At 38.5% G+C, this 107,366-nt stretch overlaps 5 protein-coding genes, 3 long non-coding RNA genes, 1 other non-coding gene and 5 pseudogenes across 14 annotated transcripts; 8 read left to right on the top strand and 6 right to left on the bottom strand.

The window, feature by feature from the left end:
* The first annotated feature begins 3,103 nt into the window (after positions 1–3,103).
* LOC147473781 (uncharacterized) lies at positions 3,104–3,916 on the top strand. Its single transcript, XM_086587040.1, has one exon. The coding sequence runs from the start codon at positions 3,104–3,106 to the stop codon at positions 3,914–3,916; it is 813 nt and encodes a 270-aa protein (XP_086443166.1).
* Positions 3,917–10,767: 6,851 nt separating this feature from the next.
* On the bottom strand, positions 10,768–11,220 carry LOC147473782 (uncharacterized). The gene has a single exon (XM_086587041.1). It carries the CDS (start codon positions 11,218–11,220, stop codon positions 10,768–10,770), a length of 453 nt encoding a protein of 150 aa, XP_086443167.1.
* A 15,914-nt stretch (positions 11,221–27,134) lies between these two features.
* LOC147473783 (uncharacterized) lies at positions 27,135–27,753 on the top strand. Its single transcript, XR_015210290.1, has 3 exons — positions 27,135–27,229; positions 27,370–27,431; positions 27,530–27,753. It is a non-coding gene; the product is annotated as an uncharacterized LOC147473783 (long non-coding RNA).
* Positions 27,754–46,594: 18,841 nt separating this feature from the next.
* LOC147473784 (uncharacterized) lies at positions 46,595–47,421 on the top strand. Its single transcript, XR_015210288.1, has 3 exons — positions 46,595–46,707; positions 46,848–46,909; positions 47,008–47,421. It is a non-coding gene; the product is annotated as an uncharacterized LOC147473784 (long non-coding RNA).
* Positions 47,422–52,379: 4,958 nt separating this feature from the next.
* On the top strand, positions 52,380–52,488 carry LOC147473785 (small nucleolar RNA R71). The gene has a single exon (XR_015210293.1). It is a non-coding gene; the product is annotated as a small nucleolar RNA R71 (small nucleolar RNA).
* Positions 52,489–57,625: 5,137 nt separating this feature from the next.
* On the bottom strand, positions 57,626–58,948 carry LOC147473786 (uncharacterized). Its single transcript, XR_015210289.1, has 2 exons — positions 58,132–58,948; positions 57,626–58,049 (listed from the first exon to the last, which is right to left on the bottom strand). It is a non-coding gene; the product is annotated as an uncharacterized LOC147473786 (long non-coding RNA).
* Positions 58,949–61,896: 2,948 nt separating this feature from the next.
* On the bottom strand, positions 61,897–72,259 carry LOC147473787 (dolichyl-diphosphooligosaccharide--protein glycosyltransferase subunit DAD1). Its single transcript, XM_086587044.1, has 5 exons — positions 72,103–72,259; positions 71,966–72,013; positions 62,490–62,577; positions 62,309–62,352; positions 61,897–62,212 (listed from the first exon to the last, which is right to left on the bottom strand). Exons 1-5 carry the CDS (start codon positions 72,202–72,204, stop codon positions 62,129–62,131), a joined length of 366 nt encoding a protein of 121 aa, XP_086443170.1. The 5' UTR covers positions 72,205–72,259; the 3' UTR covers positions 61,897–62,128.
* A 1,792-nt stretch (positions 72,260–74,051) lies between these two features.
* Positions 74,052–75,358, top strand: LOC147473788 (uncharacterized). Its single transcript, XM_086587051.1, has one exon. It carries the CDS (start codon positions 74,169–74,171, stop codon positions 75,072–75,074), a length of 906 nt encoding a protein of 301 aa, XP_086443177.1. The 5' UTR covers positions 74,052–74,168; the 3' UTR covers positions 75,075–75,358.
* A 959-nt stretch (positions 75,359–76,317) lies between these two features.
* LOC147473789 (uncharacterized) lies at positions 76,318–78,843 on the top strand. Its single transcript, XM_086587042.1, has 4 exons — positions 76,318–76,916; positions 77,041–77,146; positions 77,950–78,149; positions 78,252–78,843. Exons 1-4 carry the CDS (start codon positions 76,318–76,320, stop codon positions 78,526–78,528), a joined length of 1,182 nt encoding a protein of 393 aa, XP_086443168.1. The 3' UTR covers positions 78,529–78,843.
* Positions 78,844–80,191: 1,348 nt separating this feature from the next.
* LOC147473790 (F-box protein At5g51380-like) lies at positions 80,192–82,765 on the top strand (annotated as a pseudogene). Its single transcript, XR_015210291.1, has 2 exons — positions 80,192–80,611; positions 81,554–82,765. The product of XR_015210291.1 is annotated as an F-box protein At5g51380-like (transcript).
* Positions 82,766–83,345: 580 nt separating this feature from the next.
* Positions 83,346–84,719, bottom strand: LOC147473791 (kunitz trypsin inhibitor 5 pseudogene; annotated as a pseudogene). The gene has a single exon (XR_015210292.1). The product of XR_015210292.1 is annotated as a kunitz trypsin inhibitor 5 pseudogene (transcript).
* LOC147473792 (putative GEM-like protein 8 pseudogene) lies at positions 84,687–86,145 on the bottom strand (annotated as a pseudogene). Its single transcript, XR_015210283.1, has 3 exons — positions 86,081–86,145; positions 85,391–85,670; positions 84,687–85,262 (listed from the first exon to the last, which is right to left on the bottom strand). The product of XR_015210283.1 is annotated as a putative GEM-like protein 8 pseudogene (transcript).
* A 5,471-nt stretch (positions 86,146–91,616) lies between these two features.
* Positions 91,617–95,830, top strand: LOC147473793 (uncharacterized; annotated as a pseudogene). The gene is made up of 9 exons (XR_015210284.1): positions 91,617–91,622; positions 91,934–91,947; positions 92,657–92,802; positions 92,894–92,999; positions 94,680–94,738; positions 94,886–94,921; positions 94,999–95,108; positions 95,249–95,310; positions 95,439–95,830. The product of XR_015210284.1 is annotated as an uncharacterized LOC147473793 (transcript).
* Positions 95,831–102,852: 7,022 nt separating this feature from the next.
* On the bottom strand, positions 102,853–106,443 carry LOC147473794 (uncharacterized; annotated as a pseudogene). Its single transcript, XR_015210285.1, has 3 exons — positions 106,138–106,443; positions 105,195–105,392; positions 102,853–103,486 (listed from the first exon to the last, which is right to left on the bottom strand). The product of XR_015210285.1 is annotated as an uncharacterized LOC147473794 (transcript).
* Between the last annotated feature and the right edge of the window lie 923 nt (positions 106,444–107,366).

Genomic DNA, 107,366 nt, shown 5'->3' on the forward strand with positions numbered 1-107,366 from the left:
AATTTACAAGAGAAAGAGAAACGGTGGAGGCGAGAGTAGAAAGAAACGAAAAGGAAGGAGAGTCAGATGAAGAAGATTCAGTTGGAGAACCTTTGCAGCCGGTAGACGGAGAGCCAGATCCACAAATGGAAGGCGGCAGAATAGCAGATAGGGTTACCTTGCAGCAAGTTCAATACATGCTAGAGAAGGAGAGAGAGACCATCCAACCAACACAGCAGGAGAACAGAGGAGTGGCGAACCAGATAATAGCAGGACTGAGTCATAATCCATTAGCACCGGCGGTAAGAGCAACGGAGGTTCCAAGGCGATTTACACCGCCTCGTTTTGATCGGTTTGATGGAAAAGGGGATCCAGTGCATCATGTCCAACACTTTTGCCAACAGTTGGCGTTATGGCAAGAAGATAAGTTCGATGGCTTATGGTGTATGCTTTTTCCGGCGAGTTTAAAAGAAGGAGCTTCCGATTGGTTTTACCGACTACCGGCGGGAAGTATACACAGATTCAGTGATATGGAGAAGGCATTCGTCACTCACTATATCCACCAAAAGAAAAGGGCAGTGGATGTATCCGCACTATTCTATGTGAAGCAAGGAGAGGCGGAGACATTACCAGAATTTGTCTCTAGATTCAATGCAGAGGCTATGAAGGTTGAGAATCTGGATGAGAAGATTGCGGTGATAGCATTCAGAAACGGAGTTCGCCAAGGGAGTGAGGTGCACATGTCCATCGTTAGAAATGAAGAGAAAATATCGAGTCTCGCAGAGTTGTATCCGAAACTGGAAAAATACATCAGATGCGAAGATTATGTACCGCAGAACAGTAGAAGAGGGGGGAAAGGAGTGAGTGCGGTGGAAAGGGAAAGTGAAAGGAAAGGCAAAGGGGTCTACGAAAATAGGAGTTACAAGATGGAAAGACCCAAAGAAAGGGAGAAACGGGAGGACAGGGGCAGAAAACCATACCAAGAGAGGGTGTATACGCGGTTGAACAAACCACTAGAAGACATCTTTAGAGTCATAAAGGATAGACAAGATTACATTCCACCGCGGAGCCATCCAGAAGAAAGACCGGACAAACCATATTGCAAGCACCATCAGATAAGGAATCACGGAACAAACGAGTGTTATGCATTGCAATAGTTGGTCCAAAAAATGATAGATGAGGGGAACTTAAGAGAGTTTATTGCAGGCAATAGAGAAGAGGAAAGAATACTGGAGGACCGCCGCATTCTGGGAACCATAAATGTCATATTCAGTGGTGAAATTCCAACGCGGAATGGACAAAGAGATAAGATGAGGATGACTGCGCAGATGCAACAAACGTGCGAAGTAAGTCTTCTACCCAAGGCAATTCCGCAGAGTGTCATGGGGTACAATGACATAGCTTTCACAGAGGAGGACAGAAAAAGGATAAGCCTTCCACATGACGACGCACTAGTGGTAACACTATTAGTAGGTAACTATCTCACCAAAAGAATTTTAATTGATTGTGGTAGTTCTGTTGATTTATTATTTCGTACTGCTTTAGAAGAAATGCATATAGACTCCTTGGTACTGAGATTAGCCAGACATAATTTATATGGCTTCAATGGAAGCATGACTGAACCAATGGGGGAGATAGATCTGCCAGTATCCGCAGGCCCGGTCATCGTCATGACTACATTCGTTGTGGTAGAATCTGTCGGCTTGATACAATATGATTTTAGGATGCAAATGGATACATGCAATGAAGGCTGTCCCATCTACCTATTACCAAGTGGTTAGATTTCCTACTACAACAGGGACTTATGAGATCAAATGAGACCAATCCGCAGCACAAGCAAGTTATTTCGCTACGGTGAAAGACATGGTGAAGAGCAAGGGAGGAGCAACGAGTTCTAAGCACCAAGAGAAAGCATAACAATTACAGATAGGACCATCCGCAGATACACTACCACCGCGGAACGAGTCTAAAACTGTGGAGGAGGTAGAAATGATCAATTTGAGCGATGGGGACGAAGTGAATCTTACTGGTGTGGGGACTTTACTGACAGAATCATGGAAAAGGGCACTGGTTGAATTCTTAGGAAGAAACAGAGATGTTTTTGCGTGGACAATAGAGGACATACAAGGTATAGATCCGGAGTATGCCTGTCATCGACTGAATATGAACAAAGACGCGAAGCCGGTAAAACAGAAGCAGAGGAGTGTACGTCCGTAGTATGTAGATGGTATCAAAGAAGAGATAGAAAAGTTGCTCAGAGCTGGAATCATAAAAACAGTCATGTACCCTACTTGGTTATCTAACATTGTGGCAGTACCAAAGAAAAATGGGAAGGTTCGCATGTGTGTGGACTTCACCGATGTTAATAAAGAGTGTCCAAAAGACAGTTACCCAATGCCTAAAGTAAACGAGCTGGTAGATAGGACCGCAGGATTCAAAATATTCTCTTTCTTGGATGCATTAATGGGCTACAATCAGGTCGAGATGTATGAACCAGATCAGATCAAAACAGGATTTGTAGTTAATGGGGGAACTTACTGTTATACCCGGATGCCTTTTGGTTTGAAGAACGCAGGAGCGACGTTCCAGCGACTAGGAGAGAAAATGTTTGTTGACAAAATAAGGAAGAGAATGGAGATTTACATAGATGATATGGTGGAAAAAGTATGACGGAAGAGGAGCATCTGTAGGGGTTGGAAGAAACATTTAACATTTTGAGGAAACACAGAATGAAGTTAAATCCGGAGAAATGCACGTTTGGGGTTTCATCAGGGAAGTTCTTGGGATACATAGTAACTCAGAGGGGAATTAAGGCAAACCCAGATCAGATAAGATCTTTAGAAAATATGCCTTCGCCGCGGACTAAAAAGGATGTGCAGGTATTGGCCGGAAGGATCACAGCATTGAACCGGTTCATTTCGAAGTCTTCAGATAAGTGCAAGCCTTTGTATCAGTTACTAAAAAAGAGAGTAGATTTTCAGTGGACCGAGGAGTGCGAAGAGGCTTTCCAGGAGTTAAAGAAGTATATGGGGCAAGCCCCAATTTGTCAGGACCAAGCACCGGAGAACGATTGTATTTATATCTGGCAGTGTTCGAGTTCGCAATAAGCTCTGTGTTGGTCCGAATGGAGGGAGGAATAGAAAGGACCGTGTATTTCCAAAGTAAAACATTGTTGGATACAGAGCAGAGATACAGTAGGATAGAGAAGTTTGCACTAGCACTAGTGTTTTCGTCTTTGAAGCTGAAACCTTATTTTGAGTCTTATTCAGTTGTTGTTGTAACTAATTTACCTCTGAAGCAAGTTCTGAGAGCTGAGAAGTCAGGAAGGATGCTCAAGTGGGCTGTACTCTTAGGTCCGTACGAAATAGAGTACCAACCAAGGAGTGCAGAAAAGGCACAAGTGGTAGCAGAGTTTCTAGCAGAGTTCCCGGCGGAGGACCCAACATGGGGAACAAAAATGGAAATAGAAACTGACACGGTGGAGTCCGCGGACACCTCTGATCCTTGGAATATGGCTAATGGCTGGCGAGTGTTTACAGATGGATCATCGACTGACACGGGAAACGGAATTGGAGTAGTACTGGTGACGCCAGAGAATACAAGAATCGAGATGTCTATGAAACTAGGATTTAATGCATCAAATAATGAAACGGAATATGAGGCAGTTCTGGCAGGATTAGAATTAGCAGAAAAGGCAGGAGTAGCGGACTTGACCGTTTATACGGACTCTAATTTAGTAGTGTGCCAGTTCAATGGGGGATTCGCAGCTAGATGTCCCCGGATGGTCAAATATCTCCAAGAACTACATGAGTCCGCGGTGAAGTTTAACTCTATCAAGTTTGTGCATTTGAATAGAGGGGAGAATAGGCATGCAGACGCACTGGCATATGTGGCAGCAATGTTGGTAGGATCAGAAGGGAGAGTTATAGAAGTCTGATCTGGGGAAGAATCCGCTTAACATGGAAAGAATCGCGATCCAATAATGGAGGCGTAAAACAATAGTTAAGGATTGGACAATGGAAATGAAAGAGTACCTTCAAGGGAAAGAGATATGTAATCCTAAGGAAAGAAGGCGATTAGAGCGCATACGAAGAGATACACCATGCTAGATGAGGACTTTATGCAGGGAAGAATTCAGCAGACCACTACTCATTGTTCTAAACCCAAGGCAAGCCAATGAAGTGTTAGCAGAAATGCACGAAGGGGAATGCGGAAGTCATTCAGCAGGGAGGACTACAACACACTGGCTCATAAACCAAGGATATTTCTGGCCACACATGAAGAGAGAGGCAACATCCTACGCGCAAAAATGCAACAAATGCCAAAGACATGCTAGGCTGATTTTCGCTCCGGCTGAACCCCTACACAACATCTTCAGCCCATGGCCCTTTGCAATGTGGGGGATGGACATTGTTGGAACAATGCCATTAGCACTAGGGAAGCGACGATTCATGTTAGCCGCCACTGATTACTTCACAAAATGGGTAGAAGCAGTAGCCCTCCAACAGATAAAGGAAGTCCAGGTAATAAAGTTCATATGGGAAAACATAATTTGTAGGTTTGGCTTACCATACAAAATTATTGTGGACAATGGGCCACAGTTTCGTGGTTCAAAGGTCAAGGCATTCTTGTAATCATATGGGGTCAAGCAAGGATTCTCGACACTAGACAACCCAGAAGGTAATGGGCAAGCGGAAGCGTCTAACAAATGTATTCTAGATAGCCTGAAGTGCAAATTGGAAGACAAAAGGGGAAATGGGCAGATGAGTTGAACAGTGTACTCTGGGCTTACAGAACAACTCTATGGAGTTCAACAGAGGAATCCCCTTTTGCATTATCATATGGAATGGAAGCAGTGATACCGCCCGAGATGGTGGCTACGACTACTAAGTCTAAAGCAGTAGAATATGGCCTCAATGAAAAGATAATCAGTGCAGACTTAGTATTAGCCGAGGAAGTAAGAGCCGATGCGCGAATGAAATTGATAAATTATCACAGGAGGATTCAGGCCAGGTACAACAAAGGTACAAAAGAGAGAGCCTTCAAGGTAGGAGACATGGTGTTAAGAAGGGTCAAGATGGGTTCTGCGGAGCCTAACGAAGGAAAACTAGGGGCGAACTGGGAAGGACTGTATCATGTCGTCGGCGTAGGGCCAAATGGGACTTATAAGCTCAAAAGAAACAATGGAGAAGAGATAGACAAATTGTGGAACATAAGGATGTTGAAAAAGTTTTATATGTAATGGATGGTAGTACCTCCTCTCTAAAAGAAGTCTGTGACCTGGACATGTACATATTATCAAGATACATCGATATATTTAGGATGTTCAATGGTAATTATCAGAAAAGTGATATGGTGTATAGGAAAAATGATATTATTTTGATTATGTTTTATAAGGGGCGAATAATAGTCGTCCCTGGACTTGGTATGGCACGCCAGTCCGAATCAAAGTTGGGGAGCAGATATTAGTTGTCCCTGGATTAGGCATGGTACGCCAATCCGAATCAAAACTGGGGGCAGATATTAGTTGTCCCCGGATTAGGCATGGTACGCCAATCCGAATCAAAACTGGGGGCAGATATTAGTTGTCCCCGGATTAGGCATGGTACGCCAATCCGAATCAAAACTTGGGGCAGATATTAGTTGTCCCTGGATTAGGCATGGTACGCCAATCCGAGTCAAAGCTGGGGGCATATAATAGTTGTCCCCGGACTCGGCATGGTACGCCAGTCCAAATCAAAGATATAGGGGCGGAGGTCCCTGGACGTGGCATGGTACGCCAGTCCAAATCAAAGACTCAGGGGCAGATAATAGTTGTCCTCGGACTTGGCATGGTGCGCCAGTCCGAATCAAATACATAGGGGCGGAGGTCTCTGGATGTGGCATGGTACGCCAGTTTGAATCAAAGACTTGGGGGCATATAATAGTTGTCCCCGGACTCGGCATGGTACGCCAGTCCGAATCAAAACTGGGGGCAGGTATTAGGTGTTCCCGGACTAAGCATGGTATGCCGGTCTGAATCAAAACTGAAGAGCGAATATTAGTTCACAAACAAGACACTGCCCAAGCCGGTTGAAAACATAACTATATTCAAATAGTAATAGCCCCAATTGATGCAAAAGGAGATACAATTACAAACAATGCGCAAGGAAGAGGTTTACAGTAAAAGATAGCTCAAGTATATTGTGAAGACAAATTGATTAAAAAAGAAATGATATGTGTGCATACAAGAGAATGACAATCATAACAATTTGGTTGTAGTATGCCGCAATTTTCTTAACACAAAATTGTTGCAATACTGGGGGACATATATTAGTTGTCCCTGGACTTGGCTTGGTACACCGGTCCGAATCAAAGACTCGGGAGCAAATATTAGTTGTTCCTAGACTAGGTGTGACAAGCTAATCTAAGACTATTAAAGTATCCAAGCAAAGGGTCAAATTGTACAATCACATTGCACTCCACGCATTTGTAAACGAAAATAAAGTACATGTGCAACAATGACATGAAAATTGTATGAAGTGACATTGGCCGGTGCATAAGTTAGGTCCGCGGTATACCTTTTATAGGCTTCAATGGTTACTCGAACCTTCTCACTTCAGTTGAAATTATAAGAAAACAAATGGTAGTGTAGTATACAAGGCAGCATCAGACCCAGATGAAATATTTCATTAACTGGGAGCATATGTTAGATGTCCCCGGAGTAGGCAGGTACGCCGGTCCGAATCAAAATTGGGGGCAAATGTTTAAAAGGGCAAGACAAGGCAAAGCTAGTTGGTAGACGGAGCGTGACAAATTATCCCGTATCAAAACAAATAAATATCAAGTTTAATATGAATTTGGTGAATTGACTTCACTTACAATTGTTTCAACTTGTAAAATTTCTCATACATTGTGGTTCCATTGATAAAGTACAACAGAATGTTCGCCGCTACGGCTTCATAACTGGAAATTATAAAGCTTATTCGGTAGAAAAGATAAGACCGCAGTACACAACGCGTTAAGGTTAATTTTATCGCGAAATAGTAAGAGTTCCACTCCACTATGCGCTCATAGCTTATAAGTTTTAGTGGTTTAATTTTGCCATTCTCGCTCAGAGTTCACACGACAAATGCCAAAACTAAAAGGGGCATATGTATAATGAATATCCACAGCTTAAGAGTTTAACATGATCAAGAGAGAATATGGCTGAACTTATGGTTCGATAATAATGTGCGGTATCACTGGGGAGACTTCCTCTGGAGCATATTCCCAAGTGGCCAACTTCAATTTTTGTTCTGACGGGCTAACTCCTTATTTAACCTTCTTTTCGGCATATTCCTTAGCCTCATGAGTTGGTATCGTGCTTGAAGATTGTTAATCTCCACCATAAATTGGCCATGAAGTTCACACTCTTTCTCAGCCACGCGCTTCTCTAGCTCTGCGGACTGGGACTTTTCGAAGGCATCAAGGCTAGACTTCAAAGTTTTGATTTCAACTCGAGCATTCTCATACTTAAAACGAAAACCTGGTTGGGTTTGGACACTCGAGTTTTATCTTTAGATTTTCATTATCACTTTCGAGAGAGGTTGAGTGTGCGGACAATGTGAATAGCATCTACCACTAGAGGAAAAGGGAAAATAGGTGAACTTCTTGATACCACAGATTAATACAAGTCCGTGATACCAAGACTGTTACGGTCTAAATTGGGCCTAAGGGGTTCTATAGGTCCGGAGGATGCAGTGGATTCATGGGCCTAAAGTGGTCCGCGGATTGGAGCACACAAATATCATGGAGCAGAGGAGCATTGAATAAGGGGGAAGGCAGTTAATAGGTGTGCAAATTAGTTGACAGGGTGAGTTGGATATGGGTGATACTACGAACCTATCTCTTGGATAGTAAAGTAGTTGACAGAGCGAATTGGCTATGGGTGATACTGCGAACCTATCCTTTGGATAGTACAGAGCAAGTTGTGTACTGTTGATACCGCAGACCTATATATAAAATTCTTTCAATTAAACGTAGTAGATTAAGCTAAAAGATCTTAAGTGAGTTTTGGTAAACTGAAGTTTCTTGGCACCGCGGACCTATGGACACTCAACGGAGCAGTACTAGGGGGCAAAGGGGAATTGTAATCATATGCCTCGAGACAAATAGATGAAAGAACAAAGTAATTAAAGCGATTCTCCCTTTTGTAGTATATTCACCCTTCTACTAAGAGATTGAGCGGGGCAATCTAATTGAGATGCTATTTTGAACTGGAGCAACGCGATAAATACTTTTCAGTGTAAAAAGACTATTTACATGAGTCAAGGGTGGCTAAAGGAGCTTGTTGAGTCTAGAATAGACATGCAAGGAGGGGAACTAAATCCCTATATCACTATTAGAGGCAAAATTCTTCACCAAGATATTCAAAAGCTTTCTTAAATGACCATATCGAGACAAAAGCCAATAGTGCCTGGGATACCAGGAAATACACTAGGGGCCGATATGCGGAACAAACAAAAATAAACAACAAGTCTTAAACCAGAAGTGGTGAAAGCGCCATAGTAGTAAGGTTACTCCGTAGTTGGAGTATCGTCCACAGCCGCGGGATTTGATTCTTCCTCGATGGTTTTTTCGGTAACATCAAGGGAATTGAATCAGCAACAACTTCCTCTTGATTACCGGCCATAGGAGAATCCGGCTCAACTAAAAGAGTAAGTGGCTGATCTTCGGGGACAACATGGTGAATAGTTTCCAAGGAAGTTTCTCCTATAGAAATTTTGAGAATGGATTAGGTTCTGCCCAAACGAGCCACCTTTCGGCCTTTCTTAATCTGCTCCACATATTCCAGGGCTTCACGTTGATATGGAGTTTGGAAATTTCCCCTAGAAATCAGTGGTGGAGTTCCTTTTCTTTCTCAGCTCTCACCTTCACTTTCCCACGTTCTTCAGCAGATGCCTTGGGAGAAGCAGTGGGAACCTTGATGGAACTGATGGGGGCAGGGGGCATGGCGATCCTGGACTGATATTCTTTTGGGGCTCATTTGAGGCACGAATACCATGCGCGTCATCATCAGAGGAATCACGATCGGGAAACAGTGTTGGAGCTGTAGGAATCTTAATGTGACGGCTGGAGGATCCTTCCCAGTCACTAATTGAAGGGAAGTTGGTGGTTAGAGAGCTATCGCGAGTAGGAGTAAAAGAGTGAGTGAGAAGAACGAGACAGTCTAGCTTTCAAATGAGGAACTGGGGGACCTATTTTCTTTTTGACCTTCTTTATGGAAATCTTGGAGAACTTAGGGGGACAAGGGTTTAACCCACAGGAATAATGATCTGATATATGTTATACATTGGCTCAGTTATCAATGATGTCGCGTGGAATTGGTAATTTGAGATAAGTGTAATATTCAAACCACAATAGACCATAGCAGAGGACAAGTTCTTGGCACCGCGGACTTATAGTCCGCAGCTCCAAGAGGGGGCAACTGTTACGGTCTAGTTTGAACCTAATGGGCTTCATAGGTCCGGAGAACCTAATGGGCTTTGTAGGTCCGGAGGAATGAATGGGCTATTAGGACGAAGTACAAAGAGGAGGAGTACGCAAAAACCATAAAGCGGAGGATATCGAATAATTGGCTAGGCGGTGGATCTGTATGTGCCACATAGTAGAGGACACGTGGGAGTAGCACAGTGGATGGATGAAAGCAAGATCAAGGGTTAAGCGTAGAGAGCGGAGGACCGAGTATAGCGGTGGATCTGTATGTGCCACGTAGTGGAGGACACGTGGGAGTAGCATAGTGGATAGATGAAAGCAAGATCAAGGGTTAAGCGTAGAGAGCGGAGGACTGAGTATAGCGGTGGATCTGTATGTGCCACGTGGGAATAGCACAGTGGATGGATGAAAGCAAGATCAAGGGTTAAGCGTAGAGAGCGGAGGACCGAGTATAAGAGAGAAGAGAAAAACCTAATAGAGAGGAGGAAAAAACTGAGAGAGAGACAGAAGTGCCAAGAAAAAGGAGAGGAAGAATTAGGTTAAGAAATTGGGTCATAACAGTTATTACCTTCAAAATAACCACATGAATTCACTCTCACTACACTTCCTAGACTAGCTAGTGAAGCCATTGAAGACATAATTCTTTAACTCCGCATTAACTAAAATAACTTCTTTATCCACTAGTCTACTTCAAAATATTGAAAAATGCGAAAATCCCAAGTCTCTAAATTTCCTATATTGTTCCAGATCATGCATGCAGACTCTACTAAGAATTTGATTATCTTTATTAGTTACATTCATCTCTATTCTTATTCATTAGTTTCAATAACCGCTTTCTAATTAGGCAGAATGTGATTTTGAAAGCTAAAAATATCACAATTTAGAAAAACAGCGATGGATGATCATGTTATATGTTCGCTAGATTGCCGAGAGTTTTTGAGAAGTAGTAGCATTGCGTGTGTTTGCGGATGACAGATTAGAGAAGGGTGTCATGAGCCTCCCAATGAATTTTCATCCCAATGGAAACAAATTAGAAGTATGTAGAACTAAATCAACCAATAACTTAGACGAATCATACATTGGACGATTTGCACAATTCGATCACACAATAGACCAACATATAGTTAAATTATACTTAACATATTCTACTGGGCTATTGACTATTATTATTGATGCAGGACATCAAGCATACAACATAGGATACAATCTTTAAGCATTTAATCATATGATACAATCTTTTAGTTGCTAATATTATTGTTTTGAACAAGAATTACCCCTTTGGGGTTTACATACATATATCACATTATCATCTTTTGGACTTGATTTTCTGCTTCATAAGTCGTCAGCCTTGGACATAATAGAAAGCCTACTCGGTCTGGGTTGAAACACTTCTCTTCTTGTTGTTGGTGTTTTATTTCGACGAGATCCCCTCAAGGCTCTTCTTACCAACACCTTTTCCCCAGATACTCGAGTACTTGATTCTGCTGCAACTTTATCTTCTTGATTCTTATTATCTGTTGTGTTCTTCTTTTCTGCTTGAATTTTCTTATGAAACTTACACCTGAACGCACCCGCATGTGTCGATGGAGAGCACATGCAAGTTCTCTTTTGAACTGATGATACTTCAACACAACGCGGTTTCTTTATGCTTGGAGAAGTCGAAGGTGATGGTGATGACGACCCATAAGTAATCAAAACCCCAGAGGGAGGTCGCATTGATAAAACTGAATTTGATCGCTGTTGAAAATATCTACTAGGTAACAAAATAGGACCACTTGTCGCCATTGATTGTTGAAGATGGGGAGAGTTTTTCTTGAACTGTAAGAGTATTTAGGTTTCTAAATTTGTGAACCTAAAGCTTGGCACCGGCGTTTGTTTTATAGGCGTTGGGATTGAATTCGGACTTCAGAAGGGAGTTCTATCAGGTTTCCAATTCGGTATGTTCGTGAATCGTGATTCGTGACCAACAAGTATTCTAAATTTAACGCTATATAAAGGCGGTTCTTGTTTTCCGCGTTAGTGCTTTATGGGCTTGAGTTTATGGGCCGAATTAAATGTGTACTCGTTTCCATGTTTTGTTACTCAATAATTCTAGAGAGACCGCTTTTATAACCCGTTTTTTGTGACCGGATGACGTGTCTACATCTCTCACCACTCTCTCACGTCCAACAAAAGTACAAAAGACACCGAGAAATAAAACCAAATCAAATTCGTATTCCTTCTTTGTCTCTCTCGACGCCTCAGCCCACTCTCCTACTAAATATGTTTTCAAAGCCCATCATATACATTAGATTCTTTAGAGTTTAGATTTGCTCAAAATCAACTTATTAGGAACATAAAGCATGTACCGAAATAGAATTATGGAAGACAAATACTCGAAACCCAAAACTAAAATCAATTATTCATAGTCTAGCTATAAACAAATCCAAATATTTGGCTGAGATTGTTTGTACATAAAAAAAAAAAAAAAATTAGAATGAAACCCTTTGACAATTAGACTAACAAAATCCTTGTCAATGTTGATTTTAATCTTGTTATATCCCTGGTTAATCCAATTTGTTGTCATCACATTAATACTTTACATAACCTATACCATTAAGTACGATTGTATGAGGAAGAATTGAAGAAGAGAGGGTGATGTGGGGTTAGAGAAGAAGTTAAATTGCTAAAGTTCATACAGGATTTGGAGAGGGAAGAAGTGATATTCCTTTTCTCTCGTTCATGAGAGAGAGTGAAGAAGTGATATTTTACTTAAATTGTCATTGGTTTTTTTTGTGTGTTTTATGTTGCCCACGTGAGAGGGTATACACGTTAGCATGTCACTAAAACGGGCCAAAAGGCCTGTCTCCTAGAATTATTGTTTGTTACTTCGCCTCATTGTGTTTAAAACCCGAGATATTGGCAAAGGATGCGGTTCCGGTTTAAAATCGGGGTTTTCAAAAAACCCGCTTTTAAACGTTTTAAACTTAAAAACGTTTAAACGTTTTTTTTTTTTTTTTTTAAGTGGAAATTTTATTAATAATGATAACGAAGTTTTACAAATAATTAGGACAAGCGTGCAAACAAGTCGCTAGCGCAAGTCCTTTCACGAATGGCAAAACCTATCCTCCTAAAACAAACTCGTTAGAACCTAATTTGTCATTACGTTGCGGTCCATAACTTTCGCAATCTCTTTAAGTAGCTCAACAGATGTTGTGCCAAGAAACCAAAGGTGTCAAAACCGAAAGGAATGAAACAATCTTTGGTTAGCTTTACAAGCCTCCTCGTGTTTCTCAATTTTTCCCTACCCATTTGCTTTCTATTAGTCGCTTCTCCCATCTCAAAGACTCCATTCCTAAGCCCTACTAATGGAGAGGCTCCGCTTACATCAACACACGATGCCTCCCCTCGGACCAATGTAGATCAATACATCCGCGGGCGGAAGTGTCGATCTCCCTTCATTCGGATCGGTGAGAAAATTCACAAGAGCCTCCTTCTTCACCATTGCCCCAGCCCTCCAAAATGCATCACATAAAATATCTCCGACATGATCATGTCGGTATTTGAAGCCGGGAAATATCTACAATGTCTTTGCATGGTCCCCTTAAAAGTATCTAGTCCGCTCTTTTGCGGGCCAGGCATAGACCACCATCGAGTACAAAGGAATCATGAGACGGTACAGAGGAGAATAGAACGATACTCTACCGCGACATACCTGTCCAAGTCCCTCCATCGGAATAGCAAGTAGGAAATCCTTTGCATGTTCTGACTGTAAGCATCCAATGACTGCTTTCTGACGAGCAGATAACACAAACTCCCTCTCAAGACCAGCAACAATCTTACCATAGAACGTTTCCGCCAAAACTTTTTGTGGTTTTAAGGGGGACGGTAGCACTCATGACCATAGAACCGAGGTCAACATCGATCGGTAGAGCCGAGACTCAATGCACCGCTAGCAACATCAAGAATCTCATCCAAATGTACTGGGCATTATTTTTATTTATTTATTTTTTTTAATCTAAAAGAAAACACGAAGAAGAAAAAAAGGGTTTTGGAGTTTACCTTTTTGAAGAGTGGGCATTAGATTGACTTATTGAGACAGTTTTATTTTGTTTTGGACTATTAATAATTAATTATAAATTATAAAGTTATTAACTTATTTGTAGAACTTGATTATGCCATTATGGTTGGTAATTAGTAGTATCTTATTTAGAGTTGTGTTTTGGTACTGAATCTAAAACTTCTAGTATTTGGATGAGTAATGATAATTTGATACTTTCATGTATTTGAATTTTCTTTCATTTATATTATTTTTATTTTTATTTTATGTGTCAATTCTTTTTTCCACTCTTATAAAAAAATAAAATTCTTTATCGAATATATTCTTTATCATCGGTTTTTACCGTTTCTTTTACGTATTGTACGTATTATACGTTTTAAACCCGTTTTTTATGCCCCACGTTTTTTTACATTTTTTTTTTTCCGTTTTTTTCCCGAGATGTTCTGTTTAAAACACGAACTAAGTTTTTTTTTCAAATACACCGTTTTAAACCATTACCGTGCATTTTGGTGACAATGCTTAGCCTAGGTCAATTACTCATAGTTACCCATATGCAAAGAATTAGGATTTCCCCATTTTGGGAAATTAGGGTCTCCTCCCAAATACAAATACAAAAAAAAAAAAAATAATAATTAAATTGTGTGCATTGGAGAGTGGGGAGACCCTAATTTCCCATCGTATGTTCCATGAACGCAATCAACTATTGAGAAAGTTTGCTTCTCCAAGCCCAAACGCCATTCTAGGTTCTAGGTTCTACCATGATACATATACTCATGATTTGGTTTAAAGAGCGGGGATTGTGTCGTCATCATCATCCTTGTAATCTGGGTTCTTTTTTTTCAAATTACACTAGCTTTTCGAACCCGTCCCCTGAGCGGTGCCGTTGTATTAAATTATTCTAAAAATATTTGAACTATGAAAATCTATTTATAAGATATGAATATTATATTGGTCACTCATCAAAATTTCTTGCAACATGAAAACCACACTCCAGAGAAATAATAATAATAATAACACACTTTTATAAAACCTTTCGTCTTTTTTTTGTTGTTTAATAATAGAAGTTTGATAAAAGTTTTGTGAAAATGCCCAATGAGGCTTAAATTCATATTGAATATACTTGAATAGCAAGTCATTTCCAATCATATATTTGTCAAGACATTCCCACTACACATAAAACAATGATGTTTTGAGGTTAGTTCAATGCATTAACATTTAATTTCTGATTTTCCGTTAAATATTTTTTTAGATTAGTTTATTATATTTGTATCCAGTTTTCGATTTCCTGTTAATTAATCTTTAAGGTTAGTTCAATGCAGTTACATCTAATTTCTGATTTCCCGTTTTCCAATTTCCATTAATTATTCCTTGAGGTTAGTTTCATGGTTTTGCATTTAGTTTTGGATTGCTGGTAATAACTCTATGAGGTTAGATCAATACATTTGCATCCAATTTCCCATTAATTATTTTTGAAGTTAGTTCAATGCATTTGCATCTAGTTTTCGATTTCCATCTAATTATTCTTTGACGTTAGTTTGATGCATTCGCATCTAGTTTTCGATTACACCTTAATGATTCTTTGAGATTAGTTCCATGCATTGTCATCTTGTTTCCGATTTGCCGTTAATTATTCTTTGGGGTTAGTTCCATTCATTTGCATCCAGTTTCTGATTTCATGTTAATTATTCTTTAAAGTTAGTTCCTTGCAGTTGTATCCAGTTTCGATTTCTAGTTAATTATTATTTAAGGTTAGTTCAATGCAATGTTGCATCCAGTTTTCAATTTCCGTTAATTATACGTGAGGTTAGTTTGATCTGATTGCATCCACTTTCCGATTTCCTGTTAATTTTTCTTTGGGGTTAGTTTGATGCAGTTTGATGTTGTTTCCGATTACCCATTAATTACTCTTTGAGGTTAGTTTGATGCATTTGTATCAAGTTTCCGAGTTCCCATTAATTATTCTTTGAGCTTTGTTGAATTGCATCCAGTTTTCGATTGGCTATCAATTATTCTTTGAGGTTAGTTCAATGTACTTGCATCCAGTTCCTAGTTTCCGTTAATTATTCTTTGAGGTTAGTTCATTGCAGTGTTACATCCACTTTTCAATTTTCCGTTAATTATTTTATGAGGTTAATTAGTTCATTGCACAGTGTTCAAGTGTTGCATCTAGTTTCCGATTTATTGTTAATAATTCTTTGAGGTTAGTTCGTTACATTTGCATCTAGTTTTCAAAATTTGTCCCACTATTTATTTTTTGAGGTTTGTTCAATGTATTTGCATCAAATTTCTTATTTCTCATTAATTATTCTTTGATGTTAGTCGATGCATTTGCATCTGGTTTCCGATTTCCCATTAATTATTCTTTGAGGTTAGTTAGCTGGATTTACATCTGGCCAGTTTCTAATGTCATGGTAATTATTCTTTGGTTCAATGCAGTTGCATCCAACTTCTAATTTCATGTTAATTATTCTTTGAGGTTAGTTAAATTTATTTGGATTCAGTTTCCAATTTCACGTCAATTATTCTTTGAGGATAGGTCGATGCATTTGCATCCAGTTTTTTATTTCCTGTTAATTATTTCTTTGAGGTTAGTTTATGCAGTTGCATCTAGTTTTTGATTTCCCGATAATTATTCTTTGAGGTTAGTTCAATGTATTTTTATCCAGTTTCTGATTTCTCGTTAACTTTTTTTTGAGGTTAGTTCAATCCATTTTTATCCAGTTTCTGATTTCTCGTTAACTTTTTTTTTAGGTTAGTTCAATGCAGTTTGATAAGCACCCAAAACTGTAATATTAAACCCCGAGAGACATATCATTTTGGTCGATTATGTGTTTAATAATCATGTAATAATTATATTTTCGTACTTTTGCAGGATTCCGCAATTAAAATAAATATAGTGATAAAACATGCATCGAAGTACGGGAATACGGGAATATTTGAAGTTTCCTACTCAATCCCCGTGAAGCCCAACAAAGCGACTAGTTTCCGAAGTTTCCAAAAGAACAAAACCGGTCGCAGAAGTGGGTCCACATATAAAGAAGCGAAAACTCCTCAAGCTCAAATCGGATAAATCTATATGCCGATGTTGGCTAGTGAAGTTTGCCATAGCGACGGGCGGCGATTTAACTCGGCCAAGAAGGACAAAAAGTCGTGAAAACGCGCCAAAATCGGCGGTAGCGACCAACTGGACACACTAGGTGGATCCACTCTGCGGGCCCAGAAGGCATGATGAGTCAGCATAGGCAGGTGGTAAATGATGGTTTCAATTTGATACCACTTGGCAAGAGAGAAGACACGTACCAATTCAAACCAGGTGGTTTGAATTGAAATGAGCTAACAAACAAAACCTTAAATCAGCAAAAAGACAAAAAATTAAAACAGATCAAAACAAAACTTTGAGAAAGTTTTGAAGAAATCAATTAGCTACCGAACAAAACTTAATTAAATGGGTCTTCAGTCTCCAGCCTATATATATGAGGGGGTCGCCTTCATTATTACCCCTTCAGCATATTAATGCTTTAGCTTCCGCCTAGTTAGATTTTTTCTTCAGTACTTACATTCTGCCATTTCCATTCCAGCAGCTTAAATACTGTAAGTTATTTTACCCTTAATAACAGTTATTTCTTTTCTAGTTTAATTTCTGTCCTGCATTTATTTACTTAATGTAATGTATACAAAGAAGTTTTATTATTCCTTATATGACCATGAGCTAATCCCCTCGGGGAGGGTTATGCCTTCGTGTGAAAACCGGATTGATTTCGTTAATATTCTAGAATCACTACTTAGGAATTAGGCATAGAATTGACATCCGGTCCCAAAATGATCGAGACTGTACAAAGTTGGATCGGCCTGATGCTCGGGAGGCGGTCTAACGACTCTCTCTCGGTGTCGCATGACTCTCAATTCGGTCCGGTGATGTGAAATCGAGCCAGGGAGCTGAAATAATATACGCAGAGAGATGAGGTATTATTGAAACTCCTTATGCTAGTGAAATGCGACCTAGAGATGTGGGCACGCGCTGCGCTAGGGATCAATACTTCGACGCCGTCTCCCAAAACGAGACAAAGTAGAGATGTAGTGATTTGGTAATATAAACTGTTAAAAAATGATTCTTGCATGAGCATGATTAACTCTCTCCTTGTTTCTCTATTTTTGTTTACCTACATATAATCGCCGTAGTAATTTACATTATTTGCATTACCGTTAATTTAATTAAAACCAACTAAAAAGAAACCTAAAAAATCCTACTCACCAAAAGTTGTAATTCCGGTTGTGAACCTATCCGAGCCCTAAGGTTTGGACGATCCCCTTACTCGACCTATCCTACCAAACCCCGTGAGTAAGTAACTTGACTAAAACGCACGACTATACTCGGACGCGTTGGAATTTGGACTTTGGACTTGGGTCTTTGGACTTCAGACTTTGGATTGTGGACCTCGGACTTAAGAAAATAAGTAATTGAAAATCAATAAACGCTCAATAAAACAGCGTTTATCAAATGGCGCCACACCGCGAAGGACTCGACTTAACGTAATAACCGGAATACATCCATAAAAACCCCTCCCCTTACCTCCTCATTTTTTAATTTTTATTTACATTTACAATACTAACGAAGTTACTTTACGGAGCAGTTTACCTTAACTTTTTCTACTAACAAATATCTGTGAACCAAGTTTGTTTATTTTCATTAGCACAGTCTAAGTACTCCGTAGGAATTTGAAGTACTGAACAAACAAAAGAGTCTCGGACGAGACTGAATTAGTAAAGCCGCGAGACTAACCTAGAGTATCAACACTCCGGTTTCGAGGGGACATGCCACTTTCCTTTTCATTACTCTTTTGGGCTCTTTGGTCCCTGTTTTGCTAGTAAGCATAAGCTCGGGGAGTAGTCGATCCCTATAATGAGGAATCGACGGGGCCCGGGTTTCAAACTCTTAAACTCCTTAAACTTTGTCGAGGGATATTATTTACTATAACCTGTTTTACCTCGTATATTTGTATGTTAGCATGAGAACTCCGTACATGTAAAGATGGTTCGTCATTACATATTCACGTAACACAATTAATATGATTGAATATATTTTGATATATCGAAGCGTCAAACCACCTGCTTAGAATATTTTTGTATGTGTATGTTACATCAATTCATTATCGCGGGTATTCAATTGCATGAGTTCGTTCTCGACATTTCCCTAGCTCACGTATAACTTACATATAGTTGCACGTATAGGTAATATAGATTTGCATGAGTAGACTTTCTGCGTAAACTAGTATATGTTAGTTAGTTTCTATTTTGGCATCTATCGTTTTTAATTGCATATTTCGTAATCACGTCTCCATAATACACTAATTACGTAAATTAAAATAAATAAAAATAAAAAATCATAGTAATTAAAAATTTCATCTAAATCATCTTAATAACACCCCGCATAATACACCATCATAAATCATCATCCTATTCCATCAGTACCTAGGAAACTTGAAAAAAAATTGAGGTTGCCTAATTAAGGAACGTGTTAGCACGAACAACCTCCCTCAATTCTCTCAGGTGACCTGGCTGCTGGAATATTCACACGTTATCCTAGCTTCCTTGCTCGAAGTTAGTTAAAATATTTCGGGAAGACGTGTTTCAACTCCCCTCCTTCCTAAAAATCTAAAACCTCCAGTCATTGTTCGTTCCTTATGAGCCTTAAATTAAAATTTATATTTGTATGAGACTACGGTCCGGTAAACATAAGGAATTAGAACTTACATATCATCGTCGAAAATACAAGAAACAACTGTTTATGTTATCTCCTAGACATAGTCCCTCCTCCAGTAAATCAACCTCGTCAAACATCTCGTTGCCATTATCTCCTTTAATTATGGTCGAGGAAAATCTCACAAATCGAGAAAACCCTTTCGATTTCTATATCGCCTTACAGAAGGACCTCGCCTTCCCGCATTAAACTCGATGCGATTGTAGGTGATTTTCAGATTCGCCAAACATTTTCGGTTTGTTACCTGTTTACCATGGGTTAGACCATGAAAACCATACAATCATCTTCGCGTCGGATGCAACAAGTAGTCACCACTTTCCGCCATCCGACCGTTACCAACTTAACAAGTCTTGCTTAGGTTGTTTCCTTTCACCTTAGTTGATAAAGCTTCAGTTTGGCTCGCGCCGGACAAGCCAATCCAATCCATTGAGACATGGGCCAAACTTGTTCAAGCATTCATGATAAAGTTTTATACGTAAGAAAACTACGAAATGCTTCAAAAGATTCAATTCTTTTCGCTAGCACCCCTGTGAATCCTTTTTGTAAGCGTGGAGCAGATTTTATCGATCTACTTCTCGAATGTCCCCATCATCAACTCGACACCGTAGTATTAGTCCGTTCATTCTTTAATGGTCTCTCGACCATCAAAAGGAAACATTAGATATCATGAACGGCGGTTGTTTCATGGACAAAGGGTGCTTCCAAGCATACATTTTTCTTGAGAAAGGGCCTCACGAAGCACCCATCGGGAAAACATCGATTCTTCTAGATCTTCTAAAGACATTCCTACCAAAGTTACGCCTATGTTCGAGGTCAAACCCGATCCGAAATTAAAACTCTAATCGAAGTCCCTAAACAAAAGGTCGATGCTCTTTCGGTACAAAGTAAATGAACAAAAAACCCAAATAGGTCATGGCTGCCAACGCTTCCCCATGCCCCTTTGTTTAAGTCCCGAAAGCCCGATCCTTATTGTCTTTTGGTATACGAAGTGTCCTCCCAACCTTCGAAGAGGCTTGTGCTTTCAACATCCCTAATGCACCTTTGGCGACAACATTCGAATTTAGCTTGGCCACCCCCCGTCCAACAACAAGCTCCTTCAGTGGCAACAAACGTTCTGTCACGACCACCCGCGAACTACAATTCCTATCGTCAAGGAAATCCTCCACAATTCCGGCAAAGGGCAAAGTAATTTTTCCCAACAACGCAAATATAGGGTACCAAAACAACCGCGAACCTTGTTCCCGCGAATCAAGGATATGGCTACCAAAATCAACCCGTGAATAATAACGGGGAACTAGTTCCCCGCTACTCCTTTGGTACAATCCATACCGATAAAACGGCCGACACTTTCCTCGACATACATGAATCAAGAATCAAATCCTAGCTTCTATCCAATGATCTCTTCACCGTTAGTCGGGATAAAAGATAAAAGATGTGTTCCCTGGCCAAGTAGTTCCAAACCCTAAGCCTACAAACACCGCCTTTGAGCTCAACAATGCACGGGACCTAGTAATCCAAGCCAGGGTGAGGTAAATGCCATTACCACTCTTCGCTTACGCCGAAACCATCGACAATAATATACGATGCCGACGAGGAATCGAATTGGAAGTCAACGACCGACATCCTTCCAACTCCTATCTCATGACCTATAACGGACGAAGTTGTACCTTCAAAATCTACACCTACGCCCCTAGGAAAGGATACCACCGATCCTTATATGCCGATTCCGCCTAAAAGCTCCGTTCCCCCGCCCGTTTGGTAAAGAAGAACAAACATGACTAACATTTTGATGAGATCCGTGAAACCTTCAAAAATTTGACCATAAACTTACCTTTCCTAGATGCGCTAAAGCATTTGCCCAAGCATGCCAAGTTTTTGAAGGACATGTACACCACCAAACGACGTACGAATGTACCTCAACAAGCATTTCTCAATCGCGGTTTCTTCCTCAATTACCACTACCAATGGTGTGGTAAAGCACAAGGACCCAGTCCACCAACCGTATACATGCATTATTGGGCATACAAAGTATACCGCCATCGCGACTTTTAGACCTAGGTGCGATCTATAACCTACTTCCCTACTACTTATTTAAGCAGTTAGGTCTTCATGAATTAAAACCTACCAATATGACTCTGCAACTCGCGGATCGCTCCATCAAGTACCCAAAAGGCATAGTAGAGAACGTTATAGTAAAGGTCCAAGATTTTTACTACCCAGTGGATTTTGTCATTTTAGATACTGAGGTGGCCTGTGACTCCATTCCTATCATCTTAGGACGTCCTTTTCTTTGCAATCGCTAACGCCTCATAAATTTTGGACGGTTCAATGACATTGACTTTTCGGGAACCTTTTCTCAAACTCAACGGTTCAAATTAATGAAACAGTTTCCCGATCCTATAATGGAGGGCGAGATTAGCCTGGTTGATAGTCTGGAACATGATTATTTCACAAACTCTTTTCCCCCAGACGAGATACACCAATTTCTTTCTTTTGATAATCCGGAGTTTGACGATGACTCGTACATAAGGGATGTTCATGCATTATTAGAGTCAGTACCACTATTTGACCCTAATGCTTTGGTGCAAACTGATTCAGAAGAACCGGATTCGCTCTTTTCCATTGAAGAGATGATCCCTCACGAATACTTGATCCCCAATCCTCCAACTCCGGTTTTAAAACCTCTACCCTCTGAGTTGAAGTACGTGCATCTCGATCCCGATGGTAGTCACCCTATAATAATTTCTGCCACTTGACTACCGGCGAAAGAGGCACGCGTTTGATTCATGTCATTCGTGAACACCGCCCGCTATCGGATGGTCCTTAGATGATATCAAGGGAATAGACCCTAGCATACGCATCGCGATACATACATCTTGATGACGGCACAAAGACATCGCGAGAACCACAACAACGCCTTTAATCCCCGCCATGAAGGAAGTAGTGAGAGAGGAAGTTTTACGTTTACTTGATGCGGTATCATATACCCTATCTCCGATAGTGGATGGGTTAGTCCCATCCCACGTTGTTCCCAAGAAGTCCGGCATTCAAGTTGTGCAAAATGAAAATGGTGAGTGCATCTCCACTCGTATTCCTTTGAAATGGAGAATTTGCATTGACTATCGCAAACTTAATGCCAGAACCCATAAAGATCACTTCCCTCTCCCATTCATTGACCAGATGCTAGAACGCGTTTAGCCCGATCATGCTTACTTGTTTTTCTTGATGGCTATTCCGGATACTTCCAAATTGTCATCGATCCCCCGATCAAGAAAAGACAACTTTCACGTGTCCCTTTGGAACCTTTGCATCGCATCTAATGCCTTTTGGCCTTTGTAATGCCTCGAGGCACTTTCCAACGCTGCATGCTTCACATTTTTAGTGATATGGTGGAACGTTATATGGAAATCTTCATGGACGACTTTTCCATTTACGGAAACTCCTTTTCACAACCTTTATCCAACTTTCAAAAGTATTAACGCTGCGTTAAGAGAAAAATCTGGTACTCAATTGGGAGATAGGGATGATATGACCCACACGAAGCCGATGATGACAAAGATGGGCTTAATTCCAAGAGGGAAATGAGAGCTTCCATGACTGCATTTTCAGACAATATGCTTACTTTCGCGGAACCGGTTCAAGCGAATGTTCATGGCGAGCCAAAGACATCGATTCGAGCTCGGTGATGGATACTCTTGGTGATATCCAGGAGCAGTTAGCCTCCACGGGAGCTCGTACTGCACGACGTCGCAGGACTCCTGGTTCTTCTTCTGCAGCCCCCGAGGATTCTGCTACAGCACCTGAGGATCATCAGTAGCTAGATTTATTTTTTCCGGTCTTGTATAATATTTATATCAGATATTTTATTTACGTGTTTGCATTTTCCAGCTTAATAGTAGATGGTTCCTAAATATTTCTATCTTAATATATTAGCTATATCTAATATTATAGTATATAGGTAGGAACATATATTGGTAATAATAAATTATATACATATATATAAATATATATGTTACATGTCATACTTAAACAACAAATTTTAACGTAACTAACGTTTTATAAAACGTTCAGAAACCGATAATGAAAACGCATCAAAAAACGGTCAGAAAACGGTCATGAACCACATCTAAAAAACGGTCAGAAAACGGTCATGATCACATCTAGAAAACGGTCAGAAAACGGCAATTTTCTTTCTATAAATAAGTTCAACTCTTCCTCCATATTCACTCATTTCATATTCTTCCCTCTACACTTCTTATTCTAAAAACCGTTTTTGGATCACTCCAAGCTCAAGATTCATGGATGCACTAGAAAAGTTTGAGCAGCAACAGATTGAATATGCTACTCAAGTCTTCATGCTCGGTTGTTTTATTATAGTCATGTTGTTCATGTGGCATATAGTTCTATCTAACATTTAGGTTTGTATTTAAGTCATCATTATCATTATGTTGTGTTTCCATACCGTTTAATGCGTTCTTACATCTTATTGTAATCGTATATCTACAGTTTCCTTGTCATTCTACTTACGTTTAAAAAAAAAAAAAAAAAAAAAAAAAAGGGCACTCCTTTTCACATGCCCCATTCTTCTCATCCACACTACATCCACTTTTGCGCATATCTTAGAAGATACACGTGGTCTAACTACCCTGTGACACCTCGAAACGTATCTTTTACATTTTCGGATGGGTGCCTATTTATAACAAGGATAGACACCCCAAAAAATTTAACTCTCCTTTTTCCAAAATATATATATATATATATATATATATTTTTCACCACTCCATCTTTAATGGCTCTCACTCGAAGTTTCGTGCCCGAGCAAAATTTTATGGAAAATTTTCAAAATGGTCTATTTCATCATTTTTTTTACACTGAAATATTACGTCGAGGATGGTACCCTCTTTTACACCATAAGCAAGCATTTTATTCCAGAGAATTGGTCTTGTTATTTTATAAAAGCGGTTATTTCCAAAACGGACAATTCTTTGTCCGTGCTAACGGATGCGAACATGAATTAACTATGAAAATCATCTCTGAGGTACTTCAAATTCCTATTACAAACCATAGAGTACACCTTCAGGATTCACCTTTCGATAATATCCGCATCCGATGTTTGCAACTATCCTTCACGAATAATACCCGGAAAAACCGTATTGTTTATCGGCGATCTTTACAAAAGAACCAATTATCTCGTGATCCAATGGGTAGCTCATAATGTCCTAGGCACGTCTAAGACTTCCAAAATAACCAAACCCTCCTCCATTTACTCGGGTCTTGCGCAGAGTAATCGCAATGATTTTTGCATTATTAAATTTCTCTCGGAATGCGATCGCGACGTGCGGAAAAGGCAGCTCCTTTACCAACCATTGTGACACTTATCATGATACATTGGGGTTTTTCTAGTACTTCTCCTCATACACCTCTTGAACGGCTAACATTCTTACCATTCACTTTCGGATGTAGGAACGGATTCGGAACCGGCGTTGCAAAAGAACCATGTCGCGATACAGGACCAAACGAAGATTGTTCCACCGACAACATCTTTTTGAAAATGCATTATGCAACCTATTTATCCCCATGGAAGGGCTTCGCTTTAATTCAACAAGGACTGATGACATTATTCAAACGTCGTCGAACATTATTATCACAGCCTTCTTGAATTTCAGGACTGCCGGACAATAAACGAAGAGGAACAAGCACAATTCTTGCACGTACCACAACCAATTCTTGGCAAATCACACTCTCATAATAGAGAACCACGCCGAGATTTACCAGACAGAAAACAAAATGTTGCAACAGGCTGTTGCACGGATTGACGGCATAGAAAATCTTATAAACGGATCCCTCCCACAAAAGGATCCTCGCCGTTACTTGGGCCAATGAAACCATTTAAATTTTGCAATTTTATATTATCTATCATTTTCTTTTTAGTTTTTAAGTTTCGTATGGTAATTTGTTTTTACTTAATTATTCTCATCATACTCTAATATTTGTTTATCCTTGTCTAAACAGGTCACAATTTTTTCACAATGGAAGCTCCAAAGATGATTCTAGAACAATCTTTCCATTCATTGCTGAATTCTCCGGCATATGGACATCTTTTCAGAGATCGACTACATCACTCAAGTTGGTTGGAACTCTCTCATTCTACACCCGGAGCAGACATACTCCCCAGGTTTGGCAACTTATTTTTATGATAACATGGAAGATCTACCAAACCGGTCCGGGGTTTCCTTTGAATGGTTTTACACTACGTATTGGTAACACCCGACACGCTTTTTATGAGCCAACAGTGGCTATGGCTCTAGACCTTCCGCCTCTTCAGCCAGATCTCCCCATTCAATACATGATAGAGAATGACCTTAATGACTATTCTAGGGAAGATTTTGCTGCCCGGTATGGCGATGGCCTTGCCCACGTCAAAGAACGTGCCGAAGCTGGCCGATGGCCGGAATTCACTATTCCACTAGCCAGTATGACCATGAATGTTGGAACTGCCATGCTATTTATTCTTCTCAACATCATGGGGGATTGGCATTTTTCCACTGCATCAAAATCAGCATGTAAGACATTCCATGCATTGGCCCAGCAACATACCACCTTCGACATTACAGAACTAGTAATTGAGAATCTTAAGAAGGCTCGATATTTTCGGCAACACTATATCACCCTACCAGTTATAGCATGCAGGATAGTGAGGACGTACTTCCCTGAGTTTGCGGCCACCTTTCAGGACTGGGTAAAGGTCGACTCTATGTGTCCAACAAACAAGATAATTCGTTCTTTGCGATTTCGGACATGGACCATATACCGCAAAGGTATCTTAAGAAAGTTCGTTTTTCCCCGATGATGATAAAATGATAGCTCATCTAGACAATGCAAAGAAGAGGGAAGTGGAGTGAAGTCCGGAAAGCTATGATAGATTGGCGGGATGCAAAGGAATGACATTTCTATAGGGACGAGGCAAGGAGGGACTATTCCCGGTTTAAGGATGGGGGGCAATGTGAGTTAATGCATGTACATATTTGTTTTACGTTTTGATGTGAAATAAATAAATAACCTAACAAAGTGTGCTACTCTAAGCGTGTATTTCTACTTTTATGATGTATAATATATAGTGTGTTACAATAAATTTACGTGGAAGATGTCACTTTATTTTTGCTCAAAGCCTCCTCGGGTATACTCTTTCTTCCTCTTAACACTTTGAGGACCACGATTGTCCCGGATTGTGTGGGGTGGTGAGAACCTTTTGCAAAAATTAGGCATGCATAGTTGTATATAGTTTACTTAATGTCTAAATAAACGTGATTTAGTGACAAATTCTCGTTTCTCTTTCTATGATGAAAAATATTTAGAAATCTCACCCTAGCATCAAAATTAGGACTTGTTCTTAGAAACTTAATTTAATCATTATGCAATAGTTTTACATCTTTTTCATGAGCATTCATGAACCTTGACTATCATTAAATGTACATAGCGTGATGAAGTTTTCGAGACCCACGGGTTAGACAACTTAGTTTCCATATCCCTGTAAGAATCTAACCAAAAGCCTCAAAATGTATGATATATGAGTAATGACACGGAGGAGTAGTTCTTCCGAATAGAGAATTTCACACGCCTACTTACTTGATCACTACCCAAATCCTAGAAGAGAATTTAGGCCTTCTTTGGATCGATATAGCCAAAAATTCACACCTATAATTTTTTTTACCGCTAATTAATTGAACCTTTCATTAATCATTTCTACTTCACCAAAAATCATTACCCATCTAGTAACCACAAATAAATAAGCCTACCTAGATGATAAGTATGAGAAATAGAATGAAGTGCAGAAAAATGAAGAGAAAAACCTTGTCACGGATAAACCTTGTCATTTTTTTTTTCCGGACATTGGATCTTTGTAAAAGATTATGTCCAAAACGAGCTCTGCTAATCGGAATGACTCATGAGTTTGATCACCACAAGGACAATCAGGCCCTTACAGAGTGGTCTAGAAGGTAATAGCCATTTCCTTATTACCTACCCAGGTCATAACCTCTTAGTTTCAATACAAAACTCTTAAAAGTATAAACTGGTTATCTTGCCCTTTCTGAACTTCTGAAGGCTGAATTCTTTTCCCCTAAATTTCTTTGTTTAGAGGAGGAATCCTCGTTCAACTTGCTTATGATGGTTTAAGAATTCCTATCGACCTCAAATGAGGTAAAAGCCTGTTTTTAATTAACCTAGCTAAGCTGGTAATGCATCAGGATATTCAAGCTGCTCTGTATCTTACACAAGTTTACCTATTATCTTTGTAGGTTTGAATGTTTGATTGGGAGAACACCACCAAAAGCTTAATTCTGTTACTGATACTGATACTGATACTGATACTCATATTCATGTATGGCTCCAACATCATGTTTTCTTGGAGCATCTATTGTTTCAAAGGCTCAGAACAATCTTTGAATCAATGATTAGAAAATGCATCTCACTCAAAACCCAGTATATGCACGAGAAATCGGGATATGATGGTAGAATCATGCTGGATTAATTCAGGTGATCATGCAAACTTTTCTGAGTCCCACAAGAGTTCGAAGATTTGTAATAATTGTATTTCTACCATGGAGACCATTAGATCATTTTGTTTTCAGTATTTCGTTATACTATGAATTGTAGTTACTGGAGTTGCTGCCCTTATCAGTTATATGGTACTTGAATTGTAGTTACTGGAGTTGCTGCTGTTATCAGTTATATGGTACTTTTTAGTGGTCACATAATATGACTATATGAGAAACCTTTGATGCAACCCCTTTGCAATACATGGGATTTCCTCACTCTGGTTTTATTTCACTATATCCTTATAAGTGCACTCACTATGTCCTTTGTTAGAGTGTGTCCCCTCGTACAATCTAAGATTCGAGTAGCATATTTGAGGGCTACCAGTTTGGCTTTTAAGTCTCCCTTGCCGAAATAAAACTTAGCTTGGACTGATAATAGTGCGTGACCAAAACTTGTGTTGTGGCTATTGAGACTAAGCGGCCTCGCAAGCAAATTATTATTGACCCTTGGCTATTTGGATGCGGTCTGCAGATATTTTGCTGATTGATATGGATTCAGATGCAAGTGGCCAGAATGCCAGATATTGTAACAATAGCAACAATGCCACTTTTTGAGGATTAAAACATAGTTTTTGTTTTTATTTTTCTTAAGAAACAAAATTCCAAGCTACCGTCAAATGTTCCTCTGACGTTGTTGTTCCTACTACAAGAACATTCTTACACTTTTCTCTTCCTAAGCGATTATATTCAGTTCTAAACTTTTAATAATGGATCAGGTAAGGTATCGTAACTTTGTGTGTTGGCCAAACATGTGTATCTAATATTTTTGATATGGACTGAAGTAGAATTCCCTCCCCAACTTACATTTCCCATGTGGATAACATTTTTGTTAAAGAAAAAGTTGTGTATTCTCGTGCCTAGCTTTCCTTTCTCTAATTCTCTCCATTCAAAAACTCACATGTGAGTCAAAATGCCTCAAAGATCAACCACTGTTTTCTTGGACGCAAACTTATCAATCAGGATTTGCTTCCGCTCTTTGGACTTTAAACTCGGTCCTGCCTCATTATCAACTGGGCGGCCGCGGAGCTTCCCCAATGTTTTTCAAGATAACAGCCCTTTTAACGGGTAGAGCTGAGGAGCTGGAGCTACCGCAGCCCTTGCTAGCAATGTTGGTTGAACTTTTGGAGGGTTGAGGCAGTCTAAGAGGGGCACGAGGTCGAGTGTCTACTTTCTCAACCTGCTCTTTCTTGACATTCTCTCTCAATCTCATTCTCAGTCTTGAATTCTTGATAGCCTTAAGAGGTTTCTTAACAACCTTTTGCACACTTGCAACAGGATTACCTTTGGTCGTCTATTAGATCCTGGTCTACTACCAACTTCACCATTTTTACTTATCTCCGGCTTTTTAGGCGCAGCATTTTCCAATTTCTCTGCGTTCTCCAAAACCTCTCCTAATGACTCAATCATCTTATTTCTTTCCTCCACGTTCTCCGTCTTCTCAATAACTGTTTCCCCATCAAGTTTCATCGGTTTCCAAACCTTAATTGGGATTCATATTAACAATTGGCTGTTCACCCTTAGGTTTCAAAACAGGCCTATGAGCCGGTTTAAGTACAAGATCACTATCATCATCTTTACTACCTCTAAATGTAGCATCCAACGATGCGAATTCCCTTTTCCATAATCAAATCAGTAGTAACCATACACAATTCCATCTATTCCTAACCAAAACTAGTACATCCTTTAATAGCCGAATTCCTCAGCACTAATAACTTATTACAATTATTACCTTCAAAATAATCACATGAATTCACTCTCACTACACTTCCTAGACTAGCTAGTGAAGCCATTGAAGTGATAATTCTTTAACTCCGCATTAACTAAAATAACTTCTTTATCCACTAGTCTACTTCAAAATATTGAAAAATGCGAAAATCCCAAGTCTCTAAATTTCCTATATTGTTCCAGATCATGCATGCAGACTCTACTAAGAATTTGATTATCTTTATTAGTTACATTCATCTCTATTCTTATTCATTAGTTTCAATAACCGCTTTCTAATTAGGCAGAATGTGATTTTGAAAGCTAAAAAAATATCACAATTTAGAAAAACAGCGATGGATGATCATGTTATATGTTCGCTAGATTGCCGAGAGTTTTTGAGAAGTAGTAGCATTGCGTGTGTTTGCGGATGACAGATTAGAGAAGGGTGTCATGAGCCTCCCAATGAATTTTCATCCCAATGGAAACAAATTAGAAGTATGTAGAACTAAATCAACCAATAACTTAGACGAATCATACATTGGACGATTTGCACAATTCGATCACACAATAGACCAACATATAGTTAAATTATACTTAACATATTCTACTGGGCTATTGACTATTATTATTGATGCAGGACATCAAGCATACAACATAGGATACAATCTTTAAGCATTTAATCATATGATACAATCTTTTAGTTGCTAATATTATTGTTTTGAACAAGAATTACCCCTTTGGGGTTTACATACATATATCACATTATCATCTTTTGGACTTGATTTTCTGCTTCATAAGTCGTCAGCCTTGGACATAATAGAAAGCCTACTCGGTCTGGGTTGAAACACTTCTCTTCTTGTTGTTGGTGTTTTATTTCGACGAGATCCCTCAAGGCTCTTCTTACCAACACCTTTTCCCCAGATACTCGAGTACTTGATTCTGCTGCAACTTTATCTTCTTGATTCTTATTATCTGTTGTGTTCTTCTTTTCTGCTTGAATTTTCTTATGAAACTTACACCTGAACGCACCCGCATGTGTCGATGGAGAGCACATGCAAGTTCTCTTTTGAACTGATGATACTTCAACACAACGCGGTTTCTTTATGCTTGGAGAAGTCGAAGGTGATGGTGATGACGACCCATAAGTAATCAAAACCCCAGAGGGAGGTCGCATTGATAAAACTGAATTTGATCGCTGTTGAAAATATCTACTAGGTAACAAAATAGGACCACTTGTCGCCATTGATTGTTGAAGATGGGGAGAGTTTTTCTTGAACTGTAAGAGTATTTAGGTTTCTAAATTTGTGAACCTAAAGCTTGGCACCGGCGTTTGTTTTATAGGCGTTGGGATTGAATTCGGACTTCAGAAGGGAGTTCTATCAGGTTTCAATTCGGTATGTTCGTGAATCGTGATTCGTGACCAACAAGTATTCTAAATTTAACGCTATATAAAGGCGGTTCTTGTTTTCCGCGTTAGTGCTTTATGGGCTTGAGTTTATGGGCCGAATTAAATGTGTACTCGTTTCCATGTTTTGTTACTCAATAATTCTAGAGACCGCTTTTATAACCCGTTTTTGTGACCGGATGACGTGTCTACATCTCTCACCACTCTCTCACGTCCAACAAAAGTACAAAAGACACCGAGAAATAAAACCAAATCAAATTCGTATTCCTTCTTTGTCTCTCTCGACGCCTCAGCCCACTCTCCTACTAAATATGTTTTCAAAGCCCATCATATACATTAGATTCTTTAGAGTTTAGATTTGCTCAAAATCAACTTATTAGGAACATAAAGCATGTACCGAAATAGAATTATGGAAGACAAATACTCGAAACCCAAAACTAAAATCAATTATTCATAGTCTAGCTATAAACAAATCCAAATATTTGGCTGAGATTGTTTGTACATAAAAAAAAAAAAAAAATTAGAATGAAACCCTTTGACAATTAGACTAACAAAATCCTTGTCAATGTTGATTTTAATCTTGTTATATCCCTGGTTAATCCAATTTGTTGTCATCACATTAATACTTACATAACCTATACCATTAAGTACAGTGTATGAGGAAGAATTGAAGAAGAGAGGGTGATGTGGGGTTAGAGAAGAAGTTAAATTGCTAAAGTTCATACAGGATTTGGAGAGGGAAGAAGTGATATTCCTTTTCTCTCGTTCATGAGAGAGAGTGAAGAAGTGATATTTTACGAAATTGTCATTGGTTTTTTTTTGTGTGTGTTTTATGTTGCCCACGTGAGAGGGGTATACACGTTAGCATGTCACTAAAAACGGGCCAAAAGGCCTGTCTCCCTAGAATTATTGTTTGTTACTTCGCCTCATTGTGTTTAAAACCCGAGATATTGGCAAGGCGTCTGGTTCCAGTTTAAAATCAGGGTTTTTCAAAAAAACCCGTTTTAAACGTTTTAAACTTAAAAAACGTTTAAACCCGTTTTTTTTTTTTTTTTTTTTTTTTAAGTGGAAATTTTATTAATAATGATAACGAGTTTTACAAATAATTAGGACAAGCGTGCAACAAGGCGCCGCAAGTCCTTTTCGAATGGCAAAACCTATCCTCCTAAAACAAACTCGTTAGAACCAATCATCATTACGTTGTAGTCCATAACTTTCGCAATCTCTTAAGTAGCTCAACGATCATGTTGTGCTAAGAAACCAAAGGTGTCAAAACCGAAAGGAATGAAACAATGCTTTGGTTAGCTTTACAAGCCTCCTCGTGTTTCTCAATTTTCCTACCACGCTTCTATTAGTCCGCTTCTCCCATCTCAAAGACTCCATTCCCAAGCCCTACTAATGGAGAGGCTCGGTTACATCAACACACGATGCCTCCCCTCGGACCAATCAGATCAATACATCCAGCAGCCGAAGTGTCGATCTCCCCTTCATTCGGATCGGTGAGAAAATTCACAAGAGCCTCCTTCTTCACTGTACACCAAATTCCCCAAAATGCATCACATAAAATATCTCGACATGATCATGTCGGTATTTGAAGCCTGGAAATATCTACAATGTGCCGCATGGTCCCCAAAAGTATCTAGTCCGCTCTTTTTGCGCATTGCGGGGCATAGACCACCATCGAGTACAAAGGAATCATGAGGCGGTGCAGGAGAATAGAACGATACTCTACCCGGCGACATCATACCGGTCCAAGTCCCTCCATCGGAATAGCAAGTAGGAAATCCTTTGCATGTTCTGACTGTAAGCATCCAATGACTGCTTTCTGACGAGCAGATAACACAAACTCCCTCTCAAGACCAGCAACAATCTTACCATAGAACGTTTCCGCCAAAACTTTTTGTGGTTTTAAGGGGACGGTAGCACTCACAGCCATAGAACTGAGGTCAACATCGGGTAGACAGAGACTCAATGCACTGCTAGCAACATCAAGAATCTCATCCAAATGTACTGGGCATTATTTTTATTTATTTATTTTTTTTAATCTAAAAGAAAACACGAAGAAGAAAAAAAGGGTTTTGGAGTTTACCTTTTTGAAGAGTGGGCATTAGATTGACTTATTGAGACAGTTTTATTTTGTTTTGGACTATTAATAATTAATTATAAATTATAAAGTTATTAACTTATTTGTAGAACTTGATTATGCCATTATGGTTGGTAATTAGTAGTATCTTATTTAGAGTTGTGTTTTGCAATTGAATCTAAAACTTCTAGTATTTGGATGAGTAATGATAATTTGATACTTTCATGTATTTGAATTTTCTTTCATTTATATTATTTTTATTTTTATTTTATGTGTCAATTCTTTTTTCCACTCTTATAAAAAAATAAAATTCTTTATCGAATATATTCTTTATCATCGGTTTTTACCGTTTCTTTTATTTATTATTATGCGTGATTATAATGCTTTTAAACCGTTTTTTATGCCCCACGGTTTTTTACATTTTTTTTTTTCCGTTTTTTTCCCGAGATGTTCTGTTTAAAACACGAACTAAGTTTTTTTTTCAAATACACCGTTTTAAACCCGTACCGTACTTGGTGACAATGCTTCGCCTAGGTCAATTACTCATAGTTACCCATATGCAAAGAATTAGGATTTCCCCCACTGGGAAATTAGGGTCTCCTCCCCAAATACAAATACAAAAAAAAAAAAATAATAATAATTAAATTGTGTGCATTGGAGAGTGGGGGAGACCCTAATTTCCCATCCAGGGGCGTTCCATGAACGCAATCAACTATTGAGAAAGTTTGCTTCTCCAAGCCCAAACGCCATTCTAGGTTCTAGGTTCTACCATGATACATATACTCATGATTTGGTTTAAAGAGCGGGGATTGTGTCGTCATCATCATCCTTGTAATCTGGGTTCTTTTTTTCAAATTACACTAGCTTTCGAACCCGTCCTACGAACGGTGCCGTTGTATTAAATTATTCTAAAAAATATTTGAACTATGAAAATCTATTTATAAGATATGAATATTATATTGGTCACTCATCAAAATTTCTTGCAACATGAAAACCACACTCCAGAGAAATAATAATAATAATAACACACTTTTATAAAACCTTTCGACTTTTTTTTGTTGTTTAATAATAGAAGTTTGATAAAAGTTTTGTGAAAATGCCCAATGAGGCGAAATTCATATTGAATATACTTGAATAGCAAGTCATTTCCAATCATATATTTGTCAAGACATTCCCACTACACATAAAACAATGATGTTTTGAGGTTAGTTCAATGCATTAACATTTAATTTCTGATTTTCCGTTAAATATTTTTTTAGATTAGTTTATTATATTTGTATCCAGTTTTCGATTTCCTGTTAATTAATCTTTAAGGTTAGTTCAATGCAGTTACATCTAATTTCTGATTTCCCGTTTTCCAATTTCCATTAATTATTCCTTGAGGTTAGTTTCATGGTTTTGCATTTAGTTTTGGATTGCTGGTAATAACTCTATGAGGTTAGATCAATACATTTGCATCCAATTTCCCATTAATTATTTTTGAAGTTAGTTCAATGCATTTGCATCTAGTTTTCGATTTCCATCTAATTATTCTTTGACGTTAGTTTGATGCATTCGCATCTAGTTTTCGATTACACCTTAATGATTCTTTGAGATTAGTTCCATGCATTGTCATCTTGTTTCCGATTTGCCGTTAATTATTCTTTGGGGTTAGTTCCATTCATTTGCATCCAGTTTCTGATTTCATGTTAATTATTCTTTAAAGTTAGTTCCTTGCAGTTGTATCCAGTTTCCGATTTCTAGTTAATTATTATTTAAGGTTAGTTCAATGCAATGTTGCATCCAGTTTTCAATTTCCCGTTAATTATTCTGTGAGGTTAGTTTGATACAGTTGCATCCACTTTCCGATTTCCTGTTAATTTTTCTTTGGGGTTAGTTTGATGCAGTTTGATGTTGTTTCCGATTACCCATTAATTACTCTTTGAGGTTAGTTTGATGCATTTGTATCAAGTTTCCGAGTTCCCATTAATTATTCTTTGAGCTTTGTTGAATTGCATCCAGTTTCCGATTGGCTATCAATTATTCTTTGAGGTTAGTTCAATGTACTTGCATCCAGTTCCTAGTTTCCCGTTAATTATTCTTTGAGGTTAGTTCATTGCAGTGTTACATCCACTTTTCAATTTTCCGTTAATTATTTTATGAGGTTAATTAGTTCATTACAGTGTTCAAGTGTTGCATCTAGTTTCCGATTTATTGTTAATAATTCTTTGAGGTTAGTTCGTTACATTTGCATCTAGTTTTCAAAATTTGTCCCACTATTTATTTTTTGAGGTTTGTTCAATGTATTTGCATCAAATTTCTTATTTCTCATTAATTATTCTTTGATGTTAGTCGATGCATTTGCATCTGGTTTCCGATTTCCCATTAATTATTCTTTGAGGTTAGTTAGCTGGATTTACATCTGGCCAGTTTCTAATGTCATGGTAATTATTCTTTGGTTCAATGCAGTTGCATCCAACTTCTAATTTCATGTTAATTATTCTTTGAGGTTAGTTAAATTTATTTGGATTCAGTTTCCAATTTCACGTCAATTATTCTTTGAGGATAGGTCGATGCATTTGCATCCAGTTTTTATTTCTGTTAATTATTTCTTTTGAGGTTAGTTTATGCGGTTGCATCTAGTTTTTGATTTCCGATAATTATTCTTTGAGGTTAGTTCAATGTATTTTTATCCAGTTTCGATTTTCGTTAACTTTTTTTGAGGTTAGTTCAATCCATTTTATCCGGTTTCGATTTCGTTAACTTTTTTTTTAGGTTAGTTCAATGCGGTTTGATAAGCACCCAAACCGTAATATTAAAACCCAGAGACATATCATTTTGGTCGATTATGTGTTTAATAATCATGTAATAATTATATTTTTCGTACTTTTGCGGGGATTCGCAATTAAAATAAATATAGTGATAAAACATGCATCGAAATGCGGGAATACGGGAATATTTGAAGTTTCCTACTCAATCCCCGTGAAGCCCAACAAAGCCTGACTAGAGCCGAAGTTTCCAAAAGAACAAAACCAGTGCAGAGTGGGTCCACATATAAAGAAGCAGCAAACTTCCGAAGCTCAAATCGGATAAATCTATATGCCGATGTTGGCTAGTGAAGCTGCCATAGCGACGACGGCGACGAACTTCAGTAAGAGGACAAAAGTCGTAAAAACGCCAAAATCGGCGCAGCCACTGGACACACTAGGTGGATCCACTCTGCGGGCCCAGAAGGCATGATGAGTCAGCATAGGCAGGTGGTAAATGATGGTTTCAATTTGATACCACTTGGCAAGAGAGAACCGCACCAATTCAAACCGGTGGTTTGAATTGAAATGAAGCTAACAAACAAAACCTTAAATCGGCAAAAAGACAAAAATTAAAACAGATCAAAACAAAACTTTGAGAAAGTTTTGAAGAAATCAATTAGCTACCGAACAAAACTTAATTAAATGGGTCTTGGTCTCTCAAACCCTATATATATGAGGGGGTCGCCTTCATTATTACCCTTCAAAGATATTAATGCTTTAGCTTCGCTAGTTAGATTTTTTTTCAAGATTTACATTACGCCATTTCCATTCCAAAGCGGCTTAAATATCGTAAGTTATTTTACCCTTAATAACAGTTATTTCTTTTCTAGTTTAATTTGTCGTCGCATTTATTTACTTAATGTATACAAACAAGTTTTATTATTCCTTATATGACCATGAGCTAATCCCCACCGGGGGGGGTTATCTTGCTTCGTGTGAAAATCGGATTGACTTCGTTAATATTCTAGAATCACTACTTAGGAATTAGGCATAGAATTGACATCCGGTCCCAAAATGATGAGACTGTACAAAGTTGGATCAGCGATGCTCGGAGACGGTAGGTAGACTCTTCACGGTGTCGAACTGACTCTCCAATTCGTCCGGTGATGTGAAATCGAGGCGGGAGAGCTGAAATAATATACCAGAGATGAGGTATTATTGAAACTCCTTATGCTAGTGAAATGCGACCTAGAGATGTGGGCATGCGCTAGGGATCAATACTCGACGTCGTCTCCGAAAACGAGACAAAGTAGAGATGTAGTGATTTGGTAATATAAACTGTTAAAAAATGATTCTTGCATGAGCATGATTAACTCTCTCCTTGTTTCTCTATTTTTGTTTACCTACATATAATCGCCGTAGTAATTTACATTATTTGCATTACCGTTAATTTAATTAAAACCAACTAAAAAGAAACCTAAAAATCCTACTCACCAAAAGTTGTAATTCCAGTTGTGAACCTATCCGAGCCCTAAGGTTTGGACGATCCCTTACTCGACCTATCCTACCAAACCCACGTGAGTAAGGTAACTTGACTAAAACGTACGACTATACGGACGTTGGAATTTGGACTTTGGACTTGGGTCTTTGGACTTCAGACTTTGGATTGTGGACCTCGGACTTAAGAAAATAAGTAATTGAAAATCAATAAACGTTCGAATAAAACAGCGTTTATCAAATGGCGCCGCTGCACGCCGAAGGACTCTGGACTTAACGTAATAACTGGAATACATCCATAAAAACCCCCTCCCTTACCTCCTCATTTTTTTAATTTTTATTTCTGTTACAATACTAACGAGTTACGGAACAGTTTACCTTAACTTTTTCTACTAACAAATATCTGTGAACCAAGTTTGTTTATTTTCATTAGATGATCTAAGTACTTCGTAGGAATTTGAAGTCTTGAACAAACAAAAGAGTCGGGACGAGACTGAATTAGTAGCACGCGAGACTAACCTAGAGTATCAACACTCCGGTTTTCAGGGACATGCCACTTTCCTTTTCAGTACTCTTTTGGGCTCTTTGGTCCTGTTTTGCTAGTAAGCATAAGCTCGGGAGTAGTCGATCCCTATACGAGGAATCGCGGGACGCCAGGTTTCAAACTCTTAAACTCCTTAAACTTTGTCGAGGATATTATTTACTATAACCTGTTTTACCTCGTATATTTGTATGTTAGCATGAGAACTCCGTACATGTAAAGATGGTTCGTCATTACATATTCACGTAACACAATTAATATGATTCGAATATATTTTGATATATGCGTAGCGTCAAACCACCTGCTTAGAATATTTTTGTATGTGTATGTTACATCAATTCACGTATGCGGTATTCAATTGCATGAGTTCGTTTCGACATTTCCTAGCTCAATGATAATAACATATAGTTGCACGTATAGGTAATATAGATTTGCATGAGTAGACTTTCTCAAGTAAACTAGTATATGTTAGTTAGTTTCTATTTTGGCATCTATCGTTTTTAATTGCATATTTAAGTAATCCGTCTCCATAATACACTAATTACGTAAATTAAAATAAATAAAAATAAAAAATCATAGTAATTAAAAATTTCATCTAAATCATCTTAATAACACCCCGCATAATACACCATCATAAATCATCATCCTATTCCATCAGTACCTAGGAAACTTGAAAAAATTGAGGTTGCCTAATTAAGGAACGCGTGTTAGCACGAACAACCTCCCTCGATTCTCTCGGGTGACACGGCTCTTTGGAATATTCACACGTTATCCTAGCTTCCTTGCTCGAAGTTAGCAATTTCGGGGAAGGCGTGCTTCCAACTCCCTCCTTCCTAAAATCTAAAACCTCCGGTCATTGTTCGTTCTTATGAGCCTTAAATTAAAATTTATATTTGTATGAGACTACGGTCCGGTAAACATAAGGAATTAGAACTTACATATCATCGTCGAAAATACAAGAAACAACTGTTTATGTTATCTCCTAGACATAGTCCCTCCTCCAGTAAATCAACCTCGTCAAACATCTCCGTTGCCATTATCTCCTTTAATTATGGTCGAGGAAAATCTCACGATCGAGAAACCCTTTCGGTTTCTTGCCTTGCCTTCTGGGGAAGGACTGCCGCTTCTGCATTAAACTTCGATCGCGATTGTAGGTGATTTTAAGTATTCGCCAAACATTTTCGGTTTGTTACCTGTTTACCATGGGTTAGACCATGAAAAACCATACAATCATCTTCGTCGGATGCAACAAGTAGTCACCACTTTCCGCCATCCGACCGTTACCAACGAACAAGTCTTGCTTAGGTTGTTTCCTTTCACCTTAGTTGATAAAGCTTCAGTTTGGCTCGCCGGACAAGCGCCGCAATCCATTGAGACATGGGCCAAACTTGTTCAAGCATTCATGATAAAGTTTTATACTCAGAAGAAAACTACAGAAATGCTTCAAAAGATTCAATTCTTTCGCTAGCACCCCCAGGAATCCTTTTCCAAGCGTGGAGCAGATTTCTTGATCTACTTTCGAATGTCCCCATCATCAACTTCGACACATCGGCCTGTATTAGTCCGTTCATTCTTTAATGGTCTCTCGACCATCAAAAGGAAACATTAGATATCATGAAGCGGCGGTTGTTTCATGGACAAAGGGTGCTTCTTGAAGCATACATTTTTCTTGAGAAACAGCCTCACGAAGCACCCATCGGGAAAAACATCGATTCTTCTAGATCTTCTAAAGACATTCCTACCAAAGTTACGTCTATGTTCGAGGTCAAACCCGATCCGAAATTAAAAACTCTAATCGAGTCCCTAAACAAAAAGGTCGATGCTCTTTCGGTACAAGTAAATGAACAAAAACCCAAATAGGTCATGGCTGCCAACGCTTCCCCATGCCCTCTTTGTTTAAGTCCTGAGCACGCCGATCCTTATTGTCTTTTGGTATACGAGTGTCCTCCCAACCTTCTGAAGAGGCTTGTGCTTTCAACATCCCTAATGCACCTTGGCGACAACATTCGAATTTAGCTTGGCCACCCCCTGTCCAACAACAAGCTCCTTCAGGTGGCAACAACGCGTTCTGTCGACCACCCATGAACTACAATTCCCTATCGTCAAGGAAATCCTCCACAATTCCGGCAAGGGCAAAGTAATTTTCCCAACAACGCCAAATATAGGGTACCAAAACAACCGCGAACCTTGTTCCCTTGAATCAAGGATATGGCTACCAAAATCAACCCGTGAATAATAACGGGAACTAGTTCCCGCTACTCCTTTGGTACAATCCATACCGATAAAACGGCCGACACTTTCCCCGACATACATGAATCAACGAGAATCAAATCCTAGCTTCTATCCAGCGATCTCTTGTTTGTTAGCTCGGGATAAAAGTCAAAAGGCGTGTTCCCGGCCAAGTAGTTCCAAACCCTAAGCTTACAAACACGCGCCTTTGAGCTCAACAATGCACCGAGGACCTAGTAATCCAAGCCGGGTGAGGTAAATGCCATTACCACTCTTCGTTCGGCGAACCATCGACAATAATATCATTATGCGGACGAGGAATCGGAAGTCACGATCGACATCCTTCCAACTCTATCTATTCTGGAACCTATAGCGGACGAAGTTGTACCTTCAAAATCTACACCTACGCCCCTAGGAAAGGATACCATCGATCCTTATACGCGAAAAAGCCAAAAGCTCCGTTCCCTGCCCGTTTGGTAAAGAACAAACATGACTTAACATTTTGATGAGATCGGGTGAAACCTTCAAAAATTTGACCATAAACTTACCTTTCCTAGACGCGCTTAAAGCATTTGCCCAAGCATGCCAAGTTTTTTGAAGGACATGTACACCACCAAACGGCGCATTTAATGTACCTCAACAAGCATTTCTCATCGGCGGCGGTTTCCTCAATTACCACTACCAATGGTGTGGTAAAGTACAAGGACCCGTGTCCACCAACCGTACCATGCACATTGGCGACAAAGTATACCGCCATCGTGACTTTTAGACCTAGGTGCCGGTGCTAACCTACTTCCTACTACTTATTTAAGCGGTTAGGTCTTCATGAATTAAAACCTACCAATATGACTCTGCAACTCGCGGATCGGCTCCATCAAGTACCCAAAAGGCATAGTAGAGAACGTTATAGTAAAGGTCCAAGATTTTTACTACCCAGTGGATTTTGTCATTTTAGATCGTGGTGGCTGTGACTCCATTCCTATCATCTTAGGACGTCCTTTTCTTGCAACTGCTAACGCTCTCATAAATTTTCGGGACGGTTCAATGACATTGACTTTCGGGAACCTTTCTGTCAAACTCAACGTGTTCAAATTAATGAAACAGTTTCCCGATCCTATAATGGAGGGCGAGATTAGCCTGGTTGATAGTCTGGAACATGATTATTTCACAAACTCTTTTCCCCCGACGAGATACACCAATTTCTTTCTTTTGATAATCCGGAGTTTGACGATGACTCGTACATAAGGGATGTTCATGCATTATTAGAGTCAGTACCACTATTTGACCCTAATGCTTTGGTGCAAACTGATTCAGAAGAACCGGATTCGCTCTTTTCCATTGAAGAGATGATCCCTCACGAATACTTGATCCCCAATCCTCCAACTCCGGTTTTAAAACCTCTACCCTCTGAGTTGAAGTACGTGCATCTCGATCCCGATGGTAGTCACCCTATAATAATTTCTGCTCACTTGACTACCGACGAAGAGGCACGTTTGATTCATGTCATTCGTGAACACCGCTCCGCTATCGGATGGTCCTTAGATGATATCAAGGGAATAGACCCTAGCATATGCATCATCGCGATACATCTTGATGACGGCACAAAGACATCGCGAGAACCACAACGCCTTTAATCCCGCCATGAAGGAAGTAGTGAGAGAGGAAGTTTTACGTTTACTTGATGCGGGTATCATATACCCTATCTCCGATAGTGGATAGGTTAGTCCCGGCCCACGTTGTTCCCAAGAAGTCCGGCATTCAAGTTGTGCAAAATGAAAATGGTGAGTGCATCTCCACTCGTATTCCTTTGAAATGGAGAATTTGCATTGACTATCGCAAACTTAATGCCGAACCCATAAAGATCACTTCCCTCTCCCATTCATTGACCCGGATGCTAGAGCGTTTTAGCCGATCATGCTTACTACTTGTTTTCTTGATGGCTATTCGGATACTTCCAAATTGTCATCGATCCCCCGATCAAGAAAAGACAACTTTCACGTGTCCCTTTGGAACCTTTGCATCTGGGGCGAATGCCTTTTGGCCTTTGTAATGCCTCGGGCACTTTCAACGCTGCATGCTTCACACATTTTTAGTGATATGGTGGAACGTTATATGGAAATCTTCATGGGCGACTTTTCCATTTTACGGAAACTCCTTTCACAACCTGTTTATCCAACCTTTCAAAAGTATTAGCGCGTTGCGAAGAGAGAAAAATCTGGTACTCAATTGGGAGATGGGGACGGATATGACCACTTTCGCCACGAAGTCGATGGATGACGGACATGGGCGAATTCAGCAGGAAATGAGAGCTTCCATGACGCATTTCGGGACAATATGCTTTTCGCCCGAGAACCAGTTCAATGAATGTTCATGGCGAGCCAAAGATCGATTCGAGCTTTCGGTGATGGATACTCTTGGTGATATCCAGAGGCAGTTAGCCTCCACGGGGAGCTCGTCGACGACGTCGCGGGACTCACGGTTCTTCTTCTCCGCAGCCCAGAGGATTTCTCTACAAAGAGACGAGGATCATCGGTAGCTAGATTTATTTTTCCGGTCTTGTATAATATTTATATCGGATATTTTATTTACGTGTTTGCATTTTCCAGCTTAATAGTAGATGGTTCCTAAATATTTCTATCTTAATATATTAGCTATATCTAATATTATAGTATATAGGTAGGAACATATATTGGTAATAATAAATTATATACATATATATAAATATATATGTTACATGTCATACTTAAACAACAAATTTTAACGTAACTAACGTTTTATAAAACGTTCAGAAACCGATAATGAAAACGCATCAAAAAACGGTCAGAAAACGGTCATGAACCACATCTAAAAAACGGTCAGAAAACGGTCATGATCACATCTAGAAAACGGTCAGAAAACGGCAATTTTCTTTCTATAAATAAGTTCAACTCTTCCTCCATATTCACTCATTTCATATTCTTCCCTCTACACTTCTTATTCTAAAACCGTTTTGGATCACTCCAAGCTCAAGATTCATGGATGCACTAGAAAAGTTTGAGCAAAGAAAGATTGAATATGCTACTCAAGTCTTCATGCTCGGTTGTTTTATTATAGTCATGTTGTTCATGTGGCATATAGTTCTATCTAACATTTAGGTTTGTATTTAAGTCATCATATTATCATTATGTTGTGTTTCCATACCGTTTATGCGTTCTTACATCTTATTGTAATCGTGATATCTACAGTTTCCTTGTCATTCTACTTAAAAAAAAAAAAAAAAAGGGCACTCCTTTTCACATGCCCCATTCTTCTCATCCACACTACATCCACTTTTTATGATATCTTAGAAGATACACGTGGTCTAACTACCCCTGTGACACCTCGAAACGTATCTTTTACATTTTCGGATGGGTGCCTATTTATAACAAGGATAGACACCCCAAAAAATTTAACTCTCCTTTTTCCAAAATATATATATATATATATATATATATTTTTCACCACTCCATCTTTAATGGCTCTCACTCGAAGTTTCGTGCCCGAGCAAAATTTTATGGAAAATTTTCAAAATGGTCTATTTCATCATTTTTTTTACACTGAAATATTACGTCGAGGATGGTACCCTCTTTTACACCATAAGCAAGCATTTTATTCCAGAGAATTGGTCTTGTTATTTTATAAAAGCGGTTATTTCCAAAACGGACAATTCTTTGTCCGTGCTAACGGATGCGAACATGAATTAACTATGAAAATCATCTCTGAGGTACTTCAAATTCCTATTACAAACCATAGAGTACACCTTCAGGATTCACCTTTCGATAATATCCGGCATCTGATGTTTGCAACTATCCTTCACGGCGAATACAACCGGAAAAACCGTATTGTTTATCAGCGATCTTTACAAAAGAACCAATTATCTGTGATCCAATGGGTAGCTCATAATGTCCTAGGCACGTCTAAGACTTCCAAAATAACCAAACCCCTCCTCCATTTACTCTGGGTCTTGCAGAGTAACTGCAATGATTTTTGCATTATTAAATTTCTCTGGAATGCGATCGCACGTGCCAGGAAAAAGGCAGCTCCTTTACCAACCATTGTGACACTTATCATGATACATTGGGGTTTTTCTAGTACTTCTCCTCATACACCTCTTCGAACAGCTAACATTCTTACCATTCACTCAGTATGTAGGAACGGATTCTGGAACCCCGACGTTGCAAAGAACCATGTCGGTATGGGGACCAAACGAAGATTGTTCCACCGACAACATCTTTCTTGAAAATGCATTATGCAACCTATTTAATCCCATGGAAGGGCTTCGCTTAATTCAACAAGGACTGATGACATTATTCAAACGTCGAACATTATTATCACCGACCTTCTTGAATTTCGGGGACTGCGGACAATAAGCGAAGAGGAACAAGCACAATTCTTGCACGACCACAACCAATTCTTGGCAAATCACACTCTCATAATAGAGAACCACGCCGAGATTTACCGGACGAGAAAACAAAATGTTGCAACATTCGTTGTAACGGATTGACGGCATAGAAAATCTTATAAGCGGATCCCTCCCACAAAAGGATCCTCGCCGTTATTTTGGGCCAATGAAACCATTTAAATTTTGCAATTTTATATTATCTATCATTTTTTCTTTTTAGTTTTTAAGTTTTGTATGGTAATTTGTTTTACTTAATTATTCTCATCATACTCTAATATTTGTTTATCCTTGTCTAAACAGTCACAATTTTTCACAATGGAAGCTCCAAAGATGATTCTAGAACAATCTTTCCATTCATTCTTTGAATTCTCCGGCATATGGACATCTTTTCGAGATCGACTACATCACTCAAGTTGGTTGGAACTCTCTCATTCTACACCCGAGCGGACATACTCCCCGTGTTTGGCAACTTATTTTTATGATAACATGGAAGATCTACCCGGTGTCGGGGTTTCCCTTTGAATGGTTTTTACACACATTGATTGGTAACACCGACACGCTTTTATGAGCCAACGGTGGCTATGGCTCTAGACCTTCCGCCTCTTCACCCGGATCTCCCCATTCAATACATGATGAGAATGACCTTAATGACTATTCTAGGGAAGATTTTGCTTTGCCGGTATGGCGATGGCCTTGCCCACGTCAAAGAAGCGTGCCAAAGGCGGCCGATGGCGAATTCACTATTCCACTAGCCGATATGACCATGAATGTTGAACCGCCATGCTATTTATTCTTCTCAACATCATGGGGGATTGGCATTTTTCCACTGCATCAAAATTAGCATGTAAGACATTCCATGCATTGGCCCAGCAACATACCACCTTCGACATTACAGAACTAGTAATTGAGAATCTTAAGAAGGCTCGATATTTTCGGCAACACTATATCACCCTACCAGTTATAGCATGCAGGATAGTGAGGACGTACTTCCCTGAGTTTGCGGCCACCTTTCAGGACTAGGTAAAGGTCGACTCTATGTGTCCAACAAACAAGATAATTCGTTCTTTGCGATTTCGGACATGGACACGCCCTGCAAGGTATCTTAAGAAAGTTCGTTCTTTCCCTGATGATGATAAAATGATAGCTCATCTAGACAATGCAAAGAAGAGGAAGTGGAGTGAAGTCTGGAAAGCTATGATAGATTGGCGGGATGCAAAGGAATGACATTTCTATAGGGACGAGGCAAGGAGGGACTATTCCCCAGTTTAAGGATGGGGCAATGTGAGTTAATGCATGTACATATTTGTTTTACGTTTTGATGTGAAATAAATAAATAACCTAACAGTGTGCTACTCTAACAGTGTGCTTCTACTTTTATGATGTATAATATATAGTGTGTTACAATAAATTTCTGTGGAAGATGTCAGCTTTATTTTTGCTCAAAGCCTCGGGTATACTCTTTCTTCCTCTTAACACTTTGAGGGACACGATTGTCCGGATTGTTTGGGGTGGTGAGAACCTTTTGCAAAAATTAGGCATGCATAGTTGTATATAGTTTACTTAATGTCTAAATAAACGTATTTAGTGACAAATTCTCGTTTCTCTTTCTATGATGAAAAATATTTAGAAATCTCACCCTAGCATCAAAATTAGGACTTGTTCTTAGAAACTTAATTTAATACGTATGCAATAGTTTTTACATCTTTTCATGAGCATTCATGCACTGACTATCATTAAATGTACACAGCAGTAAGTTTCTGAGACCCACGGTTAGACAACTTAGTTTCCATATCCTGTAAGAATCTAACCAAAAGCCTCAAAATGTATGATATATGAGTAATGACACAGAGGAGTAGTTCTTCCGAATAGAGAATTTCACACGTCTACTTACTTGATCACTACCCAAATCCTAGGCGAGAATTTAGGCCTTCTTTGGATCGATATAGCCAAAAATTCACACCTATAAATTTTTTTTACCGCTAGTCGCCCCACTGAACCTTTCATTAATCATTTCTACTTCACCAAAAAAATCATTACCCATCTAGTAACCACAAATAAATAAGCCTACCTAGATGATAAGTATGAGAAATAGAATGAAGTGCAGAAAAATGAAGAGAAAAACCTTGTCACAGATAAACCTTGTCACATTTTTTTTTCCAGACATTGGATGCTGTAAAAAGATTATGTCCAAAACGAGCTCTGCTAATCGGAATGACTCATGAGTTTGATCACCACAAGGACAATCAGGCCCTTACAGAGTGGTCTAGAAGGTAATAGCCATTTCCTTATTACCTACCCAGGTCATAACCTCTTAGTTTCAATACAAAACTCTTAAAAGTATAAACTGGTTATCTTGCCCTTTCTGAACTTCTGAAGGCTGAATTCTTTTCCCCTAAATTTCTTTGTTTAGAGGAGGAATCCTCGTTCAACTTGCTTATGATGGTTTAAGAATTCCTATCGACCTCAAATGAGGTAAAAGCCTGTTTTTAATTAACCTAGCTAAGCTGGTAATGCATCAGGATATTCAAGCTGCTCTGTATCTTACACAAGTTTACCTATTATCTTTGTAGGTTTGAATGTTTGATTGGGAGAACACCACCAAAAGCTTAATTCTGTTACTGATACTGATACTGATACTGATACTCATATTCATGTATGGCTCCAACATCATGTTTTCTTGGAGCATCTATTGTTTCAAAGGCTCAGAACAATCTTTGAATCAATGATTAGAAAATGCATCTCACTCAAAACCCAGTATATGCACGAGAAATCGGGGATATGATGGTAGAATCATGCTGGATTAATTCAGGTGATCATGCAAACTTTTCTGAGTCCCACAAGAGTTCCGAAGATTTGTAATAATTGTATTTCTACCATGGAGACCATTAGATCATTTTGTTTTCGTATTTCGTTATACTATGAATTGTAGTTACTGGAGTTGCTGCCCTTATCAGTTATATGGTACTTGAATTGTAGTTACTGGAGTTGCTGCTGTTATCAGTTATATGGTACTTTTAGTGGTCACATAATATGACTATATGAGAAACCTTTGATGCAACCCCTTTGCAATACATGGGATTTCCTCACTCTGGTTTTATTTCACTATATCCTTATAAGTGCACTCACTATGTCCTTTGTTAGAGTGTGTCCCCTCGTACAATCTAAGATTCGAGTAGCATATTTGAGGGCTACCAGTTTGGCTTTTAAGTCTCCCTTGCCGAAATAAAACTTAGCTTGGACTGATAATAGTGCGTGACCAAAACTTGTGTTGTGGCTATTGAGACTAAGCGGCCTCGCAAAGCAAATTATTATTGACCCTTGGCTATTTGGATGCGGTCTGCAGATATTTTGCTGATTGATATGGATTCAGATGCAAGTGGCCAGAATGCCAGATATTGTAACAATAGCAACAATGCCACTTTTGAGGATTAAAACATAGTTTTTGTTTTTATTTTTCTTAAGAAACAAAATTCCAAGCTACCGTCAAATGTTCCTCTGACGTTGTTGTTCCTACTACAAGAACATTCTTACACTTTTTTCTCTTCCTAAGCGATTATATTCAGTTCTAAACTTTTAATAATGGATCAGGTAAGGTATCGTAACTTTGTGTGTTGGCCAAACATGTGTATCTAATATTTTTGATATGGACTGAAGTAGAATTCCCTCCCCAACTTACATTTCCCATGTGGATAACATTTTTGTTAAAGAAAAAGTTGTGTATTCTCGTGCCTAGCTTTCCTTTCTCTAATTCTCTCCATTCAAAAACTCACATGTGAGTCAAAATGCCTCAAAGATCAACCACTGTTTTCTTGGACGCAAACTTATCAATCAGGATTTGCTTCCGCTCTTTGGACTTTAAACTCGGTCCTGCCTCATTATCAACTGGGCGGCCGCGGAGCTTCCCCAATGTTTTTCAAGATAACAGCCCTTTTAACGGGTAGAGCTGAGGAGCTGGAGCTACCGCAGCCCTTGCTAGCAATGTTGGTTGAACTTTTGGAGGGGGTTGAGGCAGTCTAAGAGGGGCACGAGGTCGAGTGTCTACTTTCTCAACCTGCTCTTTCTTGACATTCTCTCTCAATCTCATTCTCAGTCTTGAATTCTTGATAGCCTTAAGAGGTTTCTTAACAACCTTTTGCACACTTGCAACAGGATTACCTTTGGTCGTCTATTAGATCCTGGTCTACTACCAACTTCACCATTTTTACTTATCTCCGGCTTTTTAGGCGCAGCATTTTCCAATTTCTCTGCGTTCTCCAAAACCTCTCCTAATGACTCAATCATCTTATTTCTTTCCTCCACGTTCTCCGTCTTCTCAATAACTGTTTCCCCATCAAGTTTCATCGGTTTCCAAACCTTAATTGGGATTCATATTAACAATTGGCTGTTCACCCTTAGGTTTCAAAACAGGCCTATGAGCCGGTTTAAGTACAAGATCACTATCATCATCTTTACTACCTCTAAATGTAGCATCCAACGATACCGAATTCCCCTTTTCCATAATCAAATCAGTAGTAACCATACACAATTCCATCTATTCCTAACCAAAACTAGTACATCCTTTAATAGCCGAATTCCTCAGCACTAATAACTTATTACAATTATTACCTTCAAAATAATCACATGAATTCACTCTCACTACACTTCCTAGACTAGCTAGTGAAGCCATTGAAGTGATAATTCTTTAACTCCGCATTAACTAAAATAACTTCTTTATCCACTAGTCTACTTCAAAATATTGAAAAATGCGAAAATCCCAAGTCTCTAAATTTCCTATATTGTTCCAGATCATGCATGCAGACTCTACTAAGAATTTGATTATCTTTATTAGTTACATTCATCTCTATTCTTATTCATTAGTTTCAATAACCGCTTTCTAATTAGGCAGAATGTGATTTTGAAAGCTAAAAATATCACAATTTAGAAAAACAGCGATGGATGATCATGTTATATGTTCGCTAGATTGCCGAGAGTTTTTGAGAAGTAGTAGCATTGCGTGTGTTTGCGGATGACAGATTAGAGAAGGGTGTCATGAGCCTCCCAATGAATTTTCATCCCAATGGAAACAAATTAGAAGTATGTAGAACTAAATCAACCAATAACTTAGACGAATCATACATTGGACGATTTGCACAATTCGATCACACAATAGACCAACATATAGTTAAATTATACTTAACATATTCTACTGGGCTAACAAGGGTAGGTCCTCCCTGTGTCTATTGACTATTATTATTGATGCAGGACATCAAGCATACAACATAGGATACAATCTTTAAGCATTTAATCATATGATACAATCTTTTAGTTGCTAATATTATTGTTTTGAACAAGAATTACCCCTTTGGGGTTTACATACATAGATCACATTATCATCTTTTGGACTTGATTTTCTGCTTCATAAGTCGTCAGCCTTGGACATAATAGAAAGCCTACTCGGTCTGGGTTGAAACACTTCTCTTCTTGTTGTTGGTGTTTTATTTCGACGAGATCCCCTCAAGGCTCTTCTTACCAACACCTTTTCCCCAGATACTCGAGTACTTGATTCTGCTGCAACTTTATCTTCTTGATTCTTATTATCTGTTGTGTTCTTCTTTTCTGCTTGAATTTTCTTATGAAACTTACACCTGAACGCACCCGCATGTGTCGATGGAGAGCACATGCAAGTTCTCTTTTGAACTGATGATACTTCAACACAACGCGGTTTCTTTATGCTTGGAGAAGTCGAAGGTGATGGTGATGACGACCCATAAGTAATCAAAACCCCAGAGGGAGGTCGCATTGATAAAACTGAATTTGATCGCTGTTGAAAATATCTACTAGGTAACAAAATAGGAACACTTGTCGCCATTGATTGTTGAAGATGGGGAGAGTTTTTCTTGAACTGTAAGAGTATTTAGGTTTCTAAATTTGTGAACCTAAAGCTTGGCACCAGCGTTTGTTTTATAGGCGTTGGGATTGAATTCGGACTTCAGAAGGGAGTTCTATCAGGTTTCCAATTCGGTATGTTCGTGAATCGTGATTCGTGACCAACAAGTATTCTAAATTTAACGCTATATAAAGGCGGTTCTTGTTTTCCGCGTTATTGCTTTATGGGCTTGAGTTTATGGGCCGAATTAAATGTGTACTCGTTTCCATGTTTTGTTACCAAATACTTCTAGGGAGACCGCTTTTATAACCCGTTTTTTGTGACCGGATGACGTGTCTACATCTCTCACCACTCTCTCACGTCCAACAAAAGTACAAAAGAAACCGAGAAATAAAACCAAATCAAATTCGTATTCCTTCTTTGTCTCTCTCGACGCCTCAGCCCACTCTCCTACTAAATATGTTTTCAAAGCCCATCATATACATTAGATTCTTTAGAGTTTAGATTTGCTCAAAATCAACTTATTAGGAACATAAAGCATGTACCGAAATAGAATTATGGAAGACAAATACTCGAAACCCAAAACTAAAATCAATTAGTCATAGTCTAGCTATAAACAAATCGAAATATTTAGCTGAGATTGTTTGTACATAAAAAAAAAATCAGAATGAAACCCTTTGACAATTAAACTAACAAAATCCTTGTCAATGTTGATTTTAATCTTGTTATATCCCTGATTAATCCAATTTGTTGTCATCACATTAATACTTACATAACCTATACCATTAATTACAGTGTATGAGGAAAAACTGAAGAAGAGAGGGTGATGTGGGGTTAGAGAAGAAGTTAAATTGCTAAAGTTCATACAGGATTTGGAGAGGGAAGAAGTGATATTCCTTTTTTCTCGTTCATGAGAGAGAGTGAAGAAGTGATATTTTACAAAATTGCCATTGGTTTTTTTTTGTGTGTGTTTTATGTTGCCCACGTGAGAGGGGTATACACGTTAGCATGTCACTAAAAACGGGCCAAAAGGCCTGTCTCTCTAGAATTATTGTTTGTTACTTCGCCTCATTGTGTTTAAAACCTGAGATATTGGCAAGGCGTCTGGTTCCAGTTTAAAACCCGGGTTTTTCAAAAAAACCCGTTTTAAATGTTTTAAACTTAAAAAACGTTTAAACCCCGAGATTTTGAAAATCTCCCGTTTATTTATTTTTTTTATATTTTTTTTTAAGTGGAAATTTTATTAATAATGATAACGAGTTTTACAAATAATTAGGACAAGCGTGCAACAAGCTGCGCCACAAGTCCTTTTTGAATGGCAAAACATATCCTCCTAAAAACAAACTCGTTAGAACCAACTGTCATTACGTTGCAGTCCATAACTTTCTGCAATCTCTTAAGGAGCTCAACAGACTGTTGTGCCAAGAAACCAAAGGTGTCAAAACTGAAAGGAATGAAACAATCTTTGGTTAGCTCTACAAGCCTCCTCGTGTTTCTCAATTTTTCCCTACCGCTTGCTCTATTAGGCGCTTCTCCCACCTCAAAGACTCCATTCCCAAGCCCTACTAATGGAGAGGCTCCAGTTACATCAACACACGCATGCCTCCTCTCAGACCAGCTGTAGATCAATACATCCGCAGGCCGAAGTGTCGATCTCCCCTCATTCGGATCAGTGAGAAAATTCACAGGAACCTCATTTTCACAAAATTGATTGACACTCATTGCTTGTTGAGGTTGATTATTCTTTGGAGGGTTTAAAGTGAATGAATCAAATTTCTTGTTTAAGTTTTCGATTCCTGTGGTTAAACTAGCAATGACACCTTCAAGTTTCTCATCGAGTTAGTTTTTAACCTCATACATACCCGGTTTACTAAAACTCATCCCCATCTACCCGTGCCATGTCCTCATGGTCACTACTATTGGCCCAATCCTTAGAACTCTCGAAAAGTTTTGCAAAAAGTGTATGCTTCATCAGGAGTAAGACTAGTAAATCTTCCTCCATTCATTGATTCAATTAACTGACGGTTCATAGGTGAAAGACCATTTATAAAGTAATGTACGATGTTAAGTATGTCAAAACCATGATGTGGACAGCGGATAAGTAAATCATTAAATCTATCCCATGTTGTATGAAACTCTTCATTAGGTTTTCCTTTGAAGGTTGAAATAGCCAATTGCATGGCTTCAATTTTATGTAAAGGGTAATATTGTTTCATAAACTTTTGTGATAGTTGCTCCCAAGTAGTTATAGAATTAGAGGGTAGGGATCTATACCAACGTAGTGCGGCAACTTCAAAAGTCAATGGGAACAACCTTAATCTAGTCTCTTCAGGGGAAAGATGAGGTGCTTTAAAAGTACTTAATATGCTCAAGAACTTACTCAGATGATTATACGGTTCTTCATTTGTTTTGCCATAATATCTTGGCAACATATTAAGAATGGTGGGCTTAATCTCATAGTTATTGTTATTGTCGGGCATCACTATGCAGTTCGGTGGTTGAACCGCGATAGGTTGAAACAAGGTGCTAAGAGTTCTTTGATCAGCCATGGTGGCTAATGGTACTCTCTCTGGTGTATCTTCTAAGTCTACTAATGGTGTGTGTGTTTCAGATTTAGAATCAGATCCTGAGTTCGATGGTGTGGTCTCCTCCAAAACCAGAATTGGAAGATTGTTACAAGAATTAGCTCTTCTGATTAAACGTTTACGAGGTGAATCACGAAACCAAGTTTTCATGCACTAGATAATAAAGCTATGTAAAATAATCTAATATACACTTAATTAACTAAATTATATTATCAAACTATATGATGCTAACTATTAATGCTAATTATGAAACCGCTAACAGGGGATTCACGGTAGAAGAGAAGCACTTACTATTACAGCAAGCAAAACAAGTCCAAAAATTTTGAATTTTTTTTAGCAGCTACCTGATACGTCCAGAAAGTAGCTGGAGTCTCCTGACGTGTCAGGGATGATCCTGTAAAAAGTTTGGATTATTTGAAGTTTTACAGATCCTTCTTCTCGACTGTTATTCCAGAGACCTTGGTCCTGAAAAACTGCAGAAACACACTGAAAACAAGCAACTAGTTAAGTGGTCAAAATAGGTCAAACAATACTCAAATTTTTACTGGAAGCTCCTGACGAATCGAGGTTCCTCCTGTAAAAAATTTAGAATTTTTGATAATGTGTAATTAGCTCTGCTCGACTGTTTTTACAGATACTTGCGTCCTGAAAACTGAAAATGGGGTACTGCAAAGACGATGTTAGTTACCCAGGTAAGACAAGTACTAAAATTTCGAAAAAATTCCAATAAATTACCGATACTGTACAGATCAACTCTGTAAAATTTCAAATTTTTTTGAAATTTATAAATACATTTTCTGTACTGTTCTTTTCTGTTAAACAAATACAAAACTTTATGAAAATACTTTCTACTATACAAATCTAATTGAATTATGCTAAATTAATCTAATTATGCTAAATATGCAATTTATACTATATGAATTCCTAAATTAAAGTAATCTAAATTAAATATTCTATCACCTAATCAATTTAGAGCTGGCATGACATTGAAAAAAGCATAACACGTTATTATTTGTGTCGTTGTTTGTGTTACGTATCTTTTGCAAATCTTACTTAGCCTAATATATATTGATTAGTATAGTGGCTAGCAAGGTATCAATCCTACTCTAAATAATTAAGTGATGATAATAGAAATTTCTAATCTAAATTACTCTAATGGATGCAAGTAAAAGATGTGGCTAAGTAATAATTAATATATGGTTGATTAGATTTGAGATTTAAACTATGCATAAACTAAAATAAGAATATGAATCAAGAGAAAGAATATCTTGGGAGAGATGAATCCACCAAAATCATAGAATTAGTCTAATAGATCTATCTATCATGCTTAATATAAATCACCAATAGAAACTTACCATACCTACAAACCTTATGCTCATAACCATGATGATAATATGTGGGTTTCAACGTGCTTTCTATCTTTCCATCAAATACTTCTTCAATCTCTAGTGATATCTTCTATCTAACCAAATTGTGCTTTAAGTGACATTCAATATGCAACTTTAAGTGCCATAGAAAATCCACATGTGACATTAACCATACAACTAATTGAGGTGCCATAAATAATCCAATCATCACACTAGAACACTAAAAACTAGAAGAAAAGAATCTAGGGTTTGTGGTATTTGGCTCTACACAATATTGAATTACCCTAAGACCTCCTAACCTCCACAGGAGCGTTAGATCAATGGACGAATAAGAAGAAACTCAATGAGGGATTTAAACTAAAACATGATAGAAGAAGAACTAAACTAAAACATATGAAAAAAGGCTTCATCTCCCCTCCCAAGAGAAGGGAGATTAGCCCCTCATACTATGCTATGAACACAATATGAAAAGTAACAATCTTCATAGCTATTAATGGTGAAAAGGTCTGAACTTTCTTCTCTCTTAATTCTAGATCTAAGATGCAAACACTAAATTTTCTAGATGATGTAAACTGAGGTTTTTGTGCCTTATATATTGGCTTACATGCTCGTCTGGATAGAGATCCGAATCCTATGTTTATTTGGTGTCAAACTCTCTGTAATATTTCTAGAAGCAATCCTGGAAAAGTTAAATTCGGTTGGACCAAAATTGGACGTGGCCCACTTTGCCCTGCAGTTATTTCCCAATTGCAAACTTACGACAGCTTTTCGGTTTCCTAATTCTTGTGAAACTCGACTTCTTTTCCATGTTGATCTCATCTTCCTATGAAGTTGAAATTAAGGCTTTGAGATCAGATTGAAGACTCTTCTAACTCAATTATTATCCTCTTTAGAGTCCCATTAGGCTTGGCACTTATGGAGACAAATATGATATTTTTGCCCTAGGCCTTTAGTTTTGTAATTCGGTGACTCCTTTTTGACTTGTTTGACTTCTTTTCCCTCCATATTTCATATTTAGGTTCTTTGACCTACAAAAACTCAAATTGCATCATATTAGAATATTTAAATATAAAATAGAGACTAACATGCACATAATTGGGGTTATAAATCATTACTTTTGAGCACTTATCAATGACCCTTACTCTTATGGAACTTGCAGTTGGTCCTTTGGTCTCTGGTACTAAGGGGGCCTGGCTTAAGCGGAGCTGGCCATTTGAGGTAACTCTGATTCTTGATCGAGTCCAGAACCTCATCTGGCATTTTGTTCAAAGGGGCAAAGTTTCTGTCCATCGAGGGAAGAGCTTCTTCAGCTCCTTCCACACGTGGCTTCTTCTATGGTTTTCCATCTGCATTACTGGTTACATTCTAGTACTGTCCTCTAGGCATCCGTCCCTTTGATAGGGATTCAGCCCTTTGGCGGCCACGATGACGGTCTCTCTTCGGTTTTTGAAGGGAAGAGTTCCCTTCTCGAGGGGCCACAGGAGCTGTCCGACTAGCCTTTTTTGCTTCCTGACGTCTATTCAGGATATCCTTCTCCCACCCCGCATGAGTCTCAACCCTGTCTAGGAGTTCCTCTAAATCACGGGGGGTGTTTCCTGGAGAGGGATCCGAATAAGGCATTGTTTTCATCCAACTCTTGTTTGAAAGCTATTATGGCAGTCTGTGTTCGTCACAATAGTCTATCTGGATTGAAATTTCCATGAATCGTTGCATGTAGGACCTCAATGCTTCTCCGTCCTTTTTCTTGATGTTAAACAATGCGTCGATCCGCTTTGGTTGATGCTTGTTGCATAATTACCAGTCTATGAAGGTCCTAAACATTTCTTCTAAGGACCTAATCTGCAGCTCAGGTAACCTGTGGTACCACTGGAGCGTAGATCTAGACAGGGAAGCTTTGAACTCTTGATCCATGATGTGGTCATACCGTTCATATTGTCCCATAGTTGCTCGATATCGGAACACGTGATCTACCGGATCTAACTTGCCTTTGAAGACAATTGAACCCGGTGTTTGCGGAACCGGGGGTAAGGTTTTCTCATTATTCGAGATGCAAAGGAGATCGTCCGCCCCCATTATGGCGGATTGAACAAGGGAGTCTTGCATTTTCTCCCCTTGCTTTGTCATCCGATGCATTTGACCGGATCGGTCATTTTTCGGTTTCCCATCCCGGTTTCTTTGGTAGAATGCTTCTTGGTATGAGTTCTTTTCCTATGTCGAGGGTCGACGCCACGATCTGGTTAATTGACTCGGGTTCGGATGTTGTATCCGAGTCCTCATCCGATTCTTGTATTACAACTCGGATGTCTCCGGTCGAAATTTGGACCCTACGCCTTGGGTTCCTTGCACGACCACCTTCTGGAAGGTCGTCATCTTCGAGATCGATGAGTGGCTCCTTCCCTATGTCAGATTGATGCAAATGCCTCAGCAGCTGTACTTCTCATTCAAGATTGTTTATTCTTTGTTCCAAAGCCACGTACTACCGGCTTGCTCGAGCAGACTCGGGTTAGTGAGGACAAAGATTCTCACCATCTTGACACTCCTCTTGAGCGTTATTCCTGGGGCCTGCACCAGGAGCTACTGGTCCGTCGGTGCTGGTCATAGGTCTTTGGAGGGGATTACTCGCATCGTGGTGACCGACATTCATTCGGGTATCTCGCGGGTCTTCTGCTCTTCTTCTCTCCGGCCGGCATTGCGGCTGGCTTGGGTTCGCCACTTTTTTTTTTTGCTCCTACCATCACAATGATAAGAGTTTTTAAACTAAATTAGTAATTTGGAACGAATGTTTACTTGCTTTCGTCCTCACAGATGGTGCCAAAAGATATATGGGAGTTTTCGAGTATCCCCTGATTTTTCTATGTACCTTGTGATCTAGAAGTTTTTACCGAGTAGAGAAGAGATGAGATGATTTACTAGATAGTTCTAGGTCTCAAAAAGATTTCTTTTAGATTCATTCACAATCACTTTCATGCACCCCCCCCCCCCGCATAATAATACATAATAATAAGTGAGTTAACATGGCTTGCTTGATTTGACAAATCTTGTGAAAATAGGCTGTATTTTTTTCATTATCATTCAACCAATTCTTTCCACTGTTAATAAAACTGTTTATTGGGGGGAAAAAAAACCAAAATTAATAAACCAAAATTTTCAATAGCCCCCACAATAACACTGATTGAAATTTATTGTCAACTAGCTAAAACTAATTAGTTAGCAACGAAGAAAAACGTTTTAAGTTAGTCACCACGAAGCGTATCTAATATCAATTCAAAACATACCAAGGGTTTTATATCATGTTTGATGTGTAACCTACGCATCAGAACCAGAGTTTGTAATGGGAAATTATATTTTTGTTCAGCAAGAACTTGAAAAATAAATAATTAAGACACGAAGGACTATATACATCTTACAATAATGACAATGTTGCTTACATTTTCAAGCAACATGAATCCAAGTATATTACATTATAACGATATTACATCATATGTTCCACCCCTAGAAAATATCAACAGTAAGTGTGAACAAATAAGACCTGAAATCTAATGTGCCATTCTACGCTTGCTCTTCTTACTGCTAGACTCTGGCCGCTCCACACCCAACAGATGGAGCTGTTCCGTTATTCGGAGAAGCTCCCTGTCAAGTCGGGCATTCTCTCCTCGAAGTTGTTCCTCGGTTAGGCGTGCTCGCTCCCGCTCCTCCCATCCCTCCTTCTGCATTTCCCTAGTTGTGCTATAGATTGATGTGCGTAATCCCTCCACCATACGAAGAGAGTCGATATATCAGGCACATAGTGTATCCTGGATAAGTCTTTTAGTTTCTGATCAAATAACTTAAATATGTATAGAAAAAAGATTGAGAACATAGAATACATTGACTTACCGTTGAAAGCTCTGCAATGTTTGGCTGGAGCTCAGCCACGCGAGTGTCATCAACAGATGAGATGGGAATGTACCGATCACATCCATCGAATCCCATGACAGTATAATACCACTCACAGTTGACTCCTCGTGTTGGTGTAACTGCCGCATAGGCATTGTAGGAACGTGGATGAGACTGTGGAGATGCAGGTCCAGGAATACGAAGTTCAGGTCGTATCCCATCCCTGCCAATCATATCAATGTTGCCTGCTCGGTAAACTGCAGGAAGCAACGGCCCAATAGACACACGGTGCCAATACTCTGCGTAATCAATGTCATAATCCAAAAAGTGAATGGCATCAATCCAACCGTTAGCGCGATGGTAGTCCACAGTCTCGTCAGGGATGTCTTTCGATCAAGTCCGCGATACAGGTGACACAATGTAGCACCCCCCCAATCATACTCCCAAATCTTCTCTAGATCCAAGAGGCCAGTCAAGTATCCCAACCGAACACCACTATGCCCGCAATTAAACAAACATTGTCCAAGAAAGTACAACAAGAATGCCCTAACATACTCTGTCTCCTCCTCGGAATTTGCCTCGGGTTGCAATGAATTGTTCTGTGTAGCGCTGATGTAATGATGACTAAATGCGCTTAACTTGATGCCCTTGGTCTCAAAACAATCAGGTGCCAATCTAGGTAAGTATTTGTTCATGTATGTCAAGCTCTCCAATGCATGGTCAAATGGGATTGTTTGCCCAATCCCAACGCTCATTCCAGTGAGCATCACAAAGTCAAGAGGAGTAATTAAACTCTCCTCAGATGGTGAATAATGTAATTCAACTCTCCAAGGACTAAAGAAGAACTACCCCAGCTTATATATTGTACAAGCTCAAATAAATTAACACGCCCATTTCTTTTCTAACATAAAATTAGTGAAATCAAACAATAGAAGCAATTAAATATAAATTAAAAACTGTCATGGTAAATAATGTTTTTACCATGACACGTGTTGTTGGTTGGTTTGATTCTTGTTCTGCATTTTCATCTCTCTTTGTGTGTTTGGGGATCATTTTTGCTGCAATTTTTTCTATGCTGAGTTTGCTTCCGGCCCAGTAGAAAAACTCCACGTGTCAATAAATAACAGATCCAAAATTCATCCCGTTTCTCAACCGAAAAGTCAATATTTTTCTATTCTTAGTACTGCACTGCTGCTGCCCTATGCTATGCTAGCCTAGTAAAGGCCAAAACTAAAACAAAACTAAAACAAAACAAAAATAAACTACACAAAAACACAAAATTAGCAAAAGACAAAACAAAAATTGAAGCTGGATAGAGAAAGACTTAGTTTTTTTTTTTTTTTTTTTTTAAGTGATTAAACTGTTTAGTGCGCGCCTTATTGAAACTAGCTACCGTGCACGTGGTACCCACGTGGGATTTATAGATTTTTTTTTTAAGCTTATAAATGTTAAATTATTATTTTATCTCTCAAAAGTTTAAAAAATAATTAAAAAATGTGAAATGACTAAAATTCTCCTACATCTACACATTTACTATTCACTCGACCCCTCGTTTTTCTATATATTAAAGATGAGGTGTGCAGTAATTAAAAAAAAATGAAATTAAAATTTTATATGACATAATTTATCATGATTTGCATAACCAAATAATATAATCAATTTTATAAAATTGTAAACATGTCAATTTTATTTACAATTTTATAAAATTGTAAATTGTAAATTGTAAATTGTATAATCAATTTTACCATCTTTTTTTCATTTTAGTTTGATATGAACAATTGCATATCAAATTTGATATTTTTTTTTAAAACTACAACACCTAATTCTCATTGGCCACCATATTTGTGTCGAACACGGTATAATATTGATACTTGTTGGATATTACTTTTTATTTAAAAAAAAAAACTAAAATAAAGGGACACTCGCAAATGAGTTTGTTTTTCAGGGTAGGATTTGCAATTGCAAATAAAGGAACTCGCAATGTACTTTGTAGTGCGTTTGTCGTTGTAATTTGATTATATATCAATATAATATTAATTAAAGCAAAAAAAAATGCAACAAAAAAAAATGTTAAATTAGTCAAACCAAGCCCAAAGATTCTAATCCAAGTGACCAACCCTGGTTGAGAGTTAAAGTTTGAGACTAGTTATATGCCTCCATTTTCAATTTCCGATACTTAATTATTATTAATGTTTTTTTGTAGTATCACTTAGGGCTGTCAAATGGGTTTCAATAACCCGATAACCGATCCGAACCAAATCGATAAAAAACAGTTTGGATTTTGGTAATTTGGTTTGCCCTCTACTGAACCGACCCGATAAGATATTGGTTTGGTTTCGGGGTTGCCATCCACCGGACCGATAAGATGACGTTTTAGTAATATTTATGATTAATTTTGTGTAAATTTATCAATTGTGTGGCTAAAATTAATCGATTTAATTTTGGATTTAATTGATTTTATAGTTTTCGATTCGGGTCGGTTCGGTTTCGATTTGTAATATATTTTATTGGTTCGGTTCGGTTTTGGGTTTCCAATTTTCTTATTGGTTCGGGTTCAGATTTTCCAAAATCCGACCCAAACCAATCCATGGACACCCACAATACCATTTATAATTGATGGATTTTGGTAATACTATTGCGAGAGATAAAATGAAACAAAACGGTGAAAATTGAGTATATTGTCATTAGTGCGTGGATTTTTATTTTATTTTTTTTTATAAAAAGACAACTCTTTGTGGCGAAATATTGCTATCCATCACATACATCTAAACTGTATGTTTAAATTTTAATTAGTGAATTTATGTCGAGAATACAAATCAAAATTGAATGGTCTTAAAAAAAAATGTATTACTAAAAATTTTAAGTTTTGGTTTTGGAAATTTCTATTCCCCATTCCTCTTAATTAGTGAACTTGTGGTTTTATTAAAAAAAATGATTGAAAAAATGTTTAGTCATAATGTGGAGCAATTCTCAAATGTTTAGTCCTAACAGTTTGGGTCAAATTTGGGGCGTGAGAGTTGCCCAAGAGCACATTTTGTTTTCTTCCATGGGAATTACCAAAAGTCAAAACAATTGATTTATGGTGGGCCAAAAAACGGAGTAAAAGTGTAAAACTCTTGGTTCTGTTTTCTCATCCAGATGGCAGTGTTTTATTTGGCCAGAAGCAAACTAGCCATACGAAAATTGCAGCAAAAATGGGCTCGTGTGTTTGTGTCAAAATTGTTAAGAAAAATGGCGCGACAAAAGATGATGTGGCTCGTCGGATTGTTGAAATGCCCATGAAATCTATGGTACACAATTCCATGAAATATCTGGTGAATTGACACAATTCTTTGGTATATTGGGTATATCGATATTTTAGAACAATGGTTCCTTGAATCCCTTTGTAAGAAATTTAAGAGTTGAAAGATCAAAATTTTATCACTCGAACAACGGTAATAGTTTCATCAAATAATTGGAATTTCCTGTTCAAGTTTGGTTAGGGGTACAAGAAGTTCAACGTTGAGGAAAAAGTAAACCCCACTTCATTGATAAGTTGTTGATTTCTAGCTACAAGTCTACAACACTAGCCGGGGTTTCAATTTTCAAGCCTGCCCAATACATACTTCATCCAACGTGGCGTCTTTTCAATGATATGAAGGCCCTGGCACAGTTAAACATGACAATCATAAGCGCTAGAGGCGAAGTGTTCCAAGGCAATAAGATTATATAGGTTCTAGATGTTAGCTCTTGCTATGGTAACGTAAAACCATATCCTGCACCAGATTTCACAAAATGCAGAATCTTCTGAATTAAGGCAAAACAAACGGTTTCACATCTTATCCTCTCATTACTCAAAGATATGTTGATGTATTTAATAACGATGCAACAAAACAATTAACTAAAAAACCAAGAAACAAAACTCTTCTATTACAATTTCGAATAAATAACAAAGAGTTCCTGCTGGTTCCAGTAACAGGTCTTATCAAACACAGACATAACTCTCTTCTCCGGCCAACTATCCAAGGAAATTCATAATCACCAAATGAAGCACCAGATTGCATAGTACAAAATCTGCAAAAGCACGTTCTGGTGGTAAATCCTGCAATTGACAGTACATAACTCAGTTATCAACAACCCTAGAAGCAGCAACAACCAAAACACATGCACACTAGAGGGGACAGGGGGAGAGATATACCTTGAATTCTTTGTTCTCTTTGTTTACTTGGATGCGAAGACAAACTTCAGCGTAGAAAAAAAAAAACAACATCAGTCTTTTTGAAATCATATAAGCATATTTTCTACCATACAACAGAAAATTGTTTATCCCCCAATAAATGCCTTTTTCAAAATAAATAATTTAAGAAGCACTTCCTTACCGGCAAGAACTGCAGTCCCTACGCACGATAATACACCAGAGAGAAAAGAGTTGAATGGAAAAGATCCAACAATTGCCATGTAAACAACCTGCTCGGCAGTAAAATGAATGTAAAAACGTGTTACAAATTGCAAATAATAATTAATAGGATGGCCAACTCGAACCAAATAAAAAAACCTTTGTTATCATTTAACCATTTCTCAGGAAGTGAGATATATGAAAGTAGTAACATATTTATTACTTTATTAGTAATATTTATATTAAACTAATACTGATCGACCATTTGGACAATTGATCTACTCATATTTGTGCAGGTCTTGATACAATGACGTTATGAAAAAGGTTTACAACTGTGATCAAATATTGGTCATGCCACCTGTCAAGACATTGTGAAATGATATGCCAACACATGTAATCACCCTCTGGGATTCACCTATATCGTGCACACTGTTTCCTTTTTTCCTTTTTAAGTTTTTCCTTTGATAGATAAAAACAGATTGCATATGAGCAAATGTACAATGCACAAAAATCAGTGTGTCTATTAAAAGAAAATCGGTTATTGCTTTCCAGGAAAACCAACTTCATGTATTTAAACTTTTTAACACTTTAATATAAAGACAATCAAAACAGAAAACAAAACAAACAACAACACGAACATGCAAAGTTCCACTCGTTTCTTGTTATTTCCTCCTCACTAACATTCAGTACTCTATTTCCTTACGTATAACCATTTAACTATCAGATTTGTTACAGATAGGCACTAGATATAACAGTCTAAGAGTGAAGTCGTACAATTGAATTGAGCTCAACCAAATCTCTGGAATTTATGATTCAAAAGTCAAAACAATCTAGGCCCCCAGCCCCTCATTGTATCATAAAAATACCTCTAAAAAAAGAAAGTGAATTGTTATGTATGCTGCATTTGACATAGGAATCCCCTTTAATCACTTATCCATCAGCTTTATACAAGACTAGAGGACATCACTGCTTCCACTAATTTCATCTTTACACAAGAATAATGTAAATGTATAAAATAACTAGAATAAACCTTAACAACACCTGACAGCCTTTATCTATTCTAGTGGTGTAAGGACAAGTTCGCTTCAGATAGCTAGATGTAGCAACCCTGAGTCATGTAGAGCTCCTAATTGAAAAGTGCTTCTAGACAAGAAGAGAGAGCAAGAGCTGCAATCTATTCTGCTATTATGCATAGCAGCTGCCTGCCTCTGTCTGCTCTTAGCCTTCTTCTTGGCATGGCTAGCTCCGTAGAATCTCTTGTAGAGAGTAGGAGTGAATGAAGAGCGGAGGAGTGAAAGGAAGTAGAATCCCTTCCTCTAGAGATGAGTTCCCCTTTCCTATTACTTGTTCTCTTTCTTATGCGCCCTGTCCTTATGAGTCTTTAGTCTGCTTTCTTCAAGTAGCCTGTCGTCTTTCTTAAGCACATTGGTTTGGTAGGTTTAGAGCACGCTAGGCTCTATTATATTAGAATGGATTATATCGATCAGTTCGGGAGAGATGCAGTATATAATCTCTCTTTCCTCTAGGACCCTCCTTATGTATGAGCGAAGGTATCCCTGCTAGAGGTACCTGCTTCTTCTTTTTGAGGATTCTCAGTTGCCTTTTTTTATTTAGATAATAGAAGACGATTGTAATAAATATATTGTCTGCTCGGATATATAAAGCTTGAATGCCTGATAACTAATTAGATCGAGCTAGCCTTATAGCCTTCTTTTTTTCTTGTCTGAGACTATCCTACCTATGATTGAAGATGAAGGCGAGATATCCGCGATTTTCCTTCTATTCTTTATCCTAGTTAGCAGGCGCTAAATTTCTGCATTTGCATCTTCTCTGTCTTCTCCTATAGGGCTAGTCCCTTCCTGTGCTAGTAGTTGAATAAGGAGGGGAGACCAAGTCCTCTCTTCCTGCCGCATAAAGGAAGGCATGGGCTAAGGTAAGGGCAGCCCTTTCAAAATATGAGCTAGGTAGTTCTTAGAGTGGAGGTAGGACTTAATTAAGGCTGAAGTCCGAGCTCTGAGTATCGCCCCATAGTTAGTTTTTGTCCTTGAGCAAGGACAAGGGACCAGGCAGGCACTACTATTGATAAAGAAGGCTGCGTGGCGTGAAGTGGCGTGAGCGTATGCCCTTTCTATTAGCTGGATGTGCACGTATCCTAACGGGAATAGAAGATAGAGTTCGAACTATGCCACTAAACAAAACCACATTCACCGGTTGGAGAAGGTGCTTATGCCAAAAATGGAATGAGGCGCTACTACAGAGATCAGTAGGTGATCAGTAGGTCCAGCCGTCAGTACCTTATATTACAAAAACCCTTTGGCCAGCTATTCGGCCTAACCACTTAGGCATTCGTGGACGCGAAAGGCGGTCCAACCGAGAACTAAGAGAAAGGGGCAACCCTCACTTTCGACAAAAGGCAAAGCAAACTCAATTCAAGAGCGAGGTTTTTAGGATCCCCTTCTGGCACGAATGAGAAAGCAGCCAGCAGAGCTGGTAGAACTGGAAAAGCAGCACACGTGTAAAAGAAAAGGGGAGTGCTTGCGGACATAAAAACTGGACTTCGTGAGTGGGCTCGAGTTCAGTACGAGTACCTCGTAGCCGAGCAACTATTATTAAGAGATCGGAGGGCGAACCCTTTGCTCAACTTGAAGTAAAAGGAAGGTGCGCACCTATGTCCATCCTAACAAAATAAAAAAACCCCGACTTGGGCAATAGCTGCAGGTTTCATTATCCAGAGGATTCTCTCTCAATAGAAGGAATTGGGGAGTCCGTGTGCGGGAACTATCTTCGTATTGGCCAGAAGCTCTATAACCATCCCCAAAGAGAGGAAGTCAAAGATAGCTACTAACAGAGCTCAAAGCAGATAAGAAATCGGAAGAGACAGACGCAAGGAAGATCAGAGGTCTGAGGAGGCTCGAGAGACCTCTCGTCCTAGCAGCCGATCACTCACTAATAGCTACTACCTGGAAGAGAGGAATTATTAAACCTAGCACTGACTCTCGTCTGGAATGGGAGGCCGGGTTGAATAAGTCCTTATGGAGCTGGGAGCCCAGTTAAGTCAGATTATTTCCTGGAACAAACCAACTCCATAGGGAAGGGAAGGCTAAGAAAAACAAAAAAGGCATATGCTTTTGTCTCGGCGGATGAAACAGCATATTTAGATGCAGCAGATGGGGATTGCTGAAGCGGAGGACTACTTGGCTTTAGTTTTAGCAGCGTATGATTTGGCCTCTACGGATGCAGAGAAATCGAAATCGAAAAGGAATGAAACGGAGCCAGACATGAATGGAAGGGTGGGTTAAAGACCGATAGGAACGAAACTGGTCCCAGGGACAGATAGGAGAATGACCAGTTAGCTAAGTGTGAAATAAGAGGCTATGAAGCGTAGCATTATTCCAGGTCAGCTTCTCCATTCTTCTTTCCAACCAGGTGGGCTCACCTCAATTCAGATATAGGGTACCTTTCGGACCTAACACCACAAACCATCTTTGTTTGTTTTACGATATGATATGCTTTGGCCGAGATGTGCCAAGGGGCTGTCTTGTATTCTCTCTCATAGTCCCATCTTTCAAGAATGAATACGCCCCCTCAATAGAAGGCCTGTCGGCTTGGCTTCCATTAGCGTGTACTTGATACGAAATCTTTCTTCTAGTGGCTCAGTGACCTTCCCAATCCAATCATCAGTTCTATCTACTCCAAGTGGTTATCTTTTTTGAGACCCGATCGATGGAGTTCTATTCTGCCCATTCCTCTGATCCAAGAGTAGAAGACTATGCCGTGGCCTCTCTGAACGCTTTCTCTTTCTAGACTCCTTCAGTTCCTTGACACTGGCATTCCGCCTAATGTCAAGAGCTGCTCGATCTTTGGTTAGAAGATCTCCCTTACCCCGCTCTAACCGAACCACCCCTGCCCAGGCTGCCGATTACTTATCCCGCAGAATTCCCAGAGCTCTGCTAGCATAATGATCGGGTTTTTACCAACTGCGACCAGAAGCTATGGGCCGAGAGTCATCATCGAAGCCTTTGTCCACACGGGTCCTTCGCTTATTTTCTTCACAGCTGCACATATGCATCCTTTAAGCTGTCCTTATAGGGTTCTTGCATACTTATACTTTCTATTATGTCTCGAGCCAAGCGTTCATCCCGCCGACCCCCCTAGGTTGTCTATGCAAATGCCCAATCGTTCTTTACCGGGGCCTGTCACCAAGAAGCAGCTTCTCTTGTGGGATTGGCCGTACCGGCTTCCCACTTGATGCAAAGACCATCTAAGTCAATAGATATGGGGCAAGAAAGAAAACGAGTCGCTAGTTTTCTAGTCTGGAGTCTTGTAAAAAAGGGTTCCACCTCAAGCTACAGGTTCTTCTGGTAGACAAAGCCCGAGCGCCACGAAAACCAGATCACTCTAGTCCGCACTATTACGTCATTCTCGGTCAGTGGCACAAGCAACAAAGATTTTCGCTACAAGTGCACCTAGAGCGCTCTGCAACCAAAGGCCCTGTTGCTTTGCCGGCCAGCCTTGTCCCCTGAGCCTAACCGAACCTAGATTGACGAAGGAGCACAGGAATGAGTCATAGGGAGTCTTCCCTGCTTGCTTCAGTCAACATAGCACCCCCTTAGGGACTGTCTCGGGGAAAGCAGTGTGTAATGCAGTGCGGGTTTCGTAGTGATCTACTTGATCTGGTAAGCTTAGGTTAGTGGAGCTCGACAGGTTTCAAAGCTTCAAGCTTACAAAACAAGACCTAAGGAGTTTGGAGCCCTTGAGTTCTCCGCCGGTAATGGGAAGATGAGCTTCTCCATTGTAATGGTATCTGCTCGAGGAGCCTGTCCCTGCCTGCTTATCCAGACCAAACAGCAACCTTTGGTCCTTCGGGCTGAGGCTCAAGGCGGGAATCAAGGGTATGGGTTCAAGTCTACTTACTGGGAATGGGATCCTGTAAAAGGGCACATGACGAATGGGACCCCCGCCAATGGCATATGAGATGTGGATGATGGAGCTGGTTCGCGTAACTGGTACATGTATAGAATCTTGCATCAAATAAGGAAATTCTTGTTCGCTAAGGAGTCTTGGTTTAGCAATTTTTCAATCATTAGTGGTTAAGTTGTTAAGGTTCATGTGGATTGGATTAGGAAGTTCGACTGAGCTGTGACTTTCATTCAGTTAAGGGAACTTCTCCCTAATAACTTTGGGAACAGCTTTGGTCGAGTCATCTTTTGCTTCCATCGTCGGCTGAGAAAGCCTTTGGAGGGAACAGTGTTTGCTGGGAGGAAGCACTCCTTCCCCGTTGTAGCCATTGCACCTTTCGTGATTTGGCCTCCTCTTGTTCGTTTGTAGCTTCGTAAGGTAAGTGATTGTCTGGAGAGGCTATGGCTTGCATTCCGTTAAGGGGTATATATGTCTTCCTTCGCTCGTCCTTAACTTTCGGAATCCCGGATTTCATAGTCTCTTTTCTTTTCATTAGGAATGCTGTATGAATCCTCGTTTGATTGTATCAAGGCTCGGCGGATATTGTCCTTTGGTAGTAGGGCCTGAGGTTCTGCTCTGCCCTAAATATGTATTATTGGTCCAACTTCTAATAAAAACGAATTTTCATCTGTTTCGTGTCTGTTAGAAGGTGTAAAATGCAATTTAAGGAAAGAGAATGTCAATGTAACTGGTTTTGTTGGATTGTCCTAAGGAAATTTCCCCCTGTTAGTTTGATGCTTGACTTGACACTTTCTATATCTCTATCTGTAATGTTTAGTGAATTGCTGGATTAAAGATAGGGAATGAAGCTGTCAGAAAGTTTTATTAACTGTCTTGAGTAAGTGCTCCTGGCTTAGGTTATCTTTGCTTGTGCCTGTGTAAGGTGCTTGTCCTTTGTAGAAGGACTAAGTAGTTCTTTTTCCTGTGGTTGTCTCCTTCTAGGGTCTCGTGTCTGGATCTTCCCTTGTTATTGTCAGTTTTTCCTGTTTTTTTATTGTCTGTATGGTTTGAACTGGATTCCCGGGTTAGGTATCTAGGGAGTCTCGTTGAGAAGGCGGGTGTAAGTGTAGTGCCTGTTAGCCCTGACTGGAGGAATTGGCGAGAGAGAATGGCCTTGCACAGTATTCTCAAAGTCATATCAGTAGTTGGAGCGAGGGACCAGCCTTGGCGTCGGTAACGAACGAGCAGAGTTAAGGGAATGGTTATTCCTGAGTTGGTTAATTCATCTCCCGTTGTTGAGTGAATCGATCTGGACTGTAGTACTTTAAGTGTTAAGCATTTTTTTAGTAGCTAGTAGCAATCCGAAGGAAGTAAGTACTCACCCTCCAAGTAGCTAGCAGGCTCAGTAGAGAAAGGAAATGTGAATGTTTTAAGTCAATACAACTTCTCTAAGGCCGAAGTTTTTTACTACTGAAATCCATTTCAATGTTGGAGGCGGGTCAATTAACTTCCCTTAAAAAGCATGAAAATAGGTGTTTTAACGAGATCACAAGTTTGAGGTCATATTTTGGTAAATAGAAAGAATAAAATGGGATTGTTGCTCTTGAAAAGCGAGCACTATACTATTTCTTAGAAAACGGAATCGAATCAACTAAGTCAAGCCTAATCACTCACTACTGAAGAAGTGAGGAAAGCCCAATATCTCATTGGGGTGCTCCGTGCCTTCCTCAGGGTATGGGTGATATACTGCTCGATCTATTTAGGAAAGAGCAAGAAAGAGCCCAAGATAAGAATCGAATATGGCGAGAAGCTGGGATGCGATAAAGTATGGGCTATAAAGAGGAAGATTGTGAGATAGCTCAACTAGAAAATACAGGTTTCAATCGATTAGGTAAGCTTGTCTTAGGAAGGGTCTTCAAGAAGAGGCTCTGTCTCCGGGTGAAAAAAAGAGAGTAGGCATTTCTAGAAACTGGGGATTGCACATCGGGGGCAGTAGGTATTGATCTAAGCGGCTAAGAGGATAGGGATCGAAGAACATCCTGCTCGTCAGAGGAAAAAGAACACTCCCATATATCATAGTCTACTTTTTTTTTGGAACATTGTTGGACTGATGGGAACGCTCGGATTCTTCTCTATCTAGCATGAAAGTCGATGTGGAAGATTTTCTTGAATCAGTCCCAGTCCTAAGCTAGTGAAGGCTAGTCCTTTGGTTATCCCCATTTCAATTGTTGGGATAACAACAGCTTATGACCCTCCTTCTGAAGAGATTGGCCCATTACTTGTCCTATGCTTCAAAGAGCAGCTAAGATGTAGAACTGGATCAGATATGGGTCGAAAGATCTTCAATCTGGAATTCTCTAGGTTGCAAACCGTATTCTTTCTTTTCTCGATCTACTGCTTGCTTTCGCTTATCCGACGCACTCACATCCAACTACTTAAACTGGGACGGGACCAATCATGTTGATTGCCTATCCGACCCAACAACTAGTTTGGCTTTTTGAATCACAGACTTTATCCTCTCAATCGGAGAGGCCTCTAGTCCCCAGTTCTATTATAAAGAGATTCCTTATTGATTTTCTTACCAAGGAAAGGAAATCCAATGAAGAGAATTCCGTTCCCAATCCTGTTCAAGCATCTTCTCTCTTTTCCTCCTTTCCGGTGGCACTAATAGAAAGTAAGTACTTGCCAACGAACCTTGACTCTCCACTCTATCCCAGTGAATAAAAAAATAGAGTGCGGTCAGTAAATGCATAATTTGGATTGGAATCCTGGGCTTGATAGCTTCTATCCAGCGAAGGGCAGAAGAGAAAGAAAGAAATGGGGAACTGGTGCCCCTTCGGATGGGAGTTGATGACGGCGTTCAATGGTTCCAAAATGGGGAGTTCCCTTCTCTTGGGTCATTGGCAGCCGCAGATGGGCTTTCACACCCGCTTATGTTGCTGCTACTGGGTGGGATGAAGGCATCTATCTTATTATATGGAAGAACATCGTTAGATGGTTAGCGGCTAGAACAAAACAAGGGGAGTTGTATGGAGGTTGCCAAGCAGAGGATTGAATGAATTGAGATGCAGATAGAATAGATGGTAGGGTGCCAAACCTCGCCTAGCACCGAAAGAAGGCGTTGTTCTGCAGGGTACGGCCCTGGACAGTGGAGAAATAGAATAAGATGGAGCCTACCTGCTTGGTTCGGACGAAGTAGATGGATCAAAGGAATAGAATCCAGGTGGTTCTTATGCCACTTTTGATGGTCTCGGTTGGACGAGATACATTGAAAACCATTAGATCGATAGCCGGGGTAATTTCCTTCCCACTCTGAGGCAGATTGATCTGGATCCCTGGGAACAGGTCTTAGAGAAGTAGATGGCTCGGCTCCACTGGGAGATGGTAAAGTATATGCGGAGTTAGAGGCAGAGGGACTTGGGTGTCCGGAAACCATAGCTTCTCCTTGACCTCTCGGCCAGACAGTCTCGTACTGCTAGTCGGTTCGCCAAATCGGATGAATCTCCGAGTTTCAATCGAATTCCAAGGGATCATGGCTTGGGAATCCAGGTTCTCTACGTACCTGTTTAATAGTCACGGGCCAGGAATAAATACAATGGGGAGGAGATGCTCCTGTAGCAAAGGCTCAAACTCGGCCAAAAGTGCTTCGTCAGTCTATTGTCTCTTGGAGGAGGGCTCGGCAGTGCTTTCGGTTGACTCTGCTTTCTCTTGCGACTGCGCCAGAAGATGAAGCGCCATAGACCCGGTTCACTTGTTCACTGAATCGTTGTCACAGTGGCTGGGAGGAACTGAACTCTGCTCCAAAGAAAAGATAGCACTGGTTGAAGCAATCCACCACTCGACGAATTCTCGGGTCAGTCTACCCACTTCATCCTGTGGAGGACTCGGCGACTCGGTCTGGTCAAGTTGCCGCAGCTGTGATGGTAGGCGCCGGTCTGCCTAAAGACGTCGATGAGACCTATAATATAAGGCTCTCCTTTCCAACCCTCCCGAGTTTTTTGGAGAGACCATGAGCTCTGTCTCCGTGGTGAGTTTTCTCTGCATATTATCGCTGCATCTTTCTCTTTCCTGTCTAATTCCCGCTTCTCTTGCAGATTCAAAACCGCATTATTGCCTGGGCTAACCGGGGGGATGATGCGATCTCCCAGAGGACCAAACTGCAAACCGAGCTCGAGCAAGAGAAGAAGGCTAAAGTAAGGGTCCGAAGGAGAAGATGCTTGGCAAGAGTGTGACCTCAGGCGCACCCCATCGCTCACTCCTCCGGTCTCCTCTGTCCATCATTACGAGTCCAGTCTTAGCGCCTTCCAGCACACCACTTGAAGTAGTCAACTTAATAACCCACCTCATCAATCTACGTATAACACATCTGAGAGAGCGAAAGGGGAAATAACCAGGCAGGCTTCACAAATTGTGTCTTATTTCCATCTAACCCATTTAAGTTCTTTTTTGGACAAATTTTACTTACATTCTCCAGGCACATAAAAATTTTAGTACACTTATTATCAATTAAAATAACACACATAAAATCTGACTGCCTAACATATAAAATGGAAGTTATACCTGAATGACAGCAGTGAAAATAGCGAACATGACATAAAGATCAATGATCTGCAAGGAAAATTAATATTTTTGGTATTAAAATTTGGGTTCTGACATTTCACAAGATATTGTAATGTTAGTAAGAATATAAGGACGACCTTCAGATTGGTGGGTGTAGCCACGTAAGCAGATCGGAGGGATTGGAAAAGAGCTTGTGCATCTTTTGTTGTTGTTGTTGACGACGTCGACGACCTTGCCATTTTCCTTCTTCTCTCTCGCTGTTTTTTGTGGTACGAGTATGTGAATCAGAACCAACTTAAGGTAACAGATAGTTGGGCCTGAAAAGGACAAAGCCCAATATTAGTTTCGTCCTCACGTCCAGTGAAAAAAGCCCAAAGTCAGTTTCTTATATTCAAGCAGATCAGCATTCTAGTATTCAGCATGCAAACTCACCTTCTAATTTATTGTCCGAATTCTTTTAGGACACCTTCACTAAACCTCTCGGCAATGACACCTTTATGAGATTAATTTGTAAATTGGGAGTTTTTGACATTCACTCTCCAACTTGAGGGGAAGTATTGGAAGTCAGAGTGTGCACGCCCTCTACTTTAGTACAATTAGAGTGTGCCTGCGCCTTCTATTCCAGTAAACAACTCTCACAGCTTGTACAGTTTTTTTTCTATTTGTTTTAGGATTTCTATTAACGTAGATAGCAACAATGTGTACGAATAGGGCTGGAAATGGAGCGGGTTTGGGTCGAATTTTCACTCAAAACTCTTTACCATATTTGGATCCATCCGGATTCGGGTCGGATTTCGGATATCCATATCCATTAAAAAAACACCAAAAAATACACTATTTTAATGATTTTTATATATAAATGTAAGATATAAATTAATTTTTAGGCATCAAAATATAAATCTTGTTAAAATGATTCGGGTTTTCGGATATTCAGGTCGGATTCTAGTCACAAATATAGAAACCATATCCGTTAAAATGGATTCGGATATAGTCGGATTCGGGTCGCATCCGTACCATTTCTAGCCCCAGTACGGATTAGGAACTTGTAAACTCCATATAAACAACTGTATAAATAATAAAAATCAATCAAGTAAATATTCTCTCAAATCTATCTCTCTCTAATTTATCAGGCATTCCCCACTTTTGATCTTGGGGGGCCTAAACCAAAGTTAAAATTGAAGCTTGGTTGGGTTAAACCGACCCAAACCCGTTTAGGTGTGGGTAACCGATAAATCATTTCGCAGTCCGTTTGAGAGAAACGTGTTAGATCAAGAAAATTTCCAACGAAGCCTTGTTCAGGTACAAGAAGAATTCTATTCATTTTTGTACTAGTTTTCTAATTCCAAATCAGCATTCTACTCACTGTACGTAGCATGCAAACTCACCTTCTAATTTATTGTCCGAATTCTTTTAGGAAAGTGATTTCCTAAAGGAAGTTGTAGTAGAAAATAATCTGCCTATTTATATCAGTCCCAACTCATTGCCTGTCTTTTGTTCTTTTTCTTGTGAACTATGGAGGCTGACTTAGATAGGTAGTAACTTACTGGAGTTTGTAGAGCACTTCGCTTACGGGTATAAAAATAGGATTCAGAATCATTGTGGTGTTTTCTAAGATCAGAGTAAGAGTCTGATAATCTCCAGCCTCAAATCGCAGAATACTTTATACAAATGACGCGTCCTCCATGTTTGGATCATCTCCCTCCCCCTCCATCTTCCGGTAGAAGAAGACAGGTTGACTGGTCCGAGCTTCCGGACCATATTCTACATTTGGTTGCAGATAAGTTAATCGACATCAAGCATGTAATCTATTTTGGTGCTGTTTGTAAGCAATGGCATAATTCTGTAACTGAATTTGAAGTTCGATTACACCATCAAGTTCCTCTGCTTATGCTTCCTAGCCAAGCTAACAGTGATGGACCAACACTTAAGTTTGTACAGCGTCTTGGGGAAGAGACAATACCATTCGGAATTACCAGTCCCTAAAAATAGATTCATAATTACTTCTAGCCATGGCTGGTTGGTGACATGTTACGAAAACTATGATGTTAGTTTACTGAATCCTTTCTTATTATTGAATAATGAGATTCATCTGCCTTCTTTAACTACACTGGATATTCCTTATTTGCTTGAACAACCCCAATGTGTCAATGTCAAGAAGGCAATATCTTCAGCGAACCCAATCTCAAATTCTAATATTTTTGTCATGGCAATTTATTGCGACATGAGGAGGATAGCCTTCTGTAAGATGGGTGACAGAGTTTGGACCAAATTAGACTTGGATTACACTTGCATTGAAGATGTTATTTGGTTTGGAAATCAGTTTTACTTTGTTGATTGCCTTGCAAACGTCTTTTCTTGTGATGTAAGTCATCCCAATGGTCCCAACCTTTCAAGGGTCGCACCTCCCCCTTTTGATGGCGATGGTGTTGACATCACCGTCGATGGTGCTGATGGCTTGTACCTTGTCGAATCATCTGGGGACTTGTTACTGATTATAAGGGATAGGTTGGTTTCACGTGATGGTGGTAATGGTGTTAGTTATGATACCGATGATGATGATCATCGTGGTGATGATTACGATGACAATGATGGTGATCGTGGTGATGATTATGATTATGACGACGATGATGATAGTGACTATGATGATGGTGATGGTTATTCTGATGATGATGGTGGTGATGCTGATGAGTATGGTGATAACGCTGATGACAATGGTGATGATAACAAGGGTCATGTCAATGAAAATGTTGATGAAATTGATAACGGTCAATATAGCTATGTTACTCGTGGATTCCTCGTCTACAAGTTGGACCCTGTTGAGCTTAAGTGGGTTGAGCTTAAAACCCTTTGTGGTCGTGCAATTTTCCTTGGGGATAATTCTTCTTTCTCTGTATCAGCTTCAGACTTCCCAGGATGCAAGCCGGATTGCATTTATGTCACCGATGATTACCATGAAGGCTATTTAGGTATGGAAGAACATGGAGTTGGTCCTCATGACATTGGTGTTTTCAACTTGGAAGACGGGACCTATGAACCATACTGCCCAGTGGAGTCCGGCATGATCCTGCCTCGCCCAATTTGGATTGAGCCGACACCTCGACTTTGTTGATGAAGTATCTCGTCATTTAGTTCCAAAAGTTTAGTTGCCGAGGGAAGTCTTTAGTCGCATCCTTGCCTATGGAGTGCTGAATATCTGTTGTCTCTTGTTGGTTTGGAGTGTTTAATATATGTTGTCTCTTGTTGGTTATGGACGTAGAGTCGAAAGATTTTACATTAGGTCCTTAACAATTTGGTGTAAAATATACAATGTGATTCCTTTGTCTATAGTTGTCCAGAGTTTCTCAGCATGTTGCAATATATCACTCTGTTAGATGAAATTGACTGACTTGCAGATTCACTTCTTTTTCTGTTCCAGTTCGAATATAAGTTTTACGAAATTAGGAACTCTCTGTACAATTTTATGATACCATGCAAGTTTTTGAGGTGTAAAGTAAAGGATCATCATATTGAACTTCATAAACCCAAAACATTCACTGAAGAGGAACTTATGGCGAGATAGGATGCGGTGAAGAGTGTATTGGGCGTAGATGACTTATATATTAAATCTAAGAAATGCAATAGAAACTCAAAATGAAAAGTATAGTCCAAACCTGAATGCTTACACGTACATCAGTTCATATATAGACATCTAATGAGTCGGTTATACAATCTGCCACAAGTCCATAGATGCGGGTGAGAAACAGTTAGTATGCTAGCAGTCTAGAGTTTCATAGCTTAAGGAATTTTCATTTTTCGGTTATGACTTAATTCTAATAGGAATTTTCATGGATTCAGTCTTATGACTGACAACCGCAAATATCATGGCTAAGTAAACACCTTTGCTAACAGGATTTGGTCGTGGAATGTGCTTTCTCTTTATATTTTTCCACTCATCAGCTATAAAGAAAGAAAGCCACCTAAAAAGCTTAATGGACACCAATAGTCAGCAATGGTGCTGACTCATAACCACGTAACATGTTAGATTGATTCTTGCTCTATCCAAATTCCAAAAGTATGCATGCACTCATGACTCATGACACCCAAATGCACAAATCTATTTTTACAAATGGATTTGGTTTTCGCAGCCTCTTCACATTAAAATTTGGGTATCAGATTCCTTTAGTATTTTTTTTTTTTCTAATTACTGTTGTTAAATACCATTTTCAAGACGAAGTAAGTTAATCAAACCGCCAAAGTTCACTGACTTCACCTCCCATATTATGAAATGTTTAGAATGTTTGACAAAAATATAAATGACACTTCTGGAAGTTTGAACATATCAAGAAATTTGAACTACTTCAAATTATCATAAAATGTGTAAGTTGAAAAAGTTTATGCTTCTTAAAAAACAAGTGAACAAGTCATGGGCCTTTTCGAGTTCATTGTCAACTAGAGTTCGTGTGCCTTTACGTAATAGTATTAAGGACTTGGCTCCTACTTCGAATTTGTATTTGACTAGGAATCCCTTGTTAAACTCCCTAGTGTCCCCAATTGCTTCTCATCCTTCTCTCCTTGCTCTGCATCGATCTGCTGCGGGTTTTAATGATTCTAGGCATTTCAAACCTTCTCCCCCTCCTGAGGTTATGTATAAATGGCATTTGCCTGAGCCAAATTTGCGTAAAGTTTTGGATGATTCAGACTGTTTGTTGGCCAAGTCTCGAACAGTTGTGGTTTTGCTTGGATGGTTGGGAGCTAAGCAGAAACATTTGAAAAGATATGCTGATTGGTACACTTCCAGAGGGTACAATGTCATCACGTTTACATTTCCAATGAATGAGATTTTAAGTTACCAGGTAGGCGGAAAAGCTGAACAGCACATAGATATGCTTGTGAACCATCTCGCTGAATGGTTAGACGAAGAGCACGGCAAGAGCCTCGTTTTCCACACCTTCAGTAACACAGGCTGGCTAACGTAAGCTCTCTCTCTCTCTCTCTCTGCGTACGCACATGTATGCTCTCGCCCAACTACATACAATGTGTTAGTTTGTTCATTTGGTTTTCCTCTAATTATTGTGTTGATTTATTTATTGCTGCAGATATGGAGTTGTTCTTGAGAAATTTCAGAATCAGGATCAAAGTTTAATGGGGAATATTAGAGGCTGTATTGTGGATTCAGCTCCTGTTGCAACACCAGATCCAAGGGTAAATTTTTATTTTGAGTTGCTTTTGCGATGCATACAATCTATACGTCTGTGATATTTATAATCTATATTTTTAACTTGTTGATCTCTGAATAACATGTATGCTTGCTGGAGGATATGGAATTAGTACACCAGTTTTACAGTATCACTCTGTAGATTTCTTATGTAAAAAGTTGTACTAACCGGCTCCACCCGGGATATTGATCTCGTATTATTACAAGAATCCCTGATCTCAGTTCTTTGATGATTTAGGTTATTGGTCTGGATCCTTCACCTCAATTCAATACTCATCCAGCTCATATAAAAACCACTGTTTCTATGTGTCAGTCTAAGCAGTTGTTATCAATTCAGATTACACGAGTGAAGGATTCTTTACTCGTGTAATTGATATCAAAACATGTAGGATTATTACTCATGTAATTGATATCGAAACATGTAGGATCATTTTCCCATGCAATCGATACCAAAACATGTAGGATTCTTTAAAGAATATGATTAAGTCCATTTGTAGGGAAAAGTTGAGTTTAAACTTTTGAGATATCCAAACATGTAGGATTCTCTCAGATATGGTGTTTGATAACCATTTCGTTTAAGGCACTTTGTTTATACAATTTCTAGAGTGTTAAAATGTTAAAGAAATCCGATAGATGTTGTAAATAAACATAGAGTGTGTGCTACATAAGAGAAATTAGTGCATTGCATGTGTTTTGTAATTTTAGTTCCTAGTGCCTACTTAAAGGCCCTCGAGTAATGTATGATAAACATTATGAATCTTCTGTATAACACCTTTCATTTTTTTTCCAGGTTTGGGCTTCAGGTTTCTCTGCTGCATTCTTGAAGAAGCAGAGCATTGCAACAAAAGAATCTGTTAGCTCCAATGGTTCTGGCGTCGGTGTTTTGGTTCACAACCAGACAATCATGGAATCCATACCTACTGTTGCTGAATCAGCTTTGCTAGTCGTTTTGGAAAAATTCTTTGAGGTGGTTCTGAATCTTAGCATTATCCTCTTACGTATTATTTATGCTTTGGTAAAGTTTGTGATTTCATCTTGAAATTGAATGAAGAATCCAGACATAATCTAATTTTTTTTTTTCTGTTTGTGGAATAACAGGAGGCTTTCTGATGTGATGGATCTTTTGTCAGTTGAACAACCTAAGTGCCCGCAGTTATACATATACAGTTCTGCAGACCGGGTTATTCCTGTTGAATCTGTGGAGTCTTTCATTGAGAAACAACGCAGGGCTGGGCATGAGGTTAGGGCATGCAATTTTGTCTCGACGCCACATGTTGACCATTATCGAAATGATCCTAGCCGTTATACATCACAGCTCACAAGCTTTTTAGAGGACTGTGTGCTGACTTGTTGCAAACATACTTCCTAACCCGTAACTTACCTTGTCACTTATTCTTTTCCATAATTTTATACTGTACACACCCAATTCGTCTTAATTGTAATCTTCGCTGCTTCCCCTTACCCCATTGATATCGAGATATATCATTTTACTCAGAATAATACTTAGCGTTCTTGGTTGTATATTGTTATTTGCGATTTGTCAAGTGTTGCAAATATAAACACACACCAAGCAATCCAACAGAAAGCGAAGAAGATTTTGCTCTAAATTCTTTTGTATTTTTTTTTTTTCTATATTTGGAATTTCCAAAGTTGAGAATATATACTATTATTCAGGATTGTCTTCCTCTGATTGTATGTAATATCCCATTTGAAAATCTTAGTATTATGCAAGTCTCTGTAATACGGATGCCATCATGATACTTTGTCCACCTAAAGTCTTATATGGACAAAAGAAAGTAAAAGTTAGCGTACATGTCTTGGAACTGAAGTTGGCCATGGCCATTTGAATTTCTTGAATTTGTTATCAATGAAATGTTTTGGCCTATGGTGCTAGTCCACGAGTGATGCACACGATCAAAGTTAGTTGGATCTTCAAACTCTCCAAGTTTATGGTACACATACAAACTTTCCGGCAAGTAGTTCAAAAACTGATAAAAACATGCTTAAACTGTTGAAGTATATTGAATACACCTGATTTTTTTTCGCATTTTTTTATGACAAGTAACCCAAAACCTGATTCTCTATTTACTTGAACCTATAATCACAGATAGAGAAAAGAGTATGCCTACTGGTGATGATATTTGGGATGTAGTATAAAAGATGGGGGCATTAAAAACTCCCAGCCCTGATAGATTCCAAGGAGTTTTTTTTCAAAATTGTTGGGATATAGTGGGAGAAACTGGAGTGGAAACTGTGAAGAATTTCTTTTTATTAGGTATCCTATAACCCAATTTAAATGAAACCTTCATATCTCTAATACCAAAAATCCCTACTCCAAATCATATTGCAAAATTTAGACCCATTAGTTTTTGTAATTTTATATATAAGATTATTTCTAAACTGTTTGCAAACAGACTAAAATCACATCTACAAAGACTGTCTCCCCATTTTAGGGTGCTTTTGTGAAGGGTCGTCGTATTGGTGATAATATAGGACTCACAAGTGAAATATTTTATAATATGAAGAATATGAAAAAAAGAAAAAAGGGTTGGATGGCAATGAAGCTGGATAAGAAGGCATATAATCAAGTTGAATGAAATTTTTTGTATAAGATTACGAGAAAGTTGGGTTTTGGTATTTTAGAAACATATAAGGACGGAAGTATCACTGCTCAAGCTAGCATGAAGGAAAATAATCCTATTGAATACCATATGGCTTTGAACAACTTAGAGCATCTCTAGGTGGAAGCATTCGTGGTCGCATTCTTCAAATTTGAAGAAATGCGCGTTGGAATTTTCCGGAATTCCAACTCTAGGTGGACGCATTCGCTGTTTGTTCGCATTCTTGTTCGCAAATTTGGCAATTTGGATGCGAATGCGGCGCGACATTGGTCGAAATTTGTGACCAACTTCTTCTTCGTATTCTTCAAATATGAAGAGTATGCTACCACCACCTATAGATGCTATTGATTTCTATAGTTTTTGGCCAAGTCATTTGTAGTGGGCCACAACCTTGGTGGGTTAGTTGGATCTCGTACTTTGTTGTTCTGTTAAAAGTTAAAACATACTAATAATAATTTTCTCTCTCCTACTCGTCAATGGCAACTTCTTCTTCTTCTTCTTCAGAAAACAGGATTTGTATTAACGAGAGACTAACAGACGACGAACTTGGAGCAATTTTATCCAAGTTGGAGTGTGATAAAGATAAAGAAGGATTTGGTTTAGTATGCAAAAGATGGTTGTACTTACAGAGCACCGAAAGAAAGAAGCTTTGTGCACGTGCTGATCCTCTGATGCTCCGAAAAATGGCTGATAGATTCACTCACCTCATAGAATTAGATCTTTCCCAGTCTTCTTCTCGTTCTTTCTTTCCTGGCGTTACTGACTCTGATCTTTCCGTTGTTGCTTCTGCTTTTGGTTGCTTGCACATTCTTAAGTTGCAAAACTGTAAAGGTTTGTTTTTTTAATCATAAGAAGACAGAACAAGTTTATTTCATACTAATGGAACACTCACTATGCTTTTTTTTTTTTTCTTTTTTGGTAGGTAAGCCTGTTTTAAATGAGATCAGTAACTCTTTGATGCTGGCAGGGTTCGAGCCCCAGACCTCTGGTATCATCACCCAAAGGTTTTACCGACTTTACTAGTCGGCACCTGCACACTGACTATGCTTCACCACTGTTAAAATTTAGATGAACAAGGCTTTATGTTCTGCCTGCTTAATTGATAATGTGGACACAGTGTTTATTGTTAAGTACAACCACATCTTAGAATGAGTAGAATCTGACTGAAATCCCAATTGTTGCGTAGTTCAGTACAACCCAGAATGTAGAGGCATACTTGACCATGTCTATATTTTGCGAGTCGAAAAATATCTGACCAGAGTTTTGATTTGGAACAAGTTATTTGTGCTAGTTTTCTGATACTCGATTCTATTAGTTTGTCAAACTTGAAAACAAAGACCTCGACATCTAGCCCAAGCTTAGTAACTGACCATCAATCCTGTTAAACATCTTGCAAGGATTAGGTAATGCAACGAGCAGCTAACATGATGGATGATGACATGCTGCTAATATGATGTCTATAAAATAATTTTCAGACAACTCTTATCTCAACTCAATAATCTACTAACTATTGGTTAATCTACTTGAGGGAGCAGATCACCCTATAATACTTGGTTCCTTAGAAGTATAATTCAACATATGGAATTTCTCTTTTGCTACTGTAGAAAGAGGTCGTTGCCTTACGTCTCTTATCCGGGTCTTCCTTCAGCATGATACGACTGGCACATTAATTTTCATCTTTCAAACGGCATTCACCCTCCACCCTCCACCCCCCAAATCCCGACAATCTTATTCCAAATAATCGCAGTTTTCTTTTCATTAACTTTTGTGCAGGGGTTACTGATGTTGGAATGGTTGCTCTTGCAAATGGACTTCCACATCTGCAGTCATTGGATGTATCAAGATCACAGACAGGGGTCTGGAAGCCATTGCAAAGGGTTGCAACTTGAGAAGCTTGCATCTTGAAGGATGCAAATTTGTTACTGACAAATTATTGCAGGCCCTTGCTGAGAACTGCCTCAATCTAGAAGAGTTGGGGCTGCTGGGATGCATTAAAATAACTGATATGGGCCTCGCGGTTCATGTTGATGGTTGTCGCCAAATAAAGAGTTTAGATGTCAGTAAGTGTAGCAATGTTGGAGATGCGGGAGTGTCATGTGTCTCAAAGGCTTGTTCTTCTTATCTTATGACCTTTAAGTTATTGGATTGTCACAAAATAGGGGACGGTTCCATCTTTTCTTTGGCCCAGTCCTGCAAGAATCTTGAGATTCTGGTCATTGGCGGCTGCCATAACATTTCAGATGAATCTTTGAAGTCACTGGTCCTTGCTTGTAATCACAGTTTAAAGTTCCTACGGATGGATTGGTGTCTGAATGTTTCTGATACTACTTTAGGCTGTGTCCTTTCACAGTGTGGAAGCCTAGAGGCCCTTGACATTGGGTGCTGTGAGGACGTAACTGACGGGGCTTTCAGAAAGATAGGGAGTGCAGGTTTTGAGTCAAGATTAAAGTTTTTGAGGGTCAGCAACTGTCCGAAGATAACAGTTTCTGGGATAGAAATGCTTTTGGATTCATGCAAATCCCTCGAATATCTAGACGTTAGGTCATGCCCAAATGTTACAGAAGCAAGCTGTTATCAGGCTGGGTTACGGTTTCCTGACTGCTGTAAAGTAAACTTCACTGGTAGCTTATCACAGCTAGATGCACTTGTTGATGTTTTTCTGTAAAAGTATCAGTAAGCCAACAGGTCTTTTGAAGAATCCAGGCACACAAGCAGTCTTCATATCTCGGAAAGTGCAACAGAAGGTGACACCAGTTTCACACTCTTGTGTTTGTATTTTAGTCTCACTTCTCCCATGTTCTGCGTTTGTGCTATAATTTTATTGAATAACAGAAAGAATGTATGAATAATGCTAGTTTGAGTGGAGGTGTATAGTTTACCTTTGATGTTATGTGTTATTCCAAGAACTATTCACATTTTACAGCGAATTGTCGCCCCGGTATTTTCGAAAATGTAAATGATAATGAAGAAGAAATGCTGCCTTGATATTGATTTGTCCTGCCACTGCGTCTGCTTTTATTGTGATAAACACATTTGGTCAAACCAGCTACATGGTAAATTTGATTGGCTTGAATTTCTGATCTTGTCCGTTATTGTTTGCTTGACTTGTAGTTGTGTATAAAGTTTTGGCCGGCGCCCTTTATATGTAGGCTTTCTTGCTTCTACCATCAATTCGATTTATGACCCAACGAGAAGGAAGCAAGAGTTGAACTAATCCTATCCGAATGAAGCACGATGCTGGCCTAATTTTGACTGTTTATCAGTTACTATGCTTTGATTAAGGGTAGGCTTTGGCAGGAGGCTTGAGCTGTGGGTCAACTGCACCAATCAGCTTTGGACGAAGGCAAGGGAGAAGGCCTTTTTAAGTCAAATGTCGACTGGATCTCAATATGGTAGGAGATTCCGTAGCCCAGCAACCTGTCAAATCAGTCCTTCCTAGTCAACAAATATATGGGTGGCTGGAAATACAAAGAACAATCTACTGGATATAGTGAAGTTGCTTAAGTCTACTTTCCATGATGAAGGTAATAAGGTATGAGCCTTGCTCTATAATGAAAATCAAGACTTTTAACAGAAATATAGCATTTTATTCTTTTACATTCTACGTTTAGTATAGAGAAACTGCTTTATTAGGTTCATCTTTCTTCAACATAATTGGAAATGGCACGTCGCTCAATCCCAGCCATCTCTTCCCATCTTCAACAAAAACACCCACATCTCCACACATAACCTTGCAAAAGTTACAAACACTGGGGCAGAATACGAGCTTGTAGTCATGCATATAACTTTCTATCTTAAACCAGTTGCTAAGTGTTCCTCGACCTGGATTCCCAACCCTGCCACCAGTTGTTACATACCTTCGACCACTTACTTCGTCGATACTGCCAAGTCTCCAGGCTGTTGATTGTACGCAGATGGTTGCTGCAGAGAAAACGAAATTCATGTCTGTCGATACTTGCACAAACTTATCTGTAGCATTGACAGGTAAAAATCTCAAAGGAAGACCCTTAGACACTTCCAAGATTTCCTGTGCCACATAGAAGGGGCATGTCTTATTTCTTAAACCTAGTGCCAGGCCACCACCCATTCCTCGGACAACTGGCAGGATGTAGTACTTCTTATTGGCTTGGACTTCTTGACCATCGAGGTCGAGCACCGTTGTGCCTGTTGCTGCATCGACAGGAAGTGGTAATGGCACTAACGTGATGGAGGAGATGAAGAGAACTGATGTAAGTAAGGTGATACTCATGGTTTTCATGTTTACACTTGGATCGGAGAAAGTTATTACATAGAAAACTGGGAGTGCTAATAGCTGTTTTGGTTGGGATATATAGTATGGCAGCAGTTGAAAGCGTCGCGTTAATACGCGAGGATAGACAATGAAGATGTTGTCCACTAGTAGAATAAAATAGCCGAGTGATAGACCATCACCATGTGCTCTATCTGATATCTGCTTTTACTGGACTTTCCAGTAATAAGGCAAATGAAATTATTGACATTGAGCACAAGCAACCAAAAATTGGTTTCATTTTAAAAGTCGTGGGATAAGATCCTGGATTCGTAGTGTCGTGAACACTAGTTTTCCATGCTAGACCTTGACTTTATGTATAAGTGACTATCTAAGAATTGTCGTTTTGGTTTAGACAATTGCTGATGCTTAATGAAGGCCAACTATCAGGAAAACAAAGAGAGAGGGGATAGGTTATTTGGCAATATTTATGCTTAAACTGACTTGTAAATTGCAATGCATAAGAATTTTCCAATGCAAGCGACAAATTAAAAAAAGCTTGTTGGATGACTTGGAAGTTGCAACGTTTTAATTGGTAGTAGATTCAGTCGTTTTTTATGGCATGACAACGCCTTCAATGGAAGTAAACAAAATGGCTGAGGCTTGTAGGCCTGTGTATTAAGAAAAAGAACACGTACTTGTGTTGGAAAGTCAATGTGCATAATCTCAAAGGAGTTATGATCACCTGAACTGACAAATACAGGCCACTGTCATCTCCTTGTGTTCTTAATTGTACATTTCTACAACAGTAAATGGCACATTGTTGGATCACTGTTCGCTAGTCGTTACTGCAAATGCTCAGTCTCGTATATGGTGCACTCATTAGGCAATTGCAGTCACAAAGCTCTGAGCCTCCAAAATTGCACTAGCTAGTACATCTATTATAGTATGGTTGCTCTTATGGATATGCTGTAACTAGAATTGGATACGTATGTTACAGTGGATAAACCCTTCATTTTGTATATGACTTCGTAAATTCTTTTCATTTGTTCATTTCTCATCTAAGTGTTTAGCTATTTAGGAATGCTGAGAAATGGCCTGTTGAAGATACTTGAAAGCTTTCTGATAATTCACAAAGCCCATAAACCAGAAGTCGAAATTATCCACAGTAACTATCTCTAAATACTTTTGAGTTGGCTTGTTCACGTTCTCACTTTGCGTTGCTCTCTTTATCTTCCGTAGTGGAATTATCACCTGCAGAAAAATGCCCAAGATGCCGATGGTCAGAATATTCTTTCGAAACAATAATTTGGCTTCAAAATCATGCATGCACCATACTTCAAAGAAAATTTTGATGAATGAAATAAACAAACTGTGATTACCTTGTAAGGGGTTCTAACCAACTCTCCGGATGGTGAAGTCAATGTAAGAGATTTCTCACTGCAAAATGCAACTTTTTCAGTGGAGATAAAGAGGAGGCCAGCTATAGGACCTGCTGTGGTTGAGAAATAGCATTGAGAAACCTTCAACAGCTTCTCTTCTTCATTAACACTGAATAACTGTCTGAAGACCTTGTGCACTCTGTTGGAATCTCTAAGTGTATTTCGAAATACTTGTGAGTGTGTGCAAAGTGGAGGAGATGAACCATATGTGTTCTCTCCACTTTAGTGCATAGTAGATAGTCCCACATTGGTTATCCACCACATCGGGTAGGGTTCGGGCTTGGGCTTGGGCTTACTGTTGTGGGTAATGGTTAGACCAATAGCCTAAACTTGTTTTGCCTTTTTTCTTGAGCAGCAAGTTTTAGTGTTCTATTAGGAGTTGGTCTCTCTTTATCCTAACCTCTATAAATAGGACTGTGAGTCCATAGAGAGAATAGACTTGATCAGAAACTCAACTCAGAGAAACAGAAAACTCAAACCAGTCCTTTTCTTCTTTCTTCTTCTTCGGCATCGTGAGAGAGAGTTATATTCTTTGTTCTAGAGGGTAGTCCGTTTCTAGTGCAAAGTCGGTTTCTTTGTTAACCATTGAATCCCTGTGAGGAAGACGCCCTTTGTTGCCTTTTTACGCACCATTGGAGGGGCTTAAATCTTTCCTTAGGAGGGCCTAATCCAGCGCCTTGGGTATTCCGATTCATCGATGTCCTTGTTTCTTCATTGCTCTTTGTTCATACGTTTCTACTTTTGGTTCTTTGTGTTCATACAACTATTCTAACAATCTTAAGGAAAGAGTTTTTGTAGTAGAACAAAGGAGAGTGCTTTAATCTGACAATCAAAAGATAAGTCTTTTACTTTGAGTTATTGTTTGTGTTATTGGGTTATGACTTTAGAAATTTTCTAATAATTTCGTTTTTGGTAGGAAACCAATTAAAGATTGAATATTTATTGATCTTTTGTGGTTTATCAAACCCTATATGGTTGTAGACTTTTCTCCTACGTTTAAAGGAGTCAAAATATGAGATTTCTATCAAGAAAAACGTCAAAGTTCGTCTTTTTGACAGCTGCGTCACTTGTTACGGAAACTGCTATAACTTTCAGCTCAGAGCTCGGTTTTGCAATCCGCTTCTTGTGTTGGATAGCTGATTCAAAGAGCTTTCTAGTGGTATAAGGCTTGATACCCAATTCTTCATAAGCTGGTTCAGAATTACAGTTCTTTTGAAACTGTTTTTCTAGGAGGAAAATATGGTAATCCGATTTTTCAATCGGTTAGGTATCGTATTCTTTCACTCTTTGCAATTCTTTTGGTTTGATTATATGGTGATATTCTTGCCTTGAGTTGCATGCTAGTTTTTCTTAAGAGGGAAATCCCTAAGCTTAAACTTCTTTAATAACCTAGTCAACAAATTATACGTGTTTATCACTAAGGAATTAATTGGTTTGACTAGAAGTAGTTTGATATTAATTTTCTTTGTACATATGTAGATGTATGTAGATGGTCTAAGAGAGACCTTAAGATAGTTAATATCAACCACACTCAAATCTTGGATAGTAATTATAATGTATTCAATACATAATTGCTTACCGTTATTGAGTGAACGTGTTGTTAGACGATGGTTATAATTGTACTGTTGTGAAAATACATGTTAGATGAAGTAACTTGTAGCTTATATCCAATATAGCATATGTTAAAGTTGTGTAGCATGCTAGTTTTGGATATTAATCATCGTAGATTTACTTTAAACTTGATAATAGTTTATTGGTAAATTTTTTTCTAGTTGAAGACATTAATGGGTTGAGCCATTAGATGTTTGTGGTAGTATTTGAGGTCTTGTTGATAGGGTATTCTATCTTATTTGAGCTCATGTAAAAGAGGAGGTGTAGTCCTCGGTTGTTTTGCATATTCAAGTGGCTAGATTTGCTTAAATATCGTATACTTTTTGTTGTGAGGGGTACAGTTAAAGTTTACTTTTTCTGAACCTATGATATGATATTTACCATGTTTGGCATGAATGCATTATTTAACATTGACATGAAGTTTAACCATGTCATATATTATTAAGTAATGAGCATCGTTGTCACTGAGAGAGGAAACAATATGGGAAACAATCAATATCCTCTTAAACCTAATTTAGTCAAGGAGATGTAAGGTAATGGTTTGTCTTCTTAGACAATATCCTCCAGTGACTATTTTAGACAAGGAGATGTAACGCTTGTAGATTGTCTTATTAGGCATTATCCTCCTATGACTATGGATAAATAGCCAAGGTGATGTACAAGTGCGTGAATTGTCTCCCTATGACCGTTGGAATGTTGAATGATGAAAAGAAGGATGATAATGATATTATCTTGGGTAAAACCCTTTTCATCTAATTCTTCTATTCTTTAAGATTCATTAGAATCTTTTGTGGATTTCCTTTCATATAGATAACAAGAACATAATATGACTATGTTTAATATGATCGAATAATCATAGACTTGAGTAAAAGTATATTCTTGTCATAAGAGTGCATTTTATTGTTGTTGTTTCTTTTTAGTGTTTATAGAGGTATAATGTGTTTTGCATGTAAGTTTGATTAGGTTGAGTAACTATTGAACTGTGGGGGTGGTGACCCATATGCATAACAACTAATTTTACCATAGTTTATCTCACAAGATAATTGGAAAGACATTGAACTACAAAGTATGGAAAGGTCTTGGGCCTATCCAAAAATGCTTCAAAATGTGGGGGGTGTCTTGCCAAGGCTATTGTGAATGAATCTAAAAGAAGTCTTTTTGAGACCTAGAATTATCTAGTAGATGTTCATTGGTGAAACTCATAATAGTGATGTTTGTTTTCGGTTGTCATGAATGATAACAATTTTGTAGATACCACACTATTATTGAATGTCTTATATGCTAATTTTATTTGAGGTTGTGCTTTTTGAGAAATTGGCATAGAGTGGTTGAATGTTCATAATGAACTACATAAGATAATCCCATTATTTCGCACAAGAAATTTGGAAGACTATCAATGAGTATTTCCACCATTAACGGTGATGATGTTTATATGTTTCTTAAGGAAGATTCATTAACCTATAAGGAAGTTGTCAATGCATGAGAAGTGTCTTTTTGAAGGATACAACTCCTCTAAACTGGACTCTTGATTTATTGGGGGATCTATAGGTTGAATTGGATCTTCAAGAGAAAACTAAAACGTGATAGTTGTATTGCAAAATACAATGTTAATAATAATAGCCAAGGGGTTTCAATCAGAGACAAAATTTATACTATTTTGAAACCTTGCTCATATAACTAGAATTTCTTCTCTGTAATTCTAAAGACTCTAGTTGAGTAGTTGTGCGGAACTACAATACCAAGTAGTACCAGGTGATGAGCTAAAGGTATACAATTTAGTTAAATCTTTGTATGAGTTGATTCAAGCTCCTATAAATGGCATGAGCAATTCAACAACATATTAGTGTCATATGGATGTCAAAGTACCGTTGTTGATAAAAAAAAAATGTGTACTTTCTTTAGAGCAAAGCAAGACATATGTGTTAATCTCTCTTTGTTTTAGATGATTTAATATCATGAGTGCTAGCATTGAGAATGTGTATGAGACGAGAGAAATTCTATTTGAAACACGCCATAAACCGTCATTGAAAATGATAGTTTATTATGTTGTTAAACTCATTTCTAGAATCGCTATATTAGGTTGTCAAGATATTGACGTTTGAATATGGTTGAAACCACAGCACCTTAAAACCGGACCGGCCGGATGGTATAAAGGGAATTTTGGGCACTCTGAATTGAATGGTGGTGAATATAGGAATTAAAACTCATGTTGGTCTCATTATATTGTTATAGCACTTAGTAGAAATATTTTTCATTGAAAAGTATGGGTATTATGATAGTAAGCATGTGTTAACACATTTTGTGGCAAATATCCATCTTATGAAAAATAATCTACTTGTGTTTTCTCATACTAAATATGTCAATATCATTGGTAGCCAATTGTACTTGATGGATAATGTATGTGAGACATGACATTACCTACATTAATGGCATCTTGGTGATAACCCATTGTGTCCTTATAAGGAACTTTGATGTATATTGTCAAATTATCCAAGTCTTATAGAGAGCCATTGATTATGGTGATATTTAGTAGATTTCCATCATTGTTAGAAGGGTAATATGTTATAAACCTGGATCCAGTAATGTTTATGTGTTTACCTTTGGTGGAAATTGAGTGTCTTAGATATCATCCAAGCTAATCGCCTTTGTAAAGGCATGTGATGATCTTTGAGTGGGTTAGCAACCTCTTGGCAAATCTTCCCATTGGCTCTAAAACCTCCCCGATGTGTATATGCTTTGCAATTTGTCATTCATTGCAATAGCTAAGACATGTTATCTTATGTGCAATGGGAAAAGAATACATGTAAGTTGAGATATAACTTAATCAAGCATTTGCTAGAGATTATGTTAGGTTGGACTTAGTTTGGCCACATGTCTAACGCACCACTTCTTTGGAGGCAAGTGGTTATCGTCGAGGGGATGGGACTTTTGCCTTAGATGAGAGGGCGATTAATCGGCGGCAACCCACCTATGTGATTGGAGATCCCATGAATTAGGTTCAAAGGGAAAAACAAGTCACCTCGTATTCGGTACTGGTATGCTATTGTCTTTCTTTGGGGCCCCCCACCCTATGACTAGATAGCATTTTTTGTATACTTTGTATAACTTGAATTGCAATGAGTAAGGATGAGTTATTTTACTCTTATTGGAATCCATAGTCCATTTTATAATGAGATAGTGTATTTTAAGCGCAATGTACACTTGATGGATATCCACCTACGTGAATGTAGAATTGGGTCGGTTCTTATGAGTATCACGGGCAAATACTACAGAGCATTCATGGAACACGAGGCGTATGAGGGCCAAAAAGCGAAACCGGAAAAAGAGGCATATAATGAAAGAGCAATGTGGGTGCATGTCCTCTATTTTACTACAAGGGAATGTTGGTTCAAAGATTTTTTTAATCCACCACTTTCACGTATTATAAGACATGTTACCCTATGACTGGTTCAAGCCCGAAAAGCACCAGTATCTTATGCATTGTTTTTTCGATTCTCTCTGGCATTTCGTTAACCCTTTTCTTTTGTAATATCCTATTCCAAAATAGTGGGGGACTATTAGTATTTTGAAATAGTGGGGGATTGTTGGAATCTCTAAGTGTATTTCGAAATACTTGTGAGTGTGTGCAAAGTGGAGGAGATGAACCATATGTGTTCTCTCCACTTTAGTGCATAGTAGATAGTCCCACATTGGTTATCCACCACATCGGGTAGGGTTCGGGCTTGGGCTTGGGCTTACTGTTGTGGGTAGTGGTTAGACCAATAGCCTAAACTTGTTTTGCCTTTTTTCTTGAGCAGCAAGTTTTAGTGTTCTATTAGGAGTTGGTCTCTCTTTATCCTAACCTCTATAAATAGGGATTTGTGAGTCCATAGAGAATAGACTTGATCGAACTCAACTTCGAGAAACAGAAAACTCAAACCCGGTCCTTTTCTTCTTCTCTTCTTCTGTCGGCCCGAGGAGAGAGTTATATTGTTGTTCTAGAGGGTAGTCCGTTCTAGTGCAAAGTCGGTGCTGTTAACCATTGAATCCTGTGAGGAAGACGCCCATTTTGTTGCCTTTCGCACCATTGGAAGGGCGAAATCTTTCCTTAGGAACTGCCTAATCCGCCTTGGGTATTCCCGATTCTTGATGTCCTTGTTTCTTCATTTGCTCTTTGTTCCTTCGTTCTACTTTTAGTTCTTTGTGTTCATACAACTATTCTAACACACTCCACCACCTTGAACAATCCTAGCACCCAAGCTCAACTTTCTCTTCACGGTTTTATATATCTTAGGTCCCAACTTCACATGCTCTCGCATCCCGTCTGTGAAACTGCTAGGAAATTCATAAGCTTGATCTGGAACTGGGTTCTTCATATTGAATTTCTACCTGTTCTAAGCCTAGCTAACACACTTGATTCATTATAAGAGAAGGCTTGAAGAGATAAAGGACCAGGAGCTGGGCGAAACAATAAACCAAAATGAAAAGTATAGTCCAAACCTTAATGCTTACACGTACATCAGTTCAGATATAGACATCTAATGAGTCGGTTATACAATCTGCCACAAGTCCATAGATGCTGGTGAGAAACCGTTAGTTTGTTAGGAAAGTTGTTATGCTAGCAGTCTAGAGTTTCATAGCTTAAGGAATTTTCATTTTTCGGTTATGACTTAATTCTAATAGGAACTTTTGTCAAAGCTTCCAACACCGAGTTCAATCAACTATACCCCACTACTGCTTTGTTTCAAAAGTATGAACTGATTGTTGTTAACTCTTTTAGCTGAAGTAGCGGTGAACAACATCCTTGGTCCGAATCTATAGAACAACATCGAAACAAGATGAAATCTCTCCCCATATGGGTGAAACTTGACTTACCAAAGCAGTTTCACACAGTATGCAATGGACAGGTGCTTTTTTTCGATATATTTGTTATGTTACTTCAGCATTGTAAGATATGCGAATGTGAACGTTTACTAGTAGTCTAGCACTATGTTTATTAGTAGTTAGGAGACAGTAGTTAGTGGAATAACTAATAGGACTGCTAACCCTGGGTACAAAGTAGTTAGTGAAATAACTAATAAGAAAATGCTAGAAAACCACTATAAGGTGTGGACCAATGTTAGGCTGCAAAGATCAACATTGAAACATTGAGAGATGAAGAGTAAAATGACGATGGAGGGTTATTTGAGGATGGAGGGTAATCGGTTGATTGGGAGGAGAGAGAGAGAGTGATTGGGGAGTTTTGGCGCAGTCTAATTGTGGGGAGAAAAAAAAGAGAGGAGAGGAGAGGAGAGGAAAGAAAGTGTGACATTCACTTTTTGATGACGGATAGACATTTAAATTTGGTCCTCTTAACCCAAGAGACCAAAGTTGAGTTGCATTTAGAAAATATAATGAGTTGCATCGCTGGCTGTTTTTTTACTAGATCTACTAGCATGACTGCCTCAAACAAATTGAACCCTTCCAGAATCTCGATTGGTTAAAAACAACAGGGTGTTACTTGAATTCTATTTTGTTTGTCTGTGCTTCATTCTTTACTCAACCACGTTTTGTTGTTGAGCTGTATCGTCTTTTATGATATCCTTATTGACATTGTGACTTGTGTCTTCGAAACAGTGTTGCTGAAAAGTTCCCCTACTTGGTTCAGAAAAAACTTAAAGAAGGCCAAGAAGTGAGGCGGGTTGCACAACAGGTGGAACATAATCAAGTCCGATATTGAGGAACCATTTACCTCATCAGGCCTACAGTTTGTTCCTTTGCCAGTACTTGCTCTGATTCTGTCATTCTTGGATGTTTTGATTTTACCTTTTCTCCCTATTTACTTTCTCAATAACTGCTTATATGCTCATACAGGTGATGCATGGTGAGGATTATATTTCATTGGGCTTTCTTTTTGGGGCAAGATTCAGAATTGCATATGTATCTGATGTTTCACGTTTCCCCACAAACACTGAACATGGTACTCCTTTTTTTTCCCGTCTATATTATCCTTCACTACTGACCATGTATGCAACAACATTGCCTGTGCATCACATGGACCAGGCAATCCTGGGGAAAAACTGAAGTTGGAACCTCTAGGGACCAATCCAAGCCAGGCTATTGCTCTACACCTCTACCTCTATGGCTCTCGGTTCTCTGTTGTTCTTTAGTCTTTGTTTCTGTATTCACTTATGACACAGGCTAAAATAAACGAAAGAATTATTAACTTAAGCAAGAGCAGCCAAAACATAATAACCCATCAAAAACATGCTACGGCAAGATAGACCTTTAAATAAATACAATGTCCTCAAAAGGCACCACATCCTTTATCTCTTTGCAGGTTCCAAAAATGAAATAGAAGGCCCTTGATAGAGAATTTATGTGTACCTAATTGCTTATACACTGACACTTTCAAAATGCCTTTAGGTCCGCTTAAGAAAACCCGCATGAGGATTATCCTCTTACCTAGAACATCTGTCAAAGAGGGCCAACAGGATTATGACCAATAAACTGAGAGAAGCCCTACACGAGGCAATATGAAAAAAAAAAAAAAAAAAAAAAAAAAAAAAAAAAAAAAAAAAAAAAAAGGTTTTATAATTTGCATTTTTTTCCCCCGCTAAAGGGTAATTGTATTAAATAGCAAAGAAATTACATTTTACATCTTGTGAGTGTCCTGAGTAGATCACTCCAACGTATATATATTTAAGAAATAAGTCTAAAGTAGGTAGAGTATTGATTCTCTACTCTGTGTACAAAACTAGGCCTGTTTTCCCACCATTGCTTCTGTCCATTTGTTAAGGTTGCTCCTTTCTTTGCACTCAAGTCTGCTCCGAAATTTGCTTCCCTCCATGTGCTTGTGAGAACTATACATGCATTTCCTTTGATCCTTTCCCAGTCAGCTTTTACTTTCCAGTGCACTGAGTTGGTTTGAAATGCTTTGATTGCTGCAGTTGAGTCCGACTCCACCCAAATTTTTGTGTACCACATCTCCATTGCTTTTGTTATACCTTCCACTATTGCTCTTGATTCAGCCACATAATTTGTATCGATCCCAGGTCCTCCAATTACTTCTCCTGTATTCTTCCTAAAGATTGTTCCCCAGTAACACTTGGGCATCCGTATTGACTTTTAGGAAATCAGGTGGTGGAGCAGGCACAACCATCCGTATTGACTTTTAGGAAATCAGGTGGTGGAGAAGGCCAGTAACACTTGGGCATCTTTGGTGCTCTTCTCAGCTTATTTCTCAGTCTGAAGGCATGAAGTGTTTCCAGTTCCTAGGTGGTGTTGTCCATGGTGCCACCAGATAGCTCATGTGCTCGTAGTATTGCCCTTTTGATGTGTAGTCTTACATGCCCCTTGTCTGCCTTCCCACCTAGACTCGTCTATTGGAATTTGCATAAACACATATGTCAGGCAACCTAGACTCATCTATTGGAATTTAAGAGGCTTGGTGGGCTAGGGTATAAAGGAGGGTTCAGCAAATGAGAAAGCTTGGATACTCTGGGTAGTAATGGAATAGCGTTTTTATGAAGCCCTTAGATATAACAAGCGTAACAATGGATGTCCATAACCTTGGATTTGATATAGAGCAATCAAGTAATCTTGATTTGTATTTATCTTTTTTCTTTTTTATTTTACCAAGGCAGTTTTGCTTCTGCAGTTATTTTGAAAACTGGAGCTGGACAATTGGATCTTCTAATCTTAGACACACTTTATAAGGTCAGTCTAAATAACAGCCTTAGATTCAATGCCTACTTCGTAATGGAGTACCTTTGTTTTTTTTTCTTAAATAGATGTTCTCTTTTAAAATTTGGTCTTTAATATTTTTCTCATGTTCTTTTTGCATATTTTTGCCGGTTTGTCTAGACTGGATCACATAATACTCACTTCTGCTTGCCTCAGGTTAGTGCTTCTATACATTACTCTCCTTAGAACACTTAAAGTCACAAAAACTTTTGAAGTCACATTTTTTTTTTCAGACATTGGATGCTGTAAAAAGATTATGTCCAAAACGAGCTCTGCTAATCGGAATGACTCATGAGTTTGATCACCACAAGGACAATCAGGCCCTTACAGAGTGGTCTAGAAGGTAATAGCCATTTCCATATTACCTACCCAGGTCATAACCTCTTAGTTTCAATACAAAACTCTTAAAAGTATAAACTGGTTATCTTGCACTTTCTGAACTTCTGAAGGCTGAATTCTTTTCCCCTAAATTTCTTTGTTTAGAGAAGGAATCCCCGTTGAACTTGCTTATGATGGTTTAAGAATTCCTATCGACCTCAAAGGAGGTAAAAACCTGTTTTTAATTAACCTAGCTAAGCTGGTAATGCATCAGGATATTCAAGCTGCTCTGTACCTTACACAAGTTTACCTTTTTTTTTCCTCCATTACACAAGTTTACCTATTGTCTTTGTAGGTTTGAATGTTTGATTGGAAGAACACCACCAAAAGCTTAATTCTGTTACCGATACCGATACGGATATTCATGTATGGTTCCAACATCATGTTTTCTTGGAGCATCTATTGTTTCAAAGGCTCAGAACAATCTTTTAATCAATGATTAGAAAATGCATCTTATTGAAAACCCAGTATATGCACGAGAAATCGGGATACGATTGAATCGTGCTGGATTAATTCAGGTGATCATGCAAACTTTTTTGAGTGCCACAAGAGTTCGGAAGATTTGTAATAATTGTATTTCTACCATGAAGACCATTAGATCATTTTGTTTTCCTATTTCGTTATACCATGAATTGTAGTTACAGGAGATGCTGCTGTTATCAGTTTATATGGTACTTTTAGTTGTCACATAACATGACTAAATGAGAAACCTTTGATGCAACCCCTTTGCAATACTTGGGATTTCCTCCTCACTCTGGTTTTATTTCACTATATCCTTATAAGTGCACTCACTATGTCCTTTATTAGAGTGTGTCCCCTCGTACAATCTAAGATTCGAGTAGCATATTTGAGGGCTACCAGTTTGGCTTTTAAGTCTCTTGCCGAAATAAAACTTAGCTTGGACTGATAATAGTGCGTGACCAAAACTTGTGTTGTGGCTATTGAGACTAAGCGGCCTCGCCAACAAATTATTATTGACCCTTGGCTATTTGGATGCGATGTGGTCTGCAGGTATTTTGCTGATTGATATGTATTCAGATGCAAGTGGCCAGAATTCCAGATAATGTAACAATAGCAACAATCACTTGATGCATCACTCTAACGTCTTGACCTACCATACAACCAACACTTAACCAGTACATGCCATTTTTTGACGATTAAAACATAGTTTTTGTTTTTATTTTTCTTAAGAAACAAAATTCCAAGCTAGCGTTAAATGTTTACCCATTTCAAAAACAGTTTCAAAAGTGTATATTTATCACACTGGTTCCTCTAACGTTGTTGTGTGTTGTGTTGTGTTGTGTTGTAGACCTGTAGGGGGTGGGATTTTGATATTCATGATCTATGATTAATGAAATTGCAATTTGTAAGTTGGTTTGTAAGCCACCAAAATAATGAGTTTCGTTAGGCTAATCTTAAATTTCCATTTCTTCATTTAAGGCCCAATTACAGACTTAAATACCAAGTTGGTTGTTAAAGCCCAATCAGGGAGGTAAACCCTTATAACTGAAATTAATAGTAAGGTGTAATCGTGTGTGTGAAGGAGTAGAATAAAAGATAACGTCCTATAATCTAGACCACGTGAAATAAACAAGAAAAGGTACAACAACAGTTATAAATATCAAAAGAAATCTACGCCGATAATCTGGACACGTGTACCCGTTCTCCTCTATAAAGCCATCAAACTGGTCTCACTTCCTCACATCTCTTTTTCACAAGAAAAACAAACAAAAAAATTCTCACCCCTCTTTCTTCTCCCGCTGGCTCGGTTTTTCAAGAAACAAAAGTGAGTCTTGATATTACTTCCACCCATAGATGGACGGTTTGTGAACAAACATTCACATACTTGTTCACAAAATTGACAATTGATGCTACCACCACCTAGAAATGCTTTGGGAAAAAAAAGAAGAGACGGTCAAGATTGACCGGGAACATAATGAACCTAGGTTTTAGAAAACTTTGATCAAGATTATTGACCCGGTGTTGGATCAAACCTTAGTTGATTTTGCCTTAACTAGAACCCATGCTAAGCGGCTTATTGGGTTGCCGGCGGTTAGGGTCCGATCAACCCTAGTCACTAGTCAACCAAATCGATTACTGGCTACAGTCGAATTTATCATTAATCTTTCAGCCATATGTTCCCTCAAACAAGTTAAATATTACGACCATTTATGGGGTAGGGGGGTGCATGCATGTGGGGGCAGTCGCACCCCCTGAGTCTTGATATTGCTTCCGCCCATATATGGATCTAGGGTGGTGCATGTGGGGGCAGTTGCAACCCCTGAGATTAGAAAAGCTCCACTATCACATAACTAATTGCCTAGAAAAATCTTCGAACTATAAAGAATCGCACCTCCCCCCATTTTTTTAGCAAACTTCTACTACCGCACCTCTAAAATTTTCACAACTATAGTGAGAATATAATCAACAAAAAAAAAATAGTATGAAAAAAAAAACTAATAAAAAATATTCCAATAAACCAACGTTTCTTTTTACTTCTCTTTTTGCCCTTACAAAATTATCATTTATCATTTATTTTAAGTCCAAAACCATTAAATAAGGACAAATGTGTTTTTGAAGGTTTGATGGGTTAATGAGACTAAAATAAATAGCCAAAGGCCTAAAGCCCAACCGGTCAGTTTGTATAATTCTAATCACCCATAATAAACCCGTAAACTCTCCCTTATTTCTTTCATTCTCAATTCTTAAACATGTATTAGACCTCAACCCAAACAAAAAACAAAAAACAAATTCATAAAAGACTTGTAGAGCTTGTTGCACGCTTGTCCTATTTATTTGTAAAACTCGTTATCATTATCAATAAAATTTCCACTTTAAAAAAACAAAAAACAAAAAACAAAACAAAACACTTTAAAAAAACAAAAAACAAAAAACAAAACAAAACAAAACAAGGTAATTTTTTACTTTCAAGGTTAATCTTTTATAGTTTTCTCCACATGATAGTAGGGTTATATAGACTTATAGTATTATATGAAGTTAACAATTTTTTGAATTGTTGTAGACTTGTGGATTAGATTATATAGATATATATAGACATAGCGTTTGTCCTAATTATTTGTAAAACTCATTATCATTATCAATAAAATTTTTACTTAAAAAAACAAAAAACAAATATATAACAAAACAAAACAAAGTAATTTTTTACTTTCAATGTTAATTTTTTATAGTTTTCTCCACATGATAGTAGGGTTATATAGACTTATAGTATTATAGGAAGTTAACAATTTGTTAAATTATGGTAGACTTGTGGACTAGATTATGTAAATATATATAGACATAGTGCTTGTCCTAATTATTTGTAAAACTCGTTATCATTATCAATAAAATTTTCACATAAAAAAAACAAAAAACAAATATATAACAAAACAAAATAAGGTAATTTTTTTACTTTCAATGTTAATCTTTTATAGTTATCTCCACATGATAGTAGGGTTATATAGACTTATAATATTATAAGAAGTTAACAATTTGTTGAATTGTTGTAGACTTGTGGACTAGATTATGTAGATATATATAAACATAACGTTTGTCCTAATTATTTGTAAAATTTGTTATCATTATCAATAAAATTTCCACTTAAAAAAAACAAAAAACAAATATATAACAAAACAAAACAAGGTAATTTTTTAATTTCAATGTTAATTTTGTTATAGTTTTCTCCACATGATAATAAGGTTATATCGACTTATAATATTATATGAACTTAACAATTTGTTGAATTGTTGTAGACTTGTGGACTAGATTATAAAGATATATATAGACATAGTAGTATCAATTAATGGTTTAAGTGCTTAAGTAGTTAACTTTGTCAGTCAATATTAAATTAATGGTTTAAATTCTTAAGTAGTCAACGACATTCTAGTTTTGTGAATTGAAATAAATGTATAATTTTGTTTATATTTATTGTTTAGAATTTCTGACAAAATAAATAAATAAATAATTGTATACCTTTATTTGAGATCCATGTTTCTTTTTCTTCTCTCCCCTTGAGAATGGGGTCTTTCTCTGCACATGATGAGAGTGTGTGTGAGCTGAGAAGGCCCTTTGAGAATGGGGTTGCCTCTTCTTTTGTACTGAGAGGTCTCCTTCTCTTGAGAATGGGGTTCTTATCTTTTTGGGAATAAAGAATCGGTTTTTTTATTTTTTTTATTTTATGGGCAAATCCCTTGATTAATGGTTCCATCTTTATCTCTTTAGTTTTCTTAACCAGTAAAATAGACCTAGCCCCAAAAGAAGGGTCCATACATCAGGTAGCACTCACTTAAGAAAAAAAAAGAGGTTATGACGTTCAAGAGGTTCTACTTGACTTAGCTAAAATAAATGTGGGGTGTTGGGTGGGAAACTTTTGTTTGATCACAAGTCCGGTACTAATGAGATTAAGATTTGGGTGATGAAGAACTATGGTGTTGATCGGGAACTATGGTGTTTGATCACAAGTCATAGTTGATGAGCTAACTTGGTGGCAATGGATTTGATTGTGAATGGAGTTGTGACTTAGCTTGTAGAGACCCTAATGGAGAGATTTTTGCTTGTGGTGTTGATCAGATATCGTCAAAGGGTGTGTTTTGATCGACTACTAGGAATTGGATGTTATATCCGGGTGGCATGGTAATTTCGATTGGCATCATTGATTGAGTTTTACATTTCAATACTCTTAGTTGGAACATTTTTTAATCCGGTATACACCATACAACTCATGCAAGACCATGATCAAACATCCCCGTAAAAGTTGAGATAAGATTCTTCTTCAAAGCGGGGAACATATCGAACATCTTTTATTTCCTTAACTTGTTTCATCATACATCTTGAGATCTAATATTACCCATCCCCATAATGCGATTGTGGGGTTGATCATTCCCCATCAACACATCACCACTTTCAAGCTCCTTGAAACTTGTAAACCACTCCCTTATGGGACAAACATGATAGATAGCACATGTATCCAAAATCCAATGACTGGAATCAATGAAACAAATACTCGATGTAACAGGAAAAGAGAAATTTGAACTATCAGAATCATTACCTCCTTGAGCAATGTTGACATTAGACTGTTTTTGCTCAGTATCTTTCTACTTGTGTTTCAACTTCTTGCAGTCCTTTTTCCAATGTCCAACCTCATGACAAAAAACACACTCATCACGGGCTAGATTTGGCCCTCTCGACTTGGAACGAGATTTACTTCTTCCACCACCAGAGTTTGGACGATTATTAGACCTCCCTCTTACCACAAAAGCAGTGCTCATCGACTCTCTTGACTCCTTTTCATTGTTGTTCATCATATCCCAACTTGTCAACGCAGACTGCACCTCAGAATAGTTCAAAGCTTTCTTCCCGAACATAATGGTGGTTTTTATATGCCCATACTCCTCCTTGGGAAGAGATCTCAACAAATGGAAAGCTTTGTCTTCATCTTTCGTTTCTTCTTCAATGTTCAACAAGTCGGTAAGTAACTTGTTAAACTCGTTCATATGCTGGGACAATGAAATACCTTCTTTCTTTCTCATATCATACAACTTTGATTTCATAAAGACACGACATTCTATTGTCTTATCTAAGTACTTCTCTTCAAGGATTCTCCAGATTTCCTTGGCCGAAGTCTCATTGAGAACAAGGTACTTCACATCCTAGCCAAACATTTCGATCTTATGATACCACAAGCCTATTTTTCTTAACCCAAACACTCTCCCTCTATATCCGATGGTTTTTCGTCTAACACATCATCAAAGTCTTGTTGGCATAGTACATCTATAACTTCACAACGCCACATACTAAAATTGTTAGATCCATCGAATTTTTCCACATCAATTCTTGCATGGTTAATATTCAAAATCGTAGGGAGGTGATTTCTCCTTAGGCGTCATGAAGTAGTACAGATAGAGGATCCGCCGCCATACTTTCTTAAACTTTCATATACCACAAAACAATCAATAAAACCAACAAAAGAAGCCCTAGGTAGAACCTTAGCTCGATACCAATTTGTTACGTAAACTAATCGCGGGCGTGACAATTGGACAAAGAAGATTGAATGTGGTGATAGAAATCAACAAAAACAAATCAATTAAAACACTTACCAATACAAAGTTTAATAACCAATAGAAGTGGAGACGAGATTTACGTGGTTTGGCGTTAGCCTAATCCACCAAACAAAAGAGGAGAATTTTACTAATCAAGAGATAAACAAATAGAGTACAATCAATCACAAACGAATCCCGAAGAATTCACAAACTCTCTCTCACAAATTGAACCTTACAAATCCCACCAACTGGTCTCGTATTTATAAAGGTGGGTATCAAATTAGAATCTTATTTAGAATAGGAAACCAAAACCTTAACTATATGGTTTATCCAAATCTGAGTCGTATACCAACAATGCTAGGGTAGTAGGGTTGATAAGGATTCCTTCAGTCAGGAGTTATTTTATCAGTAAAAACTAGTCTTGGCACTAGCAGCTTGATTATATTTTTTAGAATGTTCACTGCCAAGAGATAATAAGATTAGGACTAGAACGAGACACAGTCGGTTGTTTCTTGTCAGTCCAAGAGATAAGATTAAGACCCAAGAACACACAAAATCCTACAGTTGAGCGGCGTGTGTCCGGACAACCAGCTCAATCAGTATAAGAGAAGGCTTGAAGAGATAAAGGACCAGGAGCTGGGCGAAACAATAAACCAAAATGAAAAGTATAGTCCAAACCTTAATGCTTACACGTACATCAGTTCAGATATAGACATCTAATGAGTCGGTTATACAATCTGCCACAAGTCCATAGATGCGGGTGAGAAACAGTTAGTATGCTAGCAGTCTAGAGTTTCATAGCTTAAGGAATTTTCATTTTTCGGTTATGACTTAATTCTAATAGGAACTTTTGTCAAAGCTTCCAACACCGAGTTCAATCAACTATACCCCACTACTGCTTTGTTTCAAAAGTATGAACTTATTGTTGTTAACTCTTTTAGCTGAAGTAGCGGTGAACAAAGGTATTACCAATATCACCACTGTTACCATACAGGCTGTGCGCCTGCGCCTGTGCCTGTTTACTTGGAAACAATTCATGTACATTTCGCTAGAATAAGGAACAATAATCAACTTGAAAAAGTAGTTGCTAAGTAGTTGGTAGCCTAATAGGTGTTTCCCTCACAGGAGGCAACGATCCAGTTTTGAAATCGCAGAATGAATTTCACTGAATCAGCATCGCTTTTGGTAGAGTTTTTAGTGGTGGAAGTGAGGAACCACACACCAACTACATTCTAGTTTATATTTACATAAAAGAGGTTTCACAGGTAAACAAGCTCACGCGTATGACCATAAAGTATGACCAACCATCCATGGCTAGAACTTAAGATGAACCTATTCTTAGGGACTGGTAATTATATTCCCACTGGAAATGCTTCTTCTCGATAGCATTGTATAAACTTTGTGTTGTTCCATCAGGGTCAACTTGGCTAGGAAGCATAAGCAAAGGAACTTGGTGGTGAATTGAAATTGAAACACTAAGTTCATTATAAACAAAACGATGCCACTGCTTACAAACAGCAGCAAAGTGGATTACATCTTTAACGTCGATAAATCTATTTGCAACAAAATGTAGAATATCGTCCGGAAGCTCCAACCAGTCAACCCGTCTTCTACCACAAGATGGAGGAGCCGGTAAATGATCTAGTAAGACACCACAATTACAGCACAGAAGAAAAAGTTGGATGTTTTTTTTTTTCGGTATGTAACAATAAAGTAAGAAAGTAATATTAAGGGGAACAGAGTTCTTATTGTACCTGGACAAGGATTTGATAGAATTTTCCTTTATCACCAAACCAAGTAAGAACTATTCAACACCAAACCAAGCAAGCACTAGACTGAGTAAAGCATCTCTATATTCATCTCTGGAAAAGGAACAAAAGAAAATCTAATATTTTTACCGCCATCTGCCAGCTTTTGGATTTTGACCAGGGCAATCCTTAGCCCAGTGTCCAGATTTGCTGCATTTGTAGCATGAGCCTGCCGACACAGAGCTTCCAGCTACTTCAACTGAAGAAGCAGAAGAAGGCTTCAGGCAATCCCTAGACCAGTGTCCAGAGATGCCACACTTATAGCATGTACCTGATGAAGCAGACTTTCCTCCAAAATCAACAGAAGAACCAGAAGAAGGCTCGAGGCAATCCCTAGCCCAATGTCCATCCTGACCGTGATTTAAAACAGGAATTACCTCTACTTTCACCATAGCTTTGTTGCTTGAACTGCTCAAGTTACTGGTCTTGAAGGTATTAAGTTTGTAAGCACCAGTTGAGCCAAGCTCACTGCACCATTGAAAGAAGCCACAGGAGCTTTCCTGCAAAACAAAGAAAAAGAGGTGGACTAAAACATGCTAGTGACTCCAAGTAAATCAGGATACGATCTTCAAGAAGTTACCACAGGAAAAATATTAGTGTCAGCCTGTTCACAACTTCGCATATAACATTTAGGCAAAACAAGCAGCATTTCAGAGGAGCATACTTTGGTATCATATGAGATGACATGTTACTTGTATAGGTGTTGGCATCAACAGGAAAGATGACACACTGCTTTAAGTATATGATAGTTTCTGACATCACAATCTCTATAGTCAGAATAGGGGAGCAGTCACGAATAATTATTTCATTTAAGCAGTTATGCTTGATGATAAAATATTTTATTCCAAATATCTTGGAAATTTAGTTCTAAACCAGATCAATCAGCACATTAGATGGTACCATTCCTTACTTAGTTCAGTTACATGAAACTGTCGAAGACCATCCATCTGTAGGCACATCCATCAGAAAATCCTTCCTTATCAGTAAAAGTTGGCCTATAATTTAACAAACTCCACTAATTCGTAAACAAAAGTGCATGTAAGAGCTACAACCTTTTCAGTCCTCAATTACAAATTATTAAGGCATCACCGTGATTCTGATATTTATTGCATCCTTCCAGGCTTGTACTATGATAAGCTGTGAAGAAAAAAGGTGCTTCAAATAGCTTATACACATTTCACAACTTGCTCATTAAAATAATTAAAGTAATCTCACCATTTCATGGAATTGCAACAGATCTCCCACACTTCAATTTCCTTTAGGTTTTGCTAGGTAGAAAGTAAATATTTAGCCTACAACCATGCTACTTAAATAAGATTTATAAGAAAAGCTCATTGATGAGTCAAGCCTCAAGAGTACAGGTATCCATAGTATAAATCTCATGGAAGCCAAATCCAATTAAAGTTTTGAAGTTTTCAGATTGCAGCAGAATTTCGATAAACATCCTTGATACAGGTTTCTCTAGTTGGGCCACCTATCAATATTACCCTTTTTTACCAGTAAAGTTTTGCTAAAAGTGCTGGTATCCCAAAGGCAGCATCAATAATAAGCTAATGCTATAGCTTAGACGATCAATATCAAACTGAAGGAAACAAAAATAATTATAAAATAAAACAAAAAAGGTTACCTTTACAATCTTTCTTAAAAGTAAATGACACCTTCAGACTTCTATCGACAAAATCACTAATCATAATTGGTAACACTGCCTATGACTAGAGAGTCATATGGGTTGATACTATATTGGATTCTAACCTTGAGCAGTTGTTGTTTGATTCACATTCTTCTCTTCCACTTTTGCAGTAGAGGAAATTGTATGAGGCTTTTGAGCCATAACTAAAGTAATAACCTTTGATGTTTGAGGTGCTTGTATATCTTATTTACAAATACCATTAAGCATAAAATAATATTAATTACTTTCCGTAAACCTATATAACCTGACATCCTTTTCTAATAAAAACTGCTGATCAGATTCTTACTAATTCTATTTGTACGAATGAAGTTCAGAGATTGAATATCTCGAGATGATACTTTATTTTCTTTATACAAAACATACTTCTAGATTACAGTCATTAACATACAATTCACAGTAACATACATTCCGGAAGTGATACTTTGTGTAGCTTCTCTAAGAGGGAATGCCCCCAAGGATAAAATAAATGTGAGGGGAAAAATTATGTAAATTGAACTGCAAATTCATATAACACCTACCTGATTTGCAGGACATCGGTAGAACTGTTGACCCATATTTTTTTCAGTCTTTGCAGTCCTAATCAAGCATACACCTGCACCACAAGGACAAGCAACATCTGGAAATGATGAACTAGGTGTTGAATACTGTGCAACATTAGATGTCGGAGTTGTTGACGAACTATCACACCACTCAAAGAATCCACAACCTCCGTTTTCCTGGAACATAATTCAAATGTCAAATATCAAGAATCTTAGACGCTCGATTATCAAAACCAAAGCATAACATGTGTACGTTTCCAAGACTATTACTATCTTCAACAATAAATTGTCTTAAACGGATCTTATATTCTTATGCATCCTAGAAATTGACCTCATACACAGTATCAACAAACTCGAGTTTAGGTTTTCATTAATTGAGTGAGCAGAGTGAACGATTTTTGGTAGGGGGCTATCGCGGACAAAACCAACTTGGTTGGTTTCTCGCCCCAATCCTCTCATCTCTCTCTTTTTTTTTAAGCCCAAATACCTTTCTTCTTCACCCATCTCTCTCCCCTGCATCACCCAACTCTCTCTCCCCCGCAGCTCCTCACCTCCCCCACTGCCACGCTAAAGTATACTAGTCAAGTGAGCAGTTAACGTTCGGGCGACAAGGGTATGTGGCCCAAAAGTATTTTGGTTGGTTTCTGTCTGTCCTTGTTCTCGAAAGCAAATTTCTCTCTCCCCTCCTTCCTTCCTTCTCAAACCAAACCCAACTCTCTCTCCCCACCACAAACTCATCTCTCCTCTCTCTTCTCCACCTCCGGCTCACGCCCCACTGCTTGCAGTTATCTAGTGTATGGGTGAGAAAAGATATATATACTTACAAGTTAGAACCTAATTTTATATAACAAAACTCACTAAGTTTACTAATTCGACAAAGAGTAGAACTTTTAAAAACCAAAGCATAACATATTCAATATACCTCTCTAGCAGGACATCTGTAAAACTTCCTCCCCTCGATTCCTTTCAGTATTAGCAGTATAAACAATACAAAGCCCCAAACCACATGGACATGCCTTGTCATCATCCACCACCACTGTCTCATTCCCTAATCCACCATTGCTATCACAGTCACGTGACCAGTGCCCAAATTTCCCACACTTAAAACACGCGTCATCAGACACAGTAATCAAACTATTATTGCGCTTATTATTATTATTATTATTTGCTTCTTGGTTGTTGTTGATGATTCGTTTACGTTTTTGGTTTATTATTGCTTTTTGTCTCTCTGCTTCGATTTTGAGAGGAAATCTTCATCTACGTCGTCTAATTCTATCATTTTGTTTCATGGAATGACTGGAAATTTTGTTTGGGTTTGTTTTATTGTTATGAAATCTTCGCTTTTTTTTTTAATTTTATGCCGCGGGAATTGTTTTGAATTTTAGGCAGCGGAGACACGTAGTAGTTTTGGTTCGTATTCTATATGGGCCTTTTGGGCCTATGGATTGCAAATGAGTCCATACAGCATAGCTAGTTGGCTACGAACACAAATCAAAATGGTCAACGAAATTCACAATCTTTTAATTCTTTTTCTTAAATTACATTTATTACGTCCATACGGTCTACAAATGCGTCAAGTCGAAATTAGTCAATCTACATCACAAGACAAAATATTATGATATGGGTATTTATCGATCTCTCGATGCATGGATATGTACGTGGATATATCTCTTTGGGATATTTGACATTGTTTTACATGCAAATATCGTGGATATATTCAAAATATCGACAAATATCGTGGATATTGTGGATATTTTTAATATATCATGATACATTATTTATATTTATTTAAAATATAATGGTAAATATTAAATAAAATTGTTACATATACAAAATATCGCAAAATATCTCCAACATTACAAAATATCCTAAATATCGAATATTTGAAATATCGCCGACATTTACAAATGATGATATATCCCCCAACATATCGGGATATTTATATATCTTTTTTCAAATCTCGATAGATATCGTAATAAATATCGCGATATATTCCGATATTTTGTACTACATCTACATTCCCCACCGCCTAAATTTCTTTTCCCAATCGAAGGGGTTCCCTTTCTTCGTGTTCTAAGCCTCCTCATCCCTAATTCTTTTCAAGTCGTGGTTTCATACTTTCTAAAATCATAGAACCGCCACTCATCATTT

The sequence above is a fragment of the Coptis chinensis genome, unplaced genomic scaffold, assembly GCF_015680905.1.
Source record: "Coptis chinensis isolate HL-2020 unplaced genomic scaffold, ASM1568090v1 utg1782_pilon_pilon, whole genome shotgun sequence".
Classification (NCBI taxonomy): Eukaryota; Viridiplantae; Streptophyta; class Magnoliopsida; order Ranunculales; family Ranunculaceae; genus Coptis; species Coptis chinensis.

Coding starts and splice junctions, on each gene's coding strand:
- LOC147473781 (XM_086587040.1), top strand. CDS start 3,104: ATGGAGGGAGGAATAGAAAGGACCGTGTATTTCCAAAGTAAAACATTG.
- LOC147473782 (XM_086587041.1), bottom strand. CDS start 11,220: ATGGCGACAAGTGGTCCTATTTTGTTACCTAGTAGATATTTTCAACAG.
- LOC147473787 (XM_086587044.1), bottom strand. CDS start 72,204: ATGGCAAGGTCGTCGACGTCGTCAACAACAACAACAAAAGATGCACAA. Junction 72,014..72,102: donor CTACACCCACCAATCTGAAG/GTCGTCCTTATA, acceptor TTTTCCTTGCAG/ATCATTGATCTTTATGTCAT. Junction 62,578..71,965: donor TTTTCACTGCTGTCATTCAG/GTATAACTTCCA, acceptor ACTGCCGAGCAG/GTTGTTTACATGGCAATTGT.
- LOC147473788 (XM_086587051.1), top strand. CDS start 74,169: ATGGCAATTTATTGCGACATGAGGAGGATAGCCTTCTGTAAGATGGGT.
- LOC147473789 (XM_086587042.1), top strand. CDS start 76,318: ATGTGTAAGTTGAAAAAGTTTATGCTTCTTAAAAAACAAGTGAACAAG. Junction 77,147..77,949: donor TTGCAACACCAGATCCAAGG/GTAAATTTTTAT, acceptor TTTTTTTTCCAG/GTTTGGGCTTCAGGTTTCTC. Junction 78,150..78,251: donor GTTCTGAATCTTAGCATTAT/CCTCTTACGTAT, acceptor CTGTTTGTGGAA/TAACAGGAGGCTTTCTGATG.